At 51.7% G+C, this 138,300-nt stretch overlaps 5 protein-coding genes and 1 non-coding gene across 13 annotated transcripts in view; 4 read left to right on the top strand and 2 right to left on the bottom strand.

Annotated features, from left to right (window-relative positions):
- EIF3L (eukaryotic translation initiation factor 3 subunit L) overlaps nt 1–33,418 on the top strand; it is a 40,567-nt gene extending 7,149 nt beyond the window's left edge. Inside the window, exons 4-13 of one of the 3 annotated variants that reach the window (XM_003264732.4) lie at nt 204–283; nt 3,280–3,341; nt 7,572–7,641; nt 7,870–7,943; nt 15,104–15,275; nt 19,308–19,462; nt 21,399–21,569; nt 23,232–23,729; nt 31,541–31,621; nt 33,213–33,418. In XM_003264732.4, coding sequence (XP_003264780.1) covers nt 204–283; nt 3,280–3,341; nt 7,572–7,641; nt 7,870–7,943; nt 15,104–15,275; nt 19,308–19,462; nt 21,399–21,569; nt 23,232–23,729; nt 31,541–31,621; nt 33,213–33,251 — 1,402 coding nt within the window. In that variant the 3' untranslated portion in view covers nt 33,252–33,418. The remainder of the gene's footprint in view (nt 1–203; nt 284–3,279; nt 3,342–7,571; nt 7,642–7,869; nt 7,944–15,103; nt 15,276–19,307; nt 19,463–21,398; nt 21,570–23,231; nt 23,730–31,540; nt 31,622–33,212) is intronic. The other 2 variants (XM_030815582.1, XM_004088433.3) reach the window with 2 other exon arrangements.
- A 2,669-nt stretch (nt 33,419–36,087) lies between these two features.
- Nucleotides 36,088–36,191, top strand: LOC115836120. Its single transcript, XR_004031121.1, has one exon. It is a non-coding gene; the product is annotated as a U6 spliceosomal RNA (small nuclear RNA).
- Nucleotides 36,192–51,519: 15,328 nt separating this feature from the next.
- Nucleotides 51,520–86,358, top strand: MICALL1 (MICAL like 1). Its single transcript, XM_030815579.1, has 16 exons — nt 51,520–51,967; nt 57,356–57,404; nt 57,761–57,902; nt 62,071–62,159; nt 63,395–63,537; nt 66,320–66,774; nt 69,029–69,086; nt 70,032–70,411; nt 71,775–72,190; nt 76,137–76,271; nt 76,906–77,032; nt 77,151–77,241; nt 77,398–77,471; nt 81,417–81,531; nt 82,084–82,130; nt 85,039–86,358. Exons 1-16 carry the CDS (start codon nt 51,822–51,824, stop codon nt 85,158–85,160), a joined length of 2,589 nt encoding a protein of 862 aa, XP_030671439.1. The 5' UTR covers nt 51,520–51,821; the 3' UTR covers nt 85,161–86,358.
- Nucleotides 86,359–87,838: 1,480 nt separating this feature from the next.
- On the bottom strand, nt 87,839–97,928 carry C7BH22orf23 (chromosome 7b C22orf23 homolog). Of its 4 annotated transcripts, none has more exons than XM_003264735.3 (7): nt 97,729–97,928; nt 97,323–97,434; nt 95,752–95,814; nt 91,601–91,783; nt 89,341–89,472; nt 88,733–88,833; nt 87,839–88,562 (listed from the first exon to the last, which is right to left on the bottom strand). In XM_003264735.3, the coding sequence occupies exons 2-7, from the start codon at nt 97,423–97,425 to the stop codon at nt 88,248–88,250; spliced, it is 897 nt and encodes a 298-aa protein (XP_003264783.1). In that variant the 5' UTR covers nt 97,426–97,434; nt 97,729–97,928; the 3' UTR covers nt 87,839–88,247. The 4 variants fall into 4 exon arrangements, with proteins under 4 accessions (XP_003264783.1, XP_030671440.1, XP_004088480.1 ...); XM_030815580.1 differs by having other exon boundaries at nt 97,626–97,877; XM_004088432.3 differs by lacking the exon at nt 95,752–95,814 and having other exon boundaries at nt 97,729–97,874.
- Nucleotides 97,929–97,943: 15 nt separating this feature from the next.
- POLR2F (RNA polymerase II subunit F) lies at nt 97,944–132,278 on the top strand. Of its 3 annotated transcripts, none has more exons than XM_030815578.1 (5): nt 97,944–98,088; nt 101,360–101,429; nt 104,863–104,993; nt 112,385–112,456; nt 117,468–117,551. In XM_030815578.1, exons 1-5 carry the CDS (start codon nt 98,069–98,071, stop codon nt 117,508–117,510), a joined length of 336 nt encoding a protein of 111 aa, XP_030671438.1. In that variant the 5' UTR covers nt 97,944–98,068; the 3' UTR covers nt 117,511–117,551. The 3 variants fall into 3 exon arrangements, with proteins under 3 accessions (XP_030671438.1, XP_003264781.1, XP_030671437.1); XM_003264733.3 differs by lacking the exon at nt 117,468–117,551 and adding an exon at nt 112,911–114,598; XM_030815577.1 differs by lacking the exon at nt 117,468–117,551 and adding an exon at nt 131,645–132,278 and having other exon boundaries at nt 97,973–98,088.
- Nucleotides 117,532–130,050, bottom strand: SOX10 (SRY-box transcription factor 10). The gene is made up of 4 exons (XM_030815576.1): nt 129,840–130,050; nt 128,861–129,369; nt 123,059–123,327; nt 117,532–119,431 (listed from the first exon to the last, which is right to left on the bottom strand). The coding sequence occupies exons 2-4, from the start codon at nt 129,286–129,288 to the stop codon at nt 118,728–118,730; spliced, it is 1,401 nt and encodes a 466-aa protein (XP_030671436.1). The 5' UTR covers nt 129,289–129,369; nt 129,840–130,050; the 3' UTR covers nt 117,532–118,727.
- Nucleotides 132,279–138,300: the final 6,022 nt, after the last annotated feature.

Here is a 138,300-nt window from a genome sequence, read left to right as displayed (position 1 = left end):
TAGCCACTAGCTACTGTGGCTACTATATAAGCAAAGAGTTAAACTTTAAATTTCAGTTAGTTGTGGACTTGAAGGGCTTTGGCCTCAGCTCTGTTTATTTGACATCTTCCCCTTTCTAAGCCTGGGTCTTCATCTGTAAAATGTTAGGATTGGCATTCTCCAGTCCTTTTGGAATTTTAGAGATTTTTTTGTTTGATTTTTAGCTGGACCAAGCTGACTGAAAGATTCTTCAAGAATACTCCTTGGCCGGAGGCTGAAGCCATTGCTCCACAGGTTGGCAATGGTAGGTGTGAGCTCTTTATATCTTGTGCACTGAGCGGAATCCAGTGGTTGAGTCATTAGACAGGAAGCTGAAGAGGGTCTGTGTCTGTCTTGCTCACCGTTTTGTTTCCCTGGTGCTTGGTATATAGTAGGTCCTTAGCAAAATAACTTGTTGAAGGCTGTATGATTTAAGAGGGGACAGAGATCTCTCATATATGATGAAATTTAGATCTTTATACTGACTTGTTTCTATTTCCCTCTATAATTTGGGGGTCATTACAATCACTCTGGAATAAGCTCTCTAGCTTCCCACCTTTCACTTTCTTAGATAATGTTCTTTATATATGGGTGAGGTAGGCAAATCCAACTTCATTATTTTGCTTGTGGATATTCTGCTACCCTAGCACCTATTTATTTATTTATTTATTTATTTATTTATTTATTGAGATGGTGTCTCGCTCTGTCGCCCAGGCTGAAGTGCAGTGGCGCAATTTGGCTCACTGCAACCTCCGCCTCCCAGGTTCAAGCGATTCTCCTGGGTTCAAGCGATTCTCCTACCTCAGCCTCCCGAGTAGCTGGGATTACAGGCACCCGCTACCACGCCCAGCTAATTTTTGTATTTTTAGTAGAGACGGGGTTTCACCGTGTTGGCCAGGCTGGTCTCGAACTGCTGACATCAGGCAATCTGCCCACCTCAGCCTCCCAAAGTGCTGGGATTATAGGCATGAGCCACCGTACCCGGCCTGCCGAGCTAATTTTAAACAATTTTTTGTAGATATGGGGTCACACTTTGTTGACCTGGCTGATCTTGAACTCCTGACCTCAAGTGATCCTCCCAAAGTGCTGAGATTACAGGCATGCGCCACTGTGCCCAGCCACATTGTCTTGATTACTATATTTTTGTAGTAAGTTTTGAAATTGGGAATTGTAGGCCGGGCGCAATGGCTCACACCTGTAATCCCAGCACTTTGGGAGGCCAAGGTGGGTGGATCACCTGAGGTCGGGAGTTCGAGACCAGCCTGATTAACATGGAGAAACCCCGTCTCTACTAAAAATACAAAATCATCAGGGCATGGTGGCACATGCCTGTAATGCCAGCTACTTGGGAGGCGGAGGCAGGAGAATCACTTGAACCCAGAAGGCAGAGGTTGCAGTGAGCCGAGATCGCGTCATTGCACTCCAGCCTGGGCAACAAGAGTGAAATTCCATCTCAAAAAAAAAGAAATTGGGAATTGTAAGTCCTCCAACTTTGTTCTTTTTTTTTTTTTCCCCAAGATTGTTTTGACTATTCTGGGTCTCTTGGATTTCCTTATTGATTTTAGGATGGACTTGTCAATTTCTGCAAAGTAGCCAGCTGGGATTTTGAGAGGAATTGCCTAGAATCTGAAGATCACTTTGGGGAGTATTGCTGTCTTAACAGTATTAAGTCCTCCAGGCCGGGTGCGGTGGCTCACGCATGTAATCCCAGCACTTTGGGAGGCGGAGGTGGGTGGATCACGAGGTCAGGAGATCGAGACCATCCTGGCTAACACGGTAAAACCCCGTCTCTACTAAAAATACAAAAATATTAGCTGGGCAGGCTGACATGGTGGCGGGCGCCTGTAGTCCCAGCTACTCGGGAGGCTGAGGCAGGAGAATGGTGTGAACCCGGGAGGCAGAACTTGCAGTGATCTGACATTCCACCACTGCACTCCAGCCTGGGCGACAGAGCAAGACTCTGTCCCAAAAAAAAAAAAAAACAATAGTATTAAGTCCTCCAATCTATGGACATAGGATGTCTTTGATTTATTTAGGTCTTTGGTTGCCTTCACCAATGTTTTGTGTTTTCAGTGTACAAGTCTCTCATTTCTTTTGTTATAGCTAACGTCTTTTGAACACTTACTCCTTTTCTCCCCCCGGCCCAAGACGGAGTCACGGAGTCTTGCTATCTCGCCCAGTCTGGAGTGCAGTGGCGCAATCTCTGCTCGCTGCAACCTCTGCCTCCCGGGCTCAAGCAATTCTCCTGCCTCAGCCTCCCAAGTAGCTGGGATTACAGGCACCCGGTTGATTTTTGTATTTTTAGTACAGATGGTGTTTCACTATGTTGGCCTGGCTGGTTTTGAACTCCTGACCTCAAATGATCCACCTGCCTCAGCCTCCCAAAGTGCTGGCATTACAGGCATGAGCCACTGCACCTGGCCTGAACATTTACTCTCAATTGACTAAACACAGAATGAGTTCAAAACTTATTCTGTGGCTGGGTGTCGTGGCTCATAGCTGTAATTCTGGTACTTTGGGAAGCTGAGGTGGGAGGATTACTTGAGGCTGGGAGATTGAGACCAGCCTGAGCAACATAGGGAGACCCCCTTCTCTACAAAAAATTTAAAAAAAAAATTATCCAGGCATGGTGGCACATGCCTGTAGTCCCACCTACTCGGGAGGCTGAGGTGGAAGGATCGCTTGAGCCCTGGAAGTCGAGGCTGCCGTGAGCCATGATCATACCACTGCACTCCAACCTTGGCAACAGAGCGAGACCCTGTCTTCAAACAAACAAACAAACAACATTCTGAAATTAATATTTTCTTTATTCCTTTCTTTTTTCTTTGACATGGGGGTCTCACTGTGTTGCCCATGCTGGAGTGTAGTATGATAATGGCTGACTGCAACCTCTGCCTCCTGGGCTCAAGCGATCCTCCCACCTTAGCCTGCCAAGTAGCTGGGACCATGGGTGCGCACCACCATGCTTGTCTAATTACTATTGTGTGCCGGTTTATTTATGCACTTGGATGGCAGAAGTCTCTAAATGGCGAAGGAAAATAGATCTGAATGGGATCTTAATCTCATCGACAGAGATTGAGGTTGATGGAGTCAAATGAGAAGTGGATTTTCTCATTGCATGTATTCTTGGGGCATATGCATAGCAATTTAGATGTTGTTTAGTCTTCAGAATTACCTTTATTCCTCCCCACCAAAGAGCTAAAGCTGCCAGGATACCCCAGTTTTATGGTTAGTGAAGCACCCCTCTGCCATCTCTTTCAGATGCTGTCTTCCTGATTTTATACAAAGAATTATACTACAGGCACATATATGCCAAAGTCAGTGTAAGTATTTAAGTGTCGCAGTTTTTTTGTTTTTGTTTTTTTAACTCTGTGCTGTTTTTGTCCCTAGAACACAGTCATTTGTTTATATTGGTTCAGTGTCTAGGTGTGATTGGCATGTTTTTGAGTTTTAAGAAATGGTGGAAGGAACAATTTAACCCAGAAAGCTGTTCAGACACACTAACGCTATATAACCTATGCATTCTTTTAAATTTCTCTGTCCCCACAATTCTCCTGGACTGGGCAACCACCCATGCACTGGTTATAGGCTGCCATCCTCATAGGATATTTCCAGGCACCTGCTGCTGCTTCTGCTTGGGGTTCTTTTTCCCTTCAGAGCATTGAGCCTCCGTTTCTCTGAAATGTATATAACACTGTCACTGTATGCCAAGCACAATGCTAGGCACTTAGCACACATCTTCCCATATCTAATTCTACTATCAATTGTGCAAAGTTGGCACCTGAGGTGCCAACAGGTTACTTTTTCTCAAATTTATCCAGCTAGTAAGTGACAAAACTCCTTGAATCTAGACCAGCTTGTTATAACACCAGTATTCTACACATTATCCCAGCTTTGGGCACTTGGCTAGATTCTGTTCTTCCCGACTTCTAAATTAGAGAGTACCTAAAGTTTTTGTTTGTTTGTTTGTTTGTTTTTTTTTTTGAGAGAGAGTGAATCTCACTCTGTCGCCCAGGCTGGAGTACGGCGGCACGATCTCAGCTCACTGCAGACCCCACCTCCCAGGTTCACGCCATTCTCCTGCCTCAGTCTCCTGAGTAGCTGGGACTGCAGGTGCCTGCCACCACACCTGGCTAATTTTTTTGTATTTTTAGTAGAGACGGTGTTTCACTGTGTTAGCCAGGATGGTCTCCATCTCCTGACCTTGTGTGCCGCCTGCCTCAGCCTCCCAAAGTGCTGGGATTACAGGTGTGAGCCACCACGCCCGGCCTAGAGTGCCTAAAGTTTCTTAAAATGCCATCTCTACTATTTAAGGCTGGGCGCGGTGGCTCACGCCTGTAATCCCAGCACTTTGGGAGGCTAAGGGCAGGTCACCTGAGGTCAGGAATTTGAGACCAGCCTGGCCAACATGGAGAAACCTCGTCTCTACTAAAAATATAAAACTACAAAAATAAGCTGGGCGTGGTGGCGGGTGCCTGTAATTCCAGCTACTTGGAAGGCTGAGGCAGGAGAATCGCTTGAACTCAGGAAGCAGAGGTTGCAGTGAGCCGAGATCGTACCACTGCACTCCAGCCTGGGTGACAGAGTGAGACTCTTGTCTCAAAAAAAAAAAAAAAAATGCCATCTGTATTATTTATATACACCAGTGACTTAATCTCTATCTTTAGCCTCAGTTGCCCCACTGAAGTCCAGACTTGTATATTCAGCTGTCAACATCTGCACTTGCTGTCTGAGTCATCTCAAGCTTAACACATCTAAAACTGAATTTTTATTTTCCCTCAACTAGTTTTTCTCATGGTAATCATGTCAATACATGCTACCGTTAATTACCAAGTTAATTGGACTAAAAACCTTGGCATTATTCTTGACTTTTCTCTGACATGATATCCAGCAAATCCTGTTAAGCTCTGTCTTCAACTTACTTCTTTTTGTTGTTTTGTTTTATTTTGTTTTGTTTTTGAGACAGAGTCTCGCTCTGTCATCCAGGCTGGAATGCAGTGGCGCAGTCTCGGCTCACTGCAACCTCTGCCTCCTGGGCTCAAGCAATTCTCCAGGCTCAAACAATTCTCCTTCCTCAGCCTCCTGAGTAGCTGGGATTGCAGGCATGCGCCACCACGCCTGGCTAATTTTTGTATTTTTAGTAGAGACAGGGTTTCGCTATGTCGCCCAGGCTGGTCTCGAACTCCTAACCTCAGGTAATCCGCCCGCCTCGGCTTCCCAAAGTGCTAAGATTACAGGCATGAGCCACTTTGCCTGGCCTTCAGCATACTTCTTGAATCAGCCACTTTTCACTGCCACACTGCTGCTCACCTAGTTCAAGTCATTATCATCTCTTCCCTGAATTACTGCAGGAGCTGCTTACCTGGTGTCAGTTTCCACTCTTGGCTGTTTATTCTCAACATAATAACCAGCATGATCCTTTTGCTACATAGTTTCATCACGTCACTCCCAATCCTGCCATGACTTCCCATCACACTTACTAATTCCAGGTTTTAGCCCTGTTTCCCTTCTCAGTCATTTACTGAAACTTTTCCCCTCCCTCCGTGGGCTCCTGGCAATAATCCGTGGCACTTCAGAGCACTTATCTCTTGTACGTTGTATTTGTTTATTTAGGGGAGGGAGTTTCTTAATCTACTAGAAGGTTAACTCCTCCGGGGTATGCGCTTGTCTTGTTCGCTAATATAGTTCAGTGCCTAGAATAATGTCTGGTCATAATGGTGTTAATTGAGCATGTGTGTGCTTGCATGCATGTGTAAGTGAAGGAAATTGGCACCAAGATCTCCACCTAAGGAGGTCCTAGTTTCTCACAGTTACTCACCCCTCTTCTCCTTGAGGACCACTTGATATGGCTAGAACTCCTGCCTTGACCACAGGAGCCACTGTCAGTAGTGGTAGATGGAAAAGTTCTTGCTGCCAGAGTAGGGGGCCATGTTTTTCTGGCATCCCAGTGGGATCTCTGACTACTTTATCTGATAGAAAGTAAAGATTCCTGGCCAGGCGTGGTGCCTCACGCCTGTAATCCCAGAGAGGCCAAGGTGGGTGAATCACGAGGTCAGGAGTTCGAGACCAGCCTGACCAATATGGTGAAACCCCGTCTCTACTAAAAATACAAAAATTAGCCAGGCGTGGTGGCGCATGCCTGTAATCCCAGCTACTGGAGAGGCTGAGATGGAAGAATCACTTGACCCCGGGAGGTAGAGGTTGCAGTGAGCTGAGATCGCGCCACTGCACTCCAGCCTGGGCACCAGAGCAAGACTCCGTCTCAAAAAATAATAATAATAATAAAGATTCCCTACTACCATTGATGCTAAAGTTCAGGTACTTTGTGGATATGCTAAGAATCTAGACATTATGTGCACACTGCTTTTTTGGGAACACCATGACACCATAGCCCATAGTATAGCTGGTTTTACCACCTCTAATCTCTCTGTTCGGTCTGTAGATGAAGATTCAGCAGAAGTTTATTGATGCTGTTATCTTTTTATTAGCTACCAGGACTCCTACATAAATGACCAGTTTTAAGCCCTTGGGGAGCAGTTTTCCATTGAATGTGCTTAGATTGTGCTTAATGTATTAAGCACCTTACATAACTTTTATTAAACAGAGACGGGGTCTTGCCATCTTGCCCAGCCTGGTCTCAAACTCCTGGGCTCAGGTGATCAGCCCATCTCAGCCTCCCAGAGTGCTGAGATTACAGGCGTGAGCCACTTCACCCAGCTACATAATCTTAATTAATTGTGACTAGTCAACAATCTTTTGCCCACATTTTACAGACAGATTAAATACCTTATGAGAACCCCACAGTTAATAAGAGGTGGGACTGACTCCAAAGTTGGGTTTCTTCTCCATCACAAATAAGTTGTTCATGGTATGGTTCCCCAGCTCAGAAACTATCAGTGGTTCTCAGATGCACAACATAAAGACCAGACCAGGGGTCAGCCACCTTCTCTGTGGAAGGCCAGATAATAAGTATTTTAGGCTCGAGGGCCATGATGGTTTCTGTCAAATCTGTTCAGCTATGTCTTTGTGGCAGTTATCAACAATATGTAATGAGTGGGCATGGCTGTGTTCCAGTAAAACTTCTTTATTTACAAAACAGGTGGCAGAATAGATTTGCAGGCCCCCTGACCTAGATTCTTGTTTGGCATTGGAAGACTGCAACATTCCTGGCCCGTAGTCTAGTGATGCCTGGTGCAGCATTATCTTCTCTTAACTCCCTAGCCTTCAAGTGCCACAATTTAACTTCTTCGCCTTTGCTAGTGTGGTTTCTTTTCTGAAACACTTTTCCTTCTCTCTGCTTTGCCAGATCATCATGCCTGCTCTGAGGGTCATTTAAGGTCTGTTGCTGTAGAACCTAACCACATGTTGCAGTATTCAGTGCCTCAACTGCCATAGGACTTTCTGTCTTCCCTCTCACTTGCATATTTACATACTAAGAAAGAGAGGACAGATACCAATTCTCTTGTATTTGTTCACAGCTGTCACAGTATACCATGGGTAAAACACATTAAAATTAAATATCTGTATCTTGATATCTCTTGTTTTCTTTACAGGGGGGACCTTCCTTGGAGCAGAGGTTTGAATCCTATTACAACTACTGCAATCTCTTCAACTACATTCTTAGTGAGTCTGAGATTTGGCCAAGGGGGTGTGTGTGGTTATGATGAGGTTCAGCATTGGCCTCCAGCTTTTTTTTTTTTTTTTAAAGCAGGATCTTAATGTGTAGGTGGGAAGAGGGGAGGTCTTGTGATTCATGGTCCTTTTAAGAGAGAAATTACAAAGCATTCTGCAGCCTACGGAATGGGCATAGTCATTGCTTTGAATCTGACTTTTCTGTGATCTCCTGCACAGATGCCGATGGTCCTGCTCCCCTTGAACTACCCAATCAGTGGCTCTGGGATATCATCGATGAGTTCATCTACCAGGTATCTGGTCAGCTTCAGCCTAATTTGAAATAACTGGTCCATGCCAGGAATAGCTGTTACTATTGTTTGTGTAAAAAAAACTGCATAGTGTAAAAATATCCCCATTGTAGTGTAAAACACCCCATGGCAGTAGACTCCAGTTTCAGTTGGCTTTCTGAAGAGACAGGGAAGCCTAAGCACTCCAGATAGGAAGCTGGAAGTCGGGTAAGTTCAGCTCCTGACCTTCATCAAGCTCTTACTAGACCTTGTTAGGTGGTCTGGTGGGAAGAACACTGGCTTCACAGGCTTTGGAGCCAGGTGGAAGTGGAGTCTAACTTGGGTGCTGCCACCTGCTGGTAGCTCTGTAACAGTGATGTGCTGTTTAAACAGCCTCACTTTCTTTACCCACGCAATGGAAATGTTCTATATCTTTTTTTTTTTTTTTTTTTAAGAGTCAGGGTCAGGCCAGGCGCGGTGGCTCACGCCTGTAATCCTAGCACTTTGGGAGGCCGAGGTGGGCGGATCACGAGGTCAGGAGATCGAGACCATCCTGGCTAACATGGTGAAACCCTGTCTCTACTGAAAGTACAAAAAATTAGCTGGGCGTGGTGGCGGACGCCTGTAGTCCCACCTACTCGGGAGGCTGAAGCAGGAGAATGGCATGAATCCAGGAGGCGGAGCTCGCAGTGAGCCAAGATCGTGCCACTGCACTCCAGCCTGGGTAACAGTGCAAGACTCTGTCTCAAAAAAAAAAAAAAAAAAAAAGTCAGGGTCTCACTCTGTTGCTCAGGCTAGAGTGCAGTGGTGTGATAATAGCTTACTGCAGCCTAGAACTCCTGGGTTCAAGTGATTTTCCCACCTCAGCCACCTGAGTAGCTGCCACTACAAGGCCCGCAGCAGCTTACGTGGATATTTGTATTACTGTAGAGACGAGGGTCTTGCTGTGTTGCCTATGCTGGTGTTGAACTCTTGGCCTCAAGTGAGCCTCTTGACTTGGCCTCCCAAAGTGAGCCACCATGCCCAGCCATCTATACCTTGATTGTGGTGGTGGTTACTTAAGTGTATGCTCGATCAGAATACAATAGAACATTTTCATCACAATGAGAATATCACCTACCTCAGGAGTTAACTGTTCAAGGTTGAATGAGAACTGTGCCAAATGCAAATAAAGTACAGCAGCTGTGTAACCTGGGGGTAAAAGGCCAGGTTTTGCTGTTTACTGACTTTTTTTTTTTTTTTTTTTGAGATAGAGTCTGACTGTTACCCAGGCTGGAGTGCAGTGGCGTTATCCCGGCTCACTGCAACCTCTGCCTCCCGGGTTCAAGCAATTCTCTTGTCTCAGCCTCCCCAGTAGCTGGGATTATAGGTGCCCGCCACCACGCCCAGCTAATTTTTGTATTTTTAGTAGAGATGGGGTTTCTCCATGTTGACCAGGCTGGTCTCAAACTCCCGACTTCAGGTGATCCGCCCTCCTCGGCCTCCCAAAGTGCTGGGATTACAGGTGTGAGCCACTGCGCCTGGCCTACTGGCCCATTTTAAAATGGTATCATGTTCTGTTGTGGGCACATTACTTAACCACACTGTGCATTGGTTTCCCCATCTCTAAAACAGGGATTGCTGCGAATGTTGCTGAGATACTGCGTGTAAAGTGTTTAGCATAGTGTCTGTCACAGAATAATTAATACATGTTGCCTGTTGATTGTGATGATGTTCAATGTCATCATTCTTTTCCATCTTATTTAGCCCAGTCCTTCTATTTAAAAATACAGATTACAAGGTTGCTCACAACTATAATCCCAGCATTTTGGGGGGCCAAGGCAGTAGGATCGCTTCAGTCCAGGAGTTCGAGAAATAGAGACTACAAAACATAAAACAGGCTGGGCGTGATGGCTCACGCCTGTAATCCCAACACTTTGGGAGGCCTAGATGGGCAGATCATAAGGTCTGAAGATGGAGACCATCCTGGCCATAATGGTGAAACCCCATCTCTACTAAAAAAAAAAAACAGCTGGGTGTGGTGGTTTGCGCTTGTAATCCTAGCTACTCTGGAGGTTGAGGCAGGGAAATCGCTTGAACCTGGGAGGCGGAGCTTGCAGTGAGCCAAAATCGTGCCACTGCACTCCAGCCTGGCGACAGAGTGAGACTGTCTCAAAAAAATAGATATATATATATAATTTGACAAAATATAATTCTTTCCCCCTTTGTGCTCTGTCTATAGCTCTGATTATTTCAGGATAAATTGGTATCTTAATAAAGGTGTTATTAGAACTCCATGAACCAGGGAGACGTTGTGTATACGGAGTGCTGAACCGTTACAAGTGGTGAGCTGAGAAACCTTCATAGTGCTCCTTGAGAGGGAGGCTTCCTGCTCAAGATTAGGCTTCAGTGCCTTTCATAGCAAAGGCCACAAACCGCCTTGTTTGCCCTCTGGCTCCTTGGCTTGTGTCATCCTCTTATTTGGAATACTTATAGATGAATAGCAGTCCTTTTGACTTAGAGCAAGTGAAGAAGGATCATCCATGCTGATTTTCTTTATCCCTCTTAAGATAATCATAATTCCCTGGGCTTAGCCAGTCTTGTCATTAAGGGGCTTACGGTGCTTTCTAACAAAGACTGTCCAGTGAGGGTCAGTGAGTGCCTGGTGTATTTCCTCCTGGCCAGGCAGATGCCACATGGGGTAGGGGGCTCTTCGTCGCCACTCTCTTTCATTTATTTGTTTTTGTTTTTTCAAACTACAGATATAGTGAAAGTGCCTGCCTTCCTTGCTTTTGCAGAGGTATCAATTACTGTCTGGAAGGAAAGGCACCTTGTTGACGTTTCTCAGGCACTTACATAAACATGACTGTATAAAGAGGGATCACTTCAAAAATGGTTATGTACTCTATTGTGCCATTTACCGTGACTTGTTAACACACTTAAACCATATTTTCATAAACCTGACTTGCTCTTTTGCTGCAGTGTGCGTGATATGGATATACCATGCCTCTGATGATGAACGTTTGGGTTGTCAGTTTCCACAATTACAGGCAGTGAATCAGTGAATATCCGTATATATGTTGTACACAGGCATATTTTTAGGGATCACTACCTAGAAGTAGAATTGTGGATTGAACGATACTTGCTTTTTAAATTTTTTAAAGTCGGCTTACTGAGGCGTAGTTTATTTTTTTATTTAAGTAGAGATGAGCCACCAGCTCGTGCCTGTTAATCCCAGCACTTTGGGAGGCCGAGGTGGGTGGATCACGAGGTCAGGAGTTCGAGACTAGCCTGACCAACATGGTGAAACCCCGTCTCTACTAAAAATACAAAAAAATTAGTCAGGCGTGGTGGCAAGTACCTGTAATCCCAGCTACTCAGGAGGCTGAGGCAGGAGAATCGCTTGAACCTGGGAGGTGGAGGTTGCAATGAGCTGAGATTGTGCCACTGCACTCCAGCCTGGGTGACAAAGCGAGACTCTGTCTCAAAAAGAAAAACAGATGTGAACCACCATGCCCAGCCATGAGGTGTAGTTTAATATACAATAAAATGTACCAGTATCAGTGTACAGTTGATGAGATTCGACAAATGTGTACAATGCCACAATCAAGATAAAAGAACGTTTCATCACTTTGAATTATAATAAATAGTAATATATTGCCCCGGCAATGGGCTGTATCAAATTGTGCTACTACCAGCGGTGTTTGAGAGCAACTGTTGGTTTTTTTGTTTGTTTGTTTAAGAGATGGGGGTCTTGCCTTTTTGGTCCAGGCTGGAGTGCAGTGGTGTGATCACAGCTCATTGCAGCCTTGACCTCCTGGGCTCAAGCAATCCCCCCACCTTAGCCTCCTGAGTAGCTCGGACTACAAGTGCACCCAGCTGATTTTTTTTTTTTTTTTTTGAGACGGAGTCTCGCTCTGTTGCCCAGGCTGGAGTGCAGTGGCGCAATCTCGGCTCACTGCAAGCTCCGCCTCCCGGGTTCACGCCATTCTCCTGCCTCAGCCTCTCCGAGTAGCTGGGACTACAGGCACCCGCCACCACGCCCTGCTAATTTTTTATATTTTTAGTAGAGACGGGGTTTCACCGTGGTCTCAATCTCCTGACCTCGTGATCCGCCCGCCTCGGCCTCCCAAAGTGCTGGGCTTACAAGCGTGAGCCACCGTGCCCAGCCTGTTCTGATTTTTAATTTGTTGCAGAGATGAGGTCTTGAACTCCTGGGATAAAGCAATTCTCCCTGCTCAGCCTCCAAAAGTGCTGGGATTACAGGCATGAGCCACCATGCCTAGCCAAGAGCAACTGTTTTCTATACTGGATATTATCAGTCTGTCTAATTTTTGTTAGTTCAATGGGAAAGAAATGATAATTCATACTTCTCTGGCCAGGCGCAGTGGCTCACGCCTGTAATCCCAGCACTCTGGGAGGCCAGGGCGGGCAGATCACTTGAGGCCAGGAGTTCGAGACCAGCCTGGCAAACATGGTGAAACCCTGTCTCTACTAAAAATACAAAAATTACCCAGACGTGGTGGCGCATACCTGTAATCCCAGCTACTCAGGGGCTGAGGGACAAGAATCACTTCAACCGGGAGACAGAGGTTGCAGTGAGCCGAGATCACACCACTGCACTCCACCCTAGACAGTAGAGTGAGACTCTGTCTCAAAAAAAAAAAAAATCAGCACAGTGGCTCACACCTGTAATCCCAGCACTTTGGGAGGCTGAGGCGGGCGGATCACGAGGTCAGGAGATTGAGACCATCCTGGCTAACACGGTGAAACCCCGTCTCTACTAAAAATACAAAAAAATTAGCCGGGCGTGGTGGCGGGCGCCTGTAGTCCCAGCTACTCAGGAGGCTGAGGCAGGAGAATGGCGTGAACCCAGGAGGCGGAGCTTGCAGAGAGCCGAGATTGCACCACTGCACTCCAGCCTGGGTGACAGAGCAAGACTCTGTCTCAAAAAAAAAAAGAAAAAAGAAAAAAAAAATCATACTTTTCTGATTTCCCATGTTAATTGTCAATTTTGTTTTTTTTGAAGTGATCATCACTATTCTTTGCCTGTTTTCTATTTGATTGCTTTTTTAATTGCATTATGAGAATTCTTTGTAGGATTTTTTTTTTTTTTTTTTTTTTTTTTTTTTTTTTTTTTTGAGACAGAGTCTCACTCTTTCGCCCAGACTGGAGTGCAGTGGCATGATCTCTGCTCACTGCAGTCTCCACCTACTGTGTTCAAGCGGTTTTCCTGCCTCAGCTTCCTGAGTATCTGGATTACAGGTGTGCACCACCACGCCCCGCTAATTTTTTTTTTTTTTTTGCATTTTTAGTAGAGATGGGGTTTCACCATGTTGGCCAGGCTAGTTTTGAACTCCTGACCTCAAGTGATCCACCCATCTTAGCCTCCCAAAGTGCTTGGATAACAGGTGTAAGCACCACCGCACCCAGCCTGAGAATTCTTTATATATTCTGGATATTCTTTTTTTTTTTTTTTTTTTTTTGCCCCGTGAGTGGGAGTCTTGCTCTGTCACCCAGGCTGGAGTGCAGTGGGCATGATCTCAGCTCACTGCAACCTCTGCCTCCCAGGTTCAAGCGATTCTCCTGCCTCAGCCTCCCGAGTAGCTGGGATTACAGGCACGCGCCACCACACCTGGCTATTTTTGTTTTGGTGTTTTTTGTTTGTTTGTTTGTTTGTTTGTTTTTTTGAGACGGTGTTTTGCTCTTGTTGCCCAGGCTGGAGTGCAATGGTGCGATCTTGGCTCACCGCAACCTCTGCCTCCCAGGTTCAAGCGATTCACCTGCCTCAGCCTCCCGAGTAGCTGGGATTATAGGCATGTATCACTGTACCTGGCTAATTTTGTATTTTTAGTACAGATGGGGTTTCTCCATGTTGGTCAGGCTGGTGTCAAACTCCCAACCTCAGGTAATCTGCCTCCATCGGCCTCCCAAAGTGCTGGGATTACAGGCGTGAGCCACCGCGCCCGGCCTGTTATCGTATTTTTAGTAGAGTTGGGGTTTCACCATGTTGGCCAAGCTGTTCTCGAACTCTTGATCTCGTGATCCATCCACCTTGGCTTCCCGAAGTGCTGGGATTATAGGCGTGAGCCACCGTGCCTGGCATATTCTGTTTTTATATTATGAAATTAGCAACTTTTTGTCCCACAGTCTAGAAGATAATTTTTTGTGTTTTGAGACAGAGTTTTACTCTGTCACTCACACTGGAATGCAGTGGCACAACCTCACCTCACTGTAGCCTCCGCCTCCTGGGCTCAGGCAATGCCCCCACCTCAGCCTCCTTAGTAGCAGAGACTACAGGCGCCTGCCACCATTCCTGGCTAATTCGTTTGTATTTTTTATAGCAATAGGGTTTTGCCATGTTTCCCAGGCTGGTCTTGAGCTCCTGGACCCAAGTGATCTGCCCACCTCAGCTTCCCAAAGTGCTGGGATTACAGAGGTGAGCCTCTGATCCCTGCTGGAAGAGTTGAAGAATAGTCTCCGACCTTCTAAGACCTAGGTTTTAGGTCTGTGATTTCCAAACCTCATGCACACCAGATTCAACCAGAGAACTTAAAAAAAATTGAGTAGGTAGGTCTGTTATGTTCCATCTGTGTGACTGCTAGAGCCAGGCCAGCAGTGCTTCCAGGTTCTACTTCTGTCCCAAACAGATTCCTGTGGCATGTCTTCTCTGTGTTCGTTGTGCTTGGCCAGACCACTCTGGTTGAGAGTGGTAGAGAGGTGACATAGTCTGGGAACTGATGGTCAGGTGTGGTAGGGAAGGCTCACATGTGCAGATACCTATTACCACATCACTGCTCATAACCCGGGGTGTGCCATGGTCTAGCTGCATCTGAATAGATGGTACAAGAGCCCCTGTGGTGTTTCTGGTGGCCCGGTCAACTGCATTGTGAGGCCCAGAGACAGGAAGTGACTTTAGGTTGTGTTTGACTCCAGATTGGATGTTTTTACCACAGACTACCTCTAATCCTAGAGATTTTTACTTCCCTGTGTAGTAAGTAACATTCAGCAATGAACAAAATTCACAGTTTAGTCAAGATGGCTTTGAAAAACAGTGTACAGAATGGTTTAGAATGAGAAGTGGTCATCTCACCCTCACCTCGCCCCGTCCAGAGCCAGAGCATTGCCTCATTTTCAGCATTGTGCACATGGATGATCACTTTGGGCTTATACCACTACTGCATGTTTCCTTTCTTCCTCAACAGTTTCAGTCATTCAGTCAGTACCGCTGTAAGACTGCCAAGAAGTCAGAGGAGGAGATTGACTTTCTTCGTTCCAATCCCAAAATCTGGAATGTTCACAGTGTCCTCAATGTCCTTCATTCCCTGGTAGACAAATCCAACATCAACCGACAGTTGGAGGTATACACAAGCGGAGGTGAGTGCAGCAGGCCAACAGCCACGGCCTGCGAATTTCCAGCTGCTTGCCATCTGTTCCAAATGAATAGATCACTGCAAGTAGAGCAGATGAGTCACCATGTCTTAGGTGGTGGTCTGTTGACTATAGGTGCTTGAGTACAAACAGTAGCAGAGTATTCGTGCTGGGGGCTCTGGGGCTTGGGAGTCTGTTGGCCAACAAACTGAACCAGCACATTGAGATTTGCGTTTGTAAACACTTCTACTGTGTCTCCAGTGCTTTTGTTTAGATAAGCACTTCTCACACTTGTTGGTGTCAGAGCCCCTTTACCCTGTTAAAATATTGAGAACCACAAAATGTACCTATATTTAAAAAATTTTTTTCTTTTTTTTTCAGTGAAGAGTGGCATTTTTGCAGATCTCTCTGGCTGAAATAGCTGGCTTCTCATTTCTGCTTCTGCGTTCAATCTGTTGCAATGTGTTCTTTTGTTTGAAGCACATAAAGAAAATCTGGCTCAGGCACTGTGGCTCACACCTGTAATCCCAGCAATGTGGGAGGCTTAGGCAGAAGGATCACTTGAGCCCAGGAGTTTGAGATCAGCCTGGGCAATATAGTGAGACTTTGTCTCAAAAAAAAAAAAAAAAAAAAAAAAGTTTAAATTGGCTGAGCATGGTGGGTAGGGTGCCCCTGTAGTCCCAGCCTTTCGGGAGGCTGAGGTGGGAGGATTGCTTGAGCCCAGGAAGCAAAGATTGCAGTGAACTGAGATTGCACCACTGTACTCTAGCCTGGCCACAGAGCGAGAACTTGTCTGAAAAAAAAAAAAAAGGAAAATCTGGCTTCACACAGATACAGAAAGGAAGGAGTTTTTGTCGTTTGTTTTTGAGACGGTGTTGCTGTGTCACCCAGTCTGGTCTTGGGCTCCTGGGCTCAAGCAATCCTGCCTTGGCCTCCCAAAAGTGCCAGGATTATTGGAGAGGATTTTCTTTGATACTACACCATGTAGTAGTGTGTATGGGTTGAATATTCCTGATTTGAAAATTTGAAATCTGAAATGCTCCAAAATCTGACTTTTTGAGCACCGACATGACGCCGTAAATGGAAAATTCTACACCCGACCTCATGTGACCAGTTGCAGTCAGAACTTCATCTCATGCACAAAAGTATTTAAAAGATTATAATAAAGTTACTTTCAGGCTGTGTGTATGAGACATATATGAAAAATAAATGAATTTTATGTTTAGATTTGGATCCTGTCCTTAAGATACCTCATTAGGTCCGGGTGCCATGGCTCACGCCTATAATCCTAGCATTTTGGGAGGCCGAGGCAAGCAGATCACCTGAGGTCAGGAGTTCGAGACCATCCTGGCCAACATGGTGAAACCTCATCTCTACTAAAAATACAAAAAATTAGCCGGGCCTGGTGGTGGGCACCTGTAATCCTATCTACTTGGGAGGCTGAGGCAGGAGAATCATTTGAACCAGGGAGGCAGAGGTTGCAGTGAGCCGAGATCGTACCACTGCGCTCCAGTCTTGGTGACGCAGCAAGACTCCGTCTCAGGAAAAAAAAAAAAGAAAAGATATCTCATTAGGCATATGCAGATAATAAAAATTGCAAAATCCAAAACACTTTTGGTCACAAGCATTTATAGAAGTATACTCACCCTGTACTTCTTTGAAGTAATCAGTGGTAGTTTCATACAGATTAGGTGCAGTGAGGAATCTGAAACTGTATTGGTGAATTTTTCTTTTGTTAACATTATTGGTCACTTCTTTAATTTGAATGAGTTCCTTACATCCATGTGTGACTTTTTTTTTTTTTTTCCTGAGACAGAATCTGCTCTGTTGCTCAGGCAGAGTGCAGTGTCATCATCTCAGTTCACTGCAACCTCTGCCTCTGGGGTTCAAGCGATTCTCCTGTCTCAGCCTCCAGGGATATAGAAAGGAAGGATTACAGGCACATGCCACCACACCGGGCTGATTTTTGTATTTTTAGTAGAACAGAGTTTGACCATGTTGGCCAGGCTGCTCTTGAACTCCCGAGCTCAAGTGATCTGCCTGCCTCGGCCTCCCAAAGTGCTGGGGTTACATGCATGAGCCACTGCGCCTGGCCATGTGTGATTTCTAAAAAAATATTGGTTCTCTGAGTTATAAAGATCTTCCAAATGTTGACACATTTTATTACATTTTTTTAAAAAGTCAGATTTGTTACTTTTGTCACTGACATCAGGTAAGCATTTATTTGTAAGCTGTAGAGCTTGTGGCAAATTCAATTTTTGCTTAATAGCTTGAATTTTTATTTATTTTGAGATGGGGTCTCACTCTGTCACCCAGGCTGAAGTGCAGTGGCACAATCATGGCTCATTGCATCCTGTACCTGTTGGGCTCAAGCGATCCTCCTACCTCAGCCTCCCGAGTAGCCAGGACTGCGGGTTTGCACCCCATACCTGGCTGATTTTTTTTTTTTTTTTTTTTTTTTTAGTAGAAACAAGGTCTCACTTTGTTGCCCAGGCCAATCTTGAACTCATGGGATTTCATGTGTGAGCCACTGTGCCCAACCTTTGAATTATTTTATAGGTAGCAAACACTGTCAGTTCTTTTCTTTGAGGAGTGACAGGTTTACTTCATTTTTGTGAAAATGTCTGCCCTTTTTTCTTTTCTTTTCTTTTTTTTTTTGAGACAGAGTCTTGCTCTGTAGCCCAGGCTTGAGTGCAGTGGCACAATCTCTGCTCACTGCAACCTCCGCCTCCCGAGTTCAAGCGATTCTCCTGCCTTAGCCTCCCCAATAGCTGGGACTACAGGTGTGTGCCACCACACCCGGCTAATTTTTGTATTTTTAGTAGAGACGGGGCTTCACCATGTTGGGCAGGCTGGGCTCAAACTCCTGACCTCAAGTGATACGCCTGCCTCGGCCTCCCAAAATGCTAGGATTACAGGCGTGAGCTGTGCTTAGTTGTGTATCAGTTGTTTTTTTTGTTTTGGTTTGGTTTTTTTTTTGTTTGTTTGTTTTTGAGATGGAGTCTTGTTCTGTTGCCCAGGCTGGAGCACAGTGACGCAATCTGGGCTCACTGCAAGCTCCGCCTCCCGGGTTCATGCCATTCTCCTGCCTCAGCCTCCCGAGTAGCTGGGACTACAGGCGCCTGCCACCACGCCCGGCTAATTTTTTGTATTTTTAGTAGAGACGGGGTTTCACCTAGCCAGGATGGTCTCGATCTCCTGACCTCGTGATCTGCCCACCTCAGCCTCCCAAAGTGCTGGGATTACAGGCGTGAGCCACCGTGCCTGGCCTATGTATCAGTTGTTTTTTCAAGTAAAAATGAAAAAAGAATTTTCTTTCTTTTTTTGTCTTTTTTTTAGAACAGGGTCTCTCTGTTACCTAGGCCAAAATGCAGTAGCACTTCCATAGATCTCTGTCTCAAAAAACAAACGAACAAAAAAAACAACTGATACAAACTCTGTTTATTCAGATATGGTACCTGGGCTCAAGCAAATCCTCCCACCTTGGCCTCTCAAGTTGCTGGGATTACAGGTCTAAGCCACCATGCCTGGCTAAGGACTAGTTCTTTTAGTGCAGATGCATGGCAAGAAGCAATACAGTGACTACTGGTACAATTTTGTGTCATTGCCTGATTTATGCTTAAGTTGACAGTAATTTTACCCAACATAGTGTTTGCATCATGCAAAATTCAACTCAGTGGGAAGGGCAAGTAACATCTTAGTGTTGTTATTAGGAAAATAGCTTTGACCTCATGTGCTTTCTGAAAGGAGGGGTCTTCGTGGGTGTATTTTACTGATGAGAGGGGCCTTTTCATGTGTTGGGACCAAAAAAAAAATAAGCAAAATGAACTGCCACCCTGTAAGCAAATATTGGTAAATTGAAGATTAGCAGAAGATTGGTTTTGCTGTTTCTTGGTATTCCTTTGAAGTTATTCCCAGTTGAGGGAAGCTTTCAAGGCTGGCAGTAGGTGAGATGCCTACTGAGTAACATTCAGAGGTCAGGTATGCCTGCCTTTACCTGCCTCCTATCAGAGTATTCACGGTGTCTGTCTCTTTCAGGTGACCCCGAGAGTGTGGCTGGGGAGTATGGGCGGCACTCCCTCTACAAAATGCTTGGTTACTTCAGCCTGGTCGGGCTTCTCCGCCTGCACTCCCTGTTAGGAGATTACTACCAGGCCATCAAGGTGCTGGAGAACATCGAACTGAACAAGAAGGTGATGCCTGTTGCCTCTGGCCCCTCTTGCCAGAGCCAGAATATCTGTTTCTAGAGAACCACTCTGATCTCTTAGGACAAATTTCCAGGGGAGGAAAGAGGACTCTTCCCTCAGGCCATTGAAAGTTGAGACTAAGGCCGGGCTCGGTGGCTCACGCTTGTAATCCCAGCACTTTGGGAGGTGGAGGCGGGCGGATTACGAGGTCAGGAGATCGAGACCATGGTGAAACCCCGTCTCTACTAAAAATACAAAAAATTAGCCGGTCGTGGTGGCAGGCGCCTGTAGTCCCAGCTACTTGGAGAGGCTGAGGCAGGAGAATGGCGTGAACCCGGGAGGCGGAGCTTGCAGTGAGCTGAGATTGCGCCACTGCACTCCAGCCTGGGCGACAGAGCGAGACTCCGTCTCCAGAAAAAAGAAAAAAAAAAAAAAGAAAGTTGAGACTAAAACTGGGCAAACAGCTGTGGTAAAAAGCTGGACCTGGACGATTTTGGTAGTTAACGACAGTTTCTTATTCTGTTTTCAAAATGGAATGATCATGGCAGCTTGCTCTGTCGCCAGGCTGGAGTGCAGTGGCGCGATCTCAGCTCACTGCAACCTCCGTCTCCTGGGTTCAAGCGATTCCCCTGCCTCAGCCTCCTGAGTAGCTGGGACTGCAGGCATGCGCCACCATGCCCAGCTAATTTATTTTTATTTTTATTTTTATTTTAGTAGAGTTGGGGTTTCACCATGTTGGCCAGGATGGTCTCGATCTCCTGACCTCGTGATCTGCCCACCTTGGCCTCCCAAAGTGCTGGGATTATGGGTGTGAGCCACCATGCCTGGTCCATGGCGGCTCTTTACTCTTCACATTTTGCTAAAGGATTGAGAAGGCCAGACGCAGTGGCTCATGCCTGTAATCCCAGCACTTTGGGAGGCTGAGGCAGGTGGATTACTTGAGGTCAGGAGTTCGAGACCAGCCTGGCCAACATGGTGAAACCCTGTCTCTGCTAAAAGTACAAAAAAAAAAAACAAAAACTAGCTGGGTGTGGTGGTGGACACTTGTAATCCCAGCTACTCAGGAGGCTGAGGTAGGAGAATCACTTGAACCTGGGAGGCACAGGTTGCAGTGAGCCGAGATCACGCCATTGCACTCCAGCCTGGGCAACAGAACAAGACTCCGTCCCAGAAAAAAAAAACAAAAGAATTATGTAAAGATGTAATTCTGGCCGGGCGCGGTGGCTCACGCTTGTAATCCCAGCACTTTGGGAGGCCGAGGCGGGCGGATCACAAGGTCAGGAGATCGAGACCACAGTGAAACCCCGTCTCTACTAAAAATACAAAAAATTAGCCGGGCGTGGTGGCGGGCGCCTGTAGTCCCAGCTACTCGGAGAGGCTGAGGCAGGAGAATGGCGTGAACCCGGGAGGCGGAGCTTGCAGTGAGCCGAGATTGCGCCACTGCACTCCAGCCTGGGCGACAGAGCAAGACTCTGTCTCAAAAAAAAAAAAAAAAAAAAAAAAAGATGTAATTCTAAGATGGTATGTTCATTGATACATGGTTAGCTGTTGTGTTCCTCCTAACCACAGAAAAATATTACAGATACTTTGTATTTGGTGGTTGGCTCATGTGCATGTATGTGTTTCTGTCTTCCCTGTCCAAAAGGACTTAATTGAAAAAGCAAGGAAAAATAACAAAACTGAGATGTATAGCATTTTAGAGCTGAAAGAGATTTTAGGGATTACCTGATCCAGAACCTTCTTGTTTACAGCTAAGAAAATGGATTCCTCAAGACATACAACTTAATTGATGAATAGGAAGATCTGCTCTCAAACTCTGGGACTCCAGAGCTTCCTCTGGATAGTTGAGGGCCTCTGCAGGGAAAACTCTTGGTGTTTCTACCTCTGGTTCTATCTAGGATGAATTGGGACTCATGGATGTTTGTTCCACCTCCTTCTACAGAGTATGTATTCCCGTGTGCCAGAGTGCCAGGTCACCACATACTATTATGTTGGGTTTGCATATTTGATGATGCGTCGCTACCAGGATGCCATCCGGGTCTTCGCCAACATCCTCCTCTACATCCAGAGGACCAAGAGCATGTTCCAGAGGACCACGTACAAGTATGAAATGGTAAGGAGGACTCTGCCTGCCATCAATGGCCTTTCTAATCAGGGAGCTCCTTGGCACCTATGCCAACCATCCTTGGTAAACACCATCCAAAATATTGCACTTTTAAGCCAGGAGTTCAAGACTGTAGAGCACTCTATGATTGTGCCTACTAATAGATCACCCAGCTGGAGTGCAGTGACGTGGTCACAGCTCACGTCAGCCTCAACCTCCTGGGATCAGGCGATCGTCCTACCTCAACCTTCCCAATAGCTGGGCCTAAAGGCACACACAACAACACTGGCTAATACTTTTTGTTTTTTTTTTGGGACAAAGTCTCTGTCACCCAGGCTGGAGTACAGTGGTGCGATCTCAGCTCACTGCAACCTCCGCTTCCTGGGTTCAAGTGATTCTCCAGCCTTAGCCTCCTGAGTAGCTGGGACTACAGGCGCATGCCACCGTGTCCAGCTAATTTTTGTATTTTTAGTAGAGATGGGGTTTCACCATTTGGCCAGGCTGGTCTCGAACTTCTGACCTCAGGTGATCCATCCACCTCGGCCTCCCAAAGTGCTGGGATTACAGGCGTGAGCCACCACGCCCGGCCAAAATGATCTTTTAATGGCTAGCGTACTCTAAGAGTTTCTGTTGTGATGCCTGTTACCTCAGATCATTAACATCTTGATGATAAGGACTTGATGATAATATCTTTTGTTTCAATTATATCCTCCAGCAGTGCCTACATTTATTTATTCAGCATTAATATGCTGAGTGTTCACTGGGTTCTAAGTGTTTTAATATAAGATGTGGATATTGGTGGGAAGAAGAATGGGTTCAAGAATTGGGAGGAGCTTCCTAGGCAGAGAATATCATGAGCAAAGTGGTTGAGACTTGAAAGTGTGGTGATGCAGCAGCACAATAAACCGTTTTGGCTGGAAGGCAAGTAGGTAGTAGGAATTGGGTTATTAGATTCTGAGAACCTTCATTAACCCAGGTAAAGTATAGTCCTATGTCATTTGATGCTGCAGATACATTCTGAGAAATGCATCGTTTGGGGATTTTGTTGTGTGAACATCATAGAATGTACTTAACACAAACGTAGATGGGATAACCTACTACATACCCAGGCTGCATGGTATAGCCTATGGCTCCTTGGCTACAAAGTTCTAGAACATATTACTGTACTGAATACCATAGGCAGTTGTAACACAAAGGTATTTGTGTATCTAAACAGAAAAGATACAGTAAAAATACAGGATTATAATCTTATAGGATCACCATCCTATATGTGGCCCATGGCCAGTTGTTGACTGAAACGTTGTTGCACGGCACATTACTATTTAGTCTATATTCTGTCATCATCAAGGTCGCATCAAAGGTTTTGGGTAACTCGATCCTGACTGGTGTAAAAGGATTGACCTGCTAGTGATGTGTGGGACAAACTGGAGAGACTAAGACAGAGGTGCCAGTAAGGAATCCAGAAGATGGCTAAGGAGGATCTGGAGCTAGGATGGAAGTTAAGTAGATCTAGAGGGAGGATTGGAAGAGATGTTGGGGAAGTTCAATGGCTGGTATGAGTCAACTGGGTAAGTCAAAGATCTGTGCAGAGAATGGTGAGGCCAGCTGGCAGTGGGGACCTCAGGAAGTCCGTCTCATTTGCCCTGGTACCACTCTCCACCCCATCCCCAGATTAACAAGCAGAACGAGCAGATGCATGCGCTGCTGGCCATTGCCCTCACGATGTACCCCATGCGTATTGATGAGAGCATTCACCTCCAGCTGCGGGAGAAATACGGGGACAAGATGCTGCGCATGCAGAAAGGTGACCCACAAGTCTATGAAGAACTTTTCAGTTACTCCTGCCCCAAGTTCCTGTCGCCTGTAGTGCCCAACTATGATAATGTGCACCCCAACTACCACAAAGAGCCCTTCCTGCAGCAGCTGAAGGTGTTTTCCGATGAAGTACAGCAGCAGGCCCAGCTTTCAACCATCCGCAGCTTCCTCAAGCTCTACACCACCATGCCTGTGGCCAAGCTGGCTGGCTTCCTGGACCTCACAGAGCAGGAGTTCCGGATCCAGCTTCTTGTCTTCAAACACAAGATGAAGAACCTGGTGTGGACCAGTGGCATCTCAGCCTTGGATGGTGAATTTCAGTCAGCCTCAGAGGTTGACTTCTACATTGATAAGGTATGCCTGTCCCCTGGGCTTGGGGTCTTGTATTAAGTGTTCACTATCTTTCATTCACTATTGTGGGCACATGAAGTATATCGGGGAACAAAATCAAAGATTCCTGCCCTTGTGGTGCTGCCACAAGGTGCCAGGTGCGGTGGCTCATGCCAGTAATACTAGTACTTTATGGGAGGCCGGGGTGGGAGGATCACTCTAGCCCAGGAGTTCAAGACCAGCCTGGGCAACGTAGTGAGACCTTTTCTCTATTTACAAAAAAAAAAAAAAAACACAGATAAACAATAGATGGTGTTTTGTTTTGTTTTGTTTTTTGAGATGGAATTTTGCTCTCGTTGCCCAGGCTGGAATGTGATGGCGCAATCTCGGCTCTCTGCAACCTCCGCCTCCCAGGTTCAAGCCATTCTCCTGCCTCAGCCTCCTGAGTAGCTGGGATTACTGGCATGCGCCACCATGCCCAGCTAATTTTGTATTTTTAGTAGAAATGGGGTTTCTCCATGTTGGTCAGGCTGGTGTCAAACTCCCGACCTCAGGTGATCCGCCAGCCTTGGCCTCCCAAAGTGCTGGGATTACAGGCGTAAGCCACCGTGCCTAGCCAACAATAGATGTTATAATTAAACAAACTATGTAATAAGAGGTTGCCAAGCACTGCAGAGTAAAGGAAGGCAGAGATGGGTGATGGGAGGCACAGGTTGCAGTGTCAAATACGTTGTTCAGACAGGCTTTGTTGAGAAAGTGAAGTTTAAGCTAAGCTAAGACTTGAAGGAAGTGAGGGAGTAGTGTTTTTGGTGTTTTGTTTTGTTTTTTTGTTTTTCACAGTCTTGATCTGTTGCCCAGGCTAGAGTGCAGTGGTGCAGTCTCGGCTCACTGCAACCTCCGCCTCCCAGGTTCAAGCAATTCTCCTGCCTCAGCCTCTTGAGTAGCTGGGATTATAAGAGGCCGCCACCACACCTGGCTAATTTTTGTATTTTTAGTAGAGACAGGGTTTTGCCATGTTGGCCAGGCTAGTCTCAAACTCCTGACCTCAAGCGATCCATCTGGTGGAGAGTTCTTAATAGCTCACCAAAGGCTGGACACAGTGACTCATGCCTGTAATCCCAGCACTTTGGGAGGCCGAGGTGGACGGATCATGAGGTCAAGAGATCAAGACCATCCTAGCCAACATGGTGAAACCCCATCTCTACTAAATAAATTAGCTGGGCATGGTGGCGCATGCCTGTAGTCCCAGCTACCCGGGAGGCTGAGGCAAGAGAATCACTTGAACCCAGGAGGTGGAGGTTGCAGTGAGCTGAGATCACGGCACTCACTGCACTCTAGCCTGGCAACAGAGCGATACTCCGTCTCAAAAAAAAAAAAAAAAAAAAATAGCTCACCAGATATCTGGAGGAAGAGCCTTCCAGGCAGAGGAACAGTTAGAGCAAAGGCCCCGAAGAGGAGTGAGGCCAGTAAGTTTAAGGGACAGCTGTAGTATGCCCGAGTGGCCTGAGAAAGGAGGCTGTGTGGATGAGGTTGGAGAAAGGGGGATGGTGCTTTGTGTACTGTTGGAGTACTTTATAAGTGGGAAGCCATTGTCATGCTGCCTTTTTATTTTTTTATTTTTAGTTAGCAATAATCACACCTCACATAACCTTCACTGGCCATACTGCCACTGCACAAAGCTTTTTTTTTTTTTTTTTTTTGAGACGGAGTGTCATTCTGTTGCCCAGGCTGGAGTGCAGTGGCACGATCTTGGCTCACTGCAACCTCCGCCTCCCGGGTTCACTCGATTCTCTTGCCTCAGCCTCCTGAGTAGCTGGGATTACAGGCTCACACCACCACATCCAGCTAATATTTTGTGTATTTTTAGTAGAGACAGGGTTTCACTATGTTGACCAGACTGGTCTCCAACTCCTGACCTCGTGATCCGCCTGCCTCGGCCTCCCAAAGTGCTGGGATTACAGGCGTGAGCCACCGCACCCGGCATTATTTTATTTTTATTTTATTTTATTTTATTTTATTTTATTTTATTTTAAGATGTCTCACTTTGTCGCCCAAGCTGGAGTGCAGTGGCACGATCTCAGCTTACTGCAAGCTCCATCTCCCAGGTTCACGCCATTCTCCTGCCTCAGCCTCCCAAGTAGCTGGGACTACAGACACCCGCCACCACACCCGGCTAATTTTTTGTATTTTTTAGTAGAGACGGGGTTTCACTGTGTTAGCCAGGATGGTCTCAATCTCCTGACCTAGTGATCCACCCACCTCAGCCTACCAAAGTGCTGAGATTACAGGCGTGAGCCACTGCGTCCGGCTCTCTCTCTTTTTTTTTTTTTTTTTTTTTTTTTTTTTTAAGACAAGGTCTCACTCTGGTTGCCCAGGGTGGAGTGCAGTGGTGTGATCTCAGCTCACTGCAGCCTCAACTTCCTGGGCTCAGGTGATTGTCCTACCTCATCCTCCCAAGTAGCTGGGATTACAGGTGCAAGTCACCACGACTGGCTAATTTTTGGTATTTTTAGTAGAGATGGGGTTTGGCCATGTTGCCCAGCCTGGTCTCAAACTCCGATATGTCCCACTGTTCCCAGCCGATTTTAAGTTTTTACTTTATGGAAACAGGGTCTCACTTTGTTGCCCAGGCTAGTTTCAAGTGATCCTCCTACTTTGGCCTCTGCGCCTGTCCTGTCCTGTCCTGTCCCGATGTCTAACATCTTGGATCAGTGCTGCCTGTTTGTGAACTTTATATAATGGAATTACACAGTATGTACTCTTTTAAGTCTGGCTTCTTTTGCTAAACGTTATAATGGAGTGAGTCAGCGTCCATTGTGTGTAGCAGTGATGCCTTCATGTTTATTGTTCTGTGATAGTCCAGCATCTACTATTGTTATTGTACTGCAGTTTATCCATTCTCCCATTGATTAACATTTGGATGGTTTGTATATTACAAAAAATACAAGTAAGGTTTTTACAGAGTGGCTAGTAATACGTTTATATATGCCTATGTATGCCTCAAGTTCTTTCCAGAAGGATACACAAGCAACATAGCAGTAGCTTCCTCTCAGGAGGGGAGGTGGGTTGAAGAACAGTGTTAGTTTTCACTGGCACTTTTAAGTTCAAGCTGGACATTTTAATGTCTGATGAGATTTTCATTTTTATTTATTTATTTATTTAGAGACAGAGTCTCATTGTATCACTCAGGCTGTAGTGCAGTGATGTGATCTTGGCTCACTGCAGCCTCCACCTCCTGGGTTCAAGCAATCCTTCTGTCTCAGCCTCCTGATTAGCTGGGACTATAGGCGCTGATGAGGTTTTTAAAAGAATTGTTTTATTTTCTTTTCTTTTCTTTTTTTTTTTTAGACTGAGTCTTGCTCTTGTTGCACAGGATGGAGTGCAATGGCACAATCTTGGCTCACCGGAACTTTTGCCTCCCGGGTTCAAGTGATTCTCCTGCCTCAGCCTCCTGAGTAGCTGGGATCTACGGGGATGCGCCACCATGCCCAGCTAATTTTGTATTTTTAGTAGAGATGGGGTTTCTCCATCTTGGTCAGGCTGGTCTCGAACTCCCACCCTCAGGTGATCTGCCCGCCTCGGCCTCCCAAAATGCTGGGATTACAGACATGAGCCACCGCACCCGGCTGTCAGCCCAGGTTTTCTAAGATCAGCAAATGTCCATAGGGCAGAGGGGGTCTTCTGTGCTTTTCTTAGAATGGTTTCTTTTTTCCCAAAATGTTCTGTTACTATCTTGTCAGCTCTTTGATTCTGTAAGGAAATTTTTTTCTAATGTCCTGCATTTTTAGTTGTTTTTGAAAGCATTTTGGGCCAGGTACAGTGGCTTATAGCTATAATCCCAATACTCAGGAAGGATGAGGCAGGAGAATTGCTTGAGCCCAGGAGTTCAAGACCAGCCTGGGCAACAAACCGAGACCCTGTCTCTACTTTTTAAAAAGAGAAAAAGCATGCTGGGCACGATGGCTCACACCTGTAATCCCAGCACTTTGGGAGGCCAAGGCGGGTGGATCACCACGTAAGGTCAGGAGTTCGAGACCAGCCTGGCCAACATGGTGAAACCCTGTCTCTACTAAAAATATAAAAATTAGCCAGGCATGGTGGCACGTGCCTGTAATCCCAGCAACTTGGGATGCTGAGACAGGAGAATCACTTGAGCCCAGGAGACAGAGGTTGCAGTGAGCTGAGATCAAGCCACTGCATTCCAGCCTTTGTGACAGAGACAAGACTGCATCTCGAAAAAAAGAGAAAAAGCATTTTGGTCTAAATGTATTGTTGGAAATAGCACTTTTTGAGCAGTTCTTAAAAATACATAATTTTAGGCTGAGTGCAGTGGCTCACACCTGTAATCCTGTCACTTTGGGGGGCCAAGGCAGGTAGATCACCAGAGGTCAGGAGTTCAAGACCTGCCTGTGCAACATGGTGAAACCCCGTCTCTACTAAAAATACAAAAAATTAGCCGGGCATGGTCGTGGGCGCCTGTGGTCCCAGCTACTCGGGAGGCTGAGGCAGGAGAATGGTGTGAACCCAGGAGGCAGAGCTTGCCGTGAGCAGAGCTTGCCGTGAGCAGAGCTCGTGCCACTGCACTCCAGCCCGTGCGACAGAGCGAGACTCCGTCTCAAAAAAAAAAAAAAAAAGAAAAGAAAAAAAAAATTGCAAGATATAAACTTCACCATTTTAAGGTGTGCAATTCGGCCAGGTGTGATGCTTTACGCCTATAATCCCAGTATTTTGGGAGGCCAAGGCTGGCAGATCACTTGAGACCAGGAGTTCAAGACCAGCTTGGCCAACATGGTGAAACCCCATCTGTACTAAAAATACACAAATTAGCCAAGTGTGGGGGCGCATGCCTGTAATCCCAGCTACTTGGGAGGCTGAGGCACAAGAATCGCTTTAGCCTAGGAGGTGGAGGTTGCAGTGAGCCAAGATCACGCCATTGCACTCCAGCCTGGGTGACAGAGTGAGACCCTGTCTCCATAAATAAATTGAATGAATGAATGAATGAACAATTCAGTGGTTATTAGTATGTTCACAGTGTTTTGCAACCATCTCCACTGTCTAATTCCAAAACATTTCTGTCCCCCCAAAAAGAAACTCCCTACCCACTAGCAGTCACTCGCAGTTCCCCAGTTCCCCCTTTCTGCCATCCCCTGGCTAACCACTAAGCTGCTTTTGGTCTCTCTGCATTTGACATTTCAGATAAATGGAATCATGTAATAATATGGGCTTTTGTGTTTAGGTTCTTTCACTGAGCATGTTTTCAAGTTTCATCCATGTTATAGCATGTGTCAGTACATTCCTTTTATAGCTGAATAATATCCCATGTATTAATGTACTGCATTTTGTTTATCCATTTGTTGGACATTTGGGGTTTTTGGTTTTGGGGGGTTTTTTGTTCCTTTTTTCACTTTTTGGCTTATGAATAGTGCTGTGAATATTCATCTAGAAGTTATTGTGTGAACATATGTTTTTAATTTTCAGATATATATCTAGTTGTGGAATTTCTAGGTCAGTTTGGGTAGTTTGTTTTTGAAAGTTCATCTTGCTTTAAAATAAATACTCTCATTTCATTTTTATGGCTTCTGGAAGACTTGGTTTTTGCCATAAGTTAGCTAGCCCGATACAAACAGATTTGCCAAAAGTAATAACACGTCAGTAGTGGAAGTTTTCCAATGTTGTTTTAAATCATGCTTTTATAAATCAAAGAAAACTGAGCCAGACTTGGTAGCGTGTACTTGTAGTCCCAGCTATGGGAGAGAGTCCCTTATAGCCCCTGCCTTAGGAGGCTGAGGCAGGAGTATGGCTTGAGCCCAGGCGTTTGAGGCTGCAGTGACCTAAGATCTTAGCACTGCAATCCAGCCTAGGTAACAAAGTGAGACCCTGCCTCTAAAAATAAATAAATATATAAATAAATAAAAATAAAGAAAACTTTCTCCCTTGCCAGGATCATGTCAAGCCTTTTTTTTTTTTTTTTTTTTTCCAGATAGCATCTTACTCCTCCAGTTGTCCAGGCTGGAGTGCAGTGGCAAAATCACAGCTCACTGCAGCCTCAACTCCCAGGGACTCAGGTGATCCTCCTATCTCAGCTTCCCAAGTAGCTGGGACTACAGGAGTGCACCACCACATCTTGCTAATTTTTGTGTTTTTTGTAGAGATGGGGTTTTACCATGTTGCCCAGCCTGGTCTCAAATGCAAACTCCCGGGCTCGGGTAGTCTGCCCACCTCTGCCTCCCAAAGTGCTGGGATTACAGGTGTGAGCCACCATGCCTGGCCTAGTTTTTTCTCAATACCTGACATATATATGTTCTTTGGCAATTATAGTAGCCTCCTGCATCTGTCTGTCACCTCTTAATTACCAGCCTAGCTATTCTCAACTAATCTGGGTGGTTTAACAAAACATTTCTCCTAAGAATTGGCTATTTGGTTATTATTTAATTGCATGTTTTACTGTTATTCCTCTGTTGCTGGTTCAGGTTTGTCTTTGGCAAAGTGCTTCTTTTTTTTTCCTTTTTGACTCTTCATTCTTAACTTGAAAGAAATCCTATCAGAGATTTAGAACGTTTTTAGGTCTTAACCTAGAGGATATAGAAAATTTTAAAGTAAAATGGTGTTCAAAACATTTTCAGCTAAAAACAAAACTTAAAGATTGGACTAATTTGCAATTTTATCAACAGTATAGGAGCATAAGCTTTTTTTTTTTTTTTTTTTTTTTTTTTTTTTTTTTTTTGAGATGGAGTCTCACTCTGTCACCCAAGCTGGAGTGCAGTGACGCAGTCTCGGCTCACTGCAACCTCTCCCTCCTGGGATTACAGGTGCCCGCCACTACGCCCATCTAATTTTTAGTAGAGATGGGGTTTCACCATGTTGGTCAGGCTGGTCTTGGACTCCCAGCCTCCCAAAGGGCTGGGATTACAGGCGTGAGTCACTGTGCCCAGCCAGCATAAACATCTTTATTCCCAAAATAAAAAAAAGTAGGCCGGGTGTGGTGGCTCACGCCTGTAATCCCAGCACTTTGGGAGGCCCAGACGGGCGGATCACGAGGTCAGGAGATTGAGACCATCCTGGCTAACATGGTGAAACCCCGTCTCTACTAAAAACATACAAAAAAAATTAGCCAGGCACGGTGGCGGGTGCCTGTAGTCCCAGCTACTCGGGAGGCTGAGGCAGGAGAATGGCGTGAACCCAGGAGGCGGAGCTTGCAGTGAGCCGAGATCGCCCCACTGCACTCCAGCCTGAGCGACAGAGCAGGACTCCATCTCAAAAAAAAAAAAAAAGACTAGAAAATAAAAGACAAGAAAAAAAGTATAGAAAATAAAAGTACAAATGAATTGATAAAAAATATATATATATAAACTTGGCCGGGCATGTTGGCTTACGCCTGTAATCCCAGTACTTTGGGAAGCTGAGGTGAGCGGATCACCTGAGGTCAGGAGTTCGAGACCAGCCTAACATGGTGAAACCTCATCTCTACTAAAAATACAAAAATTAGCCAGGCAAGATGGTGGGCACCTGTAATCCCAGCTACTTGGGAAGCTGAGGCAAGAGAATTTCTTGAACCCTGGAGTCAGAGGTTGCAGTGAGCTGAGATCATGCCATTGCACTCCAGCCTGAGCAACAAGAGCAAAACTCCATCTCAAAAAAAAAAAAAGAAAGAAAAGAAAAACTCTCTAGAAAGAGTGAGTTACTGTTAACTGGTGGTGTTTTTCCAGTGGTCTTTTCCCCGCCTTTACATCTAACACTCACCATCATTATCACTTGCAAGTCCATGGTGGCTCCTGGGTTAGATGGCCCTGCTCCTCCACCTGGCTGCTCTTCCCTGACTGTGCTTTCCCCCACAGGACATGATCCACATCGCGGACACCAAGGTCGCCAGGCGTTACGGGGATTTCTTCATCCGTCAGATCCACAAATTTGAGGAGGTGAGAGATCTGAGAGAAGAGGGATTTGTTGGCTCAGGACAGAGTTTAGGAACTGAATCGAGAATTTACTTTTTTTTAAATTTTTATTTCTTTATTTATTTGAGACGGAGTCTTGTGCTGTCGCCCATGCTGGAGTGCAGTGACGTGATCTCGGCTCACTGCAACCTCTGCCTCCTGGGTTCAAGCGAGTCTCCCTCCTCAGCCTCCCGCATAGCTGGAATTAGAGGCATGTGCCACCACACCCAGCTAATTTTTGTATTTTTGGTAGAGATGGAGTTTCACCATGTTGGCCAGGCTGGTCTCCAGCTCCTGGCCTCAAGTGATCCAGCCCACCTCAGCTTCCCAAAGTGTTGGGATTACAGGCATGAGCCACCATGCCCGGCCTTTTTAAATTTTTCATTTCTGTTTTTAAGAAAGCCTACTGCCCTCCAGCCTGGGCAACAGAGGATCTTGACCCTGTCTCGAGAAAAAAAAAAAAAAGAAAGAAAAAGAGGCCAGGTGCAGTGGCTCATGCCTGTGATCCCAGCACTTTGGGAGGCTGAATTTGATATCAGGAATTCAAGACCAGCCTGGCCACGTGGTGAAACCTCGTGTCTACTAAAAATTTAAAAAATTAGCTGGGTGTGGTGGTGCGCGCCTGTAATCCCATCTACACAGAAGGCTGAAGCAGGAGAATCATTGGAACCTGGGAGGTGGAGGCTACAGTGAGCAGAGATCTTGCCACTGCAAAAGAAAGCTTGAGGTTGGCCCTTTAAATTTTCAAGCTAGACTGGCTGGCTGCTTGGGGTTTGGGGAGTGGGGTTGAGCCTGTAGGAATTGCTGCATCAGCCTTCTCCAGAGCATCTCTTTCCAAGATCTCCCTCTGCGGGTGGCCAGCTCTCCTCTCCCTCCCTGGTATTTCCTAATATGGGTGGATTCACTGCCTGCTCTTGCCTATCCCTCCCTATTTGGCATTGTTTTCCAACTTAGACAGGTCTGGCTAGTTCCTGCAGGCTGGAGGACAGGAAGCTCTGTTTTGACATACTTGGTGTATTCCTTGTCTTGCCCTAGGAGAGGTCTTGTGAGTCAGGCCAAACACTGTAAGGGTGTGGGTCTCTCTTTGTGGCCATTGCTAGGGCTGCTGTGTCCTGGTGCTTTGAGTTCTCCAGCAGAGGTCAGGCTCTTCCTGCAGGATCATAACAGCCCTGCTGCTCTTTTTACTTTCTGGCTGTTTAGATCACATCTGTCAGGGTGGTGGGCTAGGGCTGTCTTCTAACAAGGATCCTGTTCAAAGCTTCTGATTCTTCCCCTAACTGAGCTAGTAACCTTGAAACGTCTGGCCAGTCTGAATCCTTTTTCTGTCAGATGGATAGAGCAGTGTTGGGTATGGGTTTGTTGAGTGTGAAGGGCAGGTAAAAGAACAATCTGCGTGAACTGTGCAGGGCCATATGAATGTCACGGCTTTGCACACACATAGGGGACACCCACATCAGAAACTTCCTTTCTTGGCTTCAGAGGGACAGCTGGGAATCTGACCTAGTGATCATGCACACTATAGGAAAGGGGTTGGGGAAATCCCCGTATGTAACTTTGCTTTTTCTTTCTCTTCTAGCTTAATCGAACCCTGAAGAAGATGGGACAGAGACCTTGATGACATTCACACGCATTCAGGAACCTGTTTTGATATATTATAGGCAGGAAGTATTTTTGCTACCGTGAAACCTTTACCTAGATCAGCCATCAGCCTGTCAACTCAGTTAATAAGTTAAGGACCGAAGTGTTTCAAGTGGATCTCAGTAAAGGATCTTTGGAGCCAGATTTGTCATCTCATTATTGTAGGAGAGAATTTGTGGGTTGTGGCAGTAATACATTTCCCATGTGTCCTGATGCTTTCAGGATACGTCAGTTGTTAGTGTTTAAATTGAATTATTTTTATTTTATGCTTTTGAGACGGAGTCTCACTCTGTCTCCCAGGCTGGAGTGCACTAGCGTGATCTCGGTTTGTTGCATCCTCCGCCTCCCAGGTTCAAGCAGTTCTGCCTCAGCCTGCCAAGTAGCTGGGATTACAGGCGTGTGCCAGCACACTCAGCTAATTTTTGTATTTTCAGTAGAGATGGGTTTTACCATGTTGGCCAGGCTGGTCTCGAACTCCTGGCCTCAAGTGATTTGCCTGCCTTGGCCCTCCCAAAGTGCTAGGATTATGGGCGTGAGCCACCACGCCCCGCCTAAATTCAATTCTTTTTTTTTTGTTTTGTTTTTGAGACAGAGTCTGGCTCTGTCGCCCAGGTTGGAGTGCACTGGTGTGATCTCAGCTCACTGCAAGCTCCACCTCCTGGGTTCCTGCCATTCTCCTGCCTCAGCCTCCCGAGTAGCTGGGACTACAGGCGCCCGCCACCACGCCCGGCCAATTTTTTTGTATTTTTTAGTAGAGATGGGGTTTCACCGTGTTGGCCAGGATGGTCTCGGATCTCCTAACCTCGTGATCCGCCCATCTCGGCTTCCTAAAGTACTGGGATTGCGGGTGTGAGCCACCGCGCCCGGCCCTAAATTGAATTCTTAAATCCCTCTTGTTCATGAAGCAATATATTCAGTTTACAGGACCTTTTCACATTCAGTATTTTGTTTGTGCCTCACAAGATCCTATGAACTTTAAATGACCTTCTGTAATTTTCATGACATATTTGTGGCAGTGCTGGGTCCTGGAAAGAAACTATTGAACACCTCCTACTGCCAGGAACTGTGCAAAGAGGGATCCATATACATTACTTACACCTTACAACTCAGGTTTAGTAGTAGTTCCTCATCTTATTGATGAGGAAATGAACCCACGGTAGTTAGTGACTTGATCAAGGTCACATTAGGCAGCTGCTGGAGCTGAGCTAAATGGTTTCCTGCCTACCCACAGTATTAATGCTATACCTGTCACCCTGTAGTGGTTACTTGGACTAGAAGCCCCTGCTTGCAAGTTGTCTCACATCTCTGCCTGGTTCCTTGTATATAAAATAAGGTTAGCAGGCTGGGCGCGGTGGCTCATGCCTCTAATCCCAGCACTGGGAGGCCGAGGTGGGTGGATCACAAGGTCAGGAGATCAAGACCATCCTGGCTAACATGGCCAAACCCCGTCTCTACTAAAAATAACAAAAAAATTAGCCGGGCGTGGTGGCGGGTGCCTGTAGTCCCAGCTACTCGAGAGGCTGAGGCAGGAGAATGGTATGAACCCGGGAGGCAGAGCTTGCAGTGAGCCAAGAGATCGCACCAGTGCACTCTAGCCTGGGCGACAGAGCGAGACTCCGTCTAAAAAAAATAAATAAATAAGGTTAGCAGAACCTGGCTCACTGGGCAGTTGTGATGAATAAATGAGAATGCTATTTGAGTGCCCAGTGCAGTGCCTGGCCTATAATGGATGTTCAGTTATTATTTCCCCACACTTGGAATTCATAAGCTTTTCAGTATGCTCTTTTTCCCCGTTGGTTTGATAATTATTATTGGGAACTGAATGGTGGTTCCCAAGAAGACATGTCCATATCCTAAGCCCTGGATGCCATCAGCATGACCTTATTTGTTTGGCTGGCGTGCAGTGGCACGATCTCTGTTCACTGCAACGTCTGCCTGCCAGGTTCAAGCTGTTCTACCTCAGCCTCCCGAGTAGTTGCATGCCACCATGCCTGGCTAATTTTTTGTATTTTTATTTTATTTATTTTTTTTTTTTGAGACAGTTTTGCTTTTATTGCCCAGGGTGGAGTGCAATGGCGCAATCTCGGCTCACTGCAACCTCCGCCTCCGGGGTTCAAGTGGTTCTCCTGCCTCAGCCTCCCAAGTAGCTGGGACTACCGGTGCACGCCACCACGCCTGGCTAATGTTTGTAGTTTTAATAGAGATGAGGTTTTGCGATGTTGGCCAGGCTAGTCTCGAACTCCTGACCTCAGGTGATCTGCCTGCCTCAGCCTCCCAAAGTGCTGGGATTATAGGCGTGAGCCACTGCGCCTGGCTTTTTTGTATTTTCAGTAGAGACCGGGTTTCACCATGTTGGTCAGGTGGGTCTCAAACTCCTGACCTCAGATGATCACCCATCTCGGCCTCTCAAAGTGCTGGAATTACAGGCGTGAGCCACAGTGCCCGGCCTTCTTTGTTTTTGTTTTGAGATGGAATCTCGCTCTGTCGCCCAGGCTGGAGTGCAGTGGCGCAATCTCAGCTCACTGCAACCTCCACCTCCCGGGTTCAAGAGATTCTCCTGCCTCAGCCTCCTGAGTAGCTGGGACTACAGGCACCCACCACCACACCTTGCTAATTTTTGTATTTTTTTAGTAGAGATGGTGTTTTGCCATGTTGGCCAGGCTAGTCTCAAACTGCTGACCTCAGGTGATCTGCCTGCCTCACCTCCCATAGTGCTGGTATTACAGGCGTGAGCAACTGTGCCCAGCCAGCATGACCTTAATTGGAAGAAGGTCTTAATGGTTGTAAGTTAAAGATCTCAAAATTAGATCATTGTGCTTGCTTTAGCAGCACATGTACCAAAATTGGAATGATGCAGAGTTTAGCATGGCCCCTGTGCAAGGATGACATGCAAATTTGTGAAGTGTTCCCATGTATTAAAAATACATTTTTTATTTTTTATTTTTTATTTTTTGAGACGGAGTCTTTCTCTGTCCCCCAGGCTGGAGTGCAATGGCACGATCTCGGCTCACTGCAAGCTCTGCCTCCTGGGTTCACACCATTCTCCTGCCTCAGCCTCCCGAGTAGCTGGGAGTACAGGCGCCCACCAACACGCCCGGCTAATTTTTTTTGTATTTTTGGTAGAGACGGGGTTTCACCGTGTTAGCCAGGATGGTCTCGATCTCCTGACCTCGTGATCCGCCCACCTCGGCCTCCCAAAGTGCTGGGATTACAGGCTTGAGCCACCGCGCCCGGCCTAAAAATACATTTTTTAAAATGAGATCATTCTGGATCATCCAGGTAGGCACTAAATCCAATGACAAGTGTCATGAGAGACACTGAGGAAAGAGATGAGGAGGAGAAGGCCATGTGAAGACAGGCTGATTGGAGTTAGCAGGCACAAGCTAAAGAATGTGCAGGGCCACTGGGAGCTGGAAGAGGCAGAGACGGATTCTCCCCTGGAGCCTTTGGCTTTGGACTTGTGGCTTCTGGAACCGTAAGAGGAGAAATCTCTGTTGTTTAAGTCCCAAGTTTGTGATAGAGCAGCCCCAGGCAGGAATTGAATGCAGTGCCTGCTGTGTATCAAGCCATTGGAGGATTCATGGACAGAAAGCTGGGTCCTTTTCTATGAGCAAACCAGCCAGGCACTGGTAGGCAAGGGGGAAGTCGGGAAGTGGGAAAAGACCGAATTCCTGTCCTCAGACTCAAATTCTAATGGTTGAAGACAGGTGATAAGCCATATTTAGTGTGTTGGATGGTGGTATGTGTTGTAGAGAAAAATCGAAGGCAGGAGTTTCTATTGTGAATAGGATAGTCAGGGACTATGCTGATTGGTGTCATTTGAGCAGAGACCTGAAGACATTAGGAGGGGGATGGTGCAAGTATGTGAGGCAAGAGCTCTCCAGGAAAAAAACTGCAAGTACAAAGGTCCTGAGGCCAGAGCATGTTTTATATGTGGAGGAAATGGAGCAAGAAGGCCAGCTGGAGCAGAACGTAGCAAGGAGGAAGAGGCCAGATCCTGGAATGAGGCTCCAGGTTGTATGTAAGGCCTTGTAGATGACTGGAAGGACGAACTTTGAGTCTCAGTGAGGTGGGAAGTCATCCTTCACCAGAGAGGTTACAGAACTTGTCCAAGTTCCCAGAGCTAAAGGATGGAGCTAGGATTTTATTTATTTATTTTTTGAGACAAGAGTCTCGCTCTATTACCCAGACTGGAATGCAGTGGCACAAGCTTGGCTCACTTCAATGCAACCTCTGCCTCCTGGGCTCAAGCGATCCTCCTGTCTCAGCCTCCAAATTAACTGGGACCATAGGCGCACACCACCACGCCCAGCTAATTTTTTATAGTTTGTGTAGATGGTGTTTTGCCATGTTGCCCAGACTGGTCTTGAACTGAGCTTAAGCAGTCCACCCACCTTGGCCTCCCAAAGTGCTGGGATTACAGGCATGAGCCACTGTGCCCGGCCCCAAAGGAATTTTTAAAAAGCAGCCTCTAGTTATAAGTCCAAACATCTGTAGAGCTCTTGGTAGCTTTCCAAGCCATCCTTCATCTGTTGCCTTGTTGGAACCGAATGAGTGGCCCAGTGCCAGCCAGGGCTCCTTACCCCCCACTCCCTGGCTACCACATGGTTCCTTGGTGCAGGGAGGTTGCTGTGCATTGATTCCTCCTAAAGAATGTCTCATGCTTTGTCCACCATGCCCTGATGTTTGGCGATGGTGGCTTGCAGGAACTCCGACTCAGCTGGGCAGCCCCCTGGGTTAACGTGTTTTGAATTCAATGCCAGAGTTTCATAGTTCATGTCATAGTTCTCTATCATTACAATTATGCCAGGTCCAAGTATGTTGTCTGACATGGCTCTTGGCACTCTTTTTGCTGTGAGGCCATTGCAGGAGCTCTGGGTCACACAGACCCAGTGTGTATGAGTGCCTGGCTTGGGGCCATCTCCCAGCAGCTTGGTCCAGGCTTGGCAGCCGGGCCAGGCAGGCAGCAACCCCTATGAGGGGGCAGGCACAGCTGGACTCTGCCTGGCACCACTCGCGGAATGCACAGCATTCATCAGCTGTGGCCAGCTCAGGATTTTTATTCCATCAGAGCAGAATAACCAGGTTCATGATCCCCCCCATGCTAAGTAGAGCAAGGGCTTTGTTATCGGGGAATGGGGAGCTCTGGGTGGTACCAGTTTCCAGAAGTTTCTCCACCAGCAAGAGAAGGGGGCAGAGCAAAGTGTGTGGGCTTGGACTTCCTTGGACCTTGGTCTGAGTCCTGACTGCCACATACCAGCTGAGCCAAGTTATGTAGTTTTCAATGCCTCACCTTTCTCATCTCTAAAATGGGGTTAGCTCCTGCCTCAGAATTGTTCTGTGCACCAAATTACGTAAAGTTCTTAGCAAAGCACCTGGCAGTAGTGTGTGATAAGGGGAGGAGGGCCTTACTAAAACACTTGGCTAGAGTGTGTGATAAGGGGAGGGAGGCCATTATTAGCTGGCCATGACCTTGGCCTCCAGAGCGGTAGAGATAATAGATGACTGAGGCAGGTCATGTGTGGAACAGCCCGGCTACTTCCTGGTGGAGCTGGGACTGGAAACCTCCAGATTCCCCCCTGGGGCTCTCTTAACTGCTCCAAGGACCAAAGAGAAGGCCTGTTTAGACGGTGTGGAGGCCCATTCACTGAGGCCAAGGCACTTGTCTAGAGCAGCCAGCCACGGAGGAGCTGGGCCCCACGCACAGTGGCGGCAGCAGGCATGAGGGGAGAATTGGAGAGATTGGGAGGTTGCAGAGGACAGGACTTGGATGCGGCAGCTGAGTGGATGTGGAGGCTGTAGGGAAGCGAGATGCCCAGTTCTCGGGCTGTCTGAGATGGGGTTTGGTGGCTGGAGCAGGTTTGGGACTGGAGGAGGTAAGTGCAAGTGGGTAAGGAACAGGAGTTTGAGGAGCCTGTGGGACATCCAGGTGGAGGTACCCAGGGCCTAACAATTTGGGCAGAGGCAATGAACAGCTGGGGCTGGAACCCTAGTCTCCAGGCCCCCAGGCTAGAGCTGGTTCCTCCTCAGACAAGCCCCTGGTGGGCTTGGCACACTTACTCTTTTTTTTTTTTTTTTTTTTTTTTTGAGATGGAGTTTTGCTCTTGTTGCCCAGGCTGGAGTGCAATGTCATGATCTCAGCTCACTGCAACGTCCACCTCCTGGGTTCAGGCGATTCTCCTGCCTCAGCCTCCTGAGTAGCTGGGATTACAGGTGCCTGCCACCATGCCTGGCTAATTTTTGTATTTTTAGTAGAGACGGGGTTTTGCCATGTTGGCCAGGCTGGTCTTGAACTCCTGACCTCAGGTGATCTGCCTGCCTTGGCCTCCCGAAGTGCTGGGATTACAGGCGTGAGCCACTGTGCCTGGCCTGGGCTTGGCACACTTCTTTTCACACAGTCCCCCTCTCTGCATTCTTCTCCTACACTGGATTGTGAGCCCCAGATGGGGGCGTGGGGCGCTTTTCCTCCTATGATGGCCTTGACCATAGGTGGCTCCTGATGGCTTCATCTTCTGAATGAGGCAGTGGGACCAGCCGCTGTCTGGGGGCTGCAGCCGTGCATTCTAGAATTCTGGGTGACATCCTAAGGATCTAAATGGATCTAATAGGAGGAAAGAGGCAGCACTTGGGAGCAATGACCCTTTCGGTAAAGCGATTCTGTTGAATGAATGGTGAATGCAAGAGGAAGTAAGTGAATAAGGATTGCAACAGTATCAGTATAGGAATAAGGCTGGAGTGTGCCTTAAATCCTGTCTGGAATGTAGCGGCACAGATGAATTGATGAATGGATGTGCTCTCCCGCCCAGCTTTTAGCCAGGGAAAGCCGTGGCTGTGCCCACGCTGGCTCTTGCTAACAGTGGCCTCCCATCCCCACCCCCAGCCTGCCCTGCAGACTGGATATAGGCTGGTGTGGCTGTGGCCCGGGTCAGGAGCTGGCCTCCGGTGTGGGGGAAGGGCACCAAGAAGAAGCTGAGAGGGAAGCAAGGGAAAGGTCCAAAGCCTGATCAGCGAGTTCCTGAGATTTTCCTGAAGGAGAGGGCTAGGGGAAGCAGCAACTTGTCTTGGTTCCTGTGGCTCCACATTCCTATCAAGCCTGCAGCTGAAAAACCTGGCTTTTCATTTCTGGCCCCACCCTGCCCCTATCCAGCCACTTGATTAAGATCAAGTTATCTCCTTCACGCCCTGACTCCCACCCCTACTTTCTTCCCTGGGGCCAGTGGATCCTGAGAGGGTGGACTTCACTCTCTAGTCATGGTTGGGAAGTGGAAGGGAGTCTAGGTTCAAACCCTGACGCTGCCCCTTGAAACTGGAAAATTCCAGGCACTTGGCTTAACTTCTCTGAACCTCTGCTTTGTCATCAGTCAAATGAGGAGAGTAATTCTCCCCTACCTGGGTCTTTCTAAGTGTCAGCATTGGCCCGGCACGGTGGCTCATGCCTGTAATCCCAACACCTTGGGAGGCTGAGGTGGGAGGATTGCTTAGGCCTAGGAGTTTGAGACCAGCCTGGACAAGATAACGAGACCTTGTCCCTACAAAAATAAAAAAATGAGGGCTGGGCACAGTGGCTTACACCTGTAATCCCAGCACTTTGGGAGGCCGAGGTGGGCAGATCATGAGGTCAGGAGATCGAGACCATCCTGGCTAACACGGTGAAACCCCGTCTCTACTAAAAATACAAAAAAATTAGCCAGGTGTGGTGGCGGGTGCCTGTAGTCCCAGCTACTAGGGAGGCTGAGGCAGGGGAATGGCGTGAACCTGGGAGGCAGAGCTTAAACAGTGAGCCGAGATCGCACCACTGCACTCCACCCTGGGCGACAGAGCGAGACTCTGTCTTAAAAAAATTAATTAATTAAATTAAATTAAATTTAAAAATTAGCCAGGCATGGTGGTGCCTGCCTGTAGTCCTAACCACTTCGAAGTCTAAGGCGGGAGGATTGCTTGAGCCGAGTTCAAAGTTACAGTGAGCTATGATCACACCATTGTACTCCAGCCTGAGCGACAGAGCAAGACCCTGTCCCTAAATAATACATAAATCCGAGCGTAGTGAACTCGGGTGTGATATAGGTGTTTGGGATGACTCATATCCATCCCGGGTGTATTGTATCACCTGGGGATAACTTGTGCCCTGTCTAACCCCTGCTCTATTTAGAGGAAAGAGCAGCTCACTCCCAGAATTTCAACACAAGCCTCACTTTCTGTTTCTAACAGGAAGAGCTGCCTGGCTCACAACACCATATACATATGACCTCAGGTAGCTGGGAGACAAACAGGCCTCTTCCGGTGTCTGACAGCCCCTTCCTTGCCACTTGGGTCTCAGAGGAGAGGCGACCTTCCTGTGTCAGGAAGGCTCAGAAACCGTTTCCCACTCTGCCTGCCTTTGCCCTGCAGAGCAGGCCAGATTGATACTGAGCGGGTAGTAGGGAGGGCTCTAGCTCCCCCACCCCAAATAATCTGGCACTGCCTAAACCTACAGCCAAATCATAAGCAGTGGGCTTAACCTACAGCCAAATCTTAAACAATGGGCTTGCTATTCAGACCAAATTCTAAGTCAAGTAAAATAAAAGGACTCAGCCTAGCTGTTGTTGGTGTTGGTGTTGTTGTTGTTGTTGTTGTTGTTTTGCCCAGGCTGGAGTGAAGTGGTGCAATCTCGGCTCACTGCAACCTCTGTCCCCTAGATTCAAGCAATTCAGCCTCCCGAATAGCTAGCTGGGATTATAGGCTCTAGTCTCCTTCCCTTTCTTCCTGCCAAATTTCTGCCCCTGAGCTCCTCCTACAGAGTGACAGGAGCCCAACTATTAGGGCCTTGAATACTACATTAGCACCCAAACATCAATCTGCTGGCCTCCTGGAAAAATCCCAGCACCAATAATTATTGAGATTGAAGGGGAGATGGGAAGTTCCTAGACAGCAACGGCTGGAGGCCTTAGGAGCTTTCTGTCCAGAAATGGCCTTTGGTATCGTGGATCAAGGCCTCAGTGCAGCCAGGGCCTCCAGAGGCTGTGGAGCTGGGGCTCCCAGCGGGGCTCTTGCTCACCAAACTCACAGGAAGATAACGAATGAATTTACAGTGAAAACCAGGCATGCAGTGGTAAACTGGACACAATGCCTGCCTCCATACACCAGAAGAAAGTTCTTTGTGAAGTCAGAAGGAGCTAGGCCAAGGCCAGAGCTAGGCTCACACCTGTAATCCTAGCACTTTGGGAGGCTGAGGCGGGTGGATCACCTGAGGTCAGGAGTTCTAGGCCAGCCTGGCCAACATGGCGAAAACCCATCTCTACTAAAAATACAAAAATTAGTGGCGTGGTGGTGGGCGCCTATAATCCCAGCTAGCTACTCGGGAGGCTGAATCGCTTGAATCTGGGGGGCGGAGGTTGCGGTGAGCCGAGATCACACCACTTCACTCCAGCCTGGGCAAAAAAAAAAAAAAAAAAAAAAAAATAGCTAGGCTGAGTCCTGACTGCACTTTTTGTTGTTGTTGTTGTTAGCTATGTTCATATTATATTCATTTTATTTTACTTTTATTTTTATTTTTCAAGTGTGACTGCAAGTTTTGACAGCTGTGTGGCTTTGAACATGCTTGTTGAACCCTCAGAGCCTTGTCCTCATCAGTAAATGGGGATAATGGAATAGCTCCTAGCTCACAGAATTGTGAGGATTCAATATGGTAATGTACCTTAACAACAAAAACAACACACAAACACACACACATGATGTCTAGAGTGTGGTTAGTGCTCATAAAGTTACATAACTGTATTATTAATGATATCACAATCCAATGAAGAGAGACAGGTATGCACAAATACATGTCATAAAATGTGAGCAATAGTTCAAATGCCACCTCCTACGTGCAGCCCTCTGGGCTGTCTCTCAGTCCCTGGCAGGAGGTGTAAGGCTCCTTCTGGAAGCCCTATAGCATTCGGCCCCTCTCTCCATCACATCCCTACCGTTGTCTTTCTGTGACTGTTCGTTGTGATTGTTTATAGAGCTTCTTCCACACTGGTCTGCCAGTAGTAGACATGTGGAAATTCCTCTGTAAATTAGCAAGCACATTCCCTCTAGGTCCCCTCTAAGGGTGGGATTCTGTGAGAAGATCTGAAGTTGTGGCTTCTGTCTGGGCCTATCAGGGAAGGCTTCAGGGAGGGGATGATGTCTGAGCTAGGTCATAAAGCCTGTGGACAATTTGGAACAGCAGCAGTAGCCATTTCAAGAGCCGTCAAAAGGGGAGAGAGCCTGGCAGGCTGAGACCTCAGCAAGCAGCCAGAAGCATAGAGAGTGTGGGGCAGCTGGATGGGGGGCCCTGCTCCCCTCCTAAGAGTCTACAACCCTGAGCAAACACCTCTGCTCTCTGGGCTCCAGTCTCTCCTCTCAGTGTACTGAGAGAACTTTGCTAGATAAGGGTCCCTTCCAGTTAGGATATTTCAGTGGCTTCTTTGACCCTCCCCCTCGTGGAGCCCCAGACAAGTGTGAGGGTTTCCCTGCTCAGACAGCACCCGCCCAGTGAGAGCCAGCACATGTCCTCTCTGTTCCGGAGGGTTTAGTTGGAGGATAGTTCAGTTTTGGGGTAGGGAGGCAAGACCACTTGCCCAGTCCCAGGTGTATTTTCCAGAATGTGTATCTGCTGGGGCAGGATGGTCTGTGAACAAAGGCTTGGAATAGCTGTCTGTCCTCAGGCATAGCTGGGATTCCAGAAGACCCAGGCCTCACCCAGGCGGGCAGGGGCGGGGCTCAGGGTACCGTCCTGGCATGTTCTAGGCATGCCTCTGGCCCAGCAAGGAGGGAACACGGTGAAGCAACTGCCACTCCAGTGACCAGCGCCTTCCACTGCCCCAGGCCCCAGCTCCAGAGGTCCCACAATGCTTCCATTGTCCACTGCTCTGCCTGGCTGCCCCCCAGGGAGCAGCTCAGAGCCAAGAACCTGGGCAGGGCCCTGATTCCTGGGGCACAGACTGGGTAGAAGAGAGAAGAGCAGAGTGGTCAGATTCACAGAAAACAGCCATGGAACTTGGAGAATTCCACCCTAAGAATGCTAGAATTGGCTGAGCGGGGTGGCTCATGCCTATAATCCCAACATTTTGGGAGGCCAAGGCATGTGGATCACGAGGTCAGGAGTTCAAGACCAGCCTGGTCAACATGGTGAAACCCTGTCTCTACTAAAAATACAAAAATTAGCCGGACATAGTGATGGGTGCCTGTAATCCCAGCTACTTAGGAGGCTGAGGCAGGAGAATCACTTGAACCTGGGAGGTGGAGGTTGCAGTGAGCTGAGATACGCCATTGCACTCCAGCCTGGGTGACAGAGTGAGACTCTGTCTCAAAAAAAAAAAAAAAAAAAAACCAACAAAAAAAGCCCACAATATATTGTCATTAGCAATAGTCACCATAGGCTGGGTGCGGTGGCTCACGCCTGTAATCCCAGCACTTTGGGAGGCCAAGGCGGGTGGATCACAAGGTTAGGAGATCGAGATCATCCTGGCTAACATGGTGAAACCCTGTCTCTACTAAAAATACAAAAAAATTAGCCGGGCAATGCGGCATGCTCCTGTAGTCCCAGCTGCTGGGCTTGAGGCAGGAGAATGGCATGAACCCAGGAGGCGGAGCTTGCAGTGAGCCGAGATCGCACCACTGCACTCCAGCCTGGGTGACAGAGCAAGACTCCATCTCAAACAAACAAACGTCACCACGCTGTACAATAGATCCTTTGAACTTATTCCTCCTATCTAACTGAAATTTTGCACCCTTTGACCAACTTCTCCCCAACCACTCCCCCTATCCACCAGCCCCTGGTAACTACCATTCTACTAGCTATTTCTTTCTTTTTTCCTTTTCCTTTTTTTTTTTTTTTCGAGACAGGGTCTTACTCCATCGCCCAGGCTTGAGTACAGTGGTGCAATCACAGCTCACTGCAACCTCCGCCTCCCTGGCTCAAGCGATCCTCCTGCCTCAGCCTCCCAAGTAGCTGGGATTACAGGCGTGAGCCATCACACCAGGCCTCTATTCTCTATTTCTATGAGATCAACTTTTTTAGATTCTACAAGTGAAAAAAATAATTTTTTTCTTTTTTGAGATGGAGTCTCAAAATGTTTCTCAGCACACTGGATCCAAAGTAAGGATGATGAGATTCACATTGAGAAAACATTTAAACCTTGGCCTTTTTTTTTTTTCGAGACAGAGTTTCGCTCTTGTTGCCCAGGCTGGAGTGCAATGGCGCATCTCAGCTCACTGCAACCTCCACCTCCTGGGTTCAAGCGATTCTCCTGCCTCAACCTCCTGAGTAGCTGGGATTACAGACATTTGCAACCGTGCCTGGCTAATTTTGCATTTTTAGTAGAGATGGGATTTCACCATGTTGGCCAGGCTGGTCTCGAACTCCTGACCTCAGGTGATCTGCCCACCTCGGCCTCCCAAACTGCTGGGATTACAGGCGTAAGCCACCGGCATGTTTTTGTTTTTTGTTGTTGTTGTTGTTTTGTTTTGTTTTGTTTTTGAGACAGAGTTTCACTCTATCACCAAGGCTGGAGTGCAGTGGCACCATCTTGACTCACTGCAACGTCTCTCTTCTGAGTTCGAGCAATTCTCCTGCCTCAGCCTCCGGAGTAGCTGGGCTTACAGGCGCCTGCCACCATCCCTGGCTAATTTTTTTTTTATTTTATTTTTTGATATGGAGTCTTGCTCTGTTGCCCAGGCTGGAGTGCAGTGGCGCGATCTTGGCACACTGCAAGCTCCGCCTCCCGGGTTCACGCCATTCTCCTGCCTCAGCCTCCTGAGTAGCTGGGACTACAGGCGCCTGCCACCACGCCTGGTCAATTTTTTGTATTTGTTTTAGTAGAGATGGGGTTTCACCATGTTAGCCAGGATGGTCTCAGTCTCCTGACTTCATGATCCACCCGCATCGGCCTCCCAAAGTGCTGGGATTACAGGCCTGAGCCACCACACCTGGCCTAATTTTTGTATTTTTAGCAGAGATGGGGTTTCACCATGTTGGCCAGGCTGGTCTTGAACTCCTGACCTCAAATGATCCGCCTGCCTCAGCCTCCCAAAGTGCTGGGATTACAGGTGTGAGCCACTGCGCCCGGCCAAGTTCTTGTTTTTAATCTTGCTTTTGTACCTCCCTCCTGCAAAGCCATCCTACAAAGCATGTTGGCTGGAAGAATGGTGCGTGGAAAAACACGACCGTCTGCCTCAAACTGTCAAGGGCTTCCTTTGGGTTCCCGTGGTTCCTCTGGTTTCCTTTTCCCCGCCTTTATTAGGTAGAATTGTTTATGGAACTGTTTCCTTCCCTGGCCTAGCCAGCCCTTCCCTGCCAGGATCCTGCCCAGTGGCTGGACACCTGCAGCTGTTACCTGGGAAGAAATTAGAAAGGATTCAGCCAGATGCGAGGGCTTGTGCATGTAATTTCAGCATTTTGTGAGGCCAAAGCAGGTGGATTGCTTGTCCAGGAGTTCAAGATCAGCCTGGGCAACACATGGTGAGACTCCCGTCTCTACAAAAAATAAAATTATCTGGGTGTGGTGGTGCATGCCTGTTAGTGCCAACTGCTCGGGAAGCTGAGGTGGGAGGATCACTTGAGTCCAGGAGGTGGAGGCTGCAGTGAGCCGTGATTGTGCCAGTGCACTCCAGCCTGGGAGACAAAGTGAGACCCTGTCTCAAAAAAAGAGAGAAAGGATTCAAACTCTACCTATACTGACAGCTCTCATGGGTTTGCATTCAGCTTGCTTTCCTGGGAGTTAGGTGTTCTTCAGCCTAAATGATGTTACCATCTTAAAGAGGTGTTCCCTGGCTATGTTATCTGTCCCCATCATTCTCTGTCACAGCACCAGTCACCACCTGAGGTTCTCCTCGTTTTTTTTTTTGTTGTTTTTTTTTTTTGTTTTTTTGAGACAGGGTCTCACTCTGTTGCCCAGACTGGAGTACAATGGCACAATCTCGGCTCACTGCAACCTCCGCCTCCCAGGCTCAAGTGATTCTCCTGTCTCAGCCTCCCGAGTAGCTGGGATTACAGGCACGCACCATGCCCAACTAATTTTTGTATTTTTAGTAGAGATGGGGTTTCACCATGTTGACAAGGCTGGTTTGAAACTACTGACCTCAAATAATCCACCTGCCTTGGCCTCCCAAAGTGCTGGGATTACAGGCGTGAGCCACTGCGTCCGGCCTGTTTTTTGTTTTTTGTTTTTTTTTTTGAGACAGAGTCTCACTTTGTTGCCCAGACTGGAGTGCAGTGGGGCAGTGTCAGTTCACTGCAACCTCTCCTCCTGGGTTCAAGCGATTCTCCTGCCTCAGCCTCCTGAGTAGCTGGGATTACAGTGTGTGCCACCACACCTGGCTAATTTTTGTATTTTTAGTAAAGACGGATTTTCACCACGTGGGCCAGGCTGGTCTTGAATTCCTGACCTCAAGTGATCCACCTGCCTCAGCCTCCCGAAGTGCTGGGATTACAGGGGTGTGCCACTGTGCCAGGCCTCCTTGTTGATTTACTTGTTTACAGCTCCTGGCCCCCAACAGGTGCTCAGTAAATATTGTTGAATCCATGCTTGACTATAAATGTGTGAACAAGATGTGGAAGGCTGTTTCACACCGACAACTGCGGCTACTTCTTAGGAGGGGACTAGAGTTGAAGGAGACAGTCAAACTGGAACTTTAGATTTATTTTTAAATTTTTGATAAGAATGATGTATTCAGGGCCGGGCGCGGTGGCTCACGCTTGTAATCCCAGCACTTTGGGAGGCCGAGGCGGGCGGATCACGAGGTCAGGAGATCGAGACCACGGTGAAACCCTGTCTCTACTAAAAATATAAAAAAATAAGCTGGGCGTGGTGGCGGGCGCCTGTAGTCCCAGCTACTCGGAGAGGCTGAGGCAGGAGAATGGCGTGAACCCGGGAGGCAGAGCTTGCAGTGAGCCGAGATCGCGCCACTGCACTCCAGCCTGGGCGGCAGAGCGAGACTCCGCCTCAAAAAAAAAAAAAAAAAAAAAAAAAATGATGTATTCAGGCTGGGCATGATGGCTCATGCCTGTAATCCCAGCACTTTGGGAGGTTGAGGTGGGCGCATCACTTGAAGTCAGGAGTTTGAGATCAGCCTGGCCAACATGGCGAAACTGTGTCTCTACTAAAAATCCAAAAATTAGCTGGGCTTGGTGGCCTGTGCCTATAATCCCAGCTACTAGGGAGGCTGAGGCAAGAGAATCACTTGAACCTGGGAGATGAAAGTTGCAGTGAACCGAGATCGTACCACTGCACTCCAGCCTGGGCGACAGAGACTCTTCTCAAAAAAAGACGGGATCTCCCTATATTGCCCAGGCTGGTTTAGTCTTGAACTCCTGGCCTTGGCCTCCCAAAGTGTTAGGATTACAGGCATGAGCCACCGTGCCTGGCCCCATTTCTTAACTGATAGTTAAAAATAAAACAAAGCAGCACTGAATTAAGGGCCCAAGTCCCTCAATTCTAATCCTGAAATTATAGCATGATTTGGGGCAAGTGCCCTACTCACCTATCTCTGTGGCTTCTGATCTCACCTGTAAACACACAGACCCACCTTCCACCTGAACCCTGGATTTACAGTCTGCACAGCATTTTCTCATCCATTATCTCACCTCGTTACCCATAACCCTGGGACGCAGGCAAGGCAAAGATTATCATCGTCATTTTATAGGGTAGGAAACTGGGGTTCATGTGGGTGAGTTGTCTGGCCTGCGGTCACACAGCTGTGGTCGTACAGGTCCTTACTTCAAAACATTGTGAGCTGACTCAGATAATGAGTTTATAAAGCCCACAAATGGCTAATGGGGGTGACCAGGCTGTGCTGTGTAAGCTATTAGTACGGCAACAGGATCAGATCTGGAGCTGTCTTCAGGGACCTAAAGGGAGCCCTTTAGGCTAGTGAGGACAGGACTATAATCCCTCCTGGTTTCTTTTGTTTGTTTTTGTTTTTTTGTTTTTTAGATGGAATCTCACTCTGTTGCCCAGGCTGGAGTGCAGTGGTGCGATCTCAGCTCACTGCAACCTCCACCTCCCGGGTTCAAGCCATTCTCCTGCTGGGATTATAGGCGTGTGCCACCATGCCCAGCTAATTTTTTGTATTTTTAGTAGAGATGGGGTTTCACCGTGTTAGCCAGGATGGTCTAGATCTCCTGACCTCGTGATCCGCCTGCCTTGGCCTTCCGAAGTGCTGGGATTACAGACGTGAGACAAAAAAGCCCACCGTCTTTAAGACGGAGTCTCGCTCTGTCGCCCAGGCAGGAGTGCAGTGGCGCGATCTTGGCTTACTGCAACCTCCGCCTCCCAGGTTCAAGCGATTGTCTTGCCTCAGCCTCTCGGGTAGCTGGGACTATAGGCACATGTCACCACGCCTGGCTAATTTTTTTTATTTTTAGTAGACACGGGCTTTCACCATCTTGGCCAGGCTGGTCTTGAACTCCTGACCTCGTGATCCACCCACCTCGGCCTCCCAAAGTGCTGGGATTACAGTGAGCCACCGCGCCCAGCCCAATTTTTTGTATTTTTAGTACAGACAGGGTTTCACCATGTTGGCCAGGCTGTTCTCAAGCTCCTGACCTCAGGTGATCCACCTGCCTCGGCCTCCCAAAATGCTGGGATTAAAGGCGTGAGCCATGGCGCCCAACCCCCCTGCCCTAGGTTTTAATGAGAGTCCTGGGTGGTCTTTGAAGGCCTAGGTGGATGCTGGTGTCAGGGTCATGAACCCAAGTCCCTGATTTCATAAAAAGCACCCGGAATCCTGCTTTCCTGCCGCTGTTATCCCACAGGGGACAGGGCAGGAGTTGGCAGCCCAGGGCTGGTGAGGAGTCCAGAGGGCTAGCCAGGCACTCTGGCCATGCTCTTCCTAGGTGGCCTGAGAGTCCATATACTGAGCCAAGATGGCAGCCTTCCAGCTGCAAGAGTGTTAGGCCAGCCCAGATTGGCAAGCTCGGTTCTCCAGGCCCTGGGCCAGTATTCTGGACTGGGACTCAGTGGACTTTGAAGAGGTAGAATTCCCTAAGTCGGCCTCTTTCCTTGATAATTTACCCAGAATGGCCCAGATGACAATCTGGGTACAAAATATTTCAGTCCATTTCATCATGTTTACCAAGTACCAGGTGTCAATAGAATTTATGAGTGATAACTAAAGGGTAAGGCACTTTACATCTTAATCCTCTCAGCCACCTTGTAAAGCAGGTATTATCCCCATTTTTAAGTCGTGGAAACTGAGGTCCAGGGAGGCACAAGATCACATGACTAAGGAAGTGGGGAAAGCCAGTATTGGAGCTTGGGTTGATAGGGCTCCAAAATGCCTGATCCTTCCACTCCCCTGAGTGCTCAGGGGTGATGAAGATGACTAAGACCCTGTTCCTTCCCTTGGGAGGGAGCGACATACCCACTCCAGCTAACTATTGCATGGGTCAGGGTGACATCACCACCTCTGCAGCAGATGGAGGCTGATTCATCTGTGGGAGGGTCAGGAGGGGCCTCTGCGGAAGGGTCGGCTGGCTGGAAGGGTCAGCTGGCTGGAAGGGTCGGTTGGCTGGTGGGGGTCTTGAAGAGGGCAAAGATAGAGAATGAGTCTTGGGGAGGTTCCAGGGCCAGATTCGAACTGCCTGTATGCCTCCCAGGCAGGGGCCTCCTTGGCCTAGGTCTTTCTCATAGGAGCTCAAACTACCACCACACTAACCATGGCTGAGGGGACCTGGCAGGCCGCAGTGGGGAGGGACGAGATCCCTGAGCTTACACAGGGGCTGAGGGGAGCTCAGTGAATCACCAAGGGGACACCTGAACCGACGGTGGCGGAGGGGCGCATGGGTCTCTCTGCCAAGCTATGGGGGAGGGGATGGTGGACATGAGAACTTCCAGCTCAGCGGTGCTTTAGGGTGGGGAGCCGGGGTGAGGGAAGCTGGTGGCCATAGGGGGATGCTCTGGGGTCTGCAGGGGAACTGCCCCCCCCAAAGTTTCAAGCTAGGGATGGAAGGGGGGATTTGCGGTCATTAGGAGCGGGAAGGAGGCCGGACGGGAGCACGAGGTGTCCCGCCTCCAAAGGGTGGAGGGCTCCCGGTGGGCGACGCGGCGGCGGCCGCGGCGGTGAAGTCATCGTGGGGAGGGGCCCGCTTGCGGCGGGTGCTGGGGCTTCGCGGGCACCCAGTGGAGCAGCGGGGTGGGCCGTCGAGGGGCGGGCGATGGGGCGCCGGCCCGTCTTGGTAGGGGTGGGCTCCGCACTGGGGGCGGAGCCGCTGCTGGGTGGGGCGCGCCTCGGGCGCGGACGGAGGCGGCGGGACGCCCGCGCCCACGGCCGGCCCACAATGAGGCGAGCCGGCAGCGCGGAGTAGGCGGCGGCCGGCCGGGCCGGGCCACGCGGCGGCGCTGCTCGGGCAGGTTGGGGCAGGGCCGCGGGGCGCCCGAGCGAGGACACCGCGGCCCCGCCTCCGCCCCTCCCCGCGCCCTGCCGGTCGGCGCCCGAGCTCGGAGCCGCAGCCGCAGCCGGAAACCGGGCCCGCGCGGCGGCCGCCGTCCCGGCCAAGCCGGGGCCCCGAAGCCGGAGCCGGTGCCGGGCGGGCCGCGGGGTCATGGCTGGGCCGCGGGGCGCGCTGCTGGCCTGGTGCCGCCGCCAGTGCGAGGGCTACCGCGGCGTGGAGATCCGCGACCTGAGCAGCTCCTTCCGGGACGGCCTGGCCTTCTGCGCCATCCTGCACCGGCACCGGCCCGACTTGCTGTGAGTGCGGGGCCCCGGGCGGGCGGCGCGGGGCGGGCCAGGGCCGCGACCGCCGCCCCCCTCAGTGACACGAAGCCCGGGCGGTGACAGGCGCCGCCCCCGGACACGGAGACGCCGACCCCCCCGACGGCCCCAGACGCCGGGCGGGTCCCTGAGACCTCGGCCCAGGGCGCCCCTCCCCCGCCCGGCCGCCCTGACCCCGCCCGTGGGACCCCGAACTGTCCCCCGAGGCTGGTCCCTCCGCGAGGGACACGGGCCCCGCCCACAGAGCGCTGATTGCCGCCGAGGATCGCTGAACCCCTAAGCCCTTGACCTCTTTGGAGGGGTGTTGAGCCCTCTTTGGGGGCCCTGGGCCTCTCCTACCCTAAACTCCTCTCCACGGGCGCGCCGGGCCTCCCCTCTCCCCCGAGGCTTCCCACTCGGGCTGGCCCCTTGCTCCGGGTGTGCAGGTGAACCCCCACTTCTCTGACCCCCAAATAGGAGCTTGTCTCCAGACAGTAGCACAGTTCCCGGCACAGAGGAGACCTCGGCTAACAGGTGTTGGATGAATGGATGTACAGACCCTGTGCTTTCCCCACGCCCCCCCAGTTAGGACGCAGCCCTGCCTCCCGGGTGTGTGCTCGATGGCCCTGCTGCCCTCCTCAATGGGGCACGCAGGTGGGGCGCGCTAGAGGAGTCACAGGCGGGCGATGTTGGGAAGACTCCTAGGATCCGATTGACAGACACCAACCGGCTGCTGCAGGTTGTGAAATGGCCCCTTCCTGCCCAGAGCTGCCCAATGAGGTTCTCATGGGAAAATGCATTCAGACTCCCCAGAACAGTTGACTTGGAGCCTCTGTCTTTGCTCTCTCTGCCTTGAGCCCTGGAACCTCTCCTCCTTTCGTCCCTTCATTCCTAAAACACTGGGTGAGTTTATCTGGTGCCATTCCTTGCACTTCAGGTCTCACCTGTGAATCAGGGAGGAGAGTTCTGGTCCCTACCCCGTTTGCATGCAGCCCCCTTGCCAGGGCTCCCCCAGCCTGGCAGATGGAGGCTTTCTGTGCCTGTTCCACCTCCAGATTTGCACTGTCCAAGGGCAGCATGTGGGAGGGCTTCTAAGGGATTGCCTCAGGATTCCATGGTGCAGGTGCACCTGGTTTACCTGTATGTACCCTGCTGTACCGTGTCTGTGGGTGATGGCTTGGGCCCTGGAGGAGAGGGTTTGGGGGCTGTGGATACAGAAGGGAACAAGATGAGGTGGTCATGTAGGTGGGCCCCTGCCCGCTGTGGGGCATGTGACACCCGTACTAATGGAAGCACAAGGTTGATACCTGGTTGCCCAAGAGCAGGGGGTAGAAGGATGGAGGAAAAGGGCACCAGGGTTGGACCTGGGCATTGGAAGGGAGGGCCCAAGGGGTCTTCTGTTTTGTCTGAGAGGCAGGAGTGAGGCAGGAAGCAGAGACAAACCCAGTGTGGGAGGGGACTTGGGTGTGAAGTGAAGCCATTTGTTGGGACTGAGCCTGTCAGCATCAAAGTAAATAAAGGCCACCTGGTTTGTGTTTGGCTTCTCCATGTCTTAGGTGCACGGCCTTGGGTCCTCATGGGCTCTCTCCAGGCATCAGTGTCCTCATCTGTGAGGTGGGATTGATAATGTGACACAGCTCACAGAAATGTGAGGACTGCATGAGATAACAAGCATACAGTTAACATTAGTTACTGTAACTAATGTTACTTTTTTAAATATTTTTTATTATTTATTTATTTATTATTTTTTTTTGAGACAGAGTCTCGCTCTGTCACCCAGGCTGGAGTGCAGTGGCGCGATCTCGGCTCACTGCAAGCTCCGCCTCCCGGGTTCACGCCATTCTCCTGCCTCAGCCTCTCCCAGTAGCTGGGACTACAGGCGCCTGCCACCACGCCCGGCTAATTTTTTTTTTTTTTTTGTATTTTTAGTAGAGACGGGGTTTCACCGTGATCTCGATCTCCTGACCTCGTGATCCGCCCGCCTCGGCCTCCCAAAGTGCTGGGATTATAAGCATGAGCCACCGCGCCCGGCCAATGTTTTTTATTTTTTTGAGACGGGATCTCACTCTGTCACCCAGGCTGGAGTGCAGTGGCACAATCATGGCTCACTGCAGCCCCCACCTCCTGGGCTCAAGCGATCCTCCCACCTCAACCTCCCGAGTAGCTGAGACCACAGGCACACGCCACCACGCCTGTCTAATTTTTTTGTATTTGTAGAGATAGGTTTTCGCCATGTTTCCCAGGCTGGTCTTGAACTCTTGAGCTCAAGTAATCTGCTTACCGCAGCCTCCCCAAATGCTGGGATTACAGGCATGAGCCACCATGACTGGCCCAATAACAATGTTTGATTTCTTCATTTATTCAACCAGTATTTGTAGAGTCATATTGCTCTATGCTGGACACTGTGCCTGGTAATGGAAGTACCAATCAACAAAACAGACAACCCTACACGCTCTCCCACACCTGTAGGGGAAACGTGTATAAACGATTATGGCAATTCCATGTACCCTATCAGAGGGCTGGGGGTGGGAGACCTCCTAGGGAGAATATAGTCTTCAAGGAGATGGCAGGAGCCAGGTGAGGGCTGCCGGGTGGACGTTCTGGCATAGGACCCCGTCTGAGCAAAGGCGAGGGGCAGGAGGTATGTGCAAAGCTGGAGGCCGTGTAGCTGAGTGGGGAGCACAAGGCAGCGAGTTGGGAGATGCAGTTGGGACAGATGGCTGACAGCTGCTTTTGCTGGCTAAGGAGCGTGGATGGGGCCTCAGGGAACCATGCAGGTTTTTTTTGTTTTTGTTTTTGTTTTTTTGAGATGGAGGCCTGTCACCCAGGCTGGAGTGCAGTAGCGCGATCTCGGCTCACCACAACCTCTGCCTCCCGGGTTCAAGTGATTCTCCTGCCTCAGCCTCCCAAGCAGCTGGGATTACAGGCACGCACCACCATGCCTGGCTAATTTTTGTAGTTTTTAGTACAGATGGGATTTCACCATGTTGGCCAGGCTGGTCTCGAACTCCTGACCTCAGGTGATCCGCCTGCCTCGGCCTCCCAAAGTGCTGGGATTACAGGCGTAAGCCACCATACCTGGCCGACCCAAGTAGGTTTTAAGCAAGGGAGGGATGTGGCTGGAAAAAGTGTGCAGGGGAGGGTGGCTCCCCTTCTGAGATCCAGAATCATATCCAGGCATTCATTTGCAATATTGCCAGCCCATTGCACAGGAGAGAAGCTGAGGCCCAGGTCCCACATAATGTGTAGGGAAGTCCTCAGTGGTGGGTTGGGAGGATCTCCGTGAGAGTAGGGGTGGCCTAGGGTGAGGGCAAGAATCATCTCCTAAAGTGGTTCAGGCTTCTGGGGCTGTGGGCCCTGCCTGGGTGAACCCAGTGTTGGCACACGGCTCTGCTGGGATGAGGGTTGTCGGGGCTGGGCCATCCCTCCGCACCACCCGAAATCCAGACATGGCTTAAGCTCCTTTGAGGGCGTGGACCATGTGGGTTTCATTTCTGTGTCCTTCATCTTCTCCAGAGCCAAGTAGAACTCCGCAGGCCTCTGAAGACTCTCAGAAAATATACGTGTTACCAAAACACAGATGTTAATTAGGGACAGAGATGGGGGTGGAAGAAGTTGGAAGAAAACCTGCAGGATCCTGAAGGTTTTTTACAGTTTTCACACTGTTTTCAGCATTGATTCATTCAACAAACATTTACGGAGCATCTTCGAAATTTGGGGAACTGTGTAGGGAGTTGGGGGCACAGAGTAGCTAGAATGTGACCCCAGCCTTCTAGGAACACTTCTGGGGTGACCGAAATAAATGGCTGAGACAACTTGCTTTTGTCTCATTTGGTCTCGGAAAAAGCCTCTGTTGGGGGCTGGGTACCGTGGTGTTTTCCTCCCCCTGTCGCATGTCATGAACCGGACCGGGAGATGGAGGTTTCGAGAGGCGAAACACCTTGCTAAGGTCGCACTCTGAGGCAGTGGCAGAAAAGGGGAGCTAGGGAGGCAGCCCAGGGGAGAAGGAAGTGGCCTGGTCAGAGTGGCAAAAAGGGAGCTGGTGCCCAGACATAGCCACCTTCCCTCTCCCTGTCCACCCAGCCCTGGGGCACCAGACCCCTTCCAGGGTCCTCAAGCAACTCTTTCCTGCTCAGGGTTCACAGTCCCTGGCCCCTGCCTGGAAAAGTGTTGGGGGCAGAAGGAGGGGGCTGTGCTTACCCGGCTCCCTCATATCTGTGAGGCCTGCCCTTTACCAAGCTGGGACTCCACCAGCTTAGGAGGTGGTACTAGTGCTTTTCCTGATTTGCAGATGGGACAATGAATGCAGGAATGACTGCTGATCCCCCCAACCCCATGGTCACATGGGAATTCAGCCCTCAGAGGCGGCGTGGCCTGCTCTTGCCTCTGCCCACCCATCTCCGGCAGTCAGGGCTGCAGTTTTCAGCCATAGAAGGGCAAGGCTGCATGCGGGTGCACCCGGGAGGCTGCCCGGCGGGAAGACTGAGCTGCCTCTGCTGGTTTCAGCGGCCTGGAGTGGGGAGGGAGGAGGGGGATAAATAAAGCCTGCAGGCCAGCCAGCTGTCCCGTGCTGGGGCCCCCAGGCAGGCCCTGCCACCTCTCACCTGTCCCAGTTTAGAAACTAGAAAATCCCTCACTGCTTCTCCAATGGAAGCTGCCCCAGGAGTGGCCCAGTGGGGCCAACCAGCTGTTCGGTGCCAGCAGCTCCGGAGTATGTACATTTCCACTCTGGTTCAAACTTGTTCTTCTATTCGCGGCTCCATTAAGAAAAACTTTCATCTGCAGGCTGGACTGGGTTGGGATTCAGCAAGTTGGTGTGGCTTCTCCGAGTTATTCTGCAGGGGCCTGTGAGCAGTGGAAGGGCCAGACATGTGGATTCCCAGGGCTGGTGGCTTCCTTTCTCCAGGTCTCAGTGTCCTCATCTATAAAATGAGATAAATTCTGCCAGAGTTGCTATGAAAAGAAAGTAAATGAGACAGAGGAGCCCAGCACCGTGCCCTGGGTGAGGTCACATGCAGGTCTTAGTTGTGTCTTTGCCACGGACTCCAGAGGTGGCTTCCTGGAGAGAGGGAAAAGATCTTAAGCTTGAAAGCCTGGGCTTGAGCTCCACCCCTTCCCAGTGATTTCCCAGCCTCTGCTTGGATGCCTCCAGGGCCCGTGAACTCATGCCCTGCCCTGCCCTGGCAGCTCCAGCTCTAGCAGCAAATGTTTGCTGCCTCAGTTTCCCCCTTAGTAATCCACAGACCCCCGCCCCAGCAACCCTGCTGACGTTGATGCTGGCTGGGACAAGGTTTTCTCTGTTCAGCTCCTTTCTGACTCTGACCCTACCCCTATTCCCCAGTCACCTCCCCTCTTGACCAATCCTCCACCCTTTGCCTCTTGCAGAGATTTTGATTCCCTTTCCAAGGACAATGTCTTCGAGAATAACCGTTTGGTAAGTTCCCGGACAGATGGAAGCCCAAGAGGCTCTGTGTGTATGTGTGTGTGTGTGTTTGGTGGGGAGGGCAGGGGTCTTGCACGTTGGCTGCCCTTGTACACCAGCCCTGGCTGCACCTTTCCCCACCCTCTGCTTCCCACCAGCCCACTCATGCATGGAGCACCAGGCTTCCCCTTTCTCCAGGCCGTCCTGTGGCACTCGGGTGGGATTAATACTGAGGGGAGCCCACAGTCACCCCATCCCACTGAAGGGAGCTGGGCCTAGGCTGAGGGGTCACCCCCTAACGCTGCCTCCTCCTCGGCCTCCTCTTCCTGCTGCGGCTGCTCCCACTCTTGCACCTGTCACCACCCCAGGCCTTTGAAGTGGCTGAGAAGGAGCTGGGGATCCCTGCTCTCCTGGACCCCAATGACATGGTCTCCATGAGCGTCCCTGACTGCCTCAGCATCATGACCTATGTGTCCCAGTATTACAACCACTTCTCCAGTCCTGGCCAAGGTGAGAGGGGGACTCAGCCTTTCACGGAGGCTGGCCCAGGGGGTGGCCCTGGGGATGTTTGATGCTTGCTACTGGTTTTCTGAGTTGTAAACAGGCTGCTGAGGAGTGTATCATTCATTTACTTATTCATTCATTCACTCATTGAAATATTTCTTTTTTTTTTTTGAGACAGAGTTTCGCTCTTTTTTTTTGAGATGGAGTCTCGCCCTGTCACCCAGGCTGGAGTGTGATGGCACGATCTCGGCTCAGGCTCACTGCGACCTCTGCCTCCTGGGTTTAACCTCCCGCCTCAGACACCCGAGTAGCTGGGATTACAGGCACCCGGCACCACGCCCGGCTAATTTTTTATGTCTTTAGTAGAGACAGGGTTTCACTATTTTGGTCAGGCTGGTCTCTAACTCTTTTTTTTTTTTTTTTTTTTTTTTTTTTTGAGATGGCGTCTTGCTCTGTCGCCCAGGCTGGAGTGCAGTGGTGCAGTCTCGGCTCACTGCAAGCTCCGCCTCCCAGGTTCACGCCATTCCCCTGCCTCAGCCTCTCTGAGTAGCTGGGACTACAGGCGCCCGCCACCACGCCCGGCTAATTTTTTGTATTTTTAGTAGAGACGGGGTTTCACTGTGGTCTCGATCTCCTGACCTCGTGATCCGCCCGCCTTGGCCTCCCAAAGTGCTGGGATTACAAACGTGAGCCACTGCGCCCGGCCCGGTCTCGAACTCTTGACCTCGTGATCTGCCCGCCTTGGCCTCCCCAAGTGCTGGGATTACAGGTGTGAGCCACTGTGCCCAGTCCCACTTTTTTTTTTTTTTTGAGACGGAGTTTCGCTCTTGTTGCATAGGCTAGAGTGCAATGACGCGATCTTGTCTCACTGCAACCTCTGCTTCCTGAGTTTAAGCGATTCTCCTGTCTCAGCCTCCTGAGTAGCTGGGATTACAGGAACCCGCCACTACGCCTGGCTAATTTTTGGTATTTTTAGTAGAGATGAGGTTTCACCATGTTGGCCAGGCTGGTCTTGAACTCCCGACCTCAGGTGATCTGCCCACCTCGGCCTCCCAAAGTGCTGGGACTACAGGCGTGAGCCACTATGCCCAGCCATAAATAAATAACTTTAGAAAAAAAAGAAAATAGAGCCGAGCGAAGTGGCTCATGCCTGTTATCCCAGCACTTTGGGAGGCCAAGGCAGGCGGATTGCTGTTGAGACCGGACTGGGCAACATAGCAAGAACCCGTCTCAACCAAAATAAAAATAAAAAAATTAACCAGGCATAGTGGTGGCACACCTGTAGTCCTAGCTACTTGGGAGGTTGAGGTGGGAGGTTTGCTTGAGGCCAGGAGTTCAAGGCTGCAGTGAGCTGTGATCACACCAGTGCACTCCAGCCTGGGCAACAAGAGCGAGACCCCATCCCTAAACACAAAAAATAAACAAGAAAATTTAGAACATGGCAAAAGCAGAAAAATTAAAATAATATGTTATACCCCTTCCCCCGATGTAACACTGGGGATTAAAATAATTGAACAAATAACATTATGTATATTTTAATAGAAAACAAAATGAAAGTATTTCCAGACCCCGGAGGCTTTGGTCAGAGGCAGTCTAAGGTTGGGGTTAAGAGCATGGACTCAAAATTTTCACTTTGCCATTTCTTCTTTGGGTGACCATGGGTCAGTTATTTAACCACTCTGCCTCAGTTTCCCTTTTGCACTGAGGATAGGAATAACACGCATCTCACAGGGTTGACTTGAGGAGTAAATGAGGAAATGTATAAACCAGTGTTTGGCACCTATTTAGATTAGTATTCTTTTTTTTTTTTTTTTTTTTGAGACAGAGTCTCGCTGTGTCATCCAGGCTGGAGCTCAGTGGCACAACCTTGGCAGACTGCAGCCTCTGCCTCCCAGGTTCAAGTGATTCTCATGCCTCAGTCTCCCAAGTAGCTGGGATTACAGGTGCACACCACCACGCCTGGCTTAATTTTTGTATTTTTAGTAGAGATGGGGTTTCACTATGTTGGCTGGGCTGGTCTGGGATTTCTGACCTCAAGTGATCCACCCACCTTGGCCTCCCAAAGTGCTGGGATTACAGGTGTGAGCCACTGCGCCCAGCCAAGATTAGTATTCTTTTTTTTGAGACGGAGTCTCGCTGTCGCCCAGGCTGGCGTGCAGTGGCGGGGTCTCGGCTCACTGCAGGCTCTGCCCCCTGGGGTTCACGCCATTCTCTTGCCTCAGCCTCCCGAGTAGCTGGGACTACAGGCGACTGCCAGCCTGCCCGGCTAATTTTTTGTATTTTTAGTAGAGACAGGGTTTCACCGTGTTAGCCAGGATGGTCTCGATCTGACCTTGTGATCCGCCCACCTCGCCCCCCAAAGTGCTGGGATTACAAGTGTGAGCCACCGCGCCCAGCCAGAATTAGTATTCTTACTACTACTTTTTTCACTGATTAGCATTTAGCTGGCTTCCTTAGAATCGCAATTCAGCCTTAGCCCACAGCCTTCCTTGTGGCCAAACCTGAATCTCTCTCTACTGAGCTCTTCTCTGGGACTCTGTGGGGTGGGTGGGGTGTGGGCAGCTGTTGGTGGTACCCAGCTCATTCGTTGGCCCTCTCTGGGCAGCCTGGTGGGCAGGGGCAGCCCTGGTGGGCACAGCTTACTGTGCTGAGTGTGGGCATGGGCACTCCCTTGCCCTGCAGGGATTCTCATTGATAAAGGTACAGTTTGTGGCAGACAGTCCCTTCTCTGTTATGCTGCCTGTATTTTCAACCTCGCAATGTATTTTCATACCTTCTCTAATAAACCTGCCTTTTGTAATAAAAAAAAAAGGTACAGTTTGTGCCTTTCATACAACTTGGCCCCTAAATGCAAACCATTTTTATCCCATCTGCTGCTTAAGCAAAGGAAACAGTGATGTGTTCCAACTCTGGAGGCAAAGCTGGCTGTTCGACTCCCCCAGATGGTCCTGTACTGTACTTTCTGGGCGAGTGGAGGCATTTCAAGAGTGACTTTGACTAGCCTTGACTTTTTACCTGACTGGGTAACTTTGGAGCCTGCCCCTGGCTGAGATGTCGTGGCGCTGTGCTGAGTGTTCAGCTGTGCCACCATGCTCAGTGGGTGCCAGTAACCCCGGACACAGCAGACAGACCACCGCCCTGGAGGAGCTGCAGCCTGCTCAGGGAGCCAGGGCATGAGTGAAGGAAGCCGAGCGGCTGTGGGAAATCAGAAAGGGGCTGGGGAGTATGTCACGATGAAGTCCAGCTTCTTCATATGGCTTCTAAGGGCCTCTCCCCAGTCAGCTGGAGCCACTCCCGGCACCAACCATAGTGTTGTTGAATTTCTTTCTTTTTTTTTTTTTTTTTTTGAGACAGAGTCTTGCTCAGTTGCCCAGGCTGGAGTGCAGTGGCGCTATCTCAACTCACTGTAACCTCCACCTCCCAGGTTCGAGCGATTCTCCTGCCTTAGCCTTCCGAGTGGCTGAGTGGCTGTGATTATAGGCGCGTACCACCACATCCAGCTAATCTTTGTATTTTTAGTAGAGATGGGGGTTTCACTATGTTAGCCAGGCTGGTCTTGAACTCCTGACCTCAAATGATCCACCCACTTCAGCCTCCCAAAGTGCTGGGATTATAGGCGTGAGCCACTGTGCCCGGCCTGAGGAGCTGAGTCTTAGAGGAACCCAGGGTGGGTGGGTTTGTTCTGGTGAGGGGGTGTGCAGGCCAGGTTCTGGCCCCCGATACCCACTTGGGGATAGGCAGGACAGCTCCTTGTCAACCCCACGGAGGCAGCCCCTTTCCTGAGCTGTCAGGCCAGCACCATGTGGTTACTTTCTTTTCCTTTCCTTCACCTCCTCTACCCTGGTGGCAGGGAAGCTGCTGGTGCAGCCACACGTGGGTGCTGTGTTCTGTGATCGTACTGTTGCACCATTGTTCAGATTGGCTCTGTGCAGTAGGAGTCACTCTCCCCATTTGATGGAGGTTCAGTGAGGTTCATGGCTTGCCCTCAGCGCTTGGCTTAAAACTGGAAGCGTCCCTGGGCCCGCATGAAGTGGGAAGCCAGCTCCTGTCCCACCGCATTAGGTGGTCTGCCTTAAGGTGATGGCTACAGGTCTCAAATCTTCAGCCAGGTTGGGACCCCCTGGGACTCCAGGATCTCCACCTGCTTCAGGACCCCTTTCCCATCTCTTGGCAGCTGGTGTCTCACCACCCAGAAAGGGCCTGGCACCCTGTTCCCCGCCGTCTGTAGCACCTACTCCAGTGGAACCAGAAGATGTGGCTCAGGTAGGCAGATCCCTGGAGAGGTGGGAGGGCTGGGGGTGGAGGGGGCGAGTTATGTGGACAACTATCATTGCAGTGACTGGGTCATGTGAGGAAGTTAGCCCTGACAGTGTTCAGAGGGTGCCTGTTCTCTGTCCCTCCCTATTGGCTTTGGGAACAGGTGTCCCTGACTGGGGCAGTGAGGCATGGGTCAGGAGGCCAGTCCCGTTCTATGGGCAGGGAGCCCTACCTCCTTCTCCAGGGCTCAGGTGGGGTCAGGAGATGCCAGCTCTGGCAAGGGGAGAGAGGGCGGTCCACAATGCTGACTTCACCATCATGGGACTGTCAGGAGTTACACACGTAGTAAAGCAAAGATTCCCCTTGATTCCTGTGGAGACAGCTTTAAACTTCCTGGCTTGATTTCCTTTAATCCTCTCAACAACCCAGGGAGGTCGGCATTATGGGCCCTGATATGCAGATGAGGAAACTGACGCTCAGCGAGGTTTAGTCATTTGTCCAAGGTTACTCAGTAAGGAAGTGGGGGCCAACTGCCAGTCACCTGTTTGAAGGGCTTAGAGCAAGTGACACCAGCCCTTCACATCTGGACAGCACCTTACGGTGTGTAAAGGGCCTTCCCCTCCTGCTCCCATCTGCTCCTTGCTGGAGGGAGCTAGCCGCAGGATGGGTGCCCCATGAGGGTACATGGGGCCGAGGCTGGCAGGGGTTATACAGTTTCATTCTGCAGGTGGGACCCAAGCCCACACTAGAGCAGCTTGCTCAGGTTCACTGTGCTTGGACGTAGAGAAACTGGGATTTAAATGCGTGGCAGTTCTAGGAGAGAACAGAAAAGGCAGCTGAGGTGGGCCTGGGAGGACAGGAACCCGTCAGGGGGGCTCCCCAAAGGGGAGGAGGAGGGGGCAGAAGCTGCCAAGGGGAAGGGGCTGCACAGCCAGGAGCTGCCTTCCTTGGGGGAGGGAAGCCTCAGAAACCGGAAGTCGGGATTTTCATGTTTCCACACTGGCTCAGTGACCTTGAACAAGGCTTTGCCCCCTTCTGGACTTTGGCTTCCTCACTTGGGAGACAGTGGCAGCCTCCTCCCCTCTGCCCCTCCTGGGGCCCTGATGAAGTCCATTTCCACCACGAAGCCTGGTGCACACTTGAGTGATGGTGGCCGTTGGAGGGAGGGAGAGGGGAGTGATGTGAACAGGATGGCTGGTGACCATGTCCTGCTCCCAACCTCCCCACCTCGTTCTCTGCAGGGCGAGGAGCTCTCCTCAGGCAGCCTGTCAGAGCAGGGCACCGGCCAGACCCCCAGCAGCACGTGCGCAGCCTGCCAGCAGCATGTACACTTGGTGCAGCGCTACCTGGCTGACGGCAGGCTGTACCACCGCCACTGCTTCCGGTGAGTGGCCAGGGCTGCGTGTTACCCCCGAAACCAGGGAGGGGGCTACCATGGGTTCAGCACACACAGTGCGCCAGGCACATTGCCAGGCCCTTCACACCAGAGCCCCTGGCTTCTCCCCCGTTTTACTGATGAGCAAACCAAGGCTTAGTGAGGGGAAAAGCACTCGCTCAGCCACATGATTCGAGACAGAAACGGCTAGAGCACAGGGGTTTTCCTTCCAGCGCCTACGCTTTTTGAGGATAACTACTGGATGAGGATGAAGGAGCACTTTAAAAGCCATGTGTACTTTAAAAGCCATTGAAAATTAGCCGGGCGTGGTGGTGCACACCTCTACTTGAGAGGCTGAGGCAGAAAAATCGCTCGAACCCGGGAGGCAGAGGTTACAGGAAGCCGAGATCATGCTACTGCACTCCAGCCTGGATAACAGAGCAAGACTCTGTCTCAAAAAAAAAAAAAAAAAAGCCATTGAAAAAATAAAATGAAATATTTTAGCTTAAATTTTTTTTTGGCCGGTTATGGTGGCTCACGCCTGTAATCCCAGCACTTTGGGAGGCTGAGACAGGTGGATCACCCTGAGGTCAGGAGTTTGAGACCAGCCTGATCAACATGGTGAAACCTCATCTCTACTAAAAATACAAAAATTAGCTGGGCGTGGTGGTGGGCACCTGTAATCCTGGCTACTCGGGAAGCTGAGGCAGGAATCTCTTGAAGCCGGGAGGTGGAGGTCGCAGTGAGCTGAGATCGCACCTTTGCACTCCAGCCTGGGTGACAGAACGAGACTCTGTCTCAAAAAAAAAATTTTTTTTTCTTTTGAGATGGGTCTACTATGTTGCCCAGGCTGGTCTCAACCTCCTGGGCTCAAGTGATCTTCCTGTCTTACCCTCTCAAGTAATCGGGACTACAGGCATGTGCTACCATGTCCTGCTTGAAGTTGTAAAAAATTACATTAACAACTTGCTTTAAGTATGTGGCTTCCAAGGGAAGCCAGATTTTAAGAGAGTGGTATAAGCAGCAAGGAAAGTAAAAAAACTTAGAAAATTCATGAAAACATTTTATATGTTTCAAAAATGAAACCAAAAGAGGAAATTGAACAGTCAAGGAAGCCGGGAGTGGCAGCACGCACTTGATCTGGTTGAGTGTGCCCCTGAGTGGGGGGCAGCTGGTGCTGGAACCCTGGAACCTGACTGCAGAATTGGGGTGTCATGGGGAAAAATCTCGAGGAGGGAACAGACTCTACCAACACAGTCACATCTGGCTACCAGGGCAGTGTTTTAGAAACTTTTACAGGCCGGAGCTGGGTGTGGTGGCTCATGCCTATAATCCCAGCACTTTTGGAGGCCGACATGGGAGGATCACTTGAGGCCCAGAGTTTAAGACTAGCCTGGGCAACATAATGAGACTCATCTCTACAAAAAAATTAAAAAAAAAAAAAAAAATAGGCTGGGCGTGATGACTCACGTCTGTAATCCCAGCACTTTGGGAGGCCGAGGCGGGTGGATCACAAGGTCAGGAAATCGAAACCATCCTGGCTAACATGGTGAAACCCCGTCTCTACTAAAAATACAAAAAAAATTAGCTGGGCATGGTGGCGGGCACGGTGGCGGACGCCTGTAGTCCCAGCTACTCGGGAGGCTGAGGCAGGAGAATGGCGTGAACCTGGGAGGCGGAGCTTGCAGTGAGCCGAGATCGCACCACTGCACTCAAGCCTGGGCGACAGAATGAGACTCTGTCTCAAAAAAAAGAATTAGCCAAGTGTAGTGGCATGCACCTGTAGTCTTAGGCACTTGGGAGGCTGAGGCAGGAGGATCACTTGAGCCCAAGAGTTTGAGGCTGCAGTGAGTTATGACTGCACTACTGCACTCCAGCCTGGGTGACAGTGAGACCCTGCCTCAAAAATAAAAAGAAACTTTTTATAGTAACTCCTAGTAAAAAATACACTGGACACTGTGACTAGATGTAAATATTTACCTGAAATAAAACTGTGTAAGTAGAGGCACAGCTGGAGTAAGAGTTTCACAACGCACTATTTGGCCTTTCTTGTATGATACAGTCTTATACATTGTATCTTATTCTATTTCATTAACAAAACACAGCCGGGAGCAGTGGCTCACACCTGTAATCCCAGCACTTTGGGAGGCCTACGCAGGTGGATCACTTGAGGTTGGGAGTTCGAGACCAGCCTGGCCGACTTGGTGAAACTCCTTCTGTACTAAAAATGCCAAAAAAAAATTAGCCAGGTGTGGTGGCAGATGCCTGTAATCCCAGCTACTCAGAAGGCTGAGGCAAGAGAATCTCTTGAACCCGAGAGGCGGAGGTTGCAGTGAGCCGAGGTCGCACCATTGCACTCCAGCCTGGACAACAAGAGTGAGACGCCGTCTCAAAAAAACAAAACAAAACAAAACAAAAACAAAACACAAAACACCACCTGACTGGGTAAAAACCACCGCTTTATTTTCCTGAGCCACTCCTGGATGCAGCCACTCACTGGATGCCACCTCTCAGGGGGACCTTTGCATCTTCCTCTTGCAGCATAAACTGAAGGCATTTTTCACAGTTTCTGTTGCTGATTTCATGTGATTTTGTGATTTTATTGTTCCACTATGCTTCTGACAGTTACTGTTTTCTTTATCCTCTGGGAAGTCTAGGGTATGGAGCCTGGAGCTTGGCTGGCAGTTGGGAGGAGGGAAGGGAGGAGACAGCCGTGGGTGCGGCTGGAGGGGTAGCCAGTGCCTGGGCCCGGCTGCCTGGCTAAGTGAACCCCTGTCCTGTCCCCTGCCAGGTGTCGGCGGTGTTCCAGCACCCTGCTCCCTGGGGCTTATGAGAATGGGCCCGAGGAGGGCACCTTTGTGTGTGCAGAACACTGTGCCAGGCTGGGCCCGGGGACACGGTCGGGGACCAGGCCTGGGCCCTTCTCACAGCCAAAGCAGCAGCACCAGCAGCAACTCACAGAAGATGCCAAGGATGTTCCAGGAGGCGGCCCCAGCACCAGTGCTCCTGCAGGGCCTGAGGCCGATGGACCCAAGGCCAGCCCTGAGGCCCGGCCCCAGATCCCTACCAAGCCCCGGGTTCCTGGCAAACCACAGGAGCTGGCCAGCCCTCCTGCGGGCCGCCCCACCCCTGCCCCCAGGAAGGCCTCCGAGAGCACTGCCCCAGCACCCCCCATGCCCCGGCCCCGCTCCAGTCTGCAGCAGGAGAACCTGGTGGAGCAGGCTGGCAGCAGCAGCCTGGTGAACGGTGAGCAGGGTGCAGTCGGGGCAGGGGGCACTGGGTGGCAGTGCACTATCTATTGAAAAGTCTGTGCATCTGGGAGTGTTGGTGGGCCCCTCTCCATCTGTGCCACTGTGTGCTGTGCTGTATGGGGGCCTGGCTGTGTTTTTGAGGTTATTATATATATAGATAGATAGATAGATAGATAGATATTTTTTTTTTTTTTTTTTTTTTTTGAGATGGAGTTTTGCTCTTGTCCCCCAGGCTGGAGTGCAGTGGCGCGACCTCGACTCACTGCAACTTCCACCTCCTGGGTTCAAGCGATTCTCCTGCCTCAGCCTCCCAAGTAGCTGGGATTACAGGCATGCGCCACCACGCCCGGCTAATTTGGTACTTTTTTTTTTTTTTTTTTTTTTTTTTTTTTTTTTTTTTTTTAGTAGAGACGGGGTTTCTCCATTGTTGGTCAGGCTGGTCTTGAACTCCCTACCTCAGGTGATCTGCCTGCCTCGGCCTCCCAAAGTGCTGGGATTACAGGCGTGAGCCACCATGCCCGGCCTATTATTATTATTTTTGAGACGGAATCCCACTCTGTCACCCAGGCTGGAGTGCAGTGGTGCGATCTCGGCTCATTGCAACCTCTGCCTTCCGGGTTCAATCAATTATCCTGCCTCAGCCTCTTGAGTAGCTGGGATTACAGGCTACCACAGCCTGGCTACTTTTTGTATTTTTAGTAAAGATGAGGTTTCACCATGTTGGCCAGGCTGGTCTTGAATTCCCGACCTCAGGTGATCTGCCCACCTCAGCCTCTCAAAGTGCCGGGAGTACAGGCATGAGCCACTGTGCTGGGCTCTTACTTTTTATTTTTTTTGAGATGGAATCTCACTCTGTCATCCAGGCTGGAGTGCAATGGCACGATCTCGGCTCACTGCAACCTCTGCCTTCCAGGTTCAAGCGATTCTCCTGCCTCAGCCTCCCAAGTAGCTGGGACTACAGGTGCACACCACTGTGTCTGGCTAATTTTTGTATTTTTGGGTAGAGATGGGTTTTCACCATGTTGGCCAGGATGGTCTCGAACTCCTGACTTCAGGTGATCTGCCCGCCTTGGCCTCCCAAAGTGCTGGGATTAAGGCGTGAGCCACTGTGCCTGGCCTGTTTCTGAGGATATTAATTCCTGCCACAAATGCCGAGTTCCTGCAGCCTTTGCCGTGCTGTGTTCTCCATGCTGGGACAGTGCAAACAAAACAGACCCAGGCCCCACCCCTACGCTGCCTCCCTCTGCATGCGCTCTTTTGCATCTGTTCTTGTGGGCTTTAGTTTCAGGGTGTGTAGTAAGTGCCACTCGGCATGTGCCCGTGTGTCCCCGAGCTCTCTGGAACTCTGCATATTGGTGTCCTTCCTGTGTGTCCTGGCCCATCCACAGGCACACTGCAGGTGACCTCCACGCCCAGCCTCTATACTTGTCTATTTCTAGAAGGGGAGAGCTCAGGGGATTGGGGAGAGCAGAGGGGTCAGGTGGGCTCCGGAGCCAGTGTGAGTTGCAGTGGAGACCCCTGGCCCATTCTGTGGGTGCATTCTCCCCCAACCCCACATTGTGGAATGCTCCCAGATGACCTCCCCGGGTTTCTGTGAGCTTGTAGGATTGAGACTCCTTGTATAAGGCTGCTGGGCAGCCCTTATCATTCCATTAGGGAAGGCATTGGTGGCCACGGGGAGAGAGACTCCCAGGGTCACCCTGCGACTTGCACCAGAACATTCTATTTGTTCAGCTTTTGTGGAGGCTGGATCTGAGCTGACCACTGGGGACACAGAATACTGTTCAGGCCTGTCCGTGCCTTCAGGGCGCTCCCAGCGTTGAGGTGGAGACAGGCACAGATGCAAGGGTTTCAGTGGATTGTGGAAGTCTTGTTAAGTTGGAAGGAGGGGAGCAGGGGCTGTTGTGGGATTCACAGAGGACACTCCGGAGTCTAGGACTTCCAGGAGGAGGTGGCTCCCAGGCTGAGTTGAGATGATGTTTTCTGCCCACACTGGTGGGGGGTGTCTGAGGGGATTTGGGTTTCTTCTCAAATGAAATGCAAACGGGGTCTCAGGTGGCCTGGCCTTGACCCCTGACTGTTCTCAGCCACCTGGGTGCTTATCTAATCTCCATGGGCTGGGCTGGGGAGGTGCGAGGGTGCCAGGAGGAAGGCGGGGCGCTCTGGGGAGGCAGGTGCTGTGGCTGGCTCCCTGGGTGCCCACCTCCTGCTGCCCATGAAGGCCTGGCTCACTCTCCTTTCCCATCTAGGAAGACTGCATGAACCGCCTGTCCCCAAGCCGAGGGGGACACCGAAGCCGTCCGAGGGGTATGTCGATCCCTGAGGGGCTTTCCTGCTTTGGAGGCCCTGGTGGTGGGAATCGGGGTACTCTGGTGCCGAGTAGGGAGGGAGGCTTCCTGTGGATGGGCAGGGCGGGGCTCAGGAGGGGAAGGAGAGCTGGGCCCACACCCCGTCTCCTGAGGCTCACCCTGGGATTCCTGCGGCCAGCGCCTGGCCCCCTCCCCAGGTCCCTGCTCCTGTGGGCAGTGCCCGGTGCAGGCAGCCACCTCTGGTACCCGTCACCTCTCCAGGCTCCTTTGTCCTGTAACGTGGGAGGCTGAGGCTTGATTATAGAGTTGATTTGAGGCTTAGCAGCAGAGTATAGAAAGACCTGGGAAAGCTCAGCTGTAGTACCAGTCCCTCAGGTCCTGCAGCACGGGACCCTGCTTCATGTGGAGGACATCTACTTCAGCTGTTATTTGGGGGCCATGCTTCCCCCATGTGGTCGGTCTGTAGGGAGCCAGGTGGGCCATGGCTGTGCCAGTTGTTAACGTTTACTGAGTCCCTGGCACTTAGCAGGTGCCCCAGTGCCCCGCCCGGTGCTGGACTCCATAGCTCACTGCATCCTTACACCAACCCTGTGAGGCAAGGATTATTAAGGTCCCCATTGAGCGGAAGGAGAGACCAATACAGAGAGAGGTCAGGTGACTTTCCCAGGTTACATGGATTGTAGATGGCAGAGCCCCTCGTTGATCCTTTCCTGAGCTGGGTTAACAGCAGCTCTGTGACTTGAACGTTCACATTCTCTGGGCCTCAAGGACTGTGACTGTAACAGTCCATTTCAGACTGGCCCCATGGGGCTGGGGGTGGGAGAAGGGAAACAGCCATTTCTCATCTACCCCCTTTGAAGTGGAGTCAAAACTGTCTAGAGAGAGAAGGAAGCTGACTCCTTGCCTCTACTAATGGTTTCTGCTGCCTCCCCGCTCCGTCCAGGACACCAGCCCCCAGGAAGGACCCCCCATGGATCACGCTGGTGCAGGCAGAACCAAAGAAGAAGCCAGCCCCACTTCCCCCAAGCAGCAGCCCGGGGCCACCAAGCCAGGGCGGCAGGCAGGTGGAGAATGGAGGCACCGAGGAGGTGGCCCAGCCGAGCCCAGTGGCCAGCCTGGAGTCCAAACCCTATAACCCCTTTGAGGAGGAGGAGGACAAGGAGGAAGAGGCTCCAGCTGCACCCAGCCTGGCCACCAGCCCTGCCCTGGGCCACCCGGAGTCCACACCCAAGTCCCTGCACCCCTGGTATGGCATCACCCCTACCAGCAGCCCCAAGACAAAGAAGCGCCCTGCCCCGCGTGCACCCAGCGCGTCCCCACTGGGTGAGTGCCTTTCCTGGAGCTCTCCTAACAGTCGGAACTTGGGGGTAGGGCAAAGGCCTGGGGAGGGGGTGTGGTGAGGCAGAGCCTCCCAGGCCAGGCACCACGTGTTTCATGGGTGACTTCTCATTTAATCCTAGAGCAAACCTGTGAGTAGGTATCGTCACCTCCACTTTGCAGGTGAGGAGACTGAGGCACAGAGAGGCTAAGTAGTTTGCCTAAAGCCTCTCAATGCTTAAGTAGTAGAGGCAGGATTTGAACCTGCGGAGTCTGACCCGAGTCCATCTCTTCACCCTCCCTGTCGTGCTTGTTAAATGTGCTGTCTAGTGGTGTGCTCAGTGCAGCGAGGGGCTGATGGAAAGGAGGGGTTTGCTTGAATCCTGCCTAACTCCGTCACTGTCGCTGCAGTTCCTGAGCGATCTGGGCTCTCACCTGGCCATGTGTGACCAGGTGTAATGACTCTGACTGTCCCTGAGTCTGTCTGTAGTCCTCCATGTGATGTGGTGGCTCAGCTCCAAGCTGCTGGGTCTCCTCCGCCCAGTGCTTCCCCCCTCACCCAGGAACGCTGGAGTTTTTGGCCCTCACCTTCTCCCAGTCTTCTGATACCCTGAGCTGGGTTTTTGGCCCTAACCTTCACCATGGCTGGGTCTGGCCGCCTCTGAGAGTTCCATGGGACCCCCTCTCACAGTGGGGCAAGAGCGTGCCAGAGCTGGCAGAGCAAGTGCTCAGGGGGTCTGAGTGGAGCCCTGGGACCCCAGCTGAGGCTGGCCTGTCTGCTTGGAAGTGGTGGGCAGCTTCAGGGGACAGCAGAGGAGCATGAGTTCTGGAGTCAGATACAGTGGATTCAATCCCAGCCCATGCTGGGGTGAGCGCCCTCTCCTCTCTAAGCCTGTTGCCTCATCTGGAAAATGCAGATAATGTGTTTGGAAGCATCATATCCGTCGGCCACGAGGAGATAAATTGGTGCCCGGCAGTGCCTGTCCCAGAGCTGGTGGCTGCGAGGGCTGCGTGCTCCTCCCCCCTACCTCTGCACTGCAGATCAGGGGCAGAGGCGGGGCCGCCTCTCTTCCTCTGGCGTTCCCAAGGTGGTTTTGCTGTGGGTGCCCTCATGGGGGCTATGGGAAGTGTAGGGAAGTGGAGGCAGCAGGCAGAACGCAAGGCGGGCGGGATGGACTCGGGTGGCTGGATGCACCTCATGACTTCCGTCCTGCCGGGTGTTTGCTGTTCCCTGGGCCTTGGCCCTGTGTCGATGTGGAGGGCTTGGGTTTCCAGGGCTGCCTGCGGCTCTGTTGAGAGTGGAGCCGGGAGGTGGGGCTGGAAGCCCTTGTGCTCCCCTTGTGAGGTGTCCTGGTGCTCATCCGCACAGCTCTCCACACCTCCCGCCTCTCGCACTCGGAGCCGCCCTCGGCCACACCATCGCCAGCGCTCAGCGTGGAGAGCCTGTTGTCCGAGAGCTCCAGCCAGACTGCAGGTGCGGAGCTTCTGGAGCCACCAGCTGTGCCCAAGAGCTCCTCAGAGCCTGCTGTCCATGCCCCTGGTACCCCTGGAAACCCTGTCAGCCTCTCTACCAACTCCTCCCTGGCCTCCTCTGGGGAACTAGTGGAGCCTAGAGTGGAACAAATGCCTCAAGCCAGCCCTGGCCTTGCCCCCAGGACCAGGGGCAGCTCAGGTCCCCAGCCAGCCAAGCCCTGCAGTGGCGCCACTCCCACGCCTCTCTTGTTGGTTGGAGACAGGAGCCCGGTGCCTTCCCCTGGAAGCTCGTCCCCACAGCTGCAGGTAAAGGTGAGTGCCCCCTCACCCCCCCTAAAAGTGACATCCTCTCTAGTGGATGCGGGTCTGGTCTCAGAGCAGAAATGTCCAGGGCCTTTTCTTTATTTTTTTGAGATGAAGTCTGTCTGTCACCCAGGCTGGAGTGCAGTGGTGTGATCTTGGCTCACTGCAAGCTCCGCCTCCTGGGTTCACACCATTCTCCTGCCTCAGTCTCCCGAGTAGCTGGGACTACAGGCGCCTGCCACCATGCCCGGCTAATTTTTCGTATTTTTAGTAGAGACGGGGTTTCACCCTGTTAGCCAGGATGGTCTCGATCTCCTGACCTTGTGACCTGCCTGCCTCAGCCTCCCAAAATGCTGGGATTACAGTTGTGAGCCACCGCACTCGGCCTTTGTTTTTTTTGAGACGGAGTCTCGCTCTATGGCCCAGGCTGGAGTGCAGTGGCGTGATCTCCGCTCTCTGCAGGCTCCGCCTCCCAGGTTCACACCATTCTCCTGCCTCAGCCTCCCGAGTAGCTGGGACTACAGGCGCCCGCCACCACGCCCAGCTAATTTTTTGTATTTTTAGTAGAGACGGGGTTTCACCGTGTTAGCCAGGATGGTCTTGATCTCCTGACCTCATGATCTGCCCCCCTCGGCCTCCCAAAGTGCTGCAATTACAGGCATGAGCCACCGCGCCCGGCTGTCTAGGGCCTTTTCTGTCTTTACTGGCCTCTGACTTCCTGAGTGGCCTTGGCCAGTCTATCTGCCCATTACCCACTCTGTCCATTGAGGCACAAACCCATCTGTCCATGCTTCCATCCATCTGCCAGAGCTCCCACCTATCTATCCACCTGTCCACAAACATAGCCTCCCAGGTCTTATGTATCAGGGCCCCTGTTTGCCTCCCATCTCCTCCACTGGCCTATTTGGGTTCCACTCACCAGCCACCAGTCATCCCGTATCGTCTGTCCGCTCTTCCATTCACTCAGGTTCTACTGATGCCAGATCCTGGACAGAGTTGTATTAAAACCCTATCGTGGCCGGGCGTGGTGGCTCACACCTGTAATCCCAGCACTTTAGGAGGCTGAGGCAGGCAGATCACTTGAGGATAGGAGTTTGAAACCAGCCTGGCCAACATGGTGAAACCCCGTCTCTGCTACAAATACAAAAATTAGCCAGGTGTGGTGGTGGGCGCCTGTAATCCTGGCCACTTGGGAGGCTGAGGCAGGAGAATTGCTTGAACCCGGGAGGTGGAGGTTGTAGTGAGCTGAGATGGCCCACAGCCTGGGCGACAGAGTGAGACTCTGTCTCAGAAAAAAAAAAAAGACCCTGTCTTTGGCCTCCAGGGGCTCACGATCTGCTCAGGGAGATAGACGTAATGGTCGTTTTGGAAGGTGACCTAGGGTAGAGCACAGAGGGGAGGGGTTGACTCCCTTCTGCAGAGACCTGGATCTCCCCGCCATGGAACAGGGGAGCTGGCGTCTCTGAATGCCTCCCATGTGCATGGCTGCCTGGGCTCCACAGGTCATATGGACATTGTGGTCCCTGTCCCCAAGGTGCTCCCAGCCAGGTCAGGGTGAGGTGCTATAATGACCACACTGCTGCGTGTGGAGTTTTTAGTGGGCAGGGGGTCAGCCCCCAACACGCAGAAGGACCTAGGACACACAGCTTTCCTGGGCGCTTCCGTTGTGTGCCATGAGGAGTGTTTACCGAGGAGAGCAGACGTGACCCTATGCTGTCCTCCTGCTGCCTTGCTGGGTTCTGTCTTTTCTCAGGTGACATGGGCGTGGGGAGTGTCTGGCCGGGCACCCATCCAGGCTGCTCCTGTTCCAAATAGGCTGTGTGCTGTGGGCTCACCTGTTTCTCAGCCCCATACTGAAAACCTGGGGACTGCCTGGGCTCAGTACTTTCCTCCGGGCACCCAGTTCATGAGGGGCCTCTCTTGCAGCCACAGCGCCTTTGGATGGCCCAACGCTCTGCAGTCCTCTGAGCTCCCAAGGCTCATCTGGCCCCAGGTAGAGGGTGGCAGAACAGCCTTTGTGGGGCAGCTGAAGTTGTGGCCTGACCCTGCCCATGTGCCTCAGGCATCAGTGAACCTTCCCTGGCCCCAGCAAGAGCCTCTTGGGCATTGATTCTGGCTCTGCCTCCCACTTCCCTGGGCAGGCCCCATCCTCCTCTGGGCCTCGGGCTCCCGCAGATGGTGAGGGGCTGGCAGCAGCAAGTGTCCTGAGTGCTCGAAAGACCCCCTGGCTCCTTGGTGGTGGAGGGCACAGGGGTGGGTCACCTTCGGATTCTCGTGTTTGGTGTCCTGGGCTGCGTGAGGATTGGTCTGAAGTTTTGGGGCTGGGAAAAGGCTGAAAACCTTTGAGGGGCTCAGGGGCTTTGGGCTGCTTGGCTCTGCTGGCCCCTCTGGGTATGTTAGAGGGAGGGGGCAGAACCCCAGGTGCACTTGTTTGTGGGGAACCCCTGTCCCACTGTCACCCCAGGATTAGGGGAGACTTTCAGAGGCAGTGGGGGCCTTGGGGTACCACCCTGGGTCATTGGGTGGGTGCTGCCCTGTGGGAGCCAAGCCCTGGCTCCTTGCTGTGCCCAGACTTGGGCCCCGGCACCCTCCCTGCTTCAGAAACCCCACAGCAGCTCCCAGCCCGAGAGCCTCTCTCCCTGGGCTGGCACAGGCCTCCCCCTGCTCCGCAGCTGCCGAGGGAAAGCTGGGTCAGTGCTTCTTGGAGCATCCCAGGTCTCAGGTGAGGCCTCTGTAAGGGGCTCACAGTGACGTCTGTTTCCGATGAGCTGGGAAGAGTGGTTGGGAAATAGTGACGTTGCCCATGTGGTGGGCAGGGCCTTGCCGTGCCCCGGCGGTGGGGCTGCCCCGGCCTATGCTGGCCTCAGAGAGGGCAGGGGTCTCCCCAGAGGCACGGAAGGATGCAGGGCCTGGGCTCTGGGTATGTGGGTACTGAGCTGGGCAGCAGAGGATGAGGTCTTTCTCTGGCAGGGAGGGAGGTACCCTCTGACTCCATCTGCTGGTCAAGCACTTCCTGGCTGGGTGACCCTGGGTGAGGAACTTCACCTCTCTGAGCCTCAGAGTCCCCACTGGGGAGAGGGTGGTTATGAGGCCCGAATGAACTACCATAGCTCTGTCTTGCCCTAAACCCAATGCCATTCTGTGCCTCTAGGGAAACCCCTGCCCTCTCTGAGGCTAGCACAGCCAGGCATCCCCACCACTGGGGCACAGTAGGGCACTGCCTGCCACATGGGCAAGGTTCTAACCACTACCCCTCAATGCTAGATGGCTGCCCAGGCCCTGAAACAGACAGATTCTCATCCCAGCTTGGGTTCATGGGAAGTGTGTGGCCGTGAGCAAATGACTTAACCTCTCTGAACTTGAATTTACTCAGCTGTGAAATGGGCATTGTAATATCCACTTGGCAGGGTGTTTGGGAGAATTAAACAAGGATGTATGAAAAGGCCAGGTGTGGTAATCCCAGCACTTTGGAAGGCCAAGGCAGGAGGATCACTTGAGCCCAGGAGTTTGAGACCAGCCTGGGCAACAAAGTGAGACCCTGTCTTTACAAAAAAAAATACAAAAAATTAGCCAGGCATGGTGGTGCGAGCCTGTAGTCCCAGCTTCTCGAGAGGCTGAGCTGGGAGGATTGCTTGAGCCCCAGGAGGCTGAGGCTGCAGTGGAGCTGTGGTTATGCCACGGCTGCACACCAGCCTGGTGGCAGAGTGAGACTGTCTCCAAAAAGTGTAAAAAGTATCCAGTGCAGTAACTGACACACGGGAAGAGCTCTGGAAATGGAAATATTTGTTGAATGACTGAGTGCATCAGAGATGGAATTCGAGGAGACTCTCTCTTTGCCTGGGTCCTGCTGGCCCTGGAGTGCTGGCCTGCTTTCCATGTTCCCAAATACCAGGCTGCTGGGGTCTCACATGCCCTCTTCCCAGGCTCACCCTCTGTCACGTCTCCTTCCCTTTAGTCCTCCTGCAAGGAGAATCCTTTTAACCGGAAGCCATCACCTGCAGCATCGCCAGCCACAAAAAAGGCCACCAAGGGATCCAAGCCAGCGAGGCCACCTGCCCCTGGACACGGCTTTCCACTCATCAAACGCAAGGTACCAGCTGGGAGCCCCCCGAGACCAGGCTGGCCTGGGCTGGCACTCCCCACTCTGCAGCTGCAGGCTTCCCCTGGGACTCTAGGGAGGCTGGCTGGCTGGGCAGCTGGCCTCAGATGCTCAAGAGAGCAGTCTTGGGTGGCCCAACTGGAAGATCTAACTTGCAGCCTGGAGGGATTTGGAGCAGATCAGCCCTTCACCACCAAAAGCAGTGGGTGGTGCATTTAACTTGTTACTAACAAGTTCAAGTATCAAGCACTCATGATACACTGCTACTTAAGCTGATTAGAGTGTTCTCAAGTTTATCTCGGTAATAAGGTCACTCTCACTGACATTGTGATACCCTTTCTGGAGTGGCAGAGAGGAGGCGTTTCCGTGAAGGGCAGGGAGTCATGCCACCTTCTGGAGTGTCTGTTGGTGCTGGGACCAGTGGCATGCAGGGTTGTGGCTGTCCCCACACTGGCCCCTTCCCCACTGGGACCCTACCTTCTTAATATGCTGGGGTGGGGGGCAGGGCCCGGGCCCTGGAGCCACCAGTGGCCAATGCTGGCCAGAGAAGAGGGCAAGGCTCCTGGCAGCAACCAGGCAGGGGAGGGCTCGGCTGGCCATCAGGTGACCAGATGCTGTTGGGCAGGTCCAGGCTGACCAGTACATCCCTGAGGAGGACATCCACGGAGAGATGGACACCATTGAGCGCCGGCTGGATGCCCTGGAGCACCGTGGGGTGCTGCTGGAGGAGAAGCTGCGTGGCGGCCTGAATGGTGCGGGAGCGGCTGGGAGGGCCTGCTGGGTGGGGCTGGGGGCAGGAGCCTCTATTGCCCGGGGAACTGAGCCAGGCATGGCAGCCAGCCCTGGCCTCAGTGGGTATCTGGCTTCCAGAGGGCCGTGAGGATGACATGCTGGTGGACTGGTTCAAGCTCATCCACGAGAAGCACCTACTGGTGCGGCGAGAGTCTGAGCTCATCTATGTGTGAGTCCCCCCGCCCCTGCCCGGGGCATCCCTCCCTGGAATCCGTAGAGCTTAGAATGGAGAACCCTTACCCTCTTCCCTCATCAGTAACAGCGCAGGGCAGGGCAGCCGGGGCTGGGGCAGAATTGTTAAGAGTCATCTTATTCCCACCCCTAGCTTCAAGCAGCAGAACCTGGAGCAGCGCCAGGCTGATGTCGAGTATGAGCTCCGGTGCCTCCTCAATAAGCCAGGTGAGCGCAGCCACTGGCACTCCCCTGGCACCTGTCCTGGGGCCTGGTGACACGGAGGAGTGGGGGAGTGGGTGGACAAAACCCCAGTGGGACGCACAGGCAGACTGGGGACAGGGCCAGAGGAGGAGGCGCGAGGCAGGGCTGTCTGGGTCACCCCTGAGGATGGGAGAGACTGTAACAGGCAGTAAGGTGGCTGGGGCTGTGGTAGGAGAAGGAACCGCACAGACAGTGTGGGGTGTGGACGTCCGTGGTACCAGGGATGACAGGCTCTCAGGGAATGAAGATCAGGCCCAGGACCAACCCGGCCTGATTTGTGCGTGGGTCAGACCGTTCCTTCTTCTGCCACTAACTTGCTGTGTGACCTTGGGCAGGATTCTTAGCCTCACTGAGCCTCAGTGGCTTCAAGTGTAAGACGGGAATGAAGGTCCCCACCTCCTCGCGTGTTCTTGGGACCGGGAGATAGTGGATGTGGACTCTGTACCCTCTGAGGGGCTGATGGCTGACGGTTACCATGTGGCTGAGTTGGGGTTTGGTGAGGAGGGCTCCTCACACGCCCTCTGACAGTGGAATGCAGTGAACCGCAGCTGCAGGCAGAGACCCCAGGACTATGGAGATGCCAGAGTTGGGAGCCAAGGCTTTTGACCACTTTCTTATGGCTCAGGCATGGTGCCAGCCCTGGGCAAGGGCCATCTTGACAGATGGGAAGTGGAGGGCCAGAGAGGTCAAGGGACTTGGCTGTTGGTGACGGGGCTGGGCTTCCATCCATGTCTCTGATCTGGGGCTGTCCCTGCACACACAGCCCCTCCAGAGTGTGGGGATGGTGGCAGGGGAACTGTCACTGACTGGGGAATTTGGGAGGCTGGAGTGTCCCAGGGGAAGCCACAGAATGTCCCAGGCTCCCGCTGCCTTGTGTGAGTCACTCCCAACTCAACAGGAGGCTGGGGTGTGGCCACCACTCAGAGCCACAGCGGCGCCCTGTGGCCAGAGCGGGCACAGTTCCTCTGCCTCCCTGGCTAGCCCGGCCCCGGGGCTTACTGTGGCTTTTCCAGCCCCCTGTGTGGTGGCTGTGCATCCTGGGCTTGTAAGCCTGTCCTGGACGTTGCTTTTGGAAGGTGAGGCTAGTGTATGAGGCCCCGAGTACAGTACACCATGAGGGTCATTGCTTGGGGGCATCAGGCTGCCAGGTTCAAATACCAGCTCCCCCTTCACTGTGTGACACTGGTCAAAGATTTCATGTCCCTGAGTCTCAGTTTCCCCACGTGTAGACTGGGGACATAACTTACCCAGGCCCCAGATATGGGAAATGGCAAAGTGGGATTCAAACTTGGGTGGCGATTTGGACGCCCTGCTCTGTCCCCAGAACCAGATTGGGCCACCTGCTCCTCAATTTTGGCAAGGTGAGGCCATAGGGGAAAGGGGCAGTGGCTGAGGGGGCTTCAGGATATTTATTTATTTTTTGGGGGAGTATTTATTTATTTATTATTATTATTTTTTTTTTGAGACGGAGTCTCACTCTGTCGCCCAGGCTGGAGTGCAGTGGCACGATCTCGGCTCACTGCAAGCTCTGCCTCCTGGATTCACGCCATTCTCCTGCCTGAGCCTCCTGAGTAGCTGGGATTACAGGCGCCCGCCACCGCGCCCGGCTAATTTTTTGTGTTTTTAGTAGAGACCGGGTTTCACCGTGTTAGCCAGGAAGGTCTTGATCTCCTGACCTTGTGATCCACCCGCCTTGGCCTCCCAAAGTACTGGGATTACAGGCGTGAGCCGCTGCGCCCGGCCCTATTTATTTATTTATTTTTTTTTTTATTTTTTATTATTTATTTATTTATTTTTTTATTAAGATGGAGTCTCACTCCGTTGCCCAGGCTGGAGGGCAGTGGCATAATCTCAGCTCACTGCAAGCTCCACCTCCCCAGGTTCACACCTCAGCCTCCCTAGTAGCTGGGACTACAGGTGCCTGCCACCCCGCCCCACTAATTGTTTGTATTTTTAGTAGAGATGGGGTTTCACTATGTTAGCCAGGATGGTCTCGATCTCCTGACCTCGCGATCCGTCCACCTCGGCCTCCCAAAGTGCTGGGATTACAGGCGTGAGCCACTGCACCGAGCCCCGGCCCTATTTGTTATTATTATTATTATTATTTTTTTTTTTTGAGTCGGAGTCTCGCTGTGTCGCCTAGGCTGGAGTGCAGTGGCACAATCTTGGCTTACTGCACGCTCCGCCTCCCGGGTTTATGCCATTCTCCTGCCTCAGCCTCCCGTGTAGCTGGGACTACAGGCACCCACCACCACACCCAGCTAATTTTTTGTATTTTTAGTAGAGATGAGGTTTCATCGTGTTAGCCAGGATGGCCTTGATCTCCTGACCTCGTTATCCACCCACCTTGGCCTCCCAAAGTGCTGGGATTACACGCGTGATCCACTGCACCTGGCCTATTATTTTTTTGAGATGGAGTGTCACTGTGACATCCAGGCTGAAGTGCAATGGCGTGAACTCAGCTCACTGCAATCTCTGTCTCCCAGGTTCAAGCGATTCTCCTGCTTCAGCCTCCCCAGTAGCTGGGATTACAGGCGCCCACCACCACTCTTGGCTAAGGATATTTACTTATTTTTTTTTGTTGTTGAGACTGAGTCTCGCTCTGTTGCCCAGGCTGGAGTGCAGTGGCGTGATCTGAGCTCACTGCAACCTCCACCTCCTGGGTTCAAGCAATTCTCCTGCCTCATCCTCCCTAGTAGCTGGGATTTCAGGTGTGTGCCACCACACCTGGCTAATTTTTGTATTTTTAGTAGAGACAAGGTTTCACCATTTGGCCAGGCTGGTCTCGAACTCCTGACCTCTGGTGATCCACCTGCCTCGGCCTCCCAAAGTGCTGGGATTATAGGCATGAGCCATCGGGCCCGGCCTAGGATATTTATTTGAAGGCAGGGAAACCTGTGGCGGTAGATGTTGTGGAGGGAAGGCCAAGTGTGGGCACTCATTCCTGGAGCCTGCAGGCTGGGCTACTAGGGCCCCAGTGGGCCCCTGGGGATGGTCCTGTGGGTTGGCTGGGGCCTTGAGAGGAAAGGAGGCCAGAGGGGCAGCAGGTGTGCCCAGCTTCAGTGGAGCCTCCTGCTGGGCTCCCTGCCCCCAGCATCCCCTCTAGTCTACCTTCCTCCACAGCCTTGGATAAATGTCCCAGTATGTCACTTGGGTCATGTTGCTTCTCCTGCTGGAGGAGCCCTGGGGTTCCCTGTTGTCTCCTCGCCTCTGCCCTACTCTGTCCCTCCTGAATCTTGCCTCCCGCCAGAAGCCACCTAGTGAACATTTGTTGAATGGATGAATGAACATGAGCATGAGACCCTTGGTGCCGCCCTGTTCTTGTAGCAGGTGCTGTGCTGGCCCTGCTGGGGCCCCTTGCAGGGCTCTTTGGTAGGCAGCCTGGTGTCCTTGGTCTCTTCTGTCACAACCTTGTTTTCCCTAAGAACTTGTAAGCCCTGGTCAGGTGCGGTGGCTTACGCCTGTAATCCCAGCACTTTGGGAGGCCGAGACGGGTGGATCACGAGGTCAGGAGATCGAGACCATCCTGGCCAACATGGTGAAACCCCGTCTCTACTAAAAATACAAAAAATTAGCCAGGCGTGGTGGCGGGCACCTGTAGTCCCAGCTATTCAGGAGGCTGAGGCAGGAGAATGGCATGAACCCAGGAGGTAGAGCTTGCAGTGAGCCGAGATCACGCCACTGCACTCCAGCCTGGGCGACAGAGCAAGACTCCGTCTCAAAAAAAAAAAAGGAACTTGTAAGCCCCACCTATCGACCTATCGGGGCCCTTCCTTTCTTCGCTCTTAGGTTCTAGCATGGTATTTAGCATGGGGCTGGCCTGCTGCACTTAGGCAGTGGCTCCTGGCAGCCTAGGGAGGAAGAGGGCTTTCCTACCACTCATGCCCCCTAACTTTTCTCCCTGGGCAGAAAAGGACTGGACAGAGGAGGACCGGACCCGGGAGAAGGTGCTGATGCAGGAGCTTGTGACCCTCATTGAGCAGCGCAACGCTATCATCAACTGCCTGGATGAGGACCGGCAGAGGTGACATGGCCAGGGATAGGGGCTTCTGGGGGCAGGGCCAGAGCAGGTCAGGCTCTGGGACCCATGGGTGGGGCAGCTCCCTGGAGAGCCAAAGACACAGTCCATGCCTCAGGCCAGGCCAGCCCTGCCCTCCTACCAGCCATCCCAGTGCACCATTGCTCAGCCCTGTGTGGACAGAGAGGGCATCTGCTCCTTCCTCCTGTGGGACTCTCAGCTGCTGCTGCTTTTTTTTTTTTTTTTTTTTTTTGAGACAGCGTTTCATTCTTGTTGCCCAGGCTGGAGTGCAATGGCATAACCTCAGCTCACTACAACCTCTGTCTCCCAGGTTCAAGCGATTCTCCTACCTCTGCCTCCCGAGTAGCTGGGATTACAGGCATGAGCCACCACACCCAGCTACTTTTTGTATTTTTAGTAGAGACGGGGTTTCACCATGTTGGCCAGGCTGATCTCGAACTCCTGACTTCAGGTGATCCACCCACCTTGGCCTCCCAATGTGCTAGGATTACAGCCGTGAGCCACCGCACCCAGCTTAACTGCTGCTGCTTATTTCAGGGAGGAAGAGGAAGACAAGATGTTGGAAGCCATGATCAAGAAGAAAGGTGAGACCCTTGCTGGGGATGAGGCTGGTGCCCACTTGAACTTCAACATTGGGGTTGGAAGGGAGGGATTGGTTGAAGGGAGGGTTGGAGTGGGCACTACCAGGATGGCTGTGCACAAACTCCGCAGCCTCTGTTTTGCAGAGAGGGCTGCGTGTAGCAAGAGAGGGCAGCATACAGCCAGGAAGGCTGCGGCTTAGGCTTGGAGGGTAGCCGTGGGATGCCCTCATGCCCACAGAGACGACTGTGGTATATGGGAGGCATCTTCCCAGGGTGGATTTGCCCTCAGCTGTGCATTCCCCCTTGAGATCTGCAGCTGGTTTTGCTGGAGTCTGTGGGCCCAAAAAGCAGTGCTTCCTGGGGACCAACTGGTGCTTGAAACAGTTAAAAGAGTACTGGACAGGAGATCGAGGCCATCATGGCTAACACGGTGAAACCCCATCTCTCCTAAAAATACAAGAAATTAGCCAGGCATGGTGGCGGGAGCCTGTAGTCCCAGCTACTCGAGAGGCTGGGGCAGGAGAATGGTGTGAACCTGGGAGGCAGAGCTTGCAGTGAGCCAAGATCACGCCACTGCACTCCAGCCTGGGCAACAGAGGGAGACTCCGTCTCAAAAAAAAAAAAAAGAAAAAGAAAAAAAAAAACTGGACTGTGAGTCAAAGGATTTTTTTTTTTTTTTTTTTTTGAGACAGAGTCCCACTCTGTTGTTCAGGCTGGAATGCAGTGGTGCGATTTTGGCTCACGGCAACCTCTGCCTCCCGGGTTCAAGCAATTCTCCTGTCTCAGCCTCCTGAGTTGCTGGGACTACAGGCGCATGCCACCACACCCAGCTAATTTTTTTTTTTTTTTTGAGACAGAATCTTGCTTTTGTCACCCAGGCTGGAGTGCAGTGGTACGATCTCAGCTCACTGCAACCTCCGCCTCCCGAGTTCAAGCAATTCTCCTGCTTCAGCTTCCTGAGTAGCTGGGATTAGCTGCCACCACGCCTGGCTAATTTTTGTACTTTTAGTAGAGACAGGGTTTCGCCATGTTGGCCAGGCTAGTCTCGAACTCCTGACCTCAGGTGATCCACCTGCCTCAGCCTCCCAAAGTGCTGGGATTACAGGTGTGAGCCACTGTGCCCAGCCCTGGCTAATTTTTTTGTATTTTTAGTAGAAACGGGGTTTCATCATGTTGACCAGGCTGGTCTTGAACTCCTGGCCTCAAGTGATTTCCCCACCTCGACATCCCGAAATGCTGGGATTACAGGCGTGAGGCAGTGTTCCTGGCCAGGATTTGGGTTTTGGTCTTGGTTTTACCAGTACCTCACTTTGTGGCCTTGTGGTTAGGTCTTGACTCAGGCCAAGTCAGACTACTTGAGTTCTAGTCCCAGCTCTGGCACTTATGAGCTGGGTGACTTTGAGCCGGCCACTCTACTACTCTGGTCTCATTCTTCATATCTGCAGAATGGGGGTGAAAATGGCACCCCCTCACAGGTGTGTGCTGGGATTACTGAGATAATGTGTAAAAAGCTGAGGGCCCTGGCCCTACAAAGAGCTCCGTTGGTATTAGTCCCTTTCAAAGGCCTACATTTTCCTTGTCTATAAAATTAGGGGCTCAGACAGATGATTTTGAAGGTTTCTCTTGCTCTGACAGCGTTTGTGTTGTAAGTAACAGAGCTGTGGGCACCAGCCTGGGTGAATCTAGCCTTTTAAAGATAAATGGGGGCCAGGTGTGGTGGCTCACGCCTTTAATGCCAGCACTTTAGGAGGCCGAGGCCGGCAGATCACAAGGTCAGGTGTTCAAGACCAGCCTGGCCAGCATGGTGAAACCCTGTCTCTACTAAAAATACAAAAATTAGCCAGGCATGGTGGCGCTTGCCTGTAATCCCAGCTACTGGGGAGGCTGAGGCAGAAGAATTGCCTGAACCCAGGAGGCAGAGGTTGCAGTGAGCCGAGATCGTGCCACTGCATTCCAGCCTGGGCAACACAGCAAGACTCCATCTCAAAAAAAAAAAAAGATAAATGGGGCCGGGCACGGTGGCTCACGCTTGTAATCCCAGCACTTTAGGGGGCTAAGGCGGGCTCATTGCCTGAGGTCAGAAGTTTGAGACCAGCCTGGCTCAACATGGTGAAACCCCGTCTCTACTAAAAATACAAAAATTAGCTGGGTGTGGTGGCACACTTCTGTAATCCCAGCTACTTGGGAGGCTAAGGCAGGAGAATTTCTTGAACCAGGAGGCAGAGTTTGCAGTGAGCTGAGACTGTGCCATTGCACTCCAGCCTGTGTGACAGAGACTCTGTCTCAAAAAAAAGAAAAAGAAAAAGATAAATGGATGCCATGCTTCAGAATTCCTGGATTCTAGGCCGGGTGCGATGGCTTATGCCTGTAATCCTAGCAGTTTGGGAGGCCAAGGCGGTGGGGATCACGAGGTCAGGAGACCGAGACCATCCTGGCTAACAGTGAAACCCCATCTCTACTAAAAATACAAAAATTAGCCGGGGCGTGGTGGCACCCGCCTTTAGTCCCAGCTACTCGGGAGGCTGAGGCAGGAGAATTGCTTGAACCCGGGAGGTGGAGGTTGCAGTGGGCCAAGATCGTGTCATTGCACTCCAGCCTCGGCGACAGAGTGAGACTCAGTTTCAAAAAAAAAAAGAATTCCCAGATTCAGCAGAGCTCTTACGTGTGCTGACCATCTTGATCTTTCCCCAAACACTGGAGGTGGGGAGGGGGAGGATGGGCCCCATCCTCTAGGTGAAGAGACAGAGGCTGGGAAAAGTGAGTGGCTTGTCCCTCCCTGGCTCCACACAGGAAGTGGTGGGGCTGGGCTGAGCCCTGCTGCCCATGCCCAGGCCTGTGTCACTGGCTGTAGCCTGCCCTGGATGTACCCCTCTTCTCCACTTTGTTAAGTGCTCCCCTCTCTGTGCTGCAGAGTTCCAGAGGGAGGCTGAACCTGAGGGCAAGAAGAAGGGGAAGTTCAAGACCATGAAGATGTTGAAACTGCTAGGAAACAAACGTGATGCCAAGAGCAAGTCCCCCAGAGACAAGAGCTAACAGCACGAGAAGCCAGTTGGGGACTGCCCCCTCCTGGACCAGCTCCTGGGCTGTGCTCTGTTTGAAGGGGGCACCCTGCTCCCCTCAGATCAGTCAGGAGGAAGATGACTAAGGGGAGGGATCCTCTGGGTGATGGCCTCTTCCTCCTCAGGGACCTCTGACTGCTCTGGGCCAAAGAGTCTCTTGTTTCTTCTCCAAGCCCCAGGCAGCGGTGATTCAGCCCTCCCCAACCTGATTCTGATGACTGCGGATGCTGTGACTGACCCAAGGGGCAAATAGAGTCCCAGGGTCCAGGGAGGGGCGCCTGCTGAGCACATCTGCCCCCTCACCCTGCCCAGCCCCTGCCATGAGCTCTGGCCTAGGTCTTCGCCTCCAGGGTTCTGCTCTTCCAGGCAGGCCAGCAAGTGGGGCTGGGCCACACTGGCTTCTTCCTGCCCCATTCTTGGCTCTGAGTCTCTGTCTTCCTGTCCTGTGCAGGTGCCCCTGGATCTCTGTTTCCCTCACTCAGGAACTCTGTTTCTGAAGTCTTAAGTTTGAGTTTATGACTGAGTGGCCTGTACTGTCAGACGTGAATGGGCCTGACGGGCAAATCCATCCCTCTCTCCCTCACAGTTGCAGGAGTGGCTTCCCTTGTCTCCCCTTACTCCACGGGGAGCCTCCCTTGCCAGGATCAGGGCTGCGATGGCCATGCTGGGGTAGGTGGGTGCTCTGTTAGCTGCTCCTAGTGCTGCCCCCAGGCTGCAGTTCTGATCCCTGGTTGTCAGGTAGGAAGGGTGCACTTGAAGCAGGTGCTCATCTCGGTTCCTTAACGTTTGTAGTCTGACCCCTCATTTAGGCTTTCCTCTGCCACCCCTGTCCAGGGAAGAGGCTCGCTCCTGCCCATGGTCATCACTGGTCTGTCTGCTCTGTTGTCTGTTCTCTCCCTGACTCCCTCCCACTGAAGGCCTGATGGCCACTCGCCCTTCTGGGATGGCTATGGGAGAGGAGGAGTGATGGGGACTACCACCTTTTCAGCAGGAAATGTGCCCAGCAGCTCTTGGTCAAAGCACTGTTGCTATAAGCTATCTCTGGGATGCCTCTAGGCCCCCTTCCCTCTACACACCTCTGGGAAAAGATCACACTGTATTAACTCTCGAGGAGTTTCCTCACCAATAAACGGACAACCTCAACTGCCAGTGCCCTGCAGCCTCGGGCCACAGCAGCAGCCTTGTCTGCCCTCCCATCTGCCTCTGCCACACCTGGTGGCTGAGCATCTCTGGTCGCCCAGAGGCCATGTTGGGGCCATCCTCCAAGAGGGATCTCTGCCCTCACCGCCTGCCACTGGGCAGGATGCCTTTCCTCTGCAGGGAGAGGTGGCTCCTCGGCCATGCAGCCCCTGGCAGCCTCCTTCTAAACATGCCTGTTGGCCTGGCTGGCGCCACCAACTCCAGGGCCTTTCCAGGGCCAGACAGGTAACACGCACGAAGCCGGGTGACAGCTCCGACGGGCTGTTTCGGTGTCAGGAGACTAAGCTGGCAGGGGCAGGGGTGAACTGGAGGCAAGTCAAGTCGCCTGTGGGGCTGAATGTGGGCCCAGTGTTGCCAGATCCTTTGTCATAAGAAGCTAGAAATCCAGATTTTATGTGTGTGTAATTTGTAAATGCTGAAAGCTAGCCTGAATTTCTTTCTTTTTTTTTTTTTTTTTTGAGACAGTCTCGCTCTGTCACCCAGGCTGGAATGCAGTGGCGCGATCTCGGCTCACTGCAAGCTCCGCCTCCCGGGCTCACGCCATCCTCCTGCCTCAGCCTCCTGAGTAGCTGGGACTACAGGCGCACGCTGCTACGCCTGGCTAATTTTTTGTATTTTTAGTAGAGATGGGGTTTCACCGTTAGCCAGGATGGTCTCGATCTCCTGACCTTGTGATCCACCCACCTCGGCCTCCCAAAGTGCTGGAATTACAGGTGTGAGCCACCGTGCCCGGCCACTAGCCTGAATTTCAATCAAGGGTCGGCTGATACTGTGTGTCCAGGGTGGGCTGGATTTGTCCTGGGGTTCTCTGGTTTGCTGCCTCCTGACCACATGATGGGGCCTTCGAGGTGGAGGACAACTGTTCCCATTAGATTGCACCCTCTGCCCTCAGGTTCTTGAGGGTGTGTGGACACAGAGGCTTTCCATGGGATGTCCCTGAGCCGGCCCTTGATTGGGGCCTCACCACTTACAGGGCCATTTTATTCTGCAAACCGAAACTTGGGTCATGTGACCTGATGGGATTATGGGACTCCTTCAGGTGCCCGAGACAGGGTTGATATTTCCAAAATATTTTGGTGACTTACTGGGACAGGCAAATGACAGAATACTGGAGAAGGTAGGGATCATGGGTATCAGGAGGCAGAGGGGAGGGGGACAGACGTGCTGCGTACAGGACAAGGTGTCAGGTGACTCCTTCCCAGCAGGGTCTCACAGATGCACAAGCACGGAGCTGGTGGGTTTTGCCCAAGAAAGGTCACACGGCACATGCAGGGATTGGAACTCCCAGGCCAGGGCTCTAGGTCACTCCCACCCTTTCATGTTTCTTTCTGTGGCCCTGGGTATAGTGGAAAGACATAAAGCTAAAGCCAGCTTTTAATCCTGAGTGCACGGCTTGCCAGTTAAATGCCCTTGGTTGTGGTATCTTGTTGAGACTTAGTTTTCACAGAGGGATAATGAACCATTGCAGAGGTTTATTGAGATCATTAACAGAGTGGAATTCAGCACCCGCCACAGTAGCCAGCCATGGGGTGCCCAAGAGGTTGGTTCCCATTACCACTTGAAATATGCAAACAGGTAGCTGGAAACCATCTATGCTTGACAAAGTCTAACGCCTTAAACAAATAAGCTTATCCCTCTGAAAACAAAATGGTGCTTGTAATGACCCACATTAAATATGTTTTATTGGCCAGTTAATCATTGTGGTTGAATACTTGCCTAAGGCGGTAAGAAATCAAATAAGTAAATCCTAAAACAGGAAGAAAGGAATCATATTCATTCCTGAATTCAGAAAACTAAATGAGCAGGCCACAGGCCAGAGGTGTTGGGAAGCAGGCCCAGTGGATACCTTTAGACACACGTCCTAGTAGGGATGCTCGGACATTGCTTCTCTGTGGATGGGGCTGTAAGTCTGAGGCTCCAACTGCATTCCGGGGCAGGGGCTAGGCTGCGGAGTATGCCTTGGGGTACTGCAGGGCAGTGCTGTGCCACCATCTGACGTGGCTGAAGGCTGGTAGGATGGGCTAGCCTGAGGATGGCCCTGCCTGGCAGAGGAGTGGACTCCAGTGGTCGAGCTTGGGCTACCCTGCCCGTCTCTGGCGACAGATGAAGTGGTGGCAAGAGCCTTCCTAAGTTCCTCACTCCTTCTGCAGTCAATGTCTTCCATTTCCCGGAGTTTCTGCAAAGGGCATCAGGGAAAGCGGGTGTATGAGGGCTAGGAACCTGAGGAGCTGTCACAGCAGTGAGCTAGAGCCTGACCCCTGAACCCTGCCACAGCTGGCCCTGTATTTCCATTTGCACTTGGCGCTGGGCCCTTCCCCTCCCCACTTCCCCGGTTGTTTCTCCTACCTGGGAGATTTCAGCAAGGATGATTCCTCGGTACTGTTTGCCCTGTCCCAGGGCCTCCATGTCAGCCAGGAATTCTTTCCTCTCCTGGATTTCCTTCACCACTGGACAGAGGAGAGGGCTGTCAGGTTCCCATGAGGGATGCAGGCAGCGGGTTGCCTCTCTTGAGGAGAGGAAGCGGTTCTATTGTCAAATAGTGTTTCTCGGCCGGGCACGGTGGCTCATGCCTGTAATCGCAGCACTGGGAGGCCGAGGCGGGTGGATCACGAGGTCAGGAGTTCGAGACCAGCCTGACCAACATGGTGAAACCCCGTGTCTACTAAAAATACAAAAATTAGCTAGGCGTGGTGGCAGGCGCCTGTAATCCCAGCTACTCAGGTGGCTGAGGCAGGAGGGATCGCTTGAACCTGGGAGGTGGAGGCTGCAGTGAGCCCAGATCACGCCACTGCACTCTAGCCTGGGCAATAAAAGCGAGACTGTCTCAAAATAAATAAATAAATAGTGTTTCTCATTTGTTGGCCCCCAGGGATCCCCTGACTGCTCCATCCAATTCTGGGCCCCCTCCTCACATTACCCCCACCCCCAGCATGACTGGTCCATCGGAGCCTTACACTCTTCAAATTGGTCTAGCTCAGGGGCTGGAGTCTCCTGTCGTGCAGGAGGGGCCTTTCTTTTCCGTTCCTCTGGGTGCTTCCCCGTGGCAAAGATATTTTGGAGTCTTTGTTTCTCCTTCTCCAGATCCCCTGTAGGGCCAAAAAGAAATGACCTAGTTAGGCCGTGAAGGGTGCCCTCATTCATGGTCTGTGTTCCCAAGTGCACATGCTTGCTGCAGGGTGCCTGGTCATGCAGACAGGGCTTTCGTACACCCGGCTCCTACCCTGGGTTCTCCTGAGCAATACTGTACTGTCAAGAGAGGCAGGAAGAGGTTGAAAGAACCAAGAAAAGAGTCTGGGTATGGTCTGTAATTCCAACACTTTGGGAGGCTGAGGTGGGAGGATTGCTTAAGACCAGGAGTTCAAGACCAGCCTAATGGATGTAGTGAGACCCCCCATCTCTTTTTTTTCTTTTTCTTTTTTCTTTTTTTTTTTTTTTGAGACAAGGTCTGACTCTATTGCCCAGACTGGAGTGCAGTGACACAATTTCGGCTCACTGCAACCTCTCGGGCTCAAGTCATCCTCCTACCTCAGCCTCCCGAGTAGCTGGGACTACAGGTGGACATCATCGTGCCCAGCTAATTTTTGTATTTTTTTTTTTTTTTTAGTAGAGATGGAGTTTTGCCATGTTGCCCAAGCTGGTCTCAAACACGTGAGCTCAAGCGATCTGCCAGCCTTGGCCTCCCAAAGTGCTGGAATTATAGGCATGAGCCATCATGCCTGGCCAATATCCTATATCTAAAAAAAAAAAAAAAAAAGTCTAGGTACGGTGGCTCACACCTGTAATCCTAGCACTTTGGGAGGCTGAGGCAGGCAAATCACAAGGTCAGGAGTTCAAGACCAGTCCAGCCAACATGGTGAAACCCCATCTCTACTAAAAATACAAAAATTTAGCTGGGCATGGGCTGGGCGTGGTGGCTCACGCCTGTAATCCCAGCACTTTGGGAGGCCGAGGCAGACGGATCACAACGTCAAGAGATCAAGACCATCCTGGCTAACACGGTGAAACCCCACCTCTACTAAAAATACAAAAAAATTAGCCGGGCATGATGGCAGGCGCCTGTAGTCCCAGCTACTTGGGAGGCTGAGGTAGGAGAATGGCGTGAACCCGGGAGGCGGAGCTTGCAGTGAGCCGAGATGGCGCCACTGCACTCCAGCCTGGGCGACAGAGCAAGACTCCGTTTCAAAAAAAAAAAAAGAAATTGGCCGGGCAGGGCATGGTGATGGGTGCCTGTAATTCCAGCTACTTGGGAGGCTGAGGCAGGAGAATTGCCTGAACCCAGGAGGTGGAGGTTGCAGTGAGCGGAGATTGTGCCACTGCAGTCCAGCCTGGGTGACAGTGCGAGACTCCGTCTCAAAAAATAAAGCTGGGTGTGGTGAACACCTGTGGTCTCAGCTATTCTGGAGGCTGAGGCAGGAAGATTGCTTGAGCTCAGGAGTTCTGGCTGCGGTGAGCTATGATCATGCCACTGCATTACAGAATGGGTGACAGAATGAGAGCAACACTGTCTCAAAAAAAAAAAAAAAAAAAAAAGCCAGGAGCAGTGGCTCATACCTGTAATCCCAACACTTTGGGAGGCCAAGGTGGGCGGATCACTTGAGGCCAGGAGTTCAAGACCAGCCTGGCCAACATGGTGAAACTCCATCTCTACTAAAAAAATTAACTGGACATGGTGGTGGACGCTTGTAATCCCAGCTACTCAGGAGGTTGACACATGAGAATTGCTTGAACCCAGGAGGCGGAGGTTACAGTGAGCCAAGATAGCACCACTGTACTCTAGCCTGGTCACAGAGTGAGGCTCTGTCTTAAAAAAAAAAAAAAAAAAAAAAAAAGTTTTGTCAAAACTTAGCAGAGCAAGGCTAAGAAAGCTCAGGAACCTGGGGCCTTGGCGATGCCTGTAGTGGCAACCTATGTATAGGGGCTGCAGGGAGAGGTTAGGCTGTGGCCTTAAGCCCTGATAGCCGCTCTCATCAGGAATTGGTAGATTCCAGTTAATCGTGAGTTCTGGAAAAATAAAAAAAGAGGACCATCTGACTGGTTTCCTCTGTGCCCTGAATACCCCTAAGCTAACATGTGCTGAGGCTCAAGAGCATTGGTACAAAGTGCATGGGGATTTGATTAGCTACCTTCCCGCCTGCCCTGTGGGCTGCTCGTGTGCCTCTCCCTTGTCCTCCCCCAGGGAGATGGAGAAAGGCCCTAGCTGAGACCCTTACTTACTGGTGGCTTGAGGCTTGAACTGCTCCCGGCTGTAGGCCCCATTGGCTTGGCACATGTTGGCAGGCCGGAGGTGGGGACGGGCTGTGAGGATGGGAGGCAGGTAGATGGGTGAGGCTATTTGCTTGGAAGGTAAGACCCTCTGGCTGGATGTTGGACTGCACTGTAGGGGCAAAGCATCTCCTCCTGGGGAATGAAGAGTTGGGGTGGGAGGACCCACATGGCTTTTTTTTTTTTTTGAGTCTGAGTCTTGCTCTGTCACTCAGGCTGGAGTGCAGCTGCACGATCTTGGCTTACTGCAACCTCTGCCTCCTAGGTTCAAGCGATTCTCCTGCCTCAGTCTCCCAAGTAACTGGGATTACAGGCATGCGCTACCATGCTTGACTAATTTTTGTATTTTTAGTAGAGACAGGCCATGTTGGCCAGGCTGGTCTTGGACTCCTGACCTCAAGTGATCCACCCACCTCGGCCTCCCAAAGTGCTAGGATCATAGGCATGAGCTATTGCACCCGGCCACTTTTTAAAAATAAAAGTTGGCCGGGCACGGCGGCTCACGCCTGTAATCCCAGCACTTTGGGAGGCCGAGATGGGTAATCACTTGAGGTCAGGAATTTGAGACCACCCTGGCTAACATGGTGAAACCCTGTCTCTACTAAAAATACAAAAAATTAGCCGAGCGTGGTGGCAGGTACCTGTAGTCCCTACTACTCAGGAGGCTGAGGCAGGAGAATGGCGTGAACCCGGGAGGCGGAACTTGCAGTGAGTTGAGATCGCACCACTGCACTCCAGCCTGGGCGACAGAGCGAGACTCCGTCTCAAAAAAAAAATTAATAAAATAAAAATAAAAGTAAACCTACCTGTGAAAATAAGTTAAAAGGCCAAGTGCAGTGGCTCACGCCTGTAATCCCAACATTTTGGGAGGCCGAGGTGGGCAGATCACTGGAGGTCAGGACTTTGAGACCAGCCTGGCCAACATGGTGAAACCCCATGTCTAAAGGAAAACAAAAAAAATTAGCCAGGCATTATGATGGGTGCCTGTAATCCCAGCTACTTGGGAGGCTGAGGCGGGAGAATCACTTGAACCCAGGCAGTGGAGGTTGCAGTGAGCCAAGATTGCACCACTGCACTCCAGCCTGGATGACTGAGCAAGACTGTCTAAAAAAAAAACCCCAAAAAACAAAAATTAGCTGGGCGTGGTGATGCAGGCCTGTAATCCCAGCTATTGGGAAGGCTGAGGCAGGAGAATCGCTTGAACCCAGGAGGTGGAGGTTGCAGTGAGCCGAGATTGAGCCACTGCACTCCAGCCTGGGCAACAGAGTGAGACTGTCTCAAAAAACAAAACAAAACAAGTCAAACAGTACAAGGAGTCTTCTCTTCTTCCTTCCAATCCCACCCCTCTATAATGAATGAGTGATAATGGTAACAGTTTGGTGGTCTCCTTCCTTTTTGATGCTTATACAAACATGTTCAAAGATATATGTGCATATAAGATTCTTTCAAACACTGGATCATACTGTAATATATTAAAATAACAGACTCTTTTCACTTAACATTTTTTCATGGACATCTGTCCAGATCAATCCATTTATATATAACTTATTTTTTATAGTTATATACTAGTATCCTTAGAATGGATACATTATTTATTCAGCTCACCTCCTTGTTTCAGAAATTTAGGTTATTTCTAGGTTTGTTTTTTACTACTTCAAACAATGCTGCAATAAACATTCTTGTACATCAAATCTTCGTACTGATGCTTTAATTTCTATGGATGGGTTCCTAAAACTTTCTGTGTGGTCCATGGACAAGCAGGGACAGTTTGGATGATAGCAGGTACCTATCCCTCCTGCTGTCCATCCCCATGCTTGGCCATCCCTGGGGCTTCTCCCCCAAGCCATCCAAGTGTGTCACCTGTCTGGTCACTTGACCCCACCTCTCAACTGCCATAAAGCCCAGCTTAGAGCAGGTCCCATCCTTTTTTTTTTTTTTTTTGAGACAGAGTCTCCCTCTGTTGCCCAGGCTGGAGTGCAGTGGCGTGATCTTGGCTCTCTGCAACCTACACCTCCTGGGTACAAGTGATTCTTGTGCCTCAGTCTCCTGAGTAGCTGGGATTATGGTGTGTGCCACCACACCTGGCTAATTTTTTTTTTTTTTTTTTTTTTGTTGAGACAGGGTTTTGTTCTTGTCACCCAGGCTAGAGTGCAATGGTGTGATCTCAGCTCACTGCAACGTCTGCCTCCCGGGTTTAAGCTATTCTCCCGCTTCAGCTTCCCAAGTAGCTGGGACTACAGGCCCGGGTCACCACACCTGGCTAATTTTTGTATTTTTAGTAGGGATGGAGTTTCACCATGTTGGCCAGGGTGGTCTTAAACTCCTGACTTTGGGTGATCTGCCTGTCTCAGCCTCCAAAAGTGCTGGGATTACAGGCGTGAGCCACCGCACCTGGCTCATCCACTGTTTTGATCTGTGCCTGTCTACCTTTTCTGGCCGTACAGCCTCTACAAGGTTAATTCCTCAGGAGTGAGGGGTCAGAAATATTAATTTTTTTGGTCACACACCCAAAAATTTTGTTGTGGAGAGAGGTTTCGCTATGTTGCCCAGGCTGGCCTTGAACTCCTGGGCTCATGTGATTCTCCTGCCTCAGCTTCCTGAGTAGCTGGGACTACAGGTACACCCCAGTATGTACGTGTTTTGCCTAGGCAGGCTGGTCTTGAACTCTTGGGCTCAAGAAATCCTCCTGCCTTAGCCTCCCAAAGTGGTAGGATTATAGGTATAAGCCACCACACCTGACCTGTTTTTTTTATTTTTTTTATTTTTGAGATGGAGTCTTGCTCTGTCACCCACGCTGGAGTGCAATGGTGTGGTCTCGGCTCACTGCAACCTCTGCCTCCTGGGTTCAAGCAATTTTCCTGCCTCAGCCTCCTGAGTAGCTGGTATTACAGGCATCCACCATCATGCCCAGCTAATTTTTGTATTTTCGTAGAGACAGGGTTTTACCATGTTGGCCAGGCTGGTCTTGAACTCCTGACCTCAGGTGATCTGCCCACCTCAGCCTCCCAAAGTGCTAGGATTACAGGTGTGAGCTCCCATACCCGGCCTGACCTGTTTTTATTTTAATTTAATTTAATTTAATTTTAATTATTTTGAGATTAGGCTCCACTCAGTCGCCCAGGCTGGAGTGCAGTGGTGAAATCATAGCTCATTGCAGCCTTGACCTCCCAGGGTCAAGTGATCCTCCCACCTCAACCTCCTGAGTAGCTGGGACTACAGGTTGGCACCACCACACCTGGCTAATTTAAAAAAATTTTGGAGGCTGGGTGCAGTGACTCATGCCTGGAATCCCAGCACTTTGGGAGGCCGAGGCAGGCAGATCCACGAGGTCAGGAGTTCGAGAGCAGCCTGGCCAACATGGTGAAACCCAGTCTCTACTAAAAATACAAAAATTAAGCCAGGCATGGTGGTGCACGCCTGTAATCCTAGCTAGTCAGGAGGCTGAGGCAGGACAATTGCCTGAACCCAGGAGGCAGAGGTTGTAGTGAGCCGAGATCATGCCACTGTACTCCAACCTGGGTGACAGAGAGAGAGACTCATCTCAGAACAAAACAAAAAAGTTGGCCAGGCGTGGTGGCTCACGCCTGTAATCCTAGCACTTTGGAAGGCCCAGGTGGGTGGATCATGAGGTCAGGAGATTGAGACCATTCTGGCTAACACGATGAAACCCCGTCTCTACTAAAAATACAAAAAATTAGCCGGGCGTGGTGGTGGGCACCTGTAGTCTCAGCTACTTGGGAGGCTGAGGCAGGAGAATGGTATGAACCCGGGAGGCAGAACTTGCAGTGAGCTGAGATTGCGCCACTGCACTCCAGCCTGGGCAGCAGAAGGAGACTCTGTCTCAAAAAAAAAAAAAAAAAAAAAAAAAAAAAGGTTTTGTGGAGATGAGGTCTTGTGGTGTTGCCCGGGCTGGTCTTGAATTCCTGGGCTTAAGCCATCCTCCTGCCTCAGCCTCCCAAAGTGTTGGAATTACAGGCATGAGCCACGTGCCTGGCTGTCTTTGTTTTTTTTATATGAGGTCCTCTCTCCCTTAACATGGAGAAGCATTAAAAATGTGGCCCCAGATACCTCTGGCCAGGAAGCCTCTGTGGACTGCCCCTTACTTTTCATGATGTCCATGATGTGGCGCTGCTGGATGTTCGTCAGTTTGGATTCCTTCATCATCACTGCATGACAAAGCATTCTATGAGGCCTCCTGGGCTGCGGGCGGATGCCTTCACCTGACGCCCTACTGAAATTTAAAACCCTACATCTAATCCCCATTCTGCACTGAGCATGCCTTCTCTATCTTTCCTGCTTTGTTTTTTCTATAGCACTTAATGGCCACCTAAAATTCTATATATTTTATTTTATTGTTATCCTTCTATATTAGCTCTATGATAACAAGAATTTTTGCTGGTTTAATAAAATTTCTGCCCTCTGTTAACAAATATTTTTTCCTCTTTCTCTTCTTTTTTTTTTTTTTTTTTGAGATGGAGCTTCCCTCTTGTTGCCCAGGCTGGAGTGCAATGGCGCGATCTGGGCTCACTACAATCTCCACCTCCTGGGTTCAAGCAACTCTCCTGCCTCAGCCTACTGAGTAGCTGGGATTACAGACATGCGCCGCCATGCCCGGCTAATTTTGTATTTTTAGTAGAGACTGGGTTTCTCCATGTTGGTCAGGCTGGTCCTGAACTCCTAACCTCAGGTGATCTGCCCACCTTGGCCTCCCAAAGTGCTGGGATTACCGGCGTGAGCCACCTCATTTTCTTTCACTGCTGTATCCCCAGCACCTAAAACAGAGTCTAAGGCACATGGTAGACTTAAAAATGTTGTTGTTGGATAAAAACAAAAAAGTTGTTGAGCAAAAGAACACATGAACACTTGTTCATCAGGTTTCAGGGGCTGGAGCTACAGTTGTGAGCCGAAACAGGCACGGTTCCTGCCTGATGAAATTCATGATCTGGAGGGATAGATGGGACACCAAATAATTGACTACAGCTTGTGCTAAGCCCAGTGAAGGAAAATGTGTGAGGGCGCATAACAGTTGATCCTGCTGTGGTGGTAAGGAGAGGTCTTCCTCGGGAAAGTTGAAAGTGTGATCTAAAGGATGCATAGGAGTTAACTACTCTAAAAATTTTAGTTCTTTGACTTTTGGCAAGGTGTAGCACCTCGAAACTTCCCCTCCCCCCGACCCGCCCCCGACTAAGGCATATGCAGTAGAATTTTGAAGCTTTCTGAACCCCAGGCTCCTTATCTGTAAAGGAAAATAGCAATTGCTAAGCCACAGGTCAGGTACAGGGGAACTGAGTTACAGAGGGTAACTACCACCATTCTTCTCTCATCCTTTAACTCAGGGGTCCCCAACCCCCCGTCCGTGGACTGGTACCAGTCCCTGGCCTGTTAGGAACCGGGCCGCACAGCAAGAGGTGAGCGGCAGGCTAGCGAGCCTCACCTCCTCCTTTCAGGTCAGTGATGGCCTTAGATTCTCATAGGAGCGCGAACCCTATTGTGAACTGCGCACGCGAGGGATCTAGGTCGCACGCTCCTTATGAGAATCTAATACCCGATGATCTGAGGTGGAACAGTTTCATCCCGAAACCATTCCCCACACCTCCGTCAGTGGAAAAATTGTCTTCCACGAAACCGGTCCCTGGTGCCAAAAAGGCTGGGATCGCTGCTTTAACGCACTGACCTCTGAGCAGCTCGCAGGTCCCCGGGGTGTAAGTGGTCGTCTTGGGGCGGCGCCGGAACCCAGTTCCTTTGGTCACTACCTCCATCTGCTTCTGTGAAGCCATGGGAGGACTCTGAGGAGGGAAAGACGCAATGACACACCCCCTGTCTCCTATCCCTAATCTCTGTTCCCCGACGCCCAACACCCCAGAAGTCTGGAAGCGGGGATCAAGCCAGAGAATGATGCCGCCAGTTAATATTGCGACAGTGCCCAAACCTCCCATCCAGACACAGACAGATACACACACACAGTCCTCATTCTGACCCAGCGCCTGTGGCAGGGAGGTCTCCTCGGGAGGAAGGAAGTGTTAACATAGCCATAGTCACGACAGTACCCACTGAGTGATATGCCAAAATTGAAATTTCACCCTAAGACCCTCTCTGGGTGCTCCCCTCTCCACATAGAAGTGGGCTCCCGGAGGCGGTGACCACTGCTTTACAGCCGCATCCGCACAGGTGCCACGCAGAAATACTGCGCGATCTGGGCTGCTGGAGCTGGCAGCTAGCGCCTCTGGCTACTATAGAAACGCGCACACACCCGTCAGCGCATGCGCACTTTCCCCGCTCTGTCCTGCCTCCCGGAAGTGATTTCCTCTGGGTTACAGCGCAGGCGCAAGATAAGCGAGGCGCCGCGCCAGTCGTAGTGGTGCTGTTTGCGGGTCTTCGCGCGGGACCGGGGCGCAGTGGGGTCGCAGAGGCGAGGGTGTCATGTCAGACAACGAGGACAAGTGAGTGCGGGAGCGGAGTGGCCTTTGCGACAACCTCGGAAGGGGCGGGTGAGGCAAGGCTTGGGTCGGCTGAGGAGCCTGGCGTCTAGGGGCAATGTCTGAGGGGACTGGGGTCCTGCGGGGGCCGGCGGAGCCGAGGAAGGGAAGAGCGGGGACCCAGGAGCATAGCCCCGGCTGGAGGCACAGGAGGGCCCAGGCTCGAGGGTCCAGAGGGGATCCGTAGAAAAGGTGTCCTTCAGCAAATGTTCCAGCAAGCCGGGCTCTGTGTCATGCAGTGGGAATATTGAGGTGAATGAAGAATCGTCCCTGCCTCTCCACGTGCTCACTTTCTAGAAGAGGGGGCACAGGCCCATAAGTAAGCAAGCAAGCAGGTAACGGTGGTCGCGTGAACTTCCCCCGTTCTAGAAGTGTGTAGTATAGGAGTACTCCAGAGGAGGGTCTGGGGCAGCTCCACCGGGTGGCATTAAAGTCTGGGACGGTTCGTTGAGTAATTTTTTTTTTTTTTTTTTTTTTTTTTTTTTTTGAGACAGAGTCTCACTCTGTCGCCCAGGCTGGAGTGCAGTGGCGCGATCTCGGCTCACTGTAGCCTCCGCCTCCCGGGTTCAAGGGATTCTCCTGACTCAGCCTCCCGACTAGCTGGGATTATGGGCGTGCACCGCCACGCCTGGCTAATTGTTTGTAGTTTTAGTAGAGACGGGTTTCACCATGTTGGCCAGACTGGCCTCGAACTCCTGACCTTGTGATCCACCCGCCTCGGCCTCCCAAAGTGCTGGGATTACAGGCGTGAGCCACCGTGACCGGCCTGCTTGTAGTAATCTAGATGAGAGAAATCAGTAGCTTATAGTAGGGTGGTAAGAGTAGAGGTGGTGAGAACTGGTTTTGAATTCTGGATATATTACTATTTTAAAGATAGAGCCAAAAAATTACCTGTTGGATGTGTGGGTGCAAAGAGAGCTAGTCTGAAGATAAAAATAAGAAACGTGTGGGATTGCTACCGCATTCCCAGTGAGTGTCAGTAGAGAAGAGGAGATGACCCGTGGCTGAGCATTAGGGCATTCGGACATTGAGTGCTTGGGGGAAAAGAGAAGCCGGGGAGGTGGGGGAACACCAAGAGAGTGAGGTGTCCTTGGAGTCAAGTGAAGAGAGCACGTGGCCTAATGTGCCAGCTGATAGATCAGGCTAAATGAGAAGGAGAGTTGGCCATTGGATTTAGCAACGTGGAGATCATTAATGAGCTTGGAAAGTGGTTTTGGCTGGGCGCGGTGGCTCACGCTTGTAATCCCAGCACTTTGGGAGGCCGAGGCGGGCGGATCACGAGGTCAGGAGATCGAGACCACGATGAAACCCCGTCTCTACTAAAAATACAAAAAATTAGCCGGGCGTGGTGGCGGGCGCCTGTAGTCCCAGCTACTCGGAGAGGCTGAGGCAGGAGAATAGCGTGAACCCGGGAGGCGGAGCTTGCAGTGAGCCGAGATTGCGCCACTGCACTCCAGCCTGGGCGACAGAGCAAGACTCCGTCTCAAAAAAAAAAAAAAAGTGGTTTTGATGGAGCTGTTGGGGTGAAAGGCTTTCTGGAGTGAGATTATGACAAAATGGGAAGAGAGGAAGACAATGAGGGTGGACAGCTCTTTCACACATTTTTGCTTCAAAGGGCACCATGGAATTAGGGCTATGGGGGAGAGAGAAGAGAAGGGTTTTTAAATTTTTTTTTAGATGAGGAAAAGCACATGTTGAAATGCTGATGGGGCCGGGTGCTGTGGCTTACACCTCTAATCCCAGCACTTTGGGAGGCCGAGGAGGGTAGATCACCTGAGGTCAGGAGTTCGAGACCAGCCTGGTCAACATGGTGAAACCCCATCTTTACTAAAAATACAAAAATTAGCTGGGCATGGTGGCGTGTGCCTATAATCCCAGCTACTCGGGAGAATGAGACAGGAGAATTGCTTGAATCCGGGAGGCGGAGGTTGCAGTGAGCCAAGATCGTGCCATTGCACTCCATCCTGGACTACAGAGCGAGACTTTGTCTCAAAAAAAAATGCTGATGGGAATGATCCAGTAAAGAGGGAAACAGTGATGATGAATGAGTCCTAGCAAACTTTGGGGGCAGATGGGGAAAAATCGAAGGGGTAAAATGGAACAAAAGTCGGATTTACTTTATTATTATTATTATTATTATTATTTTATTTTATTTTATTTTATTTTTTTTTGAGAAGGAGTCTTGCTGTGTCACCCAGGCTGGAGTGCAGTGGGGTGACCTCGGCTCAGTGCGCCCTCCACCTCTAGGGTTCAAGCAGTTCTCATGCCTCAGCCTCCTGAGTAGCTGGGATTACAGGCGCCCACCACCATACCCGGCTAACTTTTTTGTATTTTTAGCAGAGATGAGATTTCTCCATGTCGGCCAGGCTGGTCTCGAACTCCTGACCTCAAGTGATGCACCCACCTCGGCCTCTCAAAGTGCTGGGATTACAGACGTGAGCCACTGCACCCAGCTGATTTACTTATTAAGTAGATATTTATTGAGTGCTTCCTACATACTGGGCAAGACACAGATCTCTGCCCTCTTTGATTTTTTTTTTTCTGTTTTTTTTTGGGGGGGGTGTTTTTGAGACAGAGTTTCACTCTTGTTGCCCAGGCTGGAGTGCAATGGCGTGATCTCAGCTCACCACAACCTCCGCCTCCTGGGTTCAAGTGATTCTCGTGCCTCAGCCTCCCAAGTAGCTGGGATTACAGGTATGTGCCACCACGACTCCTGGCTAATTTTGTATTTTTAGTAGAAACGGGGTTTTACCATGTTGGCTAGCTGGCCTTGAACTCCACCCGCCTTGGCCTCCCAAAGTGCTGGGATTACAGGCTTAATCCCAGAGCCACAATACAAAGCCACCATGCCCTGCCTCTGATTTTTATTTTTTTATTTTTCTTATTTTATTTATTTTGAGACAGGTTCTTGTTCTGTCACCCATGCTGGAGTGCAGCGGTGCAATCTTGGCTCACTGCAACCTCCACCTCCTGGGTTCAAGCATTTCTTGTGACTCAGCCCCCCAAGTAGCTGGTATTACAGACATGTGCCACCATGCCCGGCTAATTTTTGTATTTTTAGTAGAGACGGGGTTTTGCCATGTTGGCCAGGCTGGTCTCGAATTCCTGGCCTCAAGTGATCCACCCGCTTCTGTCTCCCAAAGTACCAGGATTACAAGTGTGACCCACCATGCCTGGCCCCTCTTTGATTCTTGTAAGTGATGCTCTAAGTAACTGATCTCTTCTTCCTGTACAGTTTTGATGGCGACGACTTTGATGATGTGGAGGAGGACGAAGGGCTAGATGACTTGGAGAATGCCGAAGAGGTCAGTATTCAGCCTCAGGCTCCCACCTCTGCAGCCCAAGCTGCCAAATAGTCTGGCAGGTGATGATTAGCTGAATGTGTCTGCCTTCTATTTGTGGTCAAGGCCCCTGTCATAAGCCTTCCCAGTTAGAGTGAGCTGTGTTCCAGTCTTGCATAGCAGAACAGCCCTGCAGGGTGGGCCTGAAAGCTTTTGTCCATGTGGTCCACAGCCTGTGGCTTCTGGGGCAGTTAGTTCACTGACAAGTTAAATGGTGCCTTCCTTCATTTGGCAAACGTGTTGAATGTTTATTATATGTCAGGTGCTTTCTGCAGGGTGGGACTACTTAGAGAGCAAAGGGAAGAGGTAAGCAGGGCTCAGATGAGGCAGTATTTTGTAGCCTAAAGGCAATGGGAAGCTACTGACAAATTTTGAGCCAGGACACGGTCCAGGTTACATTTTATTTTATTTTATTTATTTATTTATTTATTTTTGGAGATGGAGTTTCGCTGTATCACCCAGGCTGGAATGCAGTGGAGTGATCTCGGCTCACTGCAACCTCCACCTCCCAGGTTCAGGCAATTCTCTGCCTCAGCCTCCCAACTAGCTGGGATTACAGGTGCCCGCCACCACGCCCAGCTAATTTTTTTTTTTTTTTTTTTTTTTTTTTTTTGAGACGGAGTCTTGCTCTGTCCCCCAGGGTGGAGTGCAGTGGCACGATCTCGGCTCACTGCAAGCTCCGCCTCCCAGGTTCAAGCCATTCTCCTGCCTCAGCCTCCCAAGTAGCTGGGACTACAGGCGCCCGCCAACACGCCCGGCTAATTTTTTGTATTTTTAGTAGAGACGGGGTTTCACCGTGTTAGCCTGGATGGTCTCGATCTCCTGACCTCGTGATCCGCCCGCCTCGGCCTCCCAAAGTGCTGGGATTACAGGCTTGAGCCACCGCGCCCGGCTATTTTTTATATTTTTAGTAGAGACGGGGTTTCACTAACTTGACCAGGCTGGTCTTGAACTCCTGACCTTGTGATCCACCTGCCTCGGCCTCCCAAAGTGCTGGGATTACAGGCATGAGCCACCATGCCCGGCCGAGGTTACATTTTAGAAAGTACATTCCTGCCTCGAGTAAGGGGTGAATTGGGGAAGGGCAAGAGTGAAAGGTGAGAGGCCTGTAGGTGCTGGTAGTGCAGGTGATGAGAAGACAGATGAAAGAGTTATTTCGGTGGGTTGGTTATGGGGCTGAGAAAGTCAGTGGTGACAAGGACGACTCTCAGTTTTCTGGCTTGAGCAGCTAGATGGATAGGTTGCCAGCCTCAAGAGGAAAGTAGGGCTTTCTGTCCTGTGTGACTGATGAGGGAAAAAATGCAGTTATGTTCTGGAGAGATATGGAGCCTTCTCTCTCTGCGTGGCATTTTCAGATACCTTTTCACTTGAGTCAAATGCGTCCTTCTCCATCCTTCTGGTCCCCTTTCCATCTCTGTCATGTAGATTGTGCCTCCTAGATGTACTTCAACCCTGTCTGCATTTTTTTACTCCTGGTGCCTTAACCTGGCTTAGATCTTACTGCTTTTCAGCTACATTTCTGCAGGAATTGTGTGGCTGGTTTTCCTGCTTCAGTCTCACTCCAGATTCTGCTCTGTGTGCTCTTCTCCTTTCAGCGCCCGTTCTTACTTGCCCACATGCTCAGTTACTACTGGCTTTCCTAAATGGCCTCTCCGCTTCCACCACTGCCCCCTGCAGAATATTCTCAACAGAGTATCCAGAGTGATCCTTTCTTTCTGTTTTTGTTGTCGTTGTTGTTGTTTGTTTGCTTGTTTTAAATTAAGAAGTGGTGTCTTGCTACGTTGTCTAGGCTAGAGAACAATGGCTATTTTCAGCTGTGGTCATAGCGCACTACAGCCTTGAACTCCTGGGCTCAAGTGATCCTTCCAGTTCAGCCTCCTGAGTAGCTGGGACTGTAGGTTCTTCACCACCATGCCCAACTCAGGGTCAACCTTTTTTTTTTTTTTTTGAGACAGGGTCTTGCTCTGTCACCCAGGCTGGAGCGCAGTGGCGTGATGTTGGCTCACTGCAAGCTCCGCCTCCCGGGTTCATGCCATTCTCCTGCCTCAGCCTTCCGAGTAGCTGGGACTACAGGCGCCCACCAGCACACCCGGCTAATTTTTTTTTTTTTTTTTTTTTGTATTTTTAGTAGAGACGGGGTTTCACCGTGTTAGCCAGGATGGTCTCGATCTCCTGCCTTGTGATCCGCCTGCCTCGGCCTCCCAAAGTGCTGGGATTACAGGTGTGAGCCACCGTGCCTGGCCTGTTTACTTAATTCTTTATAACCACAGAATTTATTCTCCTGCCTACAATCCTCTACACACCTTTTTTTCTAATTATTGTCCACAACTAGTTGTCCAAACCTCTTTCTGCTCTATGCCTTTGCATGTTGCCTCCTTCCTCGTTGGTTTGACAGCTCCTGCTCATCCTTCTAGGTGAGCTCAAGTCTCATCCTTGGAGTTTTCCTAACCCCCAGTGTGAGTGAGGTGTCCCCACCTCCTCGGGAACTCTGTTGCACCCTTCATAGCACCTGCTCTGTTTACTCTTGTCTCCCCTTTAGACCATTAATTCTTTGAGAGCAGAAATTCCTAGCTTTCTTTCTCAGCATCTGTTAACAATATCTGGCTCAGGACAAATGCTTAGTAAGTAATTATTAAATATTCCTGCCTTCATCTTGACTTTTTTTTTTTTTTTTTTTTTTTTGACGGAGTCTCGCTCTGTTGCCCAGGCTGGAGTGCAGTGGTGCAATCTCGGCTCACTGCAAGCTCCGCCTCCCGGGTTCATGCCATTCTCCTGCCTCAGCCTCCGAGTAGCTGGGACTACAGGCGCCCACCACCACGCCCGGCTAATTTTTTGTATTTTTAGTAGAGACAGGGTTTCACCGTGGTCTCCATCTCCTGACCTCGTGATCCACCCGCCTCGGCCTCCCAAAGTGCTGGGATTACAAGCGTGAGCCACCGTGCCTGGCCCATCTTGACTTTTCTAGCCACTTGACCCATTGGCTCAGCTCCCCTATCTGAAAGATGGGGAGACTATTCCTAGCTTCCTGCTTAGGGTAATTTTTTTGTGCCAGGACCTCTTTTACAGGACCAACATTCTGATACCACCCCATCTCGAGGCCCTCTGCTCTCTTCTGGATGACACAGTCAGCTCTGGAATCTCAGAGCTCCATTACCAGGTCTGAGGCTTGGTCAGGTTAGCTGACTTTCCAAGCCTCTGAAATGAGAACTGTAATCCCTGCCTCATAAGGTTATTGTAAGGATTACATGAGTTGTTAGGAAGCAGTCATGCGGTCCCCTGGCATGCAGTAAGCATTAATGGTGGCTGTGGCGAGGATTGTGATTGTTGTCATTATCACCCTCCCTGTAACCCAAAAATGCCACCTGAGACTTTTCCTCTTTTTTGTCTTGGTGTCCAGGAAGGCCAGGAGAATGTCGAGATCCTCCCCTCTGGGGAGCGACCGCAGGCCAACCAGAAGCGAATCACCACGCCATACATGACCAAGTACGAGCGAGCCCGTGTGCTGGGCACCCGAGCGCTCCAGATTGCGTGAGTGATTGCCCCTTCACTGTCTTCTCCATCTGTCAGGCCACAGTGAGCTCTTGTACCACTGATCTTTTCCAGCCTGGCACCTGAAAACAGACTCTCTGCTCTCACATTCCAAAAGTGGTGCCGTCCCTGCGTACCAGGCATTGTGCTAGGGTCCTGTGCTCAGGTAGCTTGTGATCTAATAGGAGAACTAGGACATGAACATCTGAGAAGTCAAGTAACAGTAAGGGAGAAAAATGATTAAAAAAAAAAAAACCTGAACTAGATGGTTGCCTGTCAGATTAGTGCAGCAAAAAAGGTGAATTCAGAGCCAATGTGTACCAGTGTGTTTTTTTTTTGTTTTTGTTTTTGTTTTCCCAAGATAGAGTCTTGCTGAGTCACTAGGCTGGAGTGCAATGGCACAATCTCAGCTCACTGCAACCTCTGCCTCCCAGGTTCAAGTGATTCTCGTGCCTCAGCCTCCCAGGTAGCTGGAATTACAGGCATGTGCCACCATGCCTAACTAATTGTTGTGTTTTTAATAGAGACGGGGTCTCGCCATGTTGTCTAGGCTAGTCTCGAATGCCTGGCTTCAAGTGATCCACCTGCCTCTGCCTCTCAAAGTGTTGGGATTGCAGGTGAGAGCCACCGTGCCCGGCCATGGTGGTTCTTTGTTGTTTTATTTTCCGAGTCAAGATCTCACTCTCTTGTCCATGCTGGAGCACAGGGGCCTGATCATAGCCCATTGCAGCCTCAAATTCCTGGGCTCGAGCAATTTTCTTTTCTTTTTTTTTTTTTGAGACAGAGTCTTGCTCTGTCTCCCAGGCTGGAGTGCACTGGCCCAATCTCGGCTCAATACAACACCTGCCTCCTGGGTTCAAGCGATTCTCCTGCCTCAGCCTCCCGCGTAGCTGGGACTACAGGCGTCTGCCACCACGCCTGGCTAATTTTTGTATTTTTTCTTTTTTTTTGGAGACGGAGTCTTGCTCTATCACCCAGCCTGGAGTGCAGTGGTGCGATCTCTGCTCACTGCAAGTGCTGCCTCCTGGGTTCACGCCATTCTCCTGCCTCAGCCTCCTGAGTAGCCAGGACTACAGGTGCCCGCCACCGTGCCTGGCTAGTTTTTTGTATTTTTAGTAGAGATGGGGTTTCACCGTGTTAGCCAGGATGGTCTCTTTCTCCTGACCTCATGATCTGCCCGCCTTGGCCTCCCAAAGTGTTGGGATTACAGACGTGAGCCACCACGCCCGGCTATTTTTGTATTTTTAGTAGAAACGGGGTTTCACCGTATTGGCCAGTCTGGTCTCAAACTCCTGACCTTGTGATCCACCCACCTTGGCCTCCCAAAGTGTTGGGATTACAGGCGTGAGCCACCGTGCCCGGCTGGTGCAATTTTCTTTTTCTTTTTTTTTTTTTTTTTTTTTGAGATGGAGTCTCGCTCTGTCGCCCAAGCTGGAGTGCAGTGGCGTGATCTCGGTTCACGGCAAGCTCCGCCTCCCAGGATCACGCCATTCTCCTGCCTCAGCCTCTCGAGTAGCTGGGACTACAGGTGCCCGCCACAACGCCCGGCTAATTTTTTTGTATTTTTAGTGGAGATGGGGTTTCACCGTGTTAGTCAGGATGGTCTGTATCTCCTGACCTTGTGATCCACCTGCCTTGGCCTCCAAAAGTGCTGGGATTACAGGCGTGAGCCACCACGCTCGGCTGGCTCAAGCAATTTTCTTGTCTCAACCTCCCAAGTAGCTTCAAGCTGGGACTACAGGTATGTGCCACTATGCCTGGCTTTGTATTTTTTGTAGAGACAGGGGTCTTGCTATGTTGCCCAGGCTGGTCTTGAACTCAGCCTCAAGTGATTCTCCTGCCTCAGCCTCCCAAAGTGCTGGAGCTGGGATTACAAGCATGAGCAACCATTCCTGGCTTTAAGGTGGTTCTTGATGTGAGGTAGACTATGGTCAGTCCAGCAGAGTGGGGGGCCCTCCAGCTTGAGAGCACACTAGAGAGATGAAAGCACAGAGCAGTGGTGGGGTTTTGGGGATTTGAAAATCAGCAAACTTCCCTCCTCTCCCACGTTTGGGAGAATAAAGATTCAGGAGATAGAGTAGACAGGTGGAGATCCGAGTGTCCAATGAGTGCAGATGAGTTAGCCATAGGCAGTGCAGGCCTTCAGATGCCTGCTGAGGTTTGGGGCAGAGTGGAGAACAGACTGGAAGCACCCTCTGCCAACAGATGGCTTTGAGAAAGCAGGGACTTTCAAAGAGGCTGGGCCACAGATGCCTGCTTTTTTTCCCCCCAGGCTCACCTGTCAGAATAGTTCCTCCTCTTTTCTTGTGAGGAGTAGGAGAGGGGACAGAGCGGGGTACTCTAATTGTACTGTGGGGAAGCATGAGACTGAGAACAGGAGCCCCTACCCCAAACTCCCTATAGGCTGATGTGGGAAATGGTGGGTATCTGGAGGAGCGGGGGTAGTTCAAGTAGGGAATAATGGAAATTAGCCTAGAAAGAAAAGCAGCTGGGTGCCATGGCTCACACCTGTAATCCCAGCACTTTGGGAGGACGAGGCAGGTGGATTGCTTGAGCCCAGAAGTTCAAAATCAGCCTGGGCGACATGGTGAAACCCCATCTCTACAAAAAATACAAAAATTAGCCAAGTGTGGTGGCGTGCGCCTGTAGTCCCAGCTACTCAGGAGGCTGATGTAGGAGGATCACCTAAAGCCAGGAGGTTGAGGCTGCGGTGAACTGTGATTGCACTACTGCACACCAGCCTGAGCGACAGAGACTCCATCTCAAAAAACAACAACAACAACAAAAAAAAACAAAGGAAAGCTGGGGCCAGATTTGTGGACTCTGTGCTTACAGGGGCAGCAATGCTGTCTGTACATTCTCCTCCTTAGTGTTCAAGCAGCACTGGGCTGTTGTCTCCTCTAGTCCTGTAGGGGTAAAGATGACCATCATGTCTACTTCAATAAAGGGTTTTATGGGTGGGCAACATTGTTCTCCCCTATTCCTCAGCAGCGGACCTCTTCTCAGCCTGGTTGCACTCCTTGCTCTTATGCATGGCATTAGAGCCACGCCCAGTATGATAGCCATACCCAATATGCCACCAATGTCAGGATCCTCTGGGCCTGCACCATCAATTGTGGTAGCCACGAACTGTATGTGTCCATTTACATTAAGTACAATTAAATAAAATTAGAAATTCAGTTTCCGTCTCACTAGCCAGCCACACTTCTTTTTATTTGATTGATTTATTTTTTTTGAGAAGGAGTCTCACTCTGTCACCCAGGCTGGAGTGCAGTGGCATGATCTCGGCTCACTGCATCCTCCGCCTCCTGGGTTCAAGTGATTCTCCTACCTGAGCTTCCTGGGTAGCTGGGATTACAGGCACCTGTCACCACGCCTGGCTAATTTTTGTATTTTAAGTAGGGACGAGGTTTCACCATGTTCGTTGGCCAGGCTGGTCTTGAACTCCTGATCTCAGGTGATCCTCCTGCCTCGGCCTCCCAAAGTACTGGGATTACAGGCATGAGCCACCACGCCCAGCCTTTTCTTTTATTTTTTTAGAGACAGTTTGGCTCTGTCGCCCAGGCTGGAGTACAGTGGTGCTATCATAGCTCACTGCAGCCTCAAAACTTCTAGGCTTAAGTGATCTTCCCACTTCAGCCTCCCAGGTAGCTAGGACTACAGGCTAATGCCACCACACCTGGCTAATGTCTTAATTTTTTTGTAGAGACAGGGTCTCACAAAAAGACTTCTGGCTTCCAGTGATCCCCCTGCTTCAGCCTCCAAAGTGCTGGGATTACAACTAGTCACATTTCAAGTGTGTTCAGTAGCCACATGTGGCTACTGGTTACCATAAAGGATAGCACAGGGGGATAGGACATTTCCGTCACTGCAGAGCATTCTGTGGGGCACACTGATATAGGCTAAAAGTGGCCCAGCAGAAAGAAGAATTCATAAGTTATTTTTAAAACAAATAGACTGCTTATTTGCAAGTTAAACAGTCTTTCAGCACTGAAGAAAAATACTGCATTAGCACTTGATAGGATGCTGAGATGATTAAAGATGTAGTCCCAGCCGGGCGCGGTGGCTCAGGCCTGGAATCCGAGCACTGTGGGAGGCCAAGGTGGGCGGATCACCTGAGGTCAGGAGTTTGAGACCAGCCTGGCCAACATGGTGAAACCCTGTCTCTACTAAAAATACAAAAATTAGCTGGGTGTAGTGGCACGCGCCTGTAATCCCAGCTACTCGGGAGGCTGAAGCAGGAGAATCACTTGAACCTGGGAGGTGGAGGTTGCAGTGAGCCAAGATCACGCCACTAATCCAGCCTGGGTGACAGAGTGAGACTCCGTTACCAAAAATAAAAAAAATAAAAAAATAAAAAAGAGACATAATCCCCAGTCCTCCAGGTGTTTTCGGGTGGGGGAGATAGACCTGTGCACAGGTAACCACAACCCAAGGCAGATGCGAGTGGTGCTTTATGAAAGGTACAAAGAGAGTTATTGCAGAGGTGACTGGGAAAGCCTTGTGAAGGGATTAGAATTCTAGTGGGGACAGGTAAAGAGAGTTGGTTTTGTGGGTACTCCAGGTGCCAGAAACAGCCCAAGGAAAGGTCCAGGTGGAGGCAGGCAGTTGTGGATTTGTGGTGAGGGATCATAAGCAGCTTGGGGCATAAGGCTGAAAAAGATGACACTGATCCCGTGAGTGACAAGTTCAGAAGATTGGAGTTTATTTGGTGGGCAGTGTGAAGCACTTAAAGGTTTTGAGGCCGACATCCAGGCCACTCATAAATCCAAGTGTCCTGTTTTTCTTTTCTTTCTTTCTTTTTTTTTGTTTTTTTTGTTTTTTTTTTGAGATGGAGTTTTGCTCTTGTTGCCCAGGCTAGAGTGCAATGGCATGATCTTGGCTGACTGCAACCTCTGCCTCCTGGGTTCAAGGAATTCTCCAGCCTCAGCCTCCTGAGTAGCTGGGATTACAGGTGCACGCCACCATGCCTGGCTAATATTTTGCATTTTTAGTAGAGAGGGTGTTTCACCATGTTGGTCAGGCTGGTCTCGAACTCGTGACCTCAGGTGATCCACCCGCCGTGACCTCAGGTGATCCACCCGCCTTGGCCTCCCAAAGTGCTGGGATTATAGGCGTGAGCCACTGTGCCCAGCCAAGTGTCCTGTTTTTCTTGGGGAGCAAAGCTTGATCCAGCTCATTCCAGTCTTTAGTGCTCTTTCCACTTAAGGGCTATGACACCATCTGGTGGCTCCTTGCCTGCTGTAAAGCTCTTGTACAGCCATAATGGGACTCTGCACTTGGTAGGTGCAGATAGAGTCTCACTCTGTCACCTAGGCTGGAGTGCAGTGGTGCCATCTCGGTTCTCTGCAACCTTCACCTCCTGGTTCAAGCGATTCTCGTGCCTCAGCCTCCTGAGTACCTGGGACTACAGGCATGCACCACCACGCCCGGCTAATTTTTTGTATTTTTAGTAGAGACAGGGTTTCACCATGTTGGCCAGGCTGGTCTCAAACTCCTGACCTCAGGTGATTCGCCTGCCTCAGCCTCCCAGAGTGCTGTGATTACAGGCGTGAGCCACTGCACCTGGCCAGAACAACTGTTTCTTGGGTGGGTTTTGGATGGAGTTTCAGTCTGGTTCATTAGCACCACCTGGTGGCTGATGATGTTTGTCACATCTACTTCTTAACTGGATGGTTGATGTGTTTATTTGTAGAAGCCATGGTGCAAGAAAAATTAAATTACTTAAGGACACATTCTTGCACATTCCATGTGCATAATAGGTGCTGAATGAGTGAATGCCTTTGAATTACTTATATTTTGAAAGAAAGCAGGCATATGCAGATCAGGAAAAGTATTTTGCCACATTCTTTAAAGCTTTATATTTTGGGAACGTTTAAATACTTATTGAGAGAGAATATAGGGAAAGTTAAATACTTCATCTCTGCCCTTGGGAAATTTTCAGGCTTTTGGGAGTAATATAAATCGAAATATTTAGTAATAAAATTAGTAAGCTGGTAGCTCTCAGACTAGCTGATTATCATAATCATCTGGGCAGTTTTGCAAATGCAGGCTCTCAGGCCGCTTCACTAGAGATTCTATTCAGGGGGTCTGGGGAAGGTTCCAGGAAACTGTATTTTTTAGCACGCTCTCCTGTTAATTCTGGATGTGTTAGTGTGAACCTGAGCTGGAATCATCAAGGGTGGCTTCCTAGAGGAGATGGGCCTAGAATTGGCATCCCTTTGCTTGGTGGTAAAATCTCCACTGTGGGCCAAGTGTTGTGCTGGGGGCTGGGCCTCCGTGGTGAATCACATGTGGTTCTGGGCCACCAGGAGCTCATGGTCTAATATGGAAACTTTCCAAACAAGTAGTTACAGTTCAATGAGATTGGTGCCAAGAAAAGTATATGCAAAATGAGTCCGGGTACTGAAGAGTCAGCACACGATTTCCAGGGTGGAGACATCCGAACCTCTCGCAGACTTTTAGAGAGAGGAAGAGCTTGTAAGAGCACATGAAAGGGAAACAACATGGCGCGTCTAGGGAACCAGAAATAGTTTGGTATGGCTGGAATGTGGGGTAAATACAGGAAAGTAGCACGGGACTGTGCTAGGAAGGTGAACAGGGACCAGACTGCACTCTGGCCTGATAGCCAAGGAGAGTCATGGCAGTGTTGTAAGCAGATGAGCCCCCTGACTGCTGGCCTCAGGTGAAGGGTGGGGAGGGAGGGCTGGGCAGGAAGGGCAGGGCCTCTACTGAGGTGTTGTGTCTATAGAGAATGGAAATGAGGCCGGGCATGGTGGCTCATGCCTTTCATCCCAGCAGTTTAGAAGGCTGAGGCAGGCGGATTGCTTGAGCCCAGAAGTTTGAGACCAGCCTGGGCAACATGGCGAAATGTTAATTTCACCCATCTATACAAAAAATACAAAAAATTAGCATAGCTGGTGGTGTATGCCTGTAGTTCCAGCTGCTTGGGAGGCGGCAGGAGAATTGCTTGAGCCTGGGAGGTAGAGGTTGCAGTGAGCCAGGATCTCGCCATTGCACTCCAGTCTGGGCAATAGGAGTGAAACCTTGTCTCCAAAAAATAAAGAGAGAGAGAAAATAGAAATTGAAATGAGGTGCACTGGGCACTGAGGCAAGGCTCTGGGATTGGAGCAGTTAGAATGGTGTGCCTTTGCATACGTCTCCCTTTCCACCAGGACACTCTGCTGTGGCCCCTGGGCTCTGGAGTCTGCGATAGGCCTCTGCCAGGGGAGATCTCTGGCAGTGCCCCTACACACCACTCCCTACTGTGCCTGCCTACCTAGAAGATGACGTTTCTAGGTGGGGACCAGGATGCCGTTCCACCCTCACTGCCTGTTGGGCCCTTCTCCCTGGGTTTGTAGTCTCCCTAACACCTGTCCTTATCCCTACAGGATGTGTGCCCCTGTGATGGTGGAGCTGGAGGGGGAGACAGATCCTCTGCTCATTGCCATGAAGGAACTCAAGTAAGTCACTCAAATCATGGTTCACTTCTCCAAATCTCTGGGAGGCATCTGTTGGGCTCTCTGTTGCACCCTTTGCTCCCACTTCCCTGGCTGGAGAAGTTGATGCTTATTCCTACAGATCCTTAGGAACAGCTCACCAGGAGGTAGGAGGAAGAGAGAAGAGGAGGCAGGGAGACGGGGAGGGCACTGATGAGACAGGGACCTCTTCTGGCTGTTGGAATTTCCCTGTTCTTGCTGCAGGAGGCCTTACCAATATTCTATCACTCTTCCCCCTCTTGTCTGATATAAAAACTTTCTTTTTCTTGTAATTGCTTTCTTACAAAGTACACTCATCAGCCCCAAGAGGCTGCTCCTAAGACTTCTCTTTCCTTGTGTTTTGCACACAATCTGTTCCTTTTGCGGCAGAGCTGGGGTCACCAGCCCTCATGTACCTGTGACTTCTCCCCTGCCACAGGGCCCGAAAGATCCCCATCATCATTCGCCGTTACCTGCCAGATGGGAGCTATGAAGACTGGGGGGTGGACGAGCTCATCATCACCGACTGAGCTGGAGTCATCTTCCTGCCCTTGCCCCATGCCCAATTTTCATTCTCACTTTATATGTGTAAATAATAAAATATTCAACTTTCCAACCCCCTTCCCCTCTGCTTATCTGCGATGTCACCACCTGTTGCTTCCCTGTTACCGCCATGCTGCCTGGAGCATGCACCTTTTCCAGTGGCCCTGTGACTGTCAGCTCCTTAAGAAGCACCAGGGGCCCTTAGCCCTTTTGGATCCCCCACATCCTTCCCTCCATCTCCCTGTTCCCCAGAGCAAAGGCTGCTGCAGGGGAGACACCTCAGCTGCCTTCCCAGCAGACAGACGAGTCTTTGTGCCCAGGGAGCTGGTTGCCACGGAAACCCCCAATTTCCTTTCCAGTGGGGACTGGCTGCAGGGGCTTCTCCCTTCTCAGGAGTATCACAGAGCAGGTCTCATCAAGCCACCCATTGTTTCCTAAGGACCTGCTTCGAGCCTCTTATCGTGGGCTGGGATCCCCTTTCAGGAGCAGTGCCCCAGCAGGAAGCGTGGGGGTGTGCTGATCTCCCACCCTCCCCAGGCAGAGCCCTGCTGGGCAAGTCAGCAGCTGGAGCAAGGACCGAGCACCTGCCTACCCCTGCCCCCACGGCTCTCTCCCCACTCCTCCTCAGGACTCTGCCCACACACTGTCCTCTGTGGCCCACCTCTTTGGTGTGCCACACCCATGCCTTCTTCCCAGCCCCTGTAAGATATCCTTTCCCTCCTGTTTGGGGCTGGTGATCCTCTGAGGCCTTGGGGAGATGATGCTGGGGTGGTGGTGCTCCTGGGTTCCAGGTGTTACATTAAGTCAGAGCTGGAGCTCCCCCTTCCTCTGCCTGAGGTTCTAATGGGTCCTCTTCCTTTCTCCACCCTGCTTACCCAACCTGAGGTAAGACCAGTCACACTGGCTCCTCCCTCCTAGAGGGGGTCAAGGGGAGGGTGTATTTTGACATGAACAGGGATAGAGGGAAAACTGGCTCCCTGAATATGCCAGCCTTAACCTCCATTCCACTGCCAGCTCCCCTTCCAAGAGGAGGAACTGGGCTTCCCTAAACCTCTGCAGGAGGCAAGGCCTCCAGGCCTGGGTGCAGCCTGGCCCTGGGATGGGGTGTGGGGAGTGAATGGTGAGCATCTGCACTGGTGGGAGGGCTGTCTGCTGCCCTGGAGAAGGGTTAATTCAGGGAGCAGTGGACTTCACACCCCCATCCACCCTCCTCCAAGCCTGTGGAATCCTTTAATCAAGTTGGGTGCTGAAATTTCAGCTCTGAAATGCCGCCTTTGTGCTGGCATCCAGGCAGCCGCCCCAGAGTGCGGGGGTCACTTTCTCGGCCCCATTTCTCTAAATGGTCTCTTTGTTCCCTGCTGGGCTGCTCAGTATCAGATGTGATTAAAGGGAGATGGGGTTTGGGCTGGGGAGGAGGGGAGTTGGGGGTTAACTCTTAGGGGATAGAGTGCAAGGGAAATGGGACAGAAGGGGTGTTTTTTTCTCCTATCTTCCTCTTTCCATTCTCCTCTTTTGGGGAGTCCCCTGCTATTCAGCTGTCTGGGCCTGGCTTTTGACTTCTCTTGAATAAAATGTCACCGGTCACCACTATTGGTTCTGTTTTCTTAGGGTTTGGGCATAGTCTCTTGAGTCATTTCCAGAAACAACTGACCCTTTTTTAACAAGTGGAGCTCCTGCCTTCCTGAGGCCTGTGCACACTTGGAACTTGTGGTCTAAGGGATGCACACAACCCAGGTCTTCTGACTTCTCTGGGGTCATTTCCCCTCCTTCCACATCCTCAGTGATTTCCCACTCAGTCTCATGAGATGTGGGGTCTTGGAGGTGATAGTGTCATCTTCCGGATGTGTGCCCTGCTCCCCACCGTGCCAGCTCTATATCCCTCATCCCACTTTGAGCAGGAGTAGTGAACAGACCACAAATGGACAAAAGTCCTGCCTTGCAATGAAGGGGAAAGGGTGGGTTGTAAAAATTATAAACACATAAGGTTAGTACTGAATGATCCATGACAAAATTCTAGAATAGGTCCCTCCACATTTAAAAGTGCTTATATAATAAAGAGGAGATCGGGCGCTAGCATAGGGTGTCTAAGAACCAATATTGCCAAATAAGTTTGTTTTTTCGATGGTTACTGGTCCAGTAGGTTGAGGGAATGCCAGAGATCAGTGAATCTTGATTTTGACAAGGCATCGGCAGTCTCCATGCCACTGTGACAGAGAAGCATGTGCTTCATGGTGATGTAATTAGACAGTTTTAGAACTGATTAGACAGCCTCCTTAGGAGTGGAGATAATAGCTAGGTGCGGTGGCTCACACCTGTAGTCCCAGCACTTTGGGAGGCTGAGGTGGGTGGATCATGAGGTCAGGAGATCGAGACCATCCTGGCTAACACAGTGAAACCCCGTCTCTACTAAAAAATACAAAAAATTAGCCAGGTGTGGTGGTGGGCACCTGTAGTCCCAGCTACTCGGGAGGCTGAGGCAGGAGAATGGCATGAACCCAGGAGGCGGAGCTTGCAGTGAGCCGAGATCCCGCTACTGCACTCCAGCCTGGGCGACAGAGGGCGACTCAAAAAAAAGAGTGGAGATAATAGGCCAGGTGTGGTGGCTCACGCCTGTAATCCCAGCACTTGGGAGGCTGAGGCGAGCGGATCATGAGGTCAGGAGATTGAGACCATCCTGGCCAACATGGTGAAACCCCATCTCTACTTAAAAAAAAAAAAATTAGCTGGGCGTGGTGGTGCGTGCCTATAGTCCCAGCTACTCGGGAGGCTGAGGCAGGGGAATCGCTTGAATCCAGGAGACAGAAGTTGCAGGGAGCCAAGATTGCACCATTGCACTCCAGCCTGGCAACAGAGCAAGACTCCATCTAAAAAAAAAAAAAAAAAAAGAGTGGAGATAATAGAACTGACAGTGGAGAGAGGCATTTAGTGCTGTACGCAGGTGTCCCTCTTCATTTCGACCTTTATTAGTGACTTGAATGAGGCTATTCAAGTTTGCAGACACATAAAGCTCTAAAGGAGAGCTAAGTTCTAAAAAGTTTAATACAGGTGGGGAAATGGGTCAAACCCAACAAGGTGAGATCTGTTAAGATCAGTGTAAAGTCCTGCTTTTATCTAAAACAAAACAAAAACAGCATACATACAATTTGGATATAACTTTGCAATGGATATTGTCTAAAAGATCGGGTTTCGGTTACCATCCAGCTTCACGGGAACCAGCAGTTTTGGGGAGGTTGCTTGAAGAGCTTCCACGATGCAGGTCCTAGATGGAGGGATTTTGGCCACCCTGGGGAGTGGGCTAGTTCTTGGTGCCCTGCCTCTCCCCCGGTCCTGACTAGGGGCTGGAGACCACAGATGAAGGAAGGGAGCTGAGGATGCCCAGTCTGGAGCAGTGGAAGACACATTGCTCCAGATACAAAGCAGAAGTAGGGTCTGCAAACCACAGGCAGGTGGAGGGGATGATGGTTAAAAATGCAAGCCTTGGAGTCAGAGCTGGGTTCAGATTCTGGCACCAGCACTTCTTAGCATCAACCTCTCAAACTTCAGTTTCCCCATCTGGAAAATTGAGATAACGATTGGACCTACCCCTTCATTGGCCTGAATGACATAAAACCCTTGGCGGAGCACTTAGTAAATGGCAGCTGGATATAAGCTATTACGAGCTGGGTATGAGGAAGAACTTCCAACCACCGGAGTTGTTCATCAGTGGAGCAAGATGGCAAAGAGATTTCCCCTGTCTTTGGAGTTGGGTGCTTGTGAGGTGGAGTGGTCCTGGCCTCTGAGTGCAGTTTGGACTTCTGCTGAGGAAAGAGCTCTTAGGGAGTAGGCGCTTAAGGAGTAGACCGTCTGACATCCTTGGTTTAGACTTGGACATGGGCAGCTGCTATGAAGGCTTGGCTAGATCCTGGCGTGGGCCACTGTGTGTGTGCTGGGGGAGGTGGCAAGTCGGGGGATGCAGCAACACAGGCCTATCCACGCATCCTGAAGGACAGGCCTCTGACTGCAGGCAGCACGGTGTCACACTCAGCCCACCTCCTCCTCTTCAGATACCTGTCTCTTGAATTCTTTGCAAACTCCCCTCTGCTGGGTGCTGGGTGAGCGGAGGAGCTGCTTGCAAGGTAGTGAGTTCTAGCTGAGCCAGTTAAGAGTGAGTGGCCCCCCTGCAGTGTGGGGCACAGCCAGGCTGGGGAGAAGCTCCCATCTGAGGCTTCAGTCCCTGAGCTCAGATGGACCCCACTGGGATGCCAGCTGTCCTAACACACTCCATTGTTCCCACTTTCTTAGCAGGGAGAGAGAAAGAAAGAGAGAGAGGAGAGGGGGAGGGGAGAGAGAGAAAGAAAGGGGGGGGAGAGAGAGAAAGAGAGGAGAGGGAGGGGGAGGGGAAGGAGGCGGGGAAAGAGGGAGGGAGGGGGAGAGAGAGACCTTTGATGATCTATCCTTTGCATTCTACTCCTAGCTACTTCCAGAAAGCATTTGAGGAAGCACCAGTACAGGGATAAGAGATGAAGAGACAGGCCAGGTCAGGCTCACCAAGCAGGTAACCGGAACCTTTAATTTTATTATGTGGAATGCTTAATGCAGAGTTAATAGGGGCTAGAGTGGCTAGAAGAGGGGACTACTGAGATAAATAACAGGAGACAGTAATGAGTTACATGTGGATCTGGGGGGCTGCAGAACAGGAAAATAGGGGCAGATATAGCTACATACTTTATTCAAATACCACTGGGAGGCAAGGGGTAAGAGGCAAGGGCAGAATGTACAGGTCAGGATTCTAGTGTCTTCAGCCTGCTGACAGCAACCTGGGTGCTGGGCCCTGTGTCTCCTGGAGCCAAGGGTTAGGGCCTGAGCAGCTGTCACTCTCTGGGAAGCCCAGGGAGTGGGGCTGACAGAGCAGGGGCCGTAGAGCCTAGTAAGGGAAGAGGGAGCTGGCAAGGAGCCCAGGGAGGGAGGCTCTGTGAATTGTCTCTGATTCCTTTCCTGGAGCCCCTGCCTCGTCACCTCCTGGGATGCGTCTCAAGGTCATGGAGGTTGTAGTGGAGGAGGACCGGGGGCTCTTTCTCGATTAGACAAAGAATGAGGTTATTGGCACAGAATTGGATCTGGGGGCCTCTGTGCCAACTCCTTCCTGCCTTCGGAAGGGGAGGGGGCATTGAAGGGATGAAAACTCCACTAAGTCCCTCGAACCCCCCACTGCCCAGTGACGCTCCTCAAAGCTACTCTCAGCCCCTGAGTGGGAGACACGGCCAGCTCTGGGCACAGTCTCTGGGTGGCCTAGCCCTTAGGTACTGTGGCATAGGTGGCATGGGCATGTCAGACCCTCACTCTCTGTGAGAGAGAAAACAGGAGTCATAGGAGTGGTAAGGCCTTCGATGCCACCAACCCTGGTGCTTCCCCTCCCCGAGGAGGGTGAGCGGGTCCTTCTCAGGTCCTGGGATAGAGGGTCATTCCTGGGGGAAGGTGCAGCCCCTCATCTTTCAGTGTGGGTGCAACAGTCAACCTCCTTCTCCTCTGTCCAGCCTGTTCTCCTGGGGCTTTGCTGCTGGAGCCTGGATGGGGCGGGTGGGTCATCAGGGCAATGAGCCAGACAGAAAGCCCCCCGACCTGTCAGCCTCTTCAGCCTCCTCCACTGCCACCGCCAGGCCTGAGGTGGGCAAGGAACAGGGCACACAGGCTGGGGGCAGGGGCTGGGCGGGGGTTGGTGGCGACAGGGCCCCCTTTAGGGCCGGGACAGCGTCGTATATACTGGCTGCTCCCAGTGTGTAGGGCTGTGGGACTGGGGCCCTGAGGGGCTGGGGTCAGAGATGGCCGTGTAGAGCGGCCGCTGCGAGGGCCCCATATAGGAGAAGGCCGAGTAGAGGCCAGAGGTCTGGCCCGAGTGGCCGTAATAGGGTCCTGAGGGCTGATGGTCAGAGTAGTCAAACTGGGGGCGGGAGATGGAGGGGAAGGCTGAGCCATAGTGGGGCAGGCTGAGGGAGGTGTAGGCGATCTGTGAGGTGGATGGCTGGTCGGTGTAGTGTGGGGGCCCCTGGGGCCCCGCGGTCTCTGTCTTCACCTGGGCTTTGGCATCCACACCAGGTGGTGAGACCGTGGGCAGAGCCACGCCTGGTGGCTTGGAGATCCAGGCGGAGTGTCCACTGGCCACGGCCAGGGCGCTGCCCAGCCCATAGCCGGCTGCTGAGTAGCTGCCCACGTGGCCTGGGTGCCCATTGGGCGGCAGGTACTGGTCCAACTCAGCCACATCAAAGGTCTCCATGTTGGACATTACCTCGTGGCTGATCTCACCAATGTCCACGTTGCCGAAGTCGATGTGAGGCTTCCCGCCCTCCCCCATGGAGCGCCCGTCCCGCTTCGGGTCTGCCTTGCCCGACTGCAGCTCTGTCTTCGGGGTGGTTGGAGGGGTAGGTGGGCCATGGCTCTGGCCTGGGTGGAAGGGAGACAGAGAGAGAGAGCGCAAGGGGGAAACAGGTTAGAGGCAGGTGGGCGCACGTGAACTTCCATGGTTCACCTTCAGGCAGCGGGTGCCTCTGGGAAAACCTTGTAAGTTTCACATTTTGGCAGCATGAGTCGGGGTTTGTTTTTTGTTTGTTTGTTTGTTTGTTTGTTTGAGACGGAGTTTCGCTCTTGTTGCCCAGGCTGGAGTGCAGTGGCGCCATCTCGGCTCACTGCAACCTCTGCTTCCTGGGTTCAAACGATTCTCCTGCCTCAGCCTCCTGAGTAGCTGGGATTACAAGCGCCCACCACAATGCCCAGCTAATTTGTGTATCTTTAGTAGAGACGGGGTTTCACCATGTTGGCCATGGTTATCTTGAACTCCTGACCTCGGCCTCCCAAAGTGCTGGGATTACCAGTGTGAGCCACTGCGCCCCGCAGCATTTGTTTAAATACTGGTGTCTTAGATTGATCTCTAGTTTATGAAATTCTCAAATCTTAGGGACGGGTCCTGGGGAGGCCTGCCTCATTCTGAAAAAACCTTTCCTGTGGAAAGTTCTTCCTCTCATCAGCTTCTCTGCTGTCCAGGTGGTCTGGCCTGGCATTTGCGCTCTGCCAGCCCTGCTTCCACACCCATGCCGACTGTCTTCCTTGCAGAGCCTCGCTCGCCCAGGCTCCTGAGTGCTCTGTTTCACCTTTGCTGGTTGCCTGGGCCTGTTCCCTGTCCTGGCCTCGTGTTGTGTCCTTTCCAACCCTTCCCTCCTCCTGAGCCCACCCTGCTTCCCAGCCCACTGGCAGGCCCTCAGCCCCGTCATACGCTGGCCTGTGTTGCCTTGTCGTTCCTTGAACTGCCTTCCTCCGTGGGAGGGCACTTAGAAAACTGGTCCTTGTTCCTTTGTCTGTTCACTTTCCTATTCACATATTAATTTAGCAAACTCTTAGGGAGCATTACAAAAATGCCAGGTACTGTGCCAGGTGCTGGGGATACAAACGTAAATAAAATGGATCCCTGTTCCCAAAAGCTCATAGTCTAGTCATAGATCCATAGATCCACATGCGCCCAGAGTTGGAAGTGCTGTGATGACAATATGCAAGGACTGGGGAGACCAGAGGAGGAGTCTGCCCGCTGCCTCAGGGATTTGGGGAAGGTCTCATCGGGGAAGGATGTCTGAGTGGGGTGGGGCCTTGAAGGGTGAGAAAAAGTCTATGTCCAGTTTCATTCTGAGGTGGTTGCTCTGTATGTGGTCCGGGGTCTCCTGATGTGTATGTGTGTCCCTGAATCTTTGAAGGTGAAGAGTATGTACACGTGTGTGGGAGGGATGACTGCCTGGCATCCCATTGGAGACAGAACATGTCCATGGTCTTAAGAGACTAGGAGCTCCCCAAGGACAGGCCTGTGCCTCCTTCATCAGACCAGAGGCAGCGCCAAGTCCTGCATTGGCCAATTGTACTTCAAGAGACCTGCCTAGGTTTTTGAATCCTGGTTTTGTGTCTGGACAAATCCCCAGTCTTCTCTTAACCAGTTTCCTTATCAGTAAAATAGAGATTGTACCAAGCAGCCCAGGCATTGCCTCTTTCTGGAAGCCTTCCTTGACAAGAGTCTGGTGGGCAGCGGGGTGTTCTTGGAGACCTGACTGGATGGGATGGACGGCCGTGCCACCTCTGGATCTCACACAGGCTTCTTGTGCACTTGTTTATATATATATATAGTAAGAGATAGGAGGCTGGGCGTGGTGGCTCATGCCTGTAATCCCAGCACTTTGGGAGGCTGAGGTCAGGAATTTGAGAGCAGCCTGGCCAACATGGTGAAAAACCATCTCTACTAAAAATACAATAATTAGCTGGGTGTGGTGGCGTGCACCTGTAATCCCAGCTACTCAAGAGGCTGAGGCACAAGAATCGCTTAAACCCAGGAGGCAGAGGTTGCAGTGAACCAAGATGGCACTGCTGCACTGCAGCCTGGGCAACAGAGCAAGACTCCATCTCAAAAAAAAAAAAAAAAAAAAGACACAGAGTCTTACTATATTGCCCATGCTGGTCTCAAACTCATGGGCTCGGGTGATCCTCCCACCTCAGCCTCCTGTGTAGCTGGGACTGCAGGCGCATTCTACCATGCCTAGTTTTGTTTCTTCCTGTGCTTAATTCACTCATTTTCATCCCTGCTCCTCTCTCTAGACCGTGGGCCCCTGAGGCCAGGGACTGTAGGCTTCCCTGGTTAGTACCCCTGGTGTCCACTCCAGTGTTTGACACAAAGTAGGACTCAGAGCGTGTCCTCTGAAGGCAGAGCTCTGCTCACTGAGCGCTTCCCATGTGGCAGACCTGTGTGTGTCACTTTCTGTACATTAGGAACACAGGCAAGGCAGCTGTGGTGCCAAGCAGAAGCCCTGGAGCCAAACTGGGGAAGTTCCTGTCTGTTTCTCATCAGTAAAATGAGAGTAACTTGCCACAGCTGAGATCTGAGCCCAGGCAGTTTGGCTACCTCATCACACTGTTCGCAATGATTGAGTTAGTATACATAAGGCAACTAGCACCTAGCACAGTGCCTGGAACAGAGTAGGTGCTCAATTAATGTTAGCTGTTATTATCATTAATGAAAATTAAACAAGATAGCTTATGTCTGGCCCATCCATGGCCAGAAACGGCATCACATGCCATGTCGCCTCTGTCAGAATGGCTGGTGGGATTTGGGAGGCCAAGGCGGGCAGATTGCCTGAGCTCAGGAGTTTGAGACTGGGCCTGGGCAATACAGTGAAACCCTGTCTCTGCTAAAATACACAAAATGAGCCAGACGTGGCGGTATGCACCTTTAGTCCCAGCTATTCGGGAGGCTGAGACAGGAGAATTGCTTGAACCTGAGAGGAAGAGGTTGCAGTGTGCCAAGATCATGCCACTGCAGTCTAGCCTGGGCGACAGAGTGAGACTGTCTCCAGAAAAAAAAAAAAAAAGAATGGCTGGTGGGAAAGAGGCAGTGATTTCCTCTCCTCCATTTGATCTTCCATTTCTCAAAACCATCCTGTCTTCTCCCCCTTTCCTTGTAACTGCCTCAGCCACCTCTCACTCCACGACCTCTACAGAGTCTTTTTTTTTCCTTTGAGACAGAGTCTTGCTCTGTCACCCAGGCTGGAGTGCAGTGGCGCGATCCCGGCTCACTGCAAGCTCCGCCTCCTGGGTTTACGACATCCTCCTGCCTCAGCTCCTGAGTAGCTGGGACTACAGGCGCTCACCACCACGCCCAGCTAATTTTTTTTATTTTTAGTAGAGATGGGATTTCACCATGTTAGCCAGGATGGTCTCGATCTCCTGACCTCGTGATCTGCCCTCCTCAGCCTCCCAAAGTGCTGGGATTACAGGCGTGAGCCACCACGCCCGGCGGCCTCCACAGTCTTTAACTGGCCCTCTTTGCCCAGTAGGATCAGCCCTGGCCAGAGCCATCTCGCCCAGCCACTTCCCCTGGCACCGGAACCCCCATGGAGCTCCCTCGGGGCCCCTGTAGCTCTGCTGGGGCAACTGCACAGCCTGGCACACTCTCCCTAGAGTCAGGGTCTCACTGCCATCCAGCCATCTTCTCTCTCCACTGACTGGCCTTTCCCCATCCTCAGCTCTGTTGTCAGCACTCACCTGAGGGGTGCTCGGGGTTCCCATCTGACATGGGGGAGCCCTCTCCTGGGTGCCGGTGGTCCAAGTGGGCACTCTTGTAGTGGGCCTGGATGGCGGCGGTCCCACCTTGCTCGGCCTCCCCACCGGGGCACTCCGCCTCGCCCTGGGCGGCCTTCCCGTTCTTCCGCCGCCTGGGCTGGTACTTGTAGTCCGGGTGGTCTTTCTTGTGCTGCATACGAAGCCGCTCAGCCTCCTCGATGAAGGGGCGCTTGTCACTTTCGTTCAGCAGCCTGGGGTGTGGTGGGAGGCAGAGAGGACAGCAGAGGCGCTGGTGTGAGTGCCAGAGCACTCCAGGTTGGTCTCCCTCTGACTGTCCATCTTGGAAGACGTGAGGCCCTGGGATGGGGCACCCAGAGGACAGGACCCAGGGTGGGGGCTGTGCCCTATGATTTGTGGACTGAGAGATGTGAGGCCCAAGGAATAACAGCCTCAGAGGACTGCCCCAAAATCTTTCATGGGCTGGAGGGTGAGAGAGGGGTCAGCCTGCTGCCCCTGGCAGCCCCTGAGGAGGAGTTAGAAGTAGGAGTAGAGGTTTCAAGGGGCAGATGCCAGTTCAAGGAAAGGAAAAACTTTCTCATCATCAAAGCTGTCTGCAAGTGGAATTGGCTACTTCATTAGGGGGTGAGCTCCCTGGAACTGAGGGTGGGCAACAGAAGCAGCATGGCTGGGGGAGAACTCAGTCTCTGCTACTTACTAGCTGTGTGTGTGACCTTGAGCAAATTACTTCTCTGAGCCTGAGTTTCTTCACCTATAAAAGGATGATAACATTGGCTTAACTTGGGTGTGGGATTGGCCAGAATAATGGATGTGAGATGCCTTGCACCAGGGCCTGGGAAGCAGGCTGAGCACCTTGAGAAAGAGGTGCTTTTCTTTTTTTTTTTTTTTTTTCGGTGAGGGAATCTCACTCTGTCACCCACACTGGAGTTCAGTGGTGTGATCTCAGCTCACTGCAACCTCTGCCTCCCAGGTTCAAGTGATTCTCGTGCCTCAGCCTCCCAAGTAGCTGGGATTACGAGCATGCACCACCATGCCTGGCTAATTTTTGTATTTTTAGTAGAGATGGGGTTTCACCGGTCGGGCGCGGTGGCTCACGCTTGTAATCTCAGCACTTTGGGAGGCCGAGGTGGGCGGATCACGAGGTCAGGAAATCGAGACCACGATGAAACCCCGTCTCTACTAAAAATACAAAAAAATTAGCCGGGCGTGGTGGCAGGCGCCTGTAGTCCCAGCTACTCGGAGAGGCTGAGGCAGGAGAATGGTGTGAACCCGGGAGGCGGAGCTTGCAGTGAGCCGAGATTGAGCCACTGCACTCCAGCCTGGGTGACAGAGCGAGACTCCGTCTCAAAAAAAAAAAAAAAAAAAAAGAGATGGGTTTTCACCATGTTGACCAGGCTGGTCTCCCAACTCCTGACCTTAGGTGATCTGCCCACCTTGGCCTTCCAAAGTGCTGGGATTACAGGCATGAGCCATTGTGCCCAGCCCAAGAGGTGCTTTTCTATTTTTTATTTTTTATTTATTTAGAGACAGAGTCACTCTGTCGCCCAGGCTGGAGTGCTGTGCTGCGGTCTCAGCTCACTGCTACCTCCGCTTCCTGGGTTCAAGCGATTCTCCTGCCTCAGCCTCCCGGGTAGCTGGGACTACAGGCACATGCCACTATGCCTGGTTAATTTTTGTATTTTTAGTAGAGACGAGGTTTCACCATGTTGGCCAGGCTGGTCTCCAACTCCTGACCTCAGGTGATCCACCCACCTTAGCCTCCCAAAGTGCTGGGATTATAGGCATGAGCCACCGTGTTCGGTCCCAAGAGGTGCTTTTCTAATGGTGCTTTTGGGGGTGGTTGGACAGGAGGATCTAGGGGTGGCCTCTTAACTCTGGGTCATGATTGTGTGAATTCCAGTGTGGTGGGACTGAGGGGGCAGATGTGGCTCCTCTTTACCATGGGTTGGGGTGGGGGGCACTGCCTCCTGGGGGGGATCCTATATCCTTGTCCAGAAGATAGCAGAGAGTAGAGGAAGCTAACATCTCCTCAGACCCTGGAACAGTCCCTGAAACCAACACATGGAGAGAAGAAGCCCTGAAGCCAGTGCCCTTGCCACTGACTCCAGCCTCAGGCCAGGGTTGGAGGGTGGAGGGCGTTTAGGGTTTGGCTGCCCCAGGGTGAGGAGGGCAGGATGGGGTACCTTACAGAGGGGGTTGAGGGGAAAGTCCAGATTCTAGAATCCAAGACCTTGGTACTAAGAGTCCATGCGTCTTCATGGGAGCAGCCTTGTCTGTCAGTCCAGAGGGCTTGTCTCTCCAGCTGCCCCACCCCTCACACCCCAGTGAGTGCCCTCTTCCCCCAGTCAGCAGAAGGCCGAGCCCTCCCTCCCCAGGCTGGGCGGGGGTGGTCATGCCAGGCACCTCCTAGCCGGCAGCAGCATTCCTCTGCGGCTTAGCCTCCCTGTCTACTGCCCCCACCCCCGCCCTGAGCCCAGCCCTAGCCCCAGCTTTCTCAGAGGGTCCCTCCAGCCGATACTCTGTCAGAGTCAGTGTACACACTTAGGACAAAGATGCCGGAGCAGGGCCTTGAGAGTCAGGGAGTGGGATGTGGGCACCCTCTCTGATGGCTGGGACCAGGGGAGGGGGTGGAGCAGGCCTTGAGGGTGTGACTGGGGAGAACCCACAGAGGAGAGAGCTGCTCCACCAGCAGCGGACCCCAGCAGAGGGGCTTCTGGGATGGCTGGGGACATGGGACACAGAGCTCACTCTCTCACCTATCCTTCCCTTGCCCCCTGCCCAGCTGGCAGCCAGCATCAGCAAGAAAGTGACAGGGGCCAGAAGAGAGGGAGGATTCCAACATCGGATTCCACTGCTACCTCCTAAGCTAGTTCCCAGCATTAGCCTAACCCTGACAGAAATCTAAGCCCGGGGCCACTTCCCTCCCCGACCCCAGCCCCCTCCTCCACCAGCTGTGCCGGACAGCTGATTCCACCTCCAACCCAACCCCAAACCCAGCCTGCCCACCATGTAAACCCAATCTCCAGCACCAGTCCCCACTCAACATTACCAGCCCCAAACCCCCAACGTCACCCCCAGCTCTAACTCCAAACCCAGTCCTCATTTGCACCTTCCTGTCAGCCCTCTTTCTCCCTGGTCTCCCAGGTTTGGAATGGGGGCGAGAAGAGGTAGGCTGATTCCTCACCCAAACTGGAAACCCCAACCGGGGAGCTCCCACAGTGGGGCACTGATTGCTGCTACATGTGTCCTGCTAGGCCAGGGGCATAAGAAGACTACCTGGGGAAGGGGCCTGTGGCACTGGGAACAGAGGCTGGGTGACCCCCACCACACAGGAGGGACTCTTGCCTGTGTCCGCCTTTCCAGTTTCTTGGCTCTGGTTCTTTCCAGGCAGATAACCAACCCACAGGCACCACCCTGTGATCAGCCTCTACTAGCCCCTCCCCAGATGGGCATCAAAGGTTAGCGTGACTGTTGGGGCTCACACGGCCCCTTAGGACCTGGGCTCCAGTGTGTCTGATCCCACACTCCCTTGGGGCACTCCACACAGTCTGTGTGTATCTTTCTCTTTTTGGTTTTAAGACACCTGTTTTCCAGCTCTGCCTACCTAACCACCCCCCTTCTTGACATCCTGGGAGTCACAGCTTGGGGAGGTTTCAGGAGAAGCCCCTGAAGCAATTGGCCAGCCCAGCCCAAATCCAAATGTCTCTCAGGACCCCCCTCCAGGGTCCAGGGAGCCACCCTCTGTTGACATTGCCTTTGATCCTTGCCATGGTTCTGGCCCCGTCCTCCCCCTGGGATTGGGTCCTCAGCAAGTAGTGCCAGTTTTCCTGCCTGCCACACCTCAGGCTGGCCCCTGTGCACACAGCTTGAGTGATGGCCAAGAATAAGTCCTCCTGAAGGGAGTCCAAGCCCAGGGTTCTGGGCTGGGGGAACCTGGGGACAGGGACAATGGAAGAGCCAATCTTAAACCCTTGGCAATGGGAGATGGAGGGAGAATGAGGTCCGTCCTTGCTTTGACTCTCGTTGGGCTCGTACTGTGGTCTTCTCATGGTCCCCAGGGTCTGCCCTGTCTGTATGTCTCTCCTGGTTGTCTGTTTCTCACTTGCTCTTTGTCCCCTGGCACTAAAGGTACTGGCCTGGGCCAAGCCCCACCCAGATCTGGATGGACCTTGGGTGGAGGAGCTAGCTGTGACCTCTGCTCTTGGGCAGAACTGGGCTGTCTGGTTCCACACAGCAGGCTGGTCACTGAGCCCTGGGCCTGCCCTGGGTGAGCAGGGCACTGAGGGCTGAGAAGGGGCAGGGGAAGCGGCACCAGGTCTTCAGCAAACACATGGCAAGAACAGGCCAGGGGGCTGGATGTGAATCTTTGGTGGAGACCCTCCTGCATCTTCTACCACTCTAAGCCTCTAGACCCAATCTCTACCCAACTGTGGCCGGCAAGGGGGAGGGCAGCGGAAGAGAGCCGGGCTCCTCTGACAAAGCCCTAATTTTCTGGAACCCAGATGCTCCTCACTCTTGTTCTCATCTTCTTGCTTCCCCCCTACCTCCTGACCACTCCTCAGAGTGTAGGTGATCCACCACTGTCACCAGGGTCAGGGGAAGTCCTCTGGACAGAGAGTATGGGAGTCCTGGGTTCTGGCCCTGGCTCTGCCACCAACTTCTATGTGACCTTTGCGATTCCTTTGCCTTTCTGGGCCTGTCTCTTGGCCAGTCTAGCGAGAATCAGGTGACTGCTACCGGCTCACATCTCGTGGAGTCCCTGGTCTCTTTCAGAGCTGCTCTGGCACTCCCGGGTGGGAGTGGAGGACTGTCTTGTTCCACACATCCCCAGGAGGCCTGGCTGAACCCCAGACCTGAGTCGAGGGTGGGAGAATTGCTCCCTGTGGGGGATGTTTTTCCTAGAGGTGTGGGCTGGTCCTAGGGAACCTGGGACTCTGAGGGCCCCTGGGCAGGAAGGGGGCCAAGGTTTCCTTCTGGCCAGAGTGCTCAGCTCCAGCTCTGGGGCAGGGGGGAAGAGGTTGCTCAACGTTGGGGTGGGGCCCTGGCAGGGAAGATGGCGCCGAACTGGGACAGGAAGGAAGGGAAAGAGATCAGCTTGGTGACTCTGGGGCAGGGCAGGAGGGGGAGCCCCTTTCTGTGTATCCTCTCCCTAGAAGGATGAAGAAGCCCCCAACTCAAAGGAGGATGGAGTCAGAAAGTCCCAGGGAAGACCCCTAGGATAGGATGAGATCCTGCAGCAGCAGATACATTTGTCCCCACAGTTCTTCATCCCTCACTCTTCCAAAGACTCTCATCTGAATTCCTTTTCTTTGAACCTCCCCTGAGTTCTCCATCTGACTGCCTCAGTTTCCCTGAATCTCCAGCCAACCCTTTGGTTCTTTCCAAGCGTTTCCCTCGTATCCTCCTGACCACAGCAGCTGGTGGCGTGAGTGTGCGTATCTGTGGGCAGGGAGTTAGTGAAGGCCTCCTTCCCTCCCTCCAAAGCCCCAGGCCCCACGGTCTGCCACCCGCAAAATTCCAACCACGAGGGGGCGCCTTCCTGCCCGCCGCCAGGTAGGAAGACCCGGCCTAGGCCGCTGGAGTTCCGAGTTCCAGGGTCCTTGTGGTGGAAGGGCGGGTGCGGCCCCCACACCTGGTCTTCCAGCCCTAACCAAGGAGGACTGCCAGACAGTCCCGCTCTGAGGTGCAGGAGGCCGGGCCGCCTCGGCTACCCAGAATCCACCCGAAGCTAGAGGGCCCGAGCCCGGGGGGCGGTCGGGTGCTCACCTCCAGAGCTTGCCCAGCGTCTTGCTGAGCTCGGCGTTGTGCAGGTGCGGGTACTGGTCCGCGAGCTTCCTGCGCGCTGCCTGCGCCCACACCATGAAGGCGTTCATGGGCCGCTTAACGTGCGGCTTGCTCTTGCTGGCGCCGTTGACGCGCACGGGCATGGGCACCAGCGTCCAGTCGTAGCCGCTGAGCACCTGGCTGACGGCCTCGCGGATGCACACGGGGAACTTGTCATCGTCCGCCTCGCCGTCCTGCTGCTCCTTCTTGACCTTGCCCAGCTCGCCTGGCCCCGGGCTGGCTCGCAGGCCCGATCCGCCGCCGCCGCCGTCGGGCCCTAGCGAGGGCGCGCTCCCCGGGGACAGGCAGCGGGGCTCCTCCGAGCCCACGGGGCTCAGCTCCACCTCCGATAGGTCCTGCTCCTCCGCCATGTCGCCCCCGGCCGCTGCCGCCGCCTCGGCCGCCTCCCCCGGGCCAGCCGCCGGGGTCCTCGCAAAGAGTCCAACGCCCACCTGGATGGAAGGAGGGCGCGATGGAGCGGCCGCGCGCGCAGCCCCGAGGGTGGCCCGGGACAGGACGCGGGCACAGCCCCGAGGTGGCGGCCCTTCCTGCTCCATCTAAACCCACTCTGGCCCCTGGGGCCCACGCACATGCCAGACTCTAGGTGGGTGCGTCCCGCCTCTGCGTCTTCCCACCACCTGGTCCCAACCGTCTCTTGGTGTGGGTGGCTTTTTTTTAGCCAACTTTTTTGGGTGGAGGTTTGTTGATGATAAGGAAGAAAAAAACGGAACCTTTATTTTGCTCTAATCCCGGCCCCTGGAATTTCCCACCTTTTCTCTCACCTTTCCTTCTTCCCTCAGCCTGCCCCAACGGGGTTTAGAGGAGAGCCAGGTCGGGGGCAAGGGCGAGGTGTCGCCTCTCTCCACCCCACAGCAGGGTCCCAGGCCTGGGCGGGCCAGGGAGGAGCAGGCTGTGCACTCACCTCCTCGGACCTCTCCTCCAGTCTGGGGCTCGTCCTTAGGAAGTGGAAAACCGTGTCCCAAGGTGTGCGGTCCAGCTCGGGGCTGGGAGGTGACGCTGGTGGGCTGGGAGGGAGGGGCGGGGGGCCCTGAGCCTCAGGCCACGGCCTCGTTAGGACGGAGCCTGAATCCTTACCACCAACCACCCTGGCCGGACAGCCCGAGACTGACTGAGCGACTGAGCCGCTGCAGAGGGCTGGGGAAGGAAGGAGGGGGAGAGGGGGGAGGGGAGAGGGGGGAGGGAAGGGCAGAAGGTGGAGCCTCCAGGCTTTCCTTCATCCCCAACACTCAGGGCTCCTCCACCCGGAGCCCAGGCCCCCCCACCCAGCTCCCTGCCCTACTGCCCAGGCCCATCTTGCTGGGGCTTATCTTGGGCTTAGTCTGGGAGGCAGAGGGGAGGTTAGGCCGAGGAAGGAAGAGATGTAGGCTGGAGGGTCAGAACCTGTGGGATGGAAGAAAATTGGGCCCAACCAGGACTCCTAACGTCTGCCTCAGGTGGCAGGATGGGCACTTGACAGGGGACTAGGGAGAGACGTGAAGGCAGTGAGGGTCCTGTGGGCCCGTGAGGGTGGCTGGCCCGAGCTGCTTCATCTGCGAAATCCTGTTGAGTGCCTACTGTGTGCCAGGCACTGATGCCCAGCTCCTCACCCTGCCTCCTACCTTTTCCCAGGCAGCCCTTTCTGCCCCATCCTGCACAGTAAGAGAGACTTCTCAGGGCTCCCTCTGAGAAGTGCAGAGCCCCAGCTTGACCCCTGCTCCCTTCTCTGCAGACACCCAGCACACACACGTTCTGGTCTGGTTCAAGGTGGAAACACAAAACTAAAGCTGCCAGGAGGCCAAGGTGGGACAGGGTGGGGGCCCTCTCTCAGTAGGTCTTAGAGGCATTTTGGGTTGCTACCTCCTGGGACCCAGCTCCTTCCACACTGGGCTCACCCTGTCTTGGGAGAGGGTAGGGGAGTCCTAATCCTGATTGTCACGAAGTCCTCTACTCCCCCACCCCTTCTTGGGGTGGAGACTTGCCTTGCCTCTTCCCTCCTCTGCCCACCTCTTCCTCCCTCCCCTTTTCTTTCCTGCCCATCCTCCCTTGACACCTTTTCCTCTCTCTTTCCTTGGCCTTTCCTCCAAAGGTCACAGTGCTGTTCTCTTAACTGAGGATAGCCCTGCCTGGGTGTTGAGGCCGAGTTTGGGTGTATGTGGGGTATGCAATGGAGCTGGGGCCACATTGGCGACCATGTGTCGTTCTGAGCTCCTCAGCAGCTGGGCAAGGCCCCAAGCCCACCCCAAGGGGTCCTGTCTGGAGTGGGCTGCAAGGGGTCTGGGGAGGCAAGGCCTCATGCTTGGGAAAGGCCAAAGGGGTGTGGGGGGTGGGAAATGGGACACAATGAGGTAGTCACACGAGGCAGAGGCATGTTGGGGGTGGGGGGAGCGGACACTGGAACACACACACACACACACACACACACACACATGCACACACACACAACCAGCCAGACAATCGGGCCAGTGTGTCTGGGGCCTCGGAGCCCAGTGAATTAGGAGTTTGATAAGGGTTTTCTCTTTCTCTCGCTTGCTGGCCTTGGACAATCTCCCCCCAGTTTTCCTCGACGCCACCCCCGGCGCTGCCAACCCTCCTCCCCCCGCCTCCCTTCTCTTCCCTGTGCCCAGACTCTTGTTCGGGGCCTTGAAACAGTGAGCTGTCTTTGTTCGAAATACAGGTGAACGGCAATCATGTGATTAACACACACACACATAAAAAGCTTTTTAACAGCGCCCGCTCGGCCTCAGAACCGCCCGGAGAGGAGCCGCCCTGGATGGACAGAGGGACGAGGGACGAGCATCTGCCCAGTCGTGTCCCGGCTGCCCCACAGTCGCCTCCAACACCCGCTGCTGCCCGCCCGCTGCCTGCCTGCCTGGCATCTCTCTCTCCCGGTGGGTCCCCACTCATCCTTCCACCCCTGAGTTCCTCCTCTTTGAGAAAAGGACCTCCCTGCTGTCTGCTGTGTCTGTGACTGGCCTGAGACCCCCCTGGGGCAGAAGGGTGGTTGTGGAGGGAAAGAGCCCAGAGTTAGGAGGTGGAATGTGGGGTCCCACAGCTGCCCCCTCTCTAACTCCCTGCTTCCTCCTTTGCCCTCCTTGGTCCAGCTGTGCCAGGATGGGGGTGGGGGTAGCAGTGGGCACACTCTGTCTGCAGGAAGCCACGCTAGACAGAAGGGGTCACTCCCTCTCTCTCTCCCTTGTCCCCGCACAGACACTGCCTTCCTCTCAGGGCTGTGCTGGGCTTTTTGCTGAGCAGTGTTGGGTGAGGCAGGTGGGCCTGCAGCGGGGGTGGGAAGGGCTGTCAGACGACCAGTGCTGTGTGTGCGGTTGGGGCCCCTGCTGCGAACACATCCCTGCCCACCATGCTGGCAACTGGGATCCCCTCCATCCCATCCCAGGCCCTGAGAACCCAGTATTCTCCAGCAGGGGAGGGTGAAGGACCCACACTCATTCCTGAGAGCAGGGAGCTTGGAGAGGGGAGGGATCCTGGCTGAAGACACCTGGGCCTCTGCCCCAGCAGGACAACAAGAGGGCCAGTGTCACCTTCTGCTCCTTTCCCTGCTGGGGGTGGCAGGGGTCCCTTTACCCCTCATTCTTGACCCTTCCCCAGGGATGCTTGTGACCTCCTTACCCCACCCCCCATCACCTCTCTGTCCTGAAGTGAGGATTTGTTACCGTCCATGACAAGGTGTGTCTGGTAGGCTCTGTGACCTGCCCTCTCTCTGGGTGTTTATTCCACAGCAGAGAGGGGCCTGCGGTCTGAGTGTGATGGTGGAAATCCAGGCTTCCTTCTGTGGCCCAAGGAGGCCTTTCCAGAGCAACAGGGTTTTCCTGGAACTCGGCCTGGCTTTTGTTAAGGCAGGTCCCAGATTTACTCAGAAGATGGGCCCCGGAGAGGAGGAGAGGAAAGGAATACCTGTCAGTTAAACGTGAAGCCCACTGATGACACTGCCTGGCAGAGCTGCCTCCGGTCAGCAGTGACCCTTCACCCCCCAGCTCCCAAGTCCTCTTCCTGAGGGAGCTGGCCCTGCTTTATGGAAGGCTCCGCCTGTGTTCCCCACCCTGGGTCCCTGGTCCCTCATCTGTCACATGGGGCGATGGTCACCCTCCCTCCCTGCCTGCCTGCCCTGCAGGATACACTGAGATGAAGGTCAGGAAATCTACTGGCTGCAGAGCCAGGGGCCATGCAGGAGTGAGGGATGGTCTGGTCAAGTTGAGGCTCTGCCCCAGCCTCAGTTTCCCCACACAGGCATGAGACTGCCTTCCTGACTCTCAGAAGACAGAGCTGAGATGGGATGAGGGAACACAGGGAAAGCGTTTAGCACCTCTGAGTGCTGTGTGGATGCGACCTGGGTGGTCCTGGCCATCCACTCTTTATTTCTATCTGGCCTGTGTGCCCTCCTACCTCCAGTTTCCTTGTGGGGGCCTTTCACAGGGCTTGGCTTGCGGATACGGGGTTTGGTTTAGGGCAGTGCTTCTCAAATGGGAAGGCGTACTGGGATTCTTCAGGTTGGGGTGGGGCCTGAGGTTCTGCATTTCTAATCAGTTGCCTAGGACTGGCTCTAATTCTTGTTGAATTTAGAATCACTTGTGGAGTTAAGAAAAACATACTGGGCCTTGGCTGGGCGCGGTGGCTTACACCTGTAATCCCAGCACTTTGGGAGGCCAAGGCGGGCGGATCATGAGGTCGAGAGATCAAGACCATCCTGGCCAACATGGTGAAACCTCGTCTCTACTAAAAATAAAAATAAAAAAAATTAGCTGGGCATGGTGGCAGGCGCCTGTAATCCCAGCTACTTGGGAGGCTGAGGCAGGAGAATCGCTTGAACCCAGGAGGCAGAGGTTGTAGTGAGCTGAGATCGCGCCATTGCACTCTAGCCTGGGCAAAAAGAGCGAAACTCTGTCTCAAAAAAAAAAAAAAAGAAAAACATACTGAGCCAGGCGTGGTGACTCATTCCTGTAATCCCAGCACTTTGGGAGGCTGAGGCAGGCAGATCACCTGAGGTCAGGAGTTCGAGACCAGCCTGGCCAACATGGTGAAACCCCGTGTCATCTAAAAGTACAAAAATTAACTGGGTGTGTTGGCACGCGCCTGTAATCCCAGCTACGTGGGAGCCTGAGGCAGGAGAATCACTTGAACTCAAGAGGCAGAGGTTGCAGTGAGCCGAGATCGCGCTGCTGCACTGCAGCCTGGGTGACAGAGTAAGACTCTGTCTCATAAAAACAAACAACAACAACAACAAAAAACATAGTGGAGCCTAGATCCCACCCCAGACTGGTTGATTCTGAATTTCTGAGGCTGAGGTGCAGGCATGAAGTTCCCTGGGAGGTCTTCACGGAGTCTCTGGATCGCTGAGGCTTGTGAATGACCCCCTTCCAGAGCCAAAATCACCAGGGATGGAGGAGGGGTCTTGGGTACTGGACCCGCCAGCCAGGCAGGCTATACTGGGGTATCCAGAGAGCTTCGGGGTGTGACAGGGGAGGGCCTATGCACTGGGAAGGTGGAGGGCCGACGGGCACAGGTTAGTGGTTGAGGGCAGCGTAGTGACAGACAGAAGCCACCCTGCGGGTCTTCAGCCGAGTCTGAGTGCACTGGGGTGGCTGTGGGAGCTCCCCTGAGTGTTTTCTAGGCCACCTCCACCTTTGGATAAGGCTGTGTCATCCTCAGTCTCAGATGTAGTGGAAAGTGACTTGAAGTCAAGAAATCTTGCCACTAGTACCCAAGGGGACTTAAGCAAATCATGCTATTAACCTCTCAGGACTCGGCTTTTGCATATGTACGATGTTGGTAATCTTATGCACCCTTGATATCCCCAAGTGATGAGAGAATTAAATAAGAATACACACACACACACCTCCCCCTACCTAGCATAGTGACTGCTCAATAAATATGAGTCAGAGGAAATCATTTAGCTATTAGGCCAGCACTGGGAGGTGTGGAGGATGCTCACCTCAGGTCAAGTGCACAAGTATTAACCGAGCAGCCACCACGGTCTCACCATCAGGAATTTATCATTTGCCTTTTGAATCCTAATGTCAGACCAGGTGGCATTCCTGCTTGGGATGACAAGCTCCTCTGTCATGGGTGGGCCTCCTCTGCCATGCCCCGTAACAGCGAAGGCGACTCCTCTGTCATGGGTGGGCCTCCTCTGCCATGCCCCTTAACAGCGAAGGCGACACTCTAGGGCCTCTCCAGGTGCCGGCTCAGCTCTGAGGGCTCCTGTCATCGGACTTCATCCTCCCAACAACCCTATGAGTAGATGCTATTATTCTCATTTTAGGGAGGAAACTGAGGCACAAAGCGATTCAGCGACGGGTCTGAGCTCACCCAGCGAATGATGTTAGGGTGTGGACTGGGACCTGTGGTTGGTCCCAGCCCAGCCTCTGACCACTCTGCTCTATTGCCCTAGGCTGCAAGTGCAGCTGCAGGTGGGCCTGCTCCTGCCTCCTCTCCTTGCCTGGGCCTTTGGGCCTGCTCCGCCTTCCCCTGGGGCGCTGGCCTCCCTCTGCCTGCTGGTGGTCTAGGCTCTGCTGCAGCCCCACTGAGAGGCCCTCTTCCAGGACACACCTTGGGCACCTTGGTTGGAATTCTTTTCCCTATGACTTTCCCTCAGAGGAGGAGACACCTTCAGATGTGCTCTGCCTCCTTACTGAACAGCCTGGAGGACAGGCCAGTCTCCACTTCCTATTGGGAGCCCCTGAGGCCATGCTCAGCCTTGGCTCACCTTCCCTGAGCTGAGTTGCTGTCAGAGTTCCAAGGAGGAAAAGACCAGGGAGGCTGGAGCAGGCAGGAGTGGCTTCCTGGAGGCAGAGGGTCTGAGCTCTGGGGGAGGAGGATGGCATTCCATGGCCTGTCCCAACAGGGGCTCTTGCCCCTCCCTGTTTCTGGTGCAAGCGGAGGGTCTCAGACCCAGGCCAGCAAGGCAGCTCCCGGGGTTGGAATCTTCCTTCACTCCCAACTCCACCCTTTCTGGAAACCAGGAAGCTGGGGCCTGTGCCCAGCACTGCCTCTGGCAGCCTGGCCTCTGCCCTCTTCTGAGAAGCCTTCAGAGAAGTTGACTGCCCATTCCTGCCATCTGTACCCAGCTGCTGGAACGCCCTTCCTGGCGTCTGCCCTGAGCCTCTCCAGCTGCTGGGAACTTCTGTGAATGTGTCCTCTGTGCAGGGCACTGGGCCAGGAGCTGGGACTGGGAGGTGAGAGAGACCAGACCTTGGCTTTGAGGAGCTGAGTGTTTGATGGGAGAGACTGATGTAGAAACCTGGAACCTGGCACAGCCAAACAGGCAGCTGGAGCTGGGCCTCTGGACCCCAAGAGCTGGGGTCAAGACCCAATGGCTGTGGAGGCCCTGTGTTGCCTTGGCAACCTTCTTCCCTCTCTGGGCCTCAGTTTCCCCATCTGTAAAATGTAAAATCAGCAGGCTAGCTGACCTCTGAGAGTGTTTCCATATTTGATAACCCATGAATTGTATTTCAAAAGAAGAGGCCCATGCCTGATCCAGTGTTTGCAAGGTGATGCCTCAGACCCTTCGTGTTCCTCAGGACACTGATAGGCATCTCTTGAAAGAAATTTGGGAAACACCGCTTTCTGCTTCCTCTTTTTAGAGATGTAGGGGCGGGACGTGGTGGTTCACACCTGTAATCCCAGTACTTTGGGAGGCCAAGGTGGGAGGATTGCTTGAGTCCAGGAGCTCGAGACCAGCCTGGACAACATAGTGAGACCCCCGTTTCCATTATTATTATTATTATTATTTGAGACTGGCTCTGTTGCCCAGGCTGGAGTGCAGTGTCGTGATCTCGGCTCACTGCCACTTCCACCTCCTGTGCCCAAGCGATTCTCCTCCCTCAGCCTCCTGAGTAGGTGGGACTACTGGCGCATGCCACCATGCCCGGCTAATTTTTTGTATTTTTAGTAGAGACGGGGTTTCACCATGTTGGCCAGGCTGGTCTTGAACTCCTGACCTCAGGTGATTTGCCTGCCTCGGCCTCCCAAAGTGCCGGGATTACAGGTGTGAGCCACGGTGCCTGGCCACCATTATTTAAAAAAAATTTTTTTAAGCTGTTTAAGTAAAAGATGCATTGCTTCTAAGCATGCGAAATGTTCTAAATTCTGCAGTTAAAAACTGCTCTTTGTTTAAAATATTTAATACGAATCTTCAATTTATTATTCTATTATTTTTACCACCTATTAACATCTTGTAGAGTTTTTGATGGAAACCAGTTTCACCCTGTTCTGGAGAGGACATAGTTGCCTGAGGTGGACGTGGAGGCACCATGGCCCCTGAGTGAGATGTGCATGTTCCTTACTCTGGGGTCACCCTGCCTTGGTTTCCAACTCTGTTCAGACCTGTTTGACGTGTACTCAGTGTCAGGCCAGGGAAGCAGCTGAATAGAATATGGCACTGACCCCCAGTTCCCTGTGTTCCCATGCCTTCAGAGTTCTCATTGTCCTGCATTGACCCTGCTGGGGTGTGGACTTGGGGGCTGGGTCCTTCCCGCCTCCTCCGTGGTGCCTGTTACATAGGAGTGATGTCAGCAGATGAAGGGCTTGCAGGAAGAGAATGTGTGCAGGCAGCATGTGGGGAAGGAATGAGCACGCACTCCTGAGTCAGACTCTCCAGGTTTAAAAAAACATTGTTAGAGATGGGGTCTCGAACCCTTGGGCTCAAGTGATCCTTCCACCTCACCCTCATGCGTAGCCGGGACTATAGGTGTGTGCCACCATGCCTGGCTCTAGCTCCAGGTTTGAATCCTGACACCTCCATTTATTAGCTGTGTGTCCTTGGCAAATGAATTAAGGTCTCTGAGTCTCAGCTTCCTTCCAGGTTGTGGTGAGGATTAAAGCAGATAATGTATGTAAACAATTGAGACAGGGTCTGGCGCATGACGGAACCCAGTAAATGGTGGCTATTGTTACCAGCAGCTTGGGGATCTGCCGCCAAGGTGTCTGTTGGTTGACCTTGGGTTTAGAGTAGTCATTGCTTCTTTTTTTTTAGACAGAGTCTCTTTCACTCTGTTGCCTAGGCTTGAGTGCAGTGGTGTGGTCTCGGCTCACTGCAACATTTGGCTCCCAGGTTCAAGCAATTCTCCTGCCTCAGGCTCCCGAGTAGCTGGGATTACAAGTGCACACCACCATGCTTTGCTAATTTTTATACTTTTAGTAGAGATGGATGGGGTTTCACCATATTGCCCAGGCTGGTCTCAAACTCCAGACCTCAGGTGATTCGCCTGCCTTGGCCTCCCAAAGTGCTGGGATTACAGGTGTGAGCCACCGTGCCCGCCCCCCGGCTAATTTTTATATTAGCTGTTGCTTCTTATCCTGTCAAAATGCTGCCATCAGATGTTCCCTGTCTGCTCCCAGTCACCACAGAGGCTGCAGAGCCAGGGCCA

The sequence above is a fragment of the Nomascus leucogenys genome, chromosome 7b (assembly GCF_006542625.1).
Source record: "Nomascus leucogenys isolate Asia chromosome 7b, Asia_NLE_v1, whole genome shotgun sequence".
In the NCBI taxonomy this organism is placed as follows: Eukaryota; Metazoa; Chordata; class Mammalia; order Primates; family Hylobatidae; genus Nomascus; species Nomascus leucogenys.
This window is presented reverse-complemented; position numbering and strand designations above follow the sequence as displayed.

Bases quoted from the DNA above. Each gene is read 5' to 3' on its own strand.
- MICALL1 (XM_030815579.1), top strand. From the start codon at position 51,822: ATGGCTGGGCCGCGGGGCGCGCTGCTGGCCTGGTGCCGCCGCCAGTGC. The intron at 70,412-71,774 runs GTGAGTGCCTTT...TCATCCGCACAG, and splicing joins ACCCAGCGCGTCCCCACTGG to CTCTCCACACCTCCCGCCTC. The intron at 77,033-77,150 runs GTGCGGGAGCGG...TCTGGCTTCCAG, and splicing joins GCTGCGTGGCGGCCTGAATG to AGGGCCGTGAGGATGACATG.
- C7BH22orf23 (XM_003264735.3), bottom strand. From the start codon at position 97,425: ATGGCTTCACAGAAGCAGATGGAGGTAGTGACCAAAGGAACTGGGTTC. The intron at 91,784-95,751 runs GTAAGGGGCAGT...TTCATTCCCCAG, and splicing joins CATCATGGACATCATGAAAA to GAGGAGATGCTTTGCCCCTA. The intron at 88,834-89,340 runs GTAAGGCTCCGA...TCCTCTGTCCAG, and splicing joins GCTAGACCAATTTGAAGAGT to TGGTGAAGGAAATCCAGGAG.
- POLR2F (XM_030815577.1), top strand. From the start codon at position 98,069: ATGTCAGACAACGAGGACAA. The intron at 98,089-101,359 runs GTGAGTGCGGGA...CTTCCTGTACAG, and splicing joins ATGTCAGACAACGAGGACAA to TTTTGATGGCGACGACTTTG. The intron at 104,994-112,384 runs GTGAGTGATTGC...TTATCCCTACAG, and splicing joins ACCCGAGCGCTCCAGATTGC to GATGTGTGCCCCTGTGATGG.
- SOX10 (XM_030815576.1), bottom strand. From the start codon at position 129,288: ATGGCGGAGGAGCAGGACCTATCGGAGGTGGAGCTGAGCCCCGTGGGC. The intron at 123,328-128,860 runs GTGAGCACCCGA...ACCACACCCCAG, and splicing joins ACGCTGGGCAAGCTCTGGAG to GCTGCTGAACGAAAGTGACA. The intron at 119,432-123,058 runs GTGAGTGCTGAC...CCTTCCACCCAG, and splicing joins GAACCCCGAGCACCCCTCAG to GCCAGAGCCATGGCCCACCT.